General features: G+C 41.0%; 1 protein-coding gene and 1 pseudogene across 1 annotated transcript; one reads left to right on the forward strand and one right to left on the reverse strand.

The window, feature by feature from the left end:
• Positions 1 to 8826: 8826 nt before the first annotated feature.
• Positions 8827 to 67977, reverse strand: LOC120534691 (annotated as a pseudogene).
• A 14485-nt stretch (positions 67978 to 82462) lies between these two features.
• On the forward strand, positions 82463 to 113301 carry LOC120534486 (zinc finger protein 260-like). Its single transcript, XM_039762085.1, has 3 exons — positions 82463 to 82543; positions 109061 to 109578; positions 111814 to 113301. The coding sequence occupies exons 2-3, from the start codon at positions 109086 to 109088 to the stop codon at positions 112710 to 112712; spliced, it is 1392 nt and encodes a 463-aa protein (XP_039618019.1). The 5' UTR covers positions 82463 to 82543; positions 109061 to 109085; the 3' UTR covers positions 112713 to 113301.
• The last annotated feature ends 30878 nt before the right edge of the window (positions 113302 to 144179 follow it).

Consider the following 144179-nt stretch of genomic DNA (forward strand, 5'->3'; position numbering starts at 1 on the left):
GCCTTTGGGGACAGCACTTTATGGATGTGTGAGCTTTCATTCATTCCAATTAGTTACTGCCTGCAACTGCAATCACAAGCGAGCAACGCATTCTTTTCTGTCAGCACACCTCCAAATTTTGTTCAAGTGAATCCCCCTTTGGCTTCCCACATCCTGTTTCTGTTCATTGGGGTCTCCACTTCACTTCACCTAGATGAGTCCCATTTTTACTTCAAAGCATTTCTATTGACTCCTTTTGTTGGGTCTCTCTAAAAATACGAACTCGAGGAGCTATCTTTGATTTCCGTCTTTCATTCACTTTTGTCGGTCCATAGCGTCCAGATCTAAGACAGTCATGGAGTTGGTGACCAAAAACAGCAGTGATCGGCTTTCTCCAGACATGTGGAAAGATCTTCAGCATGCTGTTTTTATTTTGTTTTAGGATTTAGTCTCCTTCTTTGCCTTGGTCATACCTTCTGGTTGTGGGCAGTACTACAGTTTCTTTTGAGGTTCAAGACACCGTGTTGGTCCTCTTGTTGCTGACAAACTTGCATCTTCGGGGCAACTAGTGTTCAGTCAGTTTCCAGTAAATCAAACATTTGGCCATTCAGATAATGTTTCTCTCAGCTTGTGCACTTGCTGTTCTGCAACATGGTTTGAACTATTGGCACCCTCATCCTCATCTAACTACTATACAGACAAGCCCTCCACTTTTACAATCAGGCACAGTTGTCCCTTGAAGTAAAGTGAATGTTCCAGCCTCTTTTACAGCCACACCCTATAAGCTATGGGTTAAGGCGATGGATAGTCAAAGGAACGGCCAGGTTGACAGCTGTAAACTGGATTAGAAGAGACAATCTGAGTATTTCAAGGGTTTTTAAAGGAAGGAGAGGTCTCACCTTTGGTTTCATGGGTGCACAAAAGCCCATTCCCTTTACTGACCACTGGTGCAAAGTTCTGTCCATCAGTGTTACTCATCCTTGATTCAGGACCCTTTGTTTGCACTTCAGTAACCAGCTTGTGCCTCCAAGGGACATCCCAGGGTGTTACATGGTCTGGGATCAATTGTCTTATCAGATAAGGCACAATGGCTGCATTCCAATGAGGAGTCAGGCCATAAAAATGTAGACTTTTTAGCTGACAATAAGATTGTCTGACAGCATTTAAGCTAGAATTTGTGTTCTGGCCATATTAAAAATGGATAATGCCAGTGTGTCCTACACTGCTGTTGATAAGGCTATCCAAAATAAAGACACATTGGCCTTTAGGTGCCATGCTAGTGCTGTCTCACAGTATTCAGAATCTCTCTCTCTCTGTCTGTAAATGTGTTTTTATAACTTGACAAATGGTAGCCAGAATTCATTATCCAAACTGAGAACCTCCTCTTCCATATTTACATCTGATAACCTGCCAAAATGCCTGCACATGAAGCCCTTTAAATTGCCCCACAGTCCAGAGGATGAAGCACACCACAGTTGGAGCTCAGCTGCTCATCTCATGACATGTTTAAATGTGGTGTGATTGTGTTTGTCTTTTCTCTGTCCCTGTATTAGGTGTGGTGTCCCCACACTATATATAATTTTATTAAGACTGTCCTACCTCCTGCCAACTTAGCTGAGGGCCAGGATGACTAAATCAAAACAGTGACTCTTAACACAGGCTCTTTCTTTTGTTTAGAATTGGTTTAAAATTTCAGTAATGAAGCCCAAGCCACCATCTGATCAGCATTGCTATGTAAGGGTTTACAAGTGAGGAAGAAATATTTAGAATTAAGGTGCTTCAGTCTTTCCAAATAATAAAATATGGTGCTAATAGAACTATAAGAAACATGTCACTTACGTATTAATAAATAAGGATGATTGAAGATAACTGAACAAATGTAATCTAATACAGACACTAAGCTGTAAGAGTGTATTCTTGTAAGACAAATGTACTAAACTATCATTATGTGTGAAATGTAAGCTATAATAAGATTCTTAAATTGTAACTGCCACATAGCTGTTGAAGTGTTGTAACCTTGATGGTGCAGAAGAATAGGATAGTACATGTTTTGCAAAGTGCGGTCTCTGAAACTGTCTTGCAAAACTAGCCATAAAGGCTACCGTGTACTTCTGCATGTAATAATTTAATATGTCATCTTAAGCTACTTGCAAACTCTGCGTGACCTCAAATTGAACTGCCATACTTCCTCTTTTTGTTTAGTAAACAAATTAGTATAAAACTGAGCTAACTCCCTTCTTTGGACAGGCTGCCTGATCTGACCAGTGAGTGGCACTGAGCTGGGGGGATGCGACAGTCTCTCTGCCACCAAGAATAAAGAAATTGCTTTTTAACTTAAACTGGTTTTTATCTCCCGTGTTTCCGACTTCAGTATCCTCACAAGTTAAACAAAGAAGAAGATGAATCAATCTTAGTATCAAAACTACACATGATTAATTAAGATAACTCAATATACACACATTCAAAGAAAAATATGAAAATAAGTTGTGAATTACAAATTAAAAAGCAAACAAAAGTCAACAGGTTAAAAACCTGCAGACCTCCACCCCAAACCAAAACTCATAGAACAAATGTAAAAACGAAAAGTGGTGCAGATTGAAACAAAACTCCAAATGCCACTCTAGTTTAAAAGCCAATAAATTTTTAAAAACATAAGGAAACCACTGCTCAGAATAAAAATCAGACCTGTCACTGTCTGATAAACATTTTGTGGGTGAAATATCAAGCAGGGCTAAGATTTACCACTCTGATGTTTGCCAGAAGGATCATGGCACCAGCTTTAATCCTAATCGGCCAGACTCCTCCACAAATACAATATAAAACTAAGGCCATGAAATCTGTTTAGAAAAACACAAATGGCTTAAATGTTTACCTTGCCTGTCTGTCTTTGTCACTGCGTATGTGATCAGGAGAAGAGAGAGCTGACGAAATGTGACCAGCGTCATCGACAGAGTGGAGCACTTCAGGTGAATGCAGCATCAACAGTAGAGGCTTCTTCTCCTTGTCCTCCATGTTCACCTCCTCACATTACACACTGACCACGAGCCATTTAATAAAGATGTGCTGTGTGAACTGCCAGCTTCTGTACCGGAACGATATGCAGTATCCAAACAAAATCAGCCCATAAAGACACAGGGTTCTCAAAATTTTTCATTTATTTTCACAGTAAGGACACAGCAGTTTCCGCTTAAAACACAACATATTTTACATGTGCTGCACAGGTTTAATTTAATTTAATTGCTAAATAAACATTTATTTATGTTGTGGCATCCAGACCATCCAGACCTGCGAGGGGGTGTCCGCCCTGGTTATGTTGGGGGCCTCGGGTAAAGGGCTTGGAAGCCCAGCCCTGTAGGGACCTGTGACCACCGCCAGGCGGCGCCCCGGTGCCTGAACAACCCTGGAGTCCAGCACTTCCACCACACCAGGAAGTGCTGGGGGTAAAACGACCGGGGACACCCGGACGGCTTCCGGGTGCGCAGCCGGCACTTCCGCCACACTGGGGCGTGTCCGCAGAGGAGTGCCAGGGAGCAGCTAGAGCCCATCCGGGTTCCTATTTAAGGGTCCGCCTCCCTTCAGTCGAGAGCGGAAGTCGGGTGAAAGTGGACAGAGCTGGAGAGAGGATTAGAGGCGGCCAGGAGAAAGGCACAAGGACTGTGAGGCCTGGACATTTGCGGGAACGGTGCTGGAGGCACTGGGGTTTGTGTGCACATAAAACTTGTGTAAATATTGTATAATAAACGTGTGTTGGGTGAACATAAGATGTCCGTCTGTCTGTGTCCGGGTTCAAGTCCACAGTGGCATAGCCGGCAGGATGCTCCACCTGGGTCGAGGTGGGGACCTGCATTAAAAACAAATATTTCTGTGGACGGCCCAGCGCTGCAGCGGACCCCACACACTCGCCGCGGGAGCGGCCCGTGCACAACCCCGCAGGAGCGGTTTACCCCAGGGACCGCTTCCGGACCGCAGAATGGCCATCCCGGGTGCGGAGGAAGGAGAACGGGCGTCGCCAGAGTGCAGCGGGCTCCGAGAGTCGCGCTGTCTGGACGGACGGCCAGGCCGGCGTGGCGACACAGAAGGCCACACTGAGGCAGGGGCCTCGGAGTGACGGGAACCGAGGGGTGAGTGCCCTGCCCTGCAGTAATCGGTCCTTTGGGGTCAGATGTACCTTGCTTTTCACAGGGAGGGACGACCCGGATCCGCGTCCGTGGCAGGAGCACGGCGGTCCATGGGCTGTCGGCAGCGTGACGGCGGCAGCAGTGGAGGCTCCGAAATCAGAGGCGCTGCAGCTCAAAGAATCGCAGCAGCTGCGAGGCTGCCAGGAGGCACGCCACCGCACCCAGAGAGGGGGAGACAAGATGGCCACGGGCCGGATGTCCCACCCGCTGACAGGTACGGGATTGGCCGGTGTGTCTTGTGTGCCTGCCAATGACGGTACAGAGGTGGGACCAAGGAATGCCAGTTTCGTGCCGGGAGGAGACCCGATTGGGCCAGAGGGAGTGGCCCACAGGAGGCAGACGACGAGTGCGGCTGATGGACAGGTAAGCCCACCGAAGTCTGTCTCCCAGTTTTCGCCGGTGGCTCTGCGTGAGCCGGAGGAGTCCCTTCAGCCCGCAGAGTCACCTTTATTACAGATGCTGAGTGCTCTCGCCGTCCAGCTGGAGCAGCTAAAGGGGAAGGCGGTCGCGTTGGAGGAGACGTCGTGTGACACGGAGGATCGGCGCGACGCTTGAGCCTTTGGCTGGCAGAGTACTGCGAGGAAGGTAGGTCTTGCCGTCCTCGTAAAGTATACGGGGGGATTCGCCGAAAACAGCCGTGACTTTAATAAGGACCGGCAACAAGTAGGCAATTCCCAAACAGCGGACGCGACGGTGCAGACTGCCTGCAGAGCATGGACAGCGAGTACGCAGGGGCTGGCAGGATAGGGGCTGATGAGTGCCCTGGGTCCTAGCGCCCTGCGCTCCAAGCCCGCGGCAGTCTCCTGCCGCTCTGCAGGGACGCAAACGGGGCTGGATTTGAGCTGTCACCATGCTCAGACCCAGACCGTCAGGGCGTCCAAGAGAAGAGGGAGGAACCGAGGTGTGAATGCCGGTTCCTCTGATAGGAGTCCGGTGAAGGGCCGTCCTCTGCGGAGGCAGAGGGAAACCCCTGGGCGGCTGGTTGAGCCACCTGCGAGAGCGGTCCCGCTAACACCAGAAGGACGGGCATGGAACCTGTGGCGGAGGAGCCAAACAGGCAAGTCGCGGCCTGTCGGCAGGGGAGGAGAGCGCTGCCGGTACAGAAACCGGTGGGATGCTCGGTGCGAGTGTCCTGCCAGTGATTCTGGCCCTCCCTTTTGTCTTTCCACAGGACTGAAGCCACGACGAGCGCTGGGACCGATGCCGTTGGGAACCTGTCCTCCTGGAATGGGCCGCTAAGCAGAAGGACTCCCCACCGGGAAGCGGATGGTGCCCCAGCTGCCGGGGACGGTGGAGGCGTGAGTGGCGCAGACCAGAGGGGCGCGTTGGCGTCGGAGGGGGTGCCAGGGTGTTGGACCCTGGGGACATAGTAGGACCCACTCGGACCGACATGTCTTCGCTATGCCCAGGAGGACCAGAGGAGGGCTTGTACCTCAACCAGACCGCGAGGGAGCATCCGCCCTGGTTATGTTGGGGGCCACGGGTAAAGGGCTTGGAAGCCCAGCCCTGTAGGGACCCATGACCACTGCCAGGTGGCGCCCCGGTGCCTGAACAACCCTGGAGCCCAGCACTTCCGCCACACCAGGAAGTGCTGGGGAAACTAACAGGGACACCCGGACGGCTTCCGGGTGCGCATCCGGCACTTCCGCCACACTGGGGCGTGGCTACGGAGGAGTGCCAGGAAGCAGCTGGAGCCCATCTGGGTTCCTATTTAAGGGGCCGCCTCCCTTCAGTCGAGAGCAGAAGTTGGGTGGAAGTGGACAGAGCTGGAGAGAGGACTGGAGGCGGCCAGGAGAGAGAGGCACGAAGGACTGTGTGGCCTGGACATTTGGGGGAACGGTGCTGGAGGCACTGGGGTTTGTGTGCACGTAAAACTTGTGTAAATATTGTATAATAAACGTGTGTTGGGTGAACATAAGATGTCCATCTGTCTGTGTCCGGGTTCAAGTCCACAATGTATAGTATGTGATGTATAGTTTCTGACTAGGCTTATTAATTAAGGCTGTTTTGGGTTTTCTTCTTTTATGGTTCCTTACCTTTGTATGTGTTGGTGTTTGGAGTACATTAGGTAGGCTTGAAGTCAAATGATCATTGAACTCTACATGAAACTGTTTCAGTCAAACCTACATTACATTCAGTTTTCAGGATGTAAAGTCCAGGGGCCTGATGTATAACGCCTGGTGTAGAATTCACACTAAAACATGGCGTATGGACAAAATTGAAATGCGCGTATACACAAAAAAATACAGATGCATAATACTGTTCCATGCACTTCCCCTTTATAAAATCCATTGAACCTGAAATTTAACGCATGTGCACGCACCTACAGATGTAACTTGTCTGGTGCCATTGCAATAGCAATGTGCCTGCAGATGACCACTCCAATTACATTTGGAAAACTGGACAATGCTGTGAATTGCAATTTGATGTATGCCTGTTCAAGCACTGTGTAAGGAAATCTTGCTGTATATATTTGGATTACAAGCAGATAATATCATCCCATACAGTTTACATGGCTTGACTCAGTGATGTTTGTGAAACTTGTGATCGGTCAGTAAGTTCAAGTTGAACAGCTCCTGTGGCTAAAAACCCAAGAATGGACAGAACTTTCAAATGAACAGGTAGAGCACAATTCCTCAAAATCTACCTTTGTAAAGCCAGCACCGATTCAGCACACAGCTCCAAGAGGACAGCTCTTGGAAATGGAAATTGACTTAGAAGCCAGACATCATCACCTATGAGTACACTTTCTTTTCTAATTCTTCCATTTGCAATGTCTTCTAGCAACACTAAAGCAGTCATGGCAGTTGGAATTGCTATTCCATGCACCATTATATTGTTACAGAATAATTACAATCAAGTGAATTCAATTTGTAAACGATATGCAATTAATTTCATTGTAGTTGATAAATCCCACGTCATGGATGGAAATCTAAAAAACAAAGAGAAACGACACAGAACCAGTAGCACTGCTTTCACACTGGGTGCCACCATTTTGCAAAACTGAGCAGAAAAGTGTGTATGCAAGGTAATAGTCTGCCATGAAAATGTGCATGGATTTACGCCAAGTTTAGCTTTTATACATCTTGACATGAGTGTGAAAATGGGCATACAGAACATTTTTGTGCATATTTACCGTTTATACATGAGGCCCAAGGACTTTACAAGATTAAGTGCAGTAGTTGATGTGCATGCAGTAATTTTCTTGCTTTACATGTATGCTGTGCAGATTATAATTCTTCTTATTAATAATTTTTATTTGATTTTATACACTTTAATTCTGGAGGGGAAATTGTCTTTTCACATGACCTTATTATAGACATCATTTTGTGTCGGGTGTAGGATTTCAAGGCTTTATGGCAAGACATCAACTCAAGAGTTGGTTTGCATCTTGAATTAAAACAAATTAATGAAACTCTGAGGATCTTTTTCATTCATCAGATGTACTCCTTACCAACAGTGTGCCTTAGTGCCTTTCTTGGGGTTTATTTCTCTAGATGTTCTGGGTGTGCTTACTATCAAAACAGGAGTGAACATCACCCAGAAGTCAGGATAGTCTAGTTCTACTTCTTTTTTTCTTACCCCCATACATTTCAGTAAGGGATCAATGTAGCACCATCTTTGTTCCTAATAAGGCTTTTTTTGTAATTCATAATGCTTTATGGTAATATCCATTCTGTAATGTGATCATCTGTGGTACTGGCATTTTTGGCATATTGCTCAGTGCATATTTGTTGTATCTTTGTGTATATACACCTTCTGCCATCAGCACCTCACAGCCAGTAAACAACTGAGTAACTATTTCCATCTTTGTTTGGCAGATTCAACACCTACCTTGTTATGTGCAAGCCGCGGTCTTGTTCAGCCATTGTTAGGCACTTATCTCTTAATTTTAACTTGCTTCATAGAAGACATCCATGAGAAAGCTCTTGGTCTATGTGGGGCTGAAGCAAGAAGGGCTGCATACGTTCCATTTTATATGTGGTCTTTCCAATTGCACTTCCTCATTTGTATTCTTGATTTTGCTGTCTACACAGGTGCACTGCTGCTGTTTGCACATTAGATGAATGCATCTCTGTCATGTCTTTGTTTCTTCTGAATGTTTGGCTGAGCTTAATACTGAAATCCCTGAAGCCTACGAAAAAACTTGTAATCCTGGGCCACCTTAAATTCCTTCGCACCTCCTCATCAGCGTCTTTGTTTTGCAAATGTGTCGATTAGTACAACCAACAAGGATCCTGCTATCGCATCCCCCCAGCAACGCAGCTGAAGTTCTCCCAGCTCAAGTATATTTATCTGGGTGTGAGGTGCCTGGAGTTGGATAGGGTAAATAATATGTTGTTATTTGGAATACATACAATTGATGTGTGTTCCGTGTCTGCAGCAATCTATGTAAATGTAGGATGACAGGACATGCAAGGCAAGAAATGCTGCACACATACCTAAAACAGAAACTTTTTCCATGTTATACTAATAATGACATGAAGTGCATAATGTGTGAAGACTTTAGTCTAAATATTAAATAAACACATACAGTTTTATTCAAGATTATAATTTTATACACCTTCCATTCCTCCCAAATATTTGTAGGTTTCTTCTGGGTTTAGGTCTTTAGTGACACACTCCTCGTGCAGTATGATGTTTATGTTTTGTCTGATTTTTCCATTGATGAAGGTAGCCTCTGTGTTTACTTATCCAGTCTGAATGTCATTTTAATGTCTTATGATTTTTTTTACCAAATGAAGCTGTTCCCCAGTTGCTTGTTGCTGTGGCTGAATATCTTCAAATTATCAACAAACAGAAGGTGTGTGACAGTCTCTGGGGTTGTCTCATTCAGGTTGCTGATATTGACGTAGGTTAAGGGGGAGTAGTTTTATGGTTTGTAGTTTGCTCCAATTTAAAAATTAGGAGTTCCAGTAGTGAGGCACAGTGGTGTCACCTGCGGATGCTGCATTAACATGTTTTTATATTTGGCCGTATCCTGGTGCAGAGTGGTCGGATGTTTGAACCTAAAGTTTGTTATGGCATCAGAGCCTGTTGTCATCTTCCAGTTGGCAGCAGATTTAAGGGTGCTTTCAATGTCCTTGGAAGTTACCTCAGGCCATTCCATTACCTTCATTTATTTGTTTTCAATGTGTTTCTAGATTTATTGGATGGTTAGCCAGTCTGTTCTTTGATTGTGCTCATGGGGATCCTCATATATGTTTCTCCAGAATGTTTCCATTTCTTTTGCCTCTGGTGGTGTACAGTGGCTACTTTTCACTGTGCCCTTGCCGAACATTCTATAAAATTATTCTGGATTGTCCCTGAATAATCTGGTTTGCACCTTTCCCTATCATTTTTGTTGGCATATTCTTTGTTTCTGAGCTCATGTCAATGTAAACCCTTGTGTGTGGTTGAAGAGCACTTTTGTGAAAATCATTTGCCACATTTAGAACTTCCATATGGCTTCTCTCCTGTGTGAATTCTTTGGTGTATTTGAAGATAGCTACGGTAGGTGAATGCTATACCACATTCAGAACAATCATATGGCTTCTCTCCAGTGTGGATTCTAGTGTGTGTCCGAAGAGCACTCTTTTGTGAAAATCGTTTCCCACATTCAGAACACCCATATGGCCTCTCTCCAGTGTGGGTTCTAGTGTGTGCCTGAAGAGTACTCTTTCTTGAAAATCGTTTGCCACATTCAGAACACACATATGGCTTCTCTCCTTTGTGAATTATTTTGTGTATTTGAAGATATTTACTGGAGGTGAATGCTTTGCCACATTTAGAACAACCATATGGCTTCTCTACAGTGTGGGCTTTAGTGTGTCTCTGAAGAGTACTCTTTCGTGAAAATCGTTTGCCACATTCAGAACACCCATATGGCTTCTCTCCTGTATGAATTCTTTTGTGTGTTTGAAAATAGTTTTTGGAGGCGAATGCTTTGCCACATTCAGGACAGCAATATGGCTTCTCTCCAGTGTGATTTCTTGTATGGGTCTGGAGATTTTTCCTGTGTTTGTATTGTTTGCCACATTCAGAACACTGATACAACTTTTGTTGTGTTTGATTCAGTTTAAATTTGCTCTGCAGTTGGTGGAATGTGACCAACTCTGAATTGTGTTTCTGAAGTTGACTGGCAAGTCCACCTGCTAGTGCTAACTTCATCACTGGTACAGAATCATCCTGCACATCTGATCCACATATTAATTTTGGAATGTTTTCATCATCTGCAGTCCGTTGAGCTCTGCAATGAAGAGAATTCTGAACTAATGATGAAAAGTCAAAGCTGCCATTGACTGGTAAAGCTGCAGAAAGAAAACACATAGAAATAAATGATGAGCTTTTAAGAAGTACTGAAAGAGAAAGTTGTTTGGTGTCAAAATTAACCCATCTTATTCTTATTATTCATTCCGGTGTGATTGCAATACAAAAATACAAAATACAATACAAAAGAAAAAAAAAAAAAACACTGAAAACATTGAATCATAAGTAATAAAGAAAATGGAAAAAACTGCTGCAGCTGTTAACTGCCTTTCTTTATTATATTTAAATAAGACTTACATCAAAGCATTGCCAAAAGACATCAATTGTCTGTGAAAAACCTGACCAGGCAGAAGAACAAAGTATTGTATGAAGGGTTTCCTAGCCATTTGAAGCTAATAATTAAAATGTTTAGAATAAATCTCAGCAGAGGTTTCCATTCTCACAATATCCAGCAAAACCCTAGCCATAAGGCTGTTATCACTGCTTCCGGACAGCCCAGAGACTTGTGTTCACGTTTTGTGGGGTATGTGGCCTGTATGTTCTTTCAATGTTCTTTCTACTTATCCTTTTTTTACCTTAAATTCACTCATTTCTAAACTTGAGGTGTTGCTGTTTCAATTTAGAAAGTTCCTAGCCATAAAACAATCCTGGCAGTGGAGAGGGTATCACGATATAGTGAATATTATTTTGATAGGACTGGTGAGCTATGTTGGGCTGAATAGCCTGTTCTTGTCTAGACTGTTCTTTTGTTCTAATGAATTTTTTGGACACACCTGATGTGAGAACCTACTATTATGACTATTATGAAGTCTCACTAGCTATTATCATGAATGGGAAAGACATAAAGAATTAGATGAGTTTATGTGAATGAAAGAAGTCTGCAGACATGGAGGAAACGTGCCTCACCACAATTTATACACCCAAAAGACCCCCCTAATTTACTGTGCAAAATGAAGCCCATCTATTGAGGATTTTGTTCAATTACTCAGACACTTGATGTGGTTATTTTGGAAATGTTACAACATGGTTGTTATGACTGGTAAAGTTTATATCGTGGACTGTGCAAAGCTTCTGTAGTAGGGATGGCTGGGTTCTGCCTAATGTTATGAGCAGTGTTCAATAATTATATAAAGATGATTTAAAGTTAATTTAACATTGGTACAAATCACAATGCTGTTTACTGCACCCTAAAACTAGAACTGTGTCACCATAAAATGGATTAAAATAAATGTCTACCAGTAAGCACCATCCTCGATCATTCTTTTTCTTCCATATCCTAAACAGTGACTGGGCATGTGCTGAAAAGTAATGTTTCATTTGTTTCCATTGTTGCTTATCTCTATTACACTTAGTAATGCCAGGCATGGGTAGAGCAGCATTGGCTTTTTCATAAATGTATGGCTTTACTTTGATAACAATTTTGGGTCATCAGTTAATTTTAGAGTTATTGTCAAGTCCACTCAGTGTAGCTTAATTCCAGTCTTCACATTTGACCAACATGGCTGCCACTGTCCTACTCCAGTGGCACATGTCACACTCCACAACTTATGTAAAATAAAACAGCATTAAATAGAACAGTTAGCAATGAGCAAAGCAGAGGTGTTTCCTTACCCATACAGCTTTACAAAATCAGTGATTACATTTGTTTCATGTGTGATTTTCAAGCCCACTAAAGAGAGTTTTGTTTAGAGAAATGGCAGTCTGACAGATCAGAAACAGTCTTCTGGAGGCAGATGTGGATGTGTCAGAGACAACTACAAGCAGAAGACTTCATGAACAGAAATACAGAGGCCACACTGGAAGATGTAAACCACTAGTTAACCACAAAAAGAGGATGGCCAGATTACAGTTGGTGAAAGGGAATTTAAAGAGCCTGCAGAATTCTGGGAAAACATTTTGTGGACAGAGGAGACATAGATGAACCTGCATCAGAGTGATGGCAACAGCAAAAGTATGGAGACGAGAAAGAACTGCCAAAGATCCAAAGCGGACCACATTATCTGTTAAACATTGCGATGGGGTGTTATGGCTTGGGCAGGTATGGCTGTCACAGGTCCTGGCACACATCTCTTCATTGATGATGGAACTGCTGCTGCCAGTGGCACAATGAATTCTGAGGTGTGTAGAAACATATGACCTGCTCAAGTTCTAATAAATGCCTCCAAACTCATTGGACTGCACTTCATGCTACAACAAGATAATGATCCGAGCATATTGCAATGGCAACTCAGGAGTTTGTCAAAGCTAAACAAAATGGAAATTTCTTCAATGGCCAAGAAAGTCACCTGATTTCAGTCCAATTAAGAAGGCCTTCCATATGCCAAAGAGACAATTTAAGCGGACAAACCCCCTAAGCAAGCAGGACCTGAATATAGCAACATTAGAAACTTGGGAGAACATCACCACAGAAAATCCTCAGCCTCTGTTGATGTCTATGAATCATAGACTTCTAGCAGTTCATTGCATCCATCCATCCAACCATTTTCTAACCCGCTGAATCCGAATACAGGGTCACGGGGGTCTGCTGGAGCCAATCCCAGCCAACACAGGGCACAAGGCAGGAACAAATCCTGGGCAGGGTGCCAACCCACCGCAGGCAGTTCATTGCATGCGAGGGATATGTGACAAAGTCCAAAATACGACAACAGCTTTAATAGACCCGATATTGTTGTTTTCCAAACATTATGATGCAGAGAAATGGGGGGACCTTGTAGAAAAAGTATTGTAAGCATTAATTTATGCAAATCTTCTAAAATGAAAATGTGCACTTTAATCATATCTGAAATTGTTTGATTACTGATTTTAAACTTTGGAGCAGAAGGTGAAATCAAAGACAATTGTGTCTTTTCCCAAAGATTTTGGAGGGCTCTGTATACACTTTATTAAAGGTACACTGTCCTCTGGCGACTTTAGAAAAGTAGAACAATCTTGACGAGAACAGACTACTCAGCCCAATGAAGCATGCCAGTCCTAACCCCTTAATTCTTATAAAATAACATCAAGTCGAGTTTTGAAGGTCTATGAAATCCTACTGGCTACCACACTACTTGGTCACTTTGTCCAAGTGACTGTGGTTCTCTGTGTGAAGAAAACCTTCCTGATGTTTGTGCAGAATTGACCCTTAAGAAGTTTCCAGCTGTGTTCTCATGTTATTGTTCTCTCCAACGTGTTATTGCAGGTCCTACTTTTAAGAGAAACTTAGCAGGAAAAGTAATGTAAAATCTAAAGTCCTTAATGACTCTACAGATCATATTTGCTGTCCTGACAAGGTGCTTGTGATGGAAGCTTTTAATCTGACTCAGTCTGTTTTTAGTAGAACGCATGAACGTTGCCACACGTTGGATCTGGTTTTATCATATGGCTTTAATATCAGTGACTTGCAAATATGTGCACCCTGTATTTCTGACCATATGCCTACTGTATTTAGTGCTAACATCCTGGGTTCTGCTGGAAAGTGTCGTCCTCCACCCTGTTACTCACAAGTTAGCAATAATTTCACTTTAACCCAGTTTGGAGAACTTCCATAATGACCGCACAAAATACATTTAAAAATTCTACTGTGGATGAGTTGGTGAACATTTTTAATTCCTCTTGTTAAACAATCCTGGATTTAGTGGTCCCTTTAAGCATGGGTAATCCAGAGCCAAGTTTCAACCATGGCTCAATAAAACCAGTAGAGCGCTCAGACAAGACTTTAGAAGGGCGGAAAGAAAGTATAAGAAAGATAAATTAAAATATTCTATAGATATTTTCCAAGAGGATGTTAAGTCCGCTAGAGAAAGAATTTTTTGACTTTGACATGGATTTGACTAGGGTGGCCCCGAAGGGCAAGCAAACAAAAAATGTAAAGATGTGAAGCACACAATTAAATGTGGCTAGCACAATTAAACAAGGTGACACAGAAATTCAAACTAGGAGATGTGCAAAATTAAATGTGGTATGAGATGACGCACTCACAATCATAGGGGTGACAACAAGTAAAAGTGTATGGAAAGGTTAGAAATGGATGTCCGCCTGTTGATGTACATCATCGTGTGCGTACACCGGAAACTATGATCACCACCAATTTAATTAAATACAGATTGCTATATTAACTTTCCCTCTCTCAGCTCACCACTTAACTGGAAACTTCCTCTGTGGACTGACAGGCAAACCTTGCCAACAATCAGTGTTGTCCTTTTGTTTTGCTAAAGAACCTACCCTTTCCGCACTCTTTTACTTGTCGTCACCCCTATGATTGTGAGTGCGTCATCTCATACCACATTTAATTTTGCACATCTCCTAGTTTGAATTTCTGTGTCACCTTGTTTAATTGTGCTAGCAACATTTAATTATGTGCTTCACATCTTTACATTTTTTGTTTGCTTGCCCTTCGGGGCCACCCTAGTCAAAACCAATTCCAAGTCTACACCTTTGACAAACGTGCCTGAAAGTGATAAAGGTAAGATATCCTTACTTCCTTCTTGAGCATAGGTCCTTCTTTTCTGTAAATTATAAATAGTTCTGTTACTTCAGGACAAATACCAGCATTTTTTTTAAAACATGCAGTTTTGCAGCCTCTCTGCAAAAAAGCTGGTCTTGACTCTACTGATTCGAGTAACTATAGGCCAATTTTGAAACTTCCATTCCTTTCCAAAATACTGGAAAAAGCTGTTTTTCAGCAACTGTGGCTTTTTATTTTAAATGAAAATAATATTTGATATTTTCGATCTGGTTTCTGAGCAAATCATAGTACAGAGTCTGCATATAATAAAGTAACAAATGACCTGTGGCTGTCAGTAGATTCTTAAAAGACTGCAGTATTAATGTTGTTAGATCTCAGTGCTACTTCTGACTCTGTAGATCACCACATTCGTCTAGACTGCCTGGAAAACTGGGCCAACATTTCAGTCTCTGCTCTCAAATGGTTCACTTCTTTTTTGGGAAATGAGAACTTTCTCAGTTTCTTTGAATGGATCATCATCTGACACTGGCCCCCTCTTGTATGGGGTACCACAAGGGTCAGTGCTTAGCTGTATTTTATTTTCATTGTGTATGTTACCCCTAAGCCACATTGTAATAAAGCATGAAAGTAGTATTTCCGTATGAGATCTGGCAGCTGGAATGCAGTGAAATGCCCACTCGACTACCTAAATAACATTAAGCAATGGATGGCTGGTAGTTTTTTAAAAATGAATGACAGCAAGGTGGAAAGTTTAATTTTTGGATCTACGAGTCTTGTTAACAATCTGTGATCTAGGGTCACATTCCCATTATGTTAAACTCTATGTGAAAGATTTTGGCATCGTGTTTAATGCAGACATTAAATTTGATAAGCAAATAAAGTTGTTAATGGCTCTTTTAATCAACTGAGAAAGGCACATTTTTAAAGAGATTTTGAGACATTAATCCATGCTTCTATTTGTTCTCATCTGTGAAATTTAGAGTCAACTTTAAAATTGAAAAGTTTTGCACAGTTTAGCTCCAAATTACCTCATTGACCTCATACACCCGACTGTGCTCATGGAGCTCGGAGGTCAGCCAATAAGCTGCTGCTGCTTTCTGTGCCAAGCAGTCATTTGAGGTGTAAAGGTGGAGCAGTCTTCCTCGCTATGTTCGATCAACCCTCACCACTGAGCACTTCAAAGCCAGGCTAAAAACTCATTTGTGTACTCAGGATTTTTAGGTGTCTTAGAAATGTGTTTACATTACCCATTTCTTGTTGTATGTTTTTTTTTTTTTAATAAATTTATTCATTTTATTTTAAAGTTGGAAAGTAGTTTGCTCAACCACTGGTTGTTCTATGCCTTATAAATGCATAAACTAAACTAATAATAATACATTTTATTTATGTAACTCCTGCATCAAGGCAGATGGCACCATGCAGAGCTTCTCATCTCACGCAGCTTCATAAAACCAGTAGCCACAAAAAAGCTTGAGGGTTTCATGAAAGTGAAGTTACATTTCAGCTTTCAATGTTGATCAAACAAATATGCAGGAGGGTTGACAAATGAGACAAAAATGAAGTTGAGCACTCACAACAATATACTACATGTAGGTTTGCAATTTGTGTGTGTATTTCTTTTTTGGTTTCCTCGAATTGTAATCTGCATCTCGCATGGCGCTTCGAATATTTAAAAGCCTGTACAGCAGCTGTCTTTGTCATCTACACTTTGTCTTTTATTTCCAGCCCCGGGTGTGGTAAAATCTCTTGGCACAAAGTCTCATCTTGTGGGACGTAAGTTCTTGATATTTTTTAGTTTATAATTTAAAAACGAAATACGAATCTGAAAATCTAACAAGATCACATTAACGTTTGATAAATTCTGAAAAGAATGATACTAAACATTTAATATATAGGTTTTAAAATAAGCCCAATTTTTAAGCGTGCCAAAAAAAGGTGACAAAAACGTTACATAGAATCATTGCACTTTTAGGCTTAGGATTTTACATATAGTGAGGAGATTTGAACTCTGCATTAAATGAAGAACTTATGAGTCAAGGACACGTATGAAGGAGCTGCTGGAGTTCTGCAAGTCAGGAGCTCCTCTGAAAAGCCAATTGGATTGCATGTTTATGTCACTTTATTAACAAAGTGGCAACTCCAACAAGGGTCTGGCTTTGACCATGAGCACTACGTGACACGTCCAATAAAAAGGCACACCCACTAAACTACTTGGTAGTCATCGTTACTTCTCTTGAGTAAGACACACCCTGACCTTAACTAGAGTGTAAGTAGGTTTCATGTTGAAGCTGGCAAGCTGAGAAAGACGTAAATGACTGGATGAGCCACGTATCATGACTGACAAGTAATGCAAAGGCGGCTCAACATTACTGAATGTGAGTAATTTTATTGGCTCATCAATAGCACAGAGTTATGGAGGTCTACAGTTGGACTCTTGTGTAGCAGTTGCTTAAATGAAGCAGGTGAACAGCAGGCTTCAAACAAGAGTGACACTTGGAAACACAGCAGCCTTCACAAAAAATGGCCTTCTCTATACAAACACAGTTACAAATTCAAAGAGAAGATTGAGGGGGATGTCATGAAGTGTCCTGTGGAGTTACACGGTTATAGATAGATAGATAGATAGATAGATAGATAGATAGATAGATAGATACTTTATTAATCCCAAGGGGAAATTCACATAATCCAGCAGCAGTATACTGATACAAAGAAACAATATTAAATTAAATAATAATAAAAATTAAAAAAGCAGACAATAACTTTGTATAATGTTTGAATTTACTCCCCCGGGTGGAATTGAAGAGTCGCATGGTGTGGGGGAGGAACGATTTCCTCAGTCTGTCAGTGGAACAGGACAGTGACAAAAGTCTGTCACTGAAGCTGCTCCTCTGCCTGGAGATGACACTGTTAAGTGGATGCAGTGGATTCTTCATGATTGACAGGAGTTTGCTTAGCGCCCGTCGCTCTGCCACAGATGTTAAACTGTCCAACTTTAATCCTACAATAGAGCCTGCCTTCTTAACAAGTTTGTCCAGGCGTGAGGCGTCTTTCATCTTTATGCTGCCACCCCAGCACACCACCGCGTAGAAGAGGGCACTCGCCACAACCGTCTGGTAGAACATCTGCAGCATCTTACTGCAGATGGTGAAGGATGCCAACCTTCTCAGAAAGTATATTCTGCTCTGAGCTTTCTTACATAGAGCATCAGTATTGGCAGTCCAGTCCAATTTGTCATCCAGCTGCACTCCCAGATATTTATAGGTATGTATTATGTATTATGTAGTAGGTATTTATTAGTACTAGGGTGTTGTACTCTGTTAGCCAATATGGATGCAATGAGAATTTAAGCAAAATTATACCTTTTACTGGCTACCTAAGAAGATTACAGTATGCAAGCTTCCGAGGCAACTCAGTGGCCGAGCTGCCTCAAAAGCTTGCATATTGTAAACTGTTTAGATAGCCAATAAAAATAGCATTACATCAGCAATATATTCAATGATATAATGAAATCTCAAGAAAGAAACCTAAACTATGATGTAGGCTTTACTATACTCACCATATTTAATACACTCACCGACATCTCAACACTGCGTAAAATGACATTGTAAAGACAAACCATCAAAAGAAAGGTCTTCTATGGTAAACTCAATAGACAAGGACTTGCTCAAAGTCATGGCTGAGAACTTTTGTGGCAGATACGAGTGCAGGACAAAGTTGCCCAATATTACTGAGCAGGCTGGCAACTCTAATTCAAAAAGCTCCGAAGCTCCTTGTCAGCGGTCTGCAGTTAAAGGGCCTGCAGTGCAGCTCTGCGTATTTGGTGGCTGTTTTTTTGTTCTTAAATCATGTAAAATTGTTTTTCTGTTATAATAGTTTGTAAGTAATTATTTCTATAAGATGTTTTTTTTTTTTTACTTTTAATTGTTATCGCCTTTGTAATCCAATGGGATACTTACGCTCTACCTGCGCAGGAAACCCCAGGTGTTTAGCCAGAGCTGTTCATTTACAGCCAGGACGCGCTTCTTACACGGAGACCAGTTACTCTCCGTGTACTACTGATATACCGGACGAATTAAAAGCTTTGAAACTCAGAAGGTGAGGAAAGAGAGATGGGCTTTGAGTATGTCTGAGACGGAGAGGTTTTAAGAGCCCACTGCCAACTATCATCATGACCAATGCACAGTCCTTAAGGAATAAACTTGACGAGCTGAGAGCATCTGTGCGATACCTCCATGAGTACTGAGAAAGCTGTCTGATGTGCGTTACCGAGACCTGGTTTGAAAAGACCGACTCAGCTAGCTGTTGAAGTGGATGGATTTGATTGTGTATGGCAAGATAGAAATCCAGCTTCTGGTAAGCAGATGGGTGGTGGGATCTGCCTTTACATTAACAAAAGGTGGTGAAAGACTATCACTGTCGGACTTTGCCCATATTATTTACCAGGAGAGTTTAATCAATTATTTGTGACAGTAGTTTACATACTGCCACATGCTGATGTGGGAACTGCAGCTGAAAGGATTCATGAAACTGTTCAGAAACTAGAAATCAAATCACTTGGCTCTTTCAAACTTGTGATGGGTGATTTTAATTTATGCAATCTGGAATCAGTATTACCACGTTACCATCATTATGTGCATATTAATACTAGAGGGGACAGAACACTAGACAAGAGTAATGGAAACGTTCCCAGTGCCTACATATAGCATCATAGAACAGCCCTGGGTGTGTCTGATCACGTCGTTGATCACCTTCTGCCAAAGTACAAATAGAAACTGAAACAAACAAAGAAAAAAAAAAAATAACAGCCATATGAAAAACACAAAACTGGTGCAAGGACAGAATAGTGGAACTGCAGGAATGCGTCTCCTGTACTGACTGGGATATGCTGACTGTAACGCTAATACAGTATAGTACAGACAGATACTGGGGCAAGATTCTCAATAAGTTTTAGGTATGAACCGCAATGATAAAATACAGTTAGGTCCATAAATATTTGGACAGAGTCAACTTTTTTCTAATTTTGGTTCTGTACATTACCACAATGAATTTTAAATGAAACAACTCAGATGCAGTTGAAGTGCAGACTTTCAGCTTTAATTCAGTGGGTTGAACAAAACGATTGCATAAAAATGTGAGGCAACTAAAGCATTTTTTTAACACAATCCCTTCATTTCAGGGGCTCAAAAGTAACCGGACAAATTAAATAACTGGAAATAAAATGTTCATTTCTAATACTTGTTTAAAAACCCTTTGCTGGCAATGACAGCCTGAAGTCTTGAACTCATGGACATCACCAGATGCTGGGTTTCCTCCTTTTTAATGCTCTGCCAGGCCTTTATTGTAGCCGCTTTCAGTTGCTGTTTGTTTGGTGGGCCTTTCTGTCTGAAGTTTAGTCTTCAACAAGTGAAATGCCTGCTCAGTTGGGTTAAGATCAGGTGACTGACTTGGCCATTCAAGAATTTTCCACTTCTTTGCTTTAATAAACTCCTGGGTTGCCTTGGCTGTATGTTTTGGGTCATTGTCCATCTGTATCATGAAACGCCGCCCAATCAATTTGACTGCACTTAGCTGGATTTGAGCAGACAGTATGTCTCTGAACACCTCAGAATTCATTCGCTGCTTCTGTCCTGTGTCACATCATCAATAAACACTAGTGTCCCAGTGCCACTGGCAGCCATGCACGCCCAAGCCATCACACTGCCTCCACCGTGTTTTACAGATGATGTGGTATGCTTTGGATAATGAGCTGTTCCACGCCTTCTCCATACTTTTTCTTGCCATCATTCTGGTAGAGGTTGATCTTGGTCTCATCTGTCCAAAGAATGTTTTTCCAGAACTATGCTGGCTTTTTTAGATGTTCTTTAGCAAAGTCCAATCTAGCCTTTCTATTCTTGAGGCTTATGAGTGGCTTGCACCTTGCAGTGCACCCTCTGTATTTACTTTCATGCAGTCTTCTTTATGGTAGACTTGGATATCGATACGCCGACCCCCTGGAGAGTGTTGTTCACTTGGTTGGCTGTTGTGAAGGGGTTTCTCTTCACCATGGAAATGATTCTGCAATCATCCACCACTGTTGTCTTCCGTGGACGTCCAGGTCTTTTTGTGTTGCTGAGTTCACCAGTGCTTTCTTTCTCAGGATGTACCAAACTGCAGATTTTGCCACTCGTAATATTGTAGCAATTTCTCAGATGGGTTGTTTCTGTTTTCGCAGCTTAAGGATGGCTTCTTTCACCTGCATGGAGAGCTCCTTTGACCGCATGTTGTCTGTTCACAGCAAAATCTTCCACATGCAAGCACCACACCTCAAATCAACTCCAGGCCTTTTATCTGCTTAATTGATAATGACATAACAACGGACTTGAACACACCTGCCCATGAAATAGCCTTTGAGTCAATTGTCCAATTACTTTTGAGCCCCTGAAATGAAGGGATTGTGTTAAAAAATGCTTTAGTTGCCTCACATTTTTATGCAATCGTTTTGTTCAACCCACTGAATTAAAGCTGAAAGTCTGCACTTCAACTGCATGAGTTGGTTCATTAAAAATTCATTGTGGTAATGTACAGAACCAAAATTAGAAAAAAGTTGTCTCTGTCCAAATATTTATGGACCTAACTGTATGCCAGCGAGTTTACAATGGGGAAAACAATTATTTTAACAAGGTTTTTGGATTTACCATCAGGTTGTTTCTTTCGTTTTTTTTATTCAGATGTTCAGCTATTTGTTTCAGGTGCACGCCTCATGTGTAATATTTTACATTTACCAACTCGTGTTTTAAAGGTGGCGGCGAAGCTAAACGTAGTCTCGGGTGTCTGGAAGGGTGAAAGACAGCTATAGGTGGAGTCAATATTGGATTGATAGTGTAGGTGTACCGTAATGTTTCCGTGTGTATTTTAGTAACCTTAAGGTTAGGCATAAATATTGTTTTGTTGTTTAGTTATTTAGTGTTTTATTATGTGTATTTTGTTGTCGGATATTTTGATTTTTACTTGAAGTGTATGGTTTCCCCGGTAGTCCTGAAATGGTATCTGCTTATGTCTAGGCAAGCCGACCCTGGGAATTGAGAAGTCTTTACAAGTACAGTTGTGGCTGCAAGAGGGAAATGATCGTTCGGAGAGATTTGAGGAGAAGGGTTAGGTAGTGCGAGGTATGCCAGACTAAGAGGTGCCGGTGGCTGAGCTGCTGGTTGATGTTAAGGAGTGGGTTAGGCTCCTGAGGACCAAAAACTGCTCCTGAGATTTTTTTTTTTGAGGAGTTGTATTAATGACCTGGCCGGAAACAGTTTTGTTTTATTGTAATGCTGTTGATGCCCTTACATTGACTAAAAGTGACTATATATTGTGGAACGAGCCCCGGGCACAGACAGGCAGACATGGTATTATGCACCACCACACATTTATTTACAAACTATTTACAAAAGTCACACAAACCCCAAGACTTCCCCAAAGTCCAGGCCTTTCACACACTGTGCCTCTTCTTCAGGCCGCCTCCACTCTCTCTTCTCCTGCTTCATCCACTCCTCACCCGACTCCAGCCTTGAATGAAGGGAGGTGGCCCCTTTTATCCACACCCGGATGTGCTCCAGATGTGTCCTGGCAATCTCCCACCGACACGCCGCAGTGTGGCGGAAGTGACGGCTGTATCCCCGGAAGCACTCCAGGTGTCCCTGCTCCTCTTCCCCCAAGCACTTCCGGGTGTGGCGGAAGTGCTGAGGTAAAGGGCTCCAAAGGCATGGGGGCGCCCCCTGGTGGTGACCTCGGGCCCCTACAGGGTTGAGCTTGAGGTCCAGGGCTCCAAAGGAACCAGGGTGGTCGCCCCCACGTGGTCTGGGGAGGACGTAAGCCCTTTTCTGGTCTTCCTGGGCATCCCAGCCAGGTCGCTATGCCAGTCACCTCTGACAATATACTGTATATATATATTTTAGGGTAAGAGCCTCTGTGGTTTTACAATTTCAGTTTTTCGTCTTCACATTGTTCATAATTAGATTTGTTTTGTCACAGGACTATATATATTAAGATTTTGTGCATCCTTTTACATCAGTAACTGTTTTTTGTTCCTCTGTCATGAAATGAATTTTTTTTTTTTTGGAACATCTGCCTCTCTTATTACCCCCTCAGTCCTGGTCGGTCCCAAACTACTAGCAGGCCATCTGCTTTAGTAGATGGCTTGTGACACTGACATTCTCACAGTCACTTAATGAGGCCACTTAAACTGTAAGTGAATACATTAAATTTTGTGAATCAATGATCATTAAGGAAAAAACTGTCAAGGTGTACCCCAACAGCAAGCCATGGATCACTAAAGAGGTTAAAGCACTACTATTAGAAAAACAACATACTCATCAAGAAAATAAAATAGAAGAAAATGAACTTTACAGCAAAGGATTAGCAGGTTAATCAAACAAAATAAAAAGATGTACGGAGGAAAAAAAAAATCAAGAGGTGCTTTAATGATACAGCCATATGAAAAAGTTTGGGAACCCCTCTCAGCCTACATAATAATTGACTCTACTTTCAACAAAAAGATAACAGTGATATGTCTTTCATTCCTAGGAACATCTGAGTACTGCGGTGTTTTCCGAACAAACATTTGTAGTGAAGCAGTATTTAGTTGTAGGAAATTAAATCAAATGTGAAAAACTGGCTGTGCAAAAATGTGGGTACCTTTGTAATTTTCCTGATTTGAATGCATGTAACTGCTCAGTTCTTTTTATTCAGACAAGCTAGATGCATTTTGGAACAAAGTGCTTTGGACTGATGAGACAAAAATTTAGTCATTTGATCATAACAAAAAGTGCGGAAGAAGAATACCGCATTCCAAGAAAAACACCTGCGACCTACTATCAAATATGGTGGAGGTTCCATCATGCTGTGGGGCTGTGTGGGGCCCTTGTTAAAGTCGAGGGTTGGATGAACCCAACAGATTCTTCAAGATAATGTTCAAGCATCAGTCACAAAGTTGAAGTTACACTGGGGTTGGATATTCCAACAAGACAATGACCCAAAACACAGTTTGAAATCTACAAAGGCATTCATGCAGAAGGAGAAGTACAATGTTCTGGAATGGCCGTCACAGTCCCCTGACTTTAATATCATTGAGAATCTATAGGATGATTTGAAGCAGGCTCTCCATGCTTGGCAGCCATCAAATTGAACTGAACTGGAGAGATTTTGTATGAAGAATGGTCAGAAATAACTCCATCCAGAATCCAGACACTCAGCAAAGGCTATAGGAAACTAGAGGCTGTTATATTTGCAAAAGGAGGCTAAACTAAGTATTGATGTAATGTCTCTGTTGGGGTGCCCAAATTTATGCACCGGTCTAATTTTGTTATGATGTATATTGCATATTTTCTGTTAATCCAATAAACTTAATGTCACTGCTGAAATGCTTCTGTTTCCATAAGACATGTCGTATATTAAAAAGAGGTTGCTACTTTGAATGCTCAGCCAATGATCAACAAAAATCCGAAGAATTAAGAGGGGATCCCAAACATTTTCATATGACTGTAACAATCCAAAGCTGGTTTGGAGAGGCCTACAGACAATCACATGTCTGGGTTCTAAAAAAAGGCTGTAAGCTTTCCAGTTGACAAAGACCAGAAGCTTTTTGCAGATGAACATAATACATTTTTTACCAGATTTGCAACAAGCGATTTCAACACCCAAAATGCAGAAGTAAAGGAGATGCTTTATAAAAACACCAGGAATTCTACTGTGATAGGGTTCAGTTTATCTGAATTAAGAGAAAGGCTTGCGGTGGGCTAAAACAAACAGGGCAGTGGGGTCATATGGTAAATCAGGTCAGTTCTTAAAGTCCTGCTTTAAGCAGCTCTCTCCAGTTTTTCATTTAATTTTTAATGGGTCTCTGACCTGTGGCATTGTACCTAGGCTGTGGAAACAATCAGTCATTAGCCCAGTTTGTAAGGTTTTCAGGCCAAGCTGTCTGAATGACTACAGACCAGTGGCACTCACCTCTATTCCAATGAAATGCTTCAAACATCTGGTGAAAAACATTTAAATGACAGAGACCAAGGGCCTCATGCATAACGTTGTGCGTAGAATTCGCACTATAACATGACGTAAGCACAAAAGCAAAAATGTGCTTATGCACAGAAAAATCTAGATGCAGGAATCTGTGCATACTCCAACTTCCACGTTCCTTCACTATATAAATCCCGGTCAGCGTGAAAAGTAACGCACGTGCACACACCTGCTGTCCCGCCCCAACTCCTCCCAGAATTACGCCTCTTTGAATATGCAAATCAATATAAATCACCCTTAAGCTCAGCCTTCTGTGAAAAGACAATGGGAAAAGCACGGGGGAAAATATAAGAATTTCAGCGAATACCAAGTGGAGGCAAAGGAAAAACATACTATTTGTTGGTTTAAACAGTGGTATAAACAACAAAAGGAAACTGATCGAGTGACATAGCGTGTTGGAGAACCTTGAAAGCTCAAGTTCACAAAGTCGCACAGTGCCGGAAATACAAAAGAAGTCACATATCAAAGTCGCTGTGAAAAGGCAAGTTGTAGCCCACTGTCTGAGTGTCATATGAAAGCTTATTAGGTTACAGACAAAAAAATAGGCAAACGGTAGGGAAAAAAGCATGAAATGTCAACTTTAATCTTGAAATTTCCACTTTAATCACATAAGGCTGAAGCAAGCAGGGCTGCATATGTTCCATTTTATATGTGGTCTTTCCAATTACACTTCCTCATTTGTATTCTTGATTTTGCTGTCTACAGAGGTGCACTCCTGCTGTTTGTACATTAGATGGCCAAATCTCTGTCATGTCTTTATTTCTTCTGAACATTTGGCTGAGCTTAACACTAGAATCCCTGAAGCCTATGAAAAAACTCTTAATCCTGGGCCACCTTAAATTCCTTCGCACATCCTCATCAGCGTCTTTGTTTTGCAAATGTGTCGATTAGCACAAGCAACAAGGATCCTGCTATCGCATCCCCCCAGCAACGCAGCTGAAGTTCTCCCAGGTCACATCTCTTTATCTAGGTGTGAGGTGCCTGGAGTTGGATAGGGTAAATAATATATCATTATTTGGAATACATACAATTGATGTGTGTTCCGTATCTGCAGCAATCTATGTAAATGTAGGATGACAGGACATGCAAGGCAAGAAATGCTGCACCCATACCTAAAACAGAAACGTTTTCATGTTATACTAATAATGACATGAAGTGCATAATGGGTGAAGACTTTAGTCCAAATATCAAATAAACACGTACAGTTTTATTCAAGAATATACGTTTCTACACCTTCCATTCCTCCCAAATATTTGTAGGCTGCTTCTGGGTTCAGATCTTTAGTGACACACTCCTCGTGTAGTACGATGTTTATGTTTTGTCTGATTTTTCCATTGATGAAGGTGGCCTCTGTGTTTACTTATCCAGTCTGAATGTCATTTTAATGTCTTATGATTTTTTTTTTATACCAAATGAAGCTGTTCCCGTAATTGCCTGTTGCTGTGGCTGAATATCTTCAAATTATCAACAAACAGAAGGCGTGTAACAGTCTCTGGGTTTGGCTCATTCAGGGTGCTGATATTGACGTAGGTTAAGGGGGAGTAGGTTCATGGTTTGTAGTTTGGTTCAATTTTGAAATTAGGAGTTCCAGTAGTGAGGCACTGTGGTGTCACCTGTGGATGCTGCATTAACATGTTTTTATATTTGGCCGTATCCTGGTGCAGAGTGGTCAGATGTTTGAACCTAAAGTTTGTTATGGCATCAGAGCCTATTGTCATCTTCCAGTTTGCAGCAGATTTAAGGATGCTTTCAATGTCCTTAAAAGTTACCTCAGGCCATTCCATTCTCTTCATTTATTTGTTTTCAAGGTGTTTCTGGTTAGCCAGTCTGTTCTTTGATTGTGCTCTTGGGGATCCTCAAATATGTTTTTCCAGAATGTTTCCATTTCTTTTTTCTCTGGTGGTGTACAGTGGTTACTTTCACTGTTCCCTTGCCTAACATTCTATAAAATTATTCTGGATTGTCCTTGAATAATCTGGTTTGCACCTTTCCCTATCATTTTTGTTGGTATATTCTTAGTTTCTGAGCTCATGCCAGTGTAAAACCTTATGTGGGTTTGAAGAGATTCTCTCTTGTGTGAATTCTTACGTGTATTTGAAGATATTTACTGGTGATGAATGCTTTGCCACATTCAGAACAACCATATGGCTTCTCACCAGTGTGGGTTCTAGTGTGTTTCTGAAGAGTACTCTTTTGTGAAAACCGTTTTCCACATTCAGAACACCCATATGGCTTCTCTCCTGTGTGAATTCTTTTGTGTATTTGAAGATAATTACTGGAGGTAAATGCTTTGCCACATTCATAACAGCAATATGGCTTCTCTCCAGTGTGAATTCTTTGGTGTATTTGAAGATATTTACTGGAGCAGAATGCTTTGCCACATTCAGAACAGCAATATCGCTTCTCTCCAGTGTGATTTCTTGTATGGATCTGGAGATTTCTCATGCATCTGTATTGTTTGCCACCTTCAGAACAATGATACTTTTGTCGTATTTGATTCAGTTTACCATCTCTATATTTAAATTTGCTCTGCTGTTGGTGAACTGTGACCGACTCTGAATTGTGCTTCTGAAGTTGACTGGCAAGTGCTCCTGCTAGTGCTAACTTCATCACTGGTACAGAATCATCCTGCACATCTGATTCACATATTAATTTTGGAATGTTTTCATCACCTGCAGTCCGTTGAGCTCTGCAATGAAGAGAATTCTGAACTAATGATGAAAAGTCAAAGCTGCCATTGACTGGTAAAGCTGCAGAAAGAAAACACATGGAAATAAATGATGAGCTTTTAAGAAGTACTGAAAGAGAAAGTTGTTTGGTGTCAAAATTAACCCATCTTCATATTATTCATTCTGATGTGAATGCAATACTAGGTACAAAAAAAAACCAAAAAAAAAAAACCACTGAGAACATTGAGTCATAAGTAATAAAGAAAATGGAAAAAACTGTTGCAGCTGTTAACTGCCTTTCTTTATTATATTTAAATAAGAAATACATCAAAAGTATTACCAAATTACTTCAATTGTTTGTGAAAAACATGACCAGGAAGAAGAACAAAGTAATATGTGAAGGGTTTCCTAGCCATTATTAATTAGTGCATGAACCCTGTGCCTCAGCACCAATCACCCCTTTATGTCCTGGCCGCACAACAATGCCTTTTCAGTCTTCAGACTGCCTCCACTCCTCTCCTCCGAGCTCCGTCCACTTCCACCCGACTCTCGCCATCGAATGGAGAGAGGCGGCCCCTTTTATGCACCCCTGGATGGGCTCCAGGTGCTTCCTGAGGAGCCTCCGCCGACACACCCTCGTGTGGCAGAAGCACCAGCTGTGTAGCCGGCAGCCCTCCAGGTGTCCCTGCTCTACTTTTCCGCTAAGCACTTCCTGGTGTGGCAGAAGTGCTGAGGTCCAGGGCTCCCAAGGCATTGGGGCGCGCCCTTGCGGTGACCACGGACCCCCTACAGGGTTGGGCTTCCAAGTCCTCTACCTGTGGCCCCCAACACAACCAGGGCGGTCGCCCCCTTGTGGTCTGGAGGAGGCACAAGCCTTCCTCTAGTCCTCCTTGGCGTCCCGGCTGGGTACCACCCCCAGCCGCGTGCCACATTGTCTAGACTGTTCTTTTGTTCTAATAATTTTTTTGGGGACACACCTGATGTGAGAACCTACATGTCTCACTAGCTATTATCTTGAATGGGAAAGACATGAGGAATTAGAGTTTATGTGAATGAAAGAAGTCTGCAGACATGGAGGAAAAGTGCCTCACCACAATTTACATGCCCAAAACACCCCCCTATTTTACTGTGCAGGATGACGCCCATCTATTGAGAAATTTGTTCAATTACTCAGACACTTGGTGTGGTTATTTTGGAAATGTTACAACATGCTTGAAATTTATATCGTGGACTGTGCAAAGCTTCTGTAGTAGGGATGGCTGGGTTCTGCCAAATGTTATGAGCAGTATTTAATAATTATATAAAGATGAATTAAAGTTAATTTAACATTGGTACAAATCACAATGCTGTTTACTGCACCCTAAAACTAGAACTGTGTTACCATAGAATGGATTAAAATAAATGTCTACCAGTAAGCACCATCCTCAATCATTCTTTTTCTTCCATATCCTAAACAGTGACTGGGCATGCGCTGAAAAGTAATGTTTCATTTGTTTCCATTGTTGCTTATCTCTATTACACTTAGTAATGCCAGGCATGGGTAGAGCAGCATTGGCTTTTTCACAAATGTATGGCTTTACTTTGATAACAATTTTGGGTCATCAGTTAATTTTAGAGTTATTGTCAAGTCCACTCAGTGCAGCCTAATTCCAGTCTTCACATTTGACCAACATGGCTGCCACTGTCCTACTCCAGTGGCACATGTCACACTCCACAACTTATGTAAAATAAAACAGCATTAAATAGAACAGTTAGCAATGAGCAAAGCAGAGGTGTTTCCTTACCCATACAGCTTTACAAAATCAGTGATTACATTTGTTTCATGTGTGATTTTCAAGCTCACTAAAGAGAGTTTTGTTTAGAGAAATGGCAGTCTGACAGATCAGAAACAATCTTCAGGAGGAAGATGTGGATGTGTCAGAGACAACTACAAGCAGAAGACTTCATGAACAGAAATACAGAGGCCACACTGGAAGATGTAAACCACTAGTTAACCACAAAAACAGGATGGCCAGATTACAGTTGGTGAAAGGGAATTCAAAGAGCCTGCAGAATTGTGGGAAAATATTTTGTGGACATAGATGAACCTGCATCAGAGTGATGGCAACAGCAAAAGTATGGAGATGAGAAAGAACTGCCAAAGATCCAAAGCGGACCACATTATCTGTTAAACATTGCAGTGGGGGTGTTATGGCTTGGGCAGGTATGGCTGTCACAGGTCCTGGCACACATCTCTTCATTGATGATGGAACTGCTGCTGCCAGTGGCACAATGAATTCTGAGGTGTGTAGAAACATATGACCTGCTCAAGTTCCAGTAAATGCCTCCAAACTCATTGGACTGCACTTCATGCTACAACAAGATAATGATTCCGAGTATATTGCTAAGGCAACTCAGGAGTTTGTCAAAGCTAAAAAATGGAAATTTCTTGAATGGCCAAGACAGTCACCTGATTTCAATCCAATTGAGAAGGCCTTCCATATGCCAAATAGACAGTTTAATCGGACAAACCCCCTAAGCAAGCAGGACCTGAAGATAGCAACATTAGAAACTTGGGAGAACATCACCACAGAAAATCCTCAGCCTCTGTTGATGTCTATGAATCACAGACTTCTAGCAGTTCATTGCATGTGAGGGATATGTGAGAAAGTCCAAAATAGGACAACAGCTTTAATAGACCTGACATTGTTGTCTGCCAAACATTATGGTGCAGAGAAATGGGGGGACCTTGTAGAAAAATTATTGTAAGCATTAATTTATGCAAAACATCTTAATTGTCGTGAACCCTCTGATTGTGAGCGCGTCATCTCTAATTTTGCGCGGCATCACATTTAATCGTGTGCATCACCTTGTTTACACCTTTGAGAAACGCACCTGACAGTGACAAAGGTAAGATATCCTTACTGAGTTGTGATATGTTCCTGAATTTCTTTGTTAATAAGATATCTGCATTTACAGTCATATGAAAAAGTTTTGGGAACCCCTCTTAATTCTTTGGATTTTTGTTTATCATTGGCTGAGCCTTCAAAGTGGCAACTTCCTTTTAATAGATTATGGAAACAGTAGTATTTCAGCAGTGACGTTAAGTTTATTGGATTAGCAGAAAATATGCAATATGCATCATAACAAAATTAGACAGGTGCATAAATTTGGGCACCCCAACCGAGATATTACATCAATACTTAGTTGAGCCTCCTTTTGCAAATATAACAGCCTCGAGACGCCTCCAATAGCCTTTGATGAGTGTCTGGATTCAGGATGGAGGTATTTCTGACCATTCTTCCATACAAAACCTCTCCAGTTCAGTTAAATTTGATGGTAGCCTGCTTCAAATCATCTTATAGATTTTCGATGACATTCAATTCAGAGGACTGTGATGGCCATTCCAGAACATTGTACTTCTCCCTGTGCATGAATGCCTTTGTAGGTTTTGAACTGTGTTTTGGATCATTGTCTTGTTGGAATATCCAACCCCTGCGTAACTTCAACTTTGTGACTGATGCTTGAACATTATTCTGAAGAATTTGTTGATATTGGGTTGAATTCATCTGACCCTCAACTTTAACAAGGGCCCCAATCCCTGAACTGGCCACACAGCCCCACAGCATGATGGAACCTCCACCAAATCTGACAGTAGGTAGCAGGTGTTTTTCTTGGAATGCGGTGTTCTTCTTCCGCTATGCAAAGCACTTTTTGTTATGACCAAATATCTCAATTTTTGTCTCATTAGTCCAAAGCACTTTATTCCAAAATGAATCTGGCTTGTCTAAATGAGCATTTGCATACAACAAGCAACTCTGTTTGTGGCGTGAGTGAGGAAAGGGCTTCTTTCTCATCACCCTGCCATACAGATGTTCTTTGTGCAAATTGTGCTGAATTGCAAAACGATGTACAGATACACCATCTGCAGCAAGATGTTCTTGCAGGTCTTTGGAGGTGATCTGTGGGTTGTCTGTAACCATTCTCACAATCCTGCTTGCTCATATGCTGCTCCTGTATTTTTCTTGGTCTGCCAGACCTGCTGGGTTTAACAGCAACTGTGCCTGTGGCCTTCCATTTCCGATCACATTCCTTACAGTTGAAACTGACAGTTTAAACCTCTGAGATAACTTTTTGTAGCCTTCCCCTAAACTGTGAGACTGAACAATCTTTATTTTCAGATCTTTTGAGAGTTGCTTTGAGGATCTCATGCTGTCTGTCACTCTTCAGAGGAGAGTCAAAGGGAAGCACAACTTGCAATTGACCACCTTAAATACCTTTACCACTCATGATTGGACACACCTGTCTATGAAGTTCAAGGCTTAACGAGCTAATCCAACCAAATTGGTGTTGCAAGTAATCAGCATTGAGCAGTGACATGCATTCAAATCAGCACATTTACAAGGAGACTCAAATTTTTGCACAGCTAGTTTTTCACATTTGATTTAATTTCATACAGCTAAATACTGCTTCACTAACAATCTTTGTTTGGAAAACACTCCAGTAGTCAGACGTTCCTAGGAAATTAAAGACATACCACTGTTATCTTTTTTGTTGACAGGAGAGTCAATTATTTGCTATTATGTTCTAGTGGTACACTAATAGTAGCTACTCCAGTATGTACCCCTACCTTAAATAACTTTCACCCTATTTCTCTCTCTTACTTATGTAAAGTAGTCTCAGATTTGAAACCCTTAACACATCCATTAGACCTTATTCCTTCTTGGGCATAGGTCCTTCTTTTCTGTAAATTACAGTATAAATAGTTCTGTTACTTCAGGACAAGTACCAGCTTTTTTTAAACATGCAGTTTTGCACCCTCTCTGCAACAAGGCTGGTCTTGACTCTACTGATTCAAGTAACTATAGGCCAATTTTGAAACTTCCATTTCTTTCCAAAATACTGGAAAAAGCTGTTTTCCAACAACTGTGGTCTTTTTTTTTAAATGAAAATAATATATTTGATATTTTCAATCTGGTTTCTGAGCAAAACATAGTACAGAGTCTGCATATAATAAAGTAACAAATGACCTGTGGCTGTCAGTAGATTCTAAAAAGACTGCAGTATTAATGTTGTTAGATCTCAGTGCTACTTCTGACTCTGTAGATCACCACATTCGTCTAGACTGCCTGGAAAACTGGGCCAACATTCAGTGGCGTAGCTCGAGTTCATGCCGCCCGGCGCGGGGTAGGGCTTCAGTTTGCCACCTTCCAACATATCTGAATATGTTAACCTATTTGATTAGAAAATTAATATGACGCATAGAGAAAAAGTAAGCTACATTTTGCATAGATTTATTCATATATATAGATAAACAGTAATACATTTTCACATATAATCATTTATAAGCATCAACTAGACAAGAATATAGTATAGACGCACTAATAAGCCGTGTGCAATTTATTAGTTTAATATAATTACGCGGTGAAAACCAGAACTAGTGTAGTGTACAAGTGATAGGTGAGGATGTTTTCTGCGCAGAGCAAGAACACATTCGGATTGATAACGAAATGAAATTATAAATCGTAAATTAGTTGTTTATCTTCCTTGAAATTATTATCAGTGTAATGTTTATGTTTAGTTTTGTTATTGCCTCATAAATTTCAACTGCTGTATCTGATGCCCTCACAGAAGGACAGTCTGAAAATTATATTTGAAGCATTTGTGGGTAAAAATCAGAGAATTTTACTTTTTTCATTTATGAGTGATATTCTTCTGAACCCTGCTGCTTACACACGAATTTTACTGAGCCTTTTGACTAATAATGGTGCCCCCAAAATGTGCCGCCCGGGGCGGACCACCCTCTCTGCCCGCCCCTAGCTACGCCACTGCCAACATTTCAAGCTCTGCTCTCAAATGGTTCACTTCTTTTTTGGAAATGAGATCTTTCTCAGTTTCTTTTAATGGATCATCTGACACTGGCCCCCTCTTGTATGGGGTACCACAAGGGTCAGTGCTTAGCTGTATTTTATTTTCAATGTGTATGTTACCCCTAAGCCACATTGTAATAAAGCATGAAAGTTGGATTTCCCTTTGAGATCTGGCAGCTGGGATGCAGTGAAATGCCCACTCGACTACCTAAATAACATTAAGCAATGGATGGCTGGTAGTTTTTTAAAAATGAATGACAGCAAGGTGGAAAGTTTAATTTTTAGATCTATGAATCTCGTTAATAACATAATCTGTGATCTAGGTTCACGTTCCCGTTATGTTAAACCCTATGTGAAAAATTTTGGCATCTTGTTTAATGCCAGCATTAAATATGATAAGCAAATAAAGTTATTAATGCCTCTTTGTATCAACTTAGAGTATAAAACAAAAGAAAGGCACATTTTTTAAGAGATTTTGAGACATTAATCCATGCTTCTATTTGTTCTCATATGTGAAATTTAGAGTCAATTTTAAAGTTGAAAAGTTTTGCACAGGTTAGCTCCAGCTTACCTCATTGACCTCATACACCCGACTGTCCTCATGGAGCTCCGGGGTCAGCCAATAAGCTGCTGCTGCTTTCTGTGCCAAGCAGTCATTTGAGGTGTAAAGGTGGAGCAGTCTTCCTCGCTATGTTCGATCAACCCCACCATTAAAAGCGCTTCAAATCCAGGCTAAAAACTCATTTGTGTACTCAGGATTTTTAGGTGTCTTAGAAGTGTGTTTGTATTACCCATTTCTTGTTGTAGGTTTTCTTTATTTTTTATGAATTTATTCATTTTATTCTAAAGTTGAAAAGTACTTTGGACAACCACTGGTTGTTTTAACACTATGCCTTATAAATACATAAACTAAACTAACAATGATACATTTTATTTATATAACTCCTGCATCAAGGCAGATGGGACCATGCAGAGCTTCTCATCTCATGCAGCTTCATAAAACTAGTAGTCACAACAAAGCTTGAGGGTGTCATGAAAGTGAAGCTAAACTTCAGCTTTCAATGTTGATCAAAAAAATCCGCAGGAGGGTTGACAAATGCGACAAAAATGAAAAGTTGACCGCTCACAATAATATACTACATGTATGTTTGCGATTTGTGTGTGTATTTCTTTTTTGGTTTCCTATTTCAGCTGTACCACATGCACTTCAGAACAGGTCATCTACCTGAAGCTATGCAAGCTGGGGCCCAGCCAGGAAAAAAGCTTGGGTTGCCGCTGGAAGAGCTGTTAAAGAAGCCAACAGGGGGTGCTTACCCTGTAGTCTATTTGGGGGTCCTCAATGCTCCAGTTCAGAGATGGGGACACCATGCTGTAAAAATGGTGTTGTCCTTTGGATAAGACAAAAAAACAAGGTCCTGATGCGCTGTAGTCAGAAAAGATCCCATCTTTTGTAAAAGAGTAGGGTGTGTCATGATATCCTGGCTAAATTGCCCGCCACAGCCTACTCATTCTAATGCACCAACCACCAATCTTTCTCTGCCTCTAATTGGCTAACTATCTCTCACCCCTTCATCACCTAACAGCTAATGTGTGGTGAGCGTGATGGCATAAAAATGACTGGTGTTGCATCATCCAGGTGCACATTGATGGTGGTTGAAGAGTCTCCGCACTCAATGTGAAAAGCACTTTGAGTAGTGAGAAATACTCTCTATATATGCAGTAGATATAAATGTGAAGAATTCTTATTAATACTAGAGGGTTACGCCCTGCTCGCTTCGCTTGCCAACCTTCCCGGCCTGTGCTATGTCTCAGCCACTTCATGTCTCTGTCGCTCCGGGCTGGCTGCATGCTGGGGCAAGAGGGGGCAACGTCCCCTTAAACAAACATCCTGCCCCCTTACATCAAACTTTTAGAAGTTGAGAAAGAAAATAATAGATTACCCACAAACTGAATATGGACAACATTTACTACAGTAGCTGAAAAATCCACTGGTAAAGGCACAAATGAGATGATAGGTTTTACCTCTTGTTCGCTCTTTCCCTTTGTGCTTTGTTTGTGCGCAGTTCACACACCACTCGGCAGAGATCACCCACTCACCCTCCCCCCAGCTAAACATCCAATCACTGTCAGTATGCAAATGACCCGGTGTCAGGTTTCTCAGTAGGCAGGGCTGTGCAGCAGTGGGAGGCTTTGAGGAAGCAGCAAATCTCTGTCGTCAAAATCATAGCGACTCGTGAGATAATTAACAACAACTAAAAAGTGCATCTCTGTTTGTACAGTCAATGGCAGACTAGTCCATTGGTCTTCTCACAGTTTCAGTTTGGTAGAGAAATGTTTCTTTCTCGATCCCACAAGCACCACTGCTGCCACATAGAGCCGACTAGAGGACCCGTGTCTGTCTGTCAGACCCCGACACAAAGCCCAGCCCCAGCTTTCAACTCTGCACTCAACAGTTTTCTCGTTTCATATACTGATGTAATCACAGCAATTTTAGTAAAGCTTATTCACTTTCCACCTCAGCTTCCAGGAGCTCACAAAGGGTAAGTTAATGCTGTGAGATGCATCATTTTTTCCAAGCTTTTAAAAAGTGTGGTGCTGCTCCTGCCAGCCAATAGCAGTAGCAATGATGCTGCTGTTGGCAGGGCCGTTCTTTGGACATTGGGGGCCCTGGGCATAATTAGACTGTGGGGGCCCTAATGTGTGTAGTATTAGCTACAGTTCAGCCAGATTGTAACCTGTTTGTTGACCAGTTTCCACTGGGCACCACGTGGATGTATGTAGCTAAGCCCAGCCTGTGCAAAATATGCAGTGTAGTGGTGCATATTTTTATAAATTTTAGAGCAATTAAATTTTTTGTCACAATTAAAAAGTGTGTTTTTTATACTGTTTTCCATTTTTTCTACCAAATTAAAACTTGGGCTTTAACACTTTCTAACACGATATCTTTAATTAATGCCGAGTAATCAAGCGATTGGACAATGTCTCACTCTATGGACATTAATGCTAAAGCATTCAATCATTCTTGTAACATGGTTGAGGTAATTCTTGATTATCTTTTGCTTAGAAAAGCTGCGTTCCCTAGCAGCGACAGTAACTGGTATAGTCAAGGCGATACGTAGCGCTATTGCGACGTTTGGAACAGAATCTTGCAAGCTGTTCTGGTACATAAACTGCAATGTTTCAAGAGCAGAAGCATTAGGAGGCACCAGATTTGCCAAAATACGCAAATCAGAGAACAAGTCCTGAGCATCAATATCGGAACCAGTCGTTTCATCTGTTAATATCGCTTTGAGATCCCGACAGGATTTAATCAAATCCGCATCACTTAGAGATTTTATTCTCTCATAATTATAAAGAAAACCAAAGTAATCATAATGACCTTTCATTTGGTCAAAGCACTCAGTCATTGACGATATCGTTTGGTCAAGCAATACATTGAGAAACTCAATGCAATATTTATCCTTTGGATCAAGTATTGATTGATCTTGCGCTTTGTAGTCAAAATTTGACTCAAATTGTCTGCGCACTCTTCTTCTGTGCAAGCTTTCTGGTGCAGGAAAGCCTATTTCTTGTGGATTCATTTCCAATTCTTCAGCTAATTCTTTAGCTGTAACCTGAGCGCAAGCAAACCCAGTTTCCTTGTAGGATTTCAAAAAGTCAATTGTCTTTTCAATGCTCTTCAAAGCAATGTCAAACTGCATGTCCTTTGTTTGCAGTATTTTGCTTACCATATTGATCTGCGACAGAAGATGCATTGTGCCAGATAACAAGTGATTCCAAGAACGGATAACTTTTTAGTTGTTTGGCTAACGCGGTTGCTTCAGTTCTAGCCTTTGGGTCGTTTAAGCTTTCAGCAATGTCTATCAATGCATCGTAAATTGATGCAACTTGGAATTGCACAGCCTTAACCGAATCTAGCGAGTGTCCGAAATGGGCTTTACGGTAAAATTTGTCACATGATTTTTCAGAATTTGCCACCGCTGTGTGGAAGCAAGTATGTAAATCTGGTGTAATATACCGAAAAGTGTCATGGCCGTTTTTGACGATTTTGCCATGTCACAAAGAACAAGATTTAATCTGTGGCAACCACACGGGACATAAAATGCCTTCAGATTTAGATCTAGCAAGCGTTTCTGGACTCCACTATTCTGGACTTTCATTTTAGAGCCATTGTCGTACCCTTGGCCCCTGCAATTTTGCAGACACAGCTCCAATTCCTCGAGTTTAGTTAGACATGCTTCGGCAAGACTTTGACCCATGCTGCTTTCCACGGGCGAAAACCAGACAAAACGTTCCTGAATTTCCACAGGTGTGACTCCTACATTAACGGTTCTGATTATCATTGTCAACTGTTCTTGATGACCGGCATCGGGAGTACAGTCAAGAATTATCGAGAAATATTTTGCACTTTGCACATCTGCCACAATTTTTTTTCAAAGCAACATTTCCCATTATATGAATAAGCTCATTTTGGATATGGTTACCCAGATAATGGTCGTGTATCTCAGAATTTTTGATCCAGCATAAGTGCTCTTTTAAGCATGGATCGGATCAGGCTAGTAGCTCAACAAGGCCTAAAAAATTGCCATTGTTATGTTCCCATAGTGACTGCTTGTGCCGCGAAACGACATGTTTCTTTCTGCAAGAAACTGCACAATGGAAAGGATTCTTTGTAGTACGTTGTTCCAATGCTCACACTCCTACTCCATTATCTGCTGACTTTGCATATCAATTGTTTCTCCTTTGTTCAGCCTGACCGCAAGTTCATACCAAGACTTAATAGCAATCATGTGTTTTGTAGATGCTCGGAGAGAATATTATGCATATGTTTCCAGTCGTTATTTCCATCGGTAGTCAACTTAATTTTGGTGTCAGAGAAAAGTTTGCAACAAAAACAAAACACTGAATTTTTGTGTTTTAAATAAACTAACCATGTACGATCTGCAACTTCCCCGTTCTTTAGTTTTCTTGAGTACAAACTGTTAGAAAAATGATGACTTTCTTTGTTTGCTGCATGTTTTGCAAGAATATCACTTTTAGGTAGAATACCCAGAGGGGACTGGGCAGTCCCGTGGCTTGGAAACCTGGCCGATTTTATTTTATCTCTCCAGCCGTCTGGAGTTTTTTTTTGTTTTTTCTGTCCTCCCTGGCCATTGGACATTACTCTTATTCTAAGTTAATCAGTGTTGTCTTATTCTAATTTTTACTTTGTCTTTTATTTCTCTTTTCTTCATCATGTAAAGCACTTTGAGCTCCATTATTTGTATGAAAATGTGCTATAGAAATAAATATTGTTGATGTTGTAAAAGGACCCTTTTTGACCAAGAAGGTTCGCTCTGAATCAGTGAGGGATGAGGGCCACATGCTTGGATCGTTCCAGTCAACACAGCACATCATTTTCAATGATTGTCTCGTCATTTTCACTTTCAGCAACTGTTGGCTGAACATCGTCATATGGCTGCTCATTTTCTTGTGGAATGTGACATGAATGTTGCTCGTTGCTTACTGCTGGTTGGTTTTGAAAGGAATCAGTAGGAGAATGGAGAATTTCAGCAAAACTCCTTTTTGTGTCTCAATAAAGGATACATCGTCTGCCTTTTTCTTTCGTTTAGCAGCACCGGATGGATAACTGCGTTTCGTATTAATATGGTACTTGTGAAACTGCTAACGTGAATAAGACGCAGTTACGAGCGGAGTATGATAAGGCCAATGCCAAGGCGATAAAGGAAAGAAAGCGTTATATGCGACAGAAAAACATGGGAAGAAGTCTGCGCCCACGCTCATGATGCAACCGTGGTCTGGAACAGGATGGTCTCCTCTGACGAGAGCACTCTATTTATTGACTTTTGTGGAGGCGTGTCGTAACAGGGCTCTGCCTGCACCTGTGCAGGGCCCTGGCCATAGTGAACGCCTCAAAGCCCCAGTTCCCTGTTGCAGTGTTCCTGCTCCGGGAAAGGGCAGTAAGCTTAGCATTAAACCTCATAGTACAGATACGTAGCTTGCGTTGATCGTAAAAAACCCATGTTAAGCTTACTTAAGATTAAAAGAGCTGAGCCTATACAGTTTAAATTAAGCAAAAGAAGATTAAGAGGTGACATAATTGAAGTGTTTAAAATTATGAAGGGAATTAGTACAGTGGATCAAGACTGTTATTTTAAAATGAGTTCATTAAGAACACGGGGACACAGTTGGAAACTTGTTCAGGGTAAATTTCGCACAAACATTAGGAAGTTTTTCTTTACACAAAGAATCATAGACACTTAGAATAAGCTACCAAGTAGTGTGGTAGACAGTAAGACGTTAGGGACTTTCAAAACTCAACTTGATGCTTTTTAGAAGAATTAAGTGGATAGGACTGGCGAGCTTTGTTGGGCTGAATGGCCTGTTCTTGTCTAGTGTGTTCTAATGTTCTAGTTCACTCTACAACTTTTTCACCACCACTATGTGCTCAATAAACATGATGCACCTTGTTTAAAAAGGCTGCTTGAGATCAGATGGACAAGTCACTATGAGGTGAGGTGACAAGGTGCACTGTGGACAATCAAGAACAAATCCTTAGTATCCTATCAGAGATGACAGAGGATGATGATGCTGCAGTTGACCTGTGCACTGAGGCATCAGGCCTGCTATGCCAAATGAAGAGGCATCACTTCTTTGAGATTGGAAAGTTCCCAGTGCGGGTGCTTGGTGTCTTGAAACCAGCAAATGCTATTCTACAGTCTCAGTCAGTTGATCTGTGCAGTGCTTCTGAGGTTGTTAGTGCAGCACTGGACTCCTTAAAAAACATATGTGAGGATGACTGTTGGGGAGTGTCATCTCCTGCTGAGGATGAGTCACATCCAACAAAGAGAAGGAGAACAATGAGCAAACACCAGGGTCAAAGTGTTGTGCTCTCAACTTTGGGCCATACAGACTCTGGTGACCCTACCATTTCCCCCCATCAGTCTCTGAAAAGATCCCTGCTCAACATCCTTGACAGGGCCATTTCAGAAATGGAAACTAGATTTTCATACAAGAATATTGAACTGATGAGAGCCATATCTAGTCTTTCACCCAATTCTAGCACATTTCCACCCTGTTGCACCCTCTGGCTGTGATGGCTGGCACTGTAGCAGATGTTGTTAGTCTGAAAAATGAAGTTCTTGTGGCAAAACAGATGCTGCTCAAAAAATGTTCAAAGGAAACAGACCTGTCCACTGTGTGTAAACTCCGGCAGGAGTACAAGGAAGCCTTTCCTGAGTTGCATAAATTGTATGTAACAGTCCTGGTAATTGGTGTGTCTTCAGCATCGTGTGAGAGTTCCTTCTCCACTTTGTCACGGTTCCTAAGCCCCTATTGTCACACCATGTTACATAAAAGAAAGAGGAATTTGGTGATCTTGGCCCATGAGAAGTCCATAACAAATAACTTGGATATGATGAATTTGGAAGAGTTTTTGCAAAGGGAAACAAGAGACTGTTGTTGTAGAGTGGATTGAGGAGAAAGGAGAGTGGAGCTGTTCAGTTGCAAACGGAGAGTTCAGTTACTTGCAAAACAAACAAGCTTAAAACAAGACAAAAAGACAAAAAAATAGAAACAAGTTCAAATGTTCTGTTCTAAATCTGTTGTGTTCTACAAATTAGTTTGAGAATTGTGGGAAAAGACATGGTGATTTTTTTTTCTTTAATTACTATGCCAATCCTTTTTAGTTTTGTAAATATTGGCTATATTGAGAGGTCTTATTTTATTCTTACTTTATTTTGCAAATTTATTTGAGAATTAGGCCATCCAATTAAGATACATTTTATGTTGTTGGTTGTAAAGATCTCGATAGATATTTTATTTTATTGTTTATTTTATTTTATTTTTTTTATATTATATTTTTCAGTTTTATTTTTCAAGACCTGGTGAATTGAATTTTTTTTTTTTATAACTTGGCCTACCCTTTTTAGTTTTGTTAATATTGGCAATAGTGAGAAGTGTTATTGTTGGGTTCGAATATCTATACTAATAAAAGGCAAAGCTCTCACTGACTGACTGACTCATCACTAAATCTCCAACTTCCCGTGTAGGTAGAAAGCTGAAATTTGGCAGGCTCATTCCTTACAGCTTACTTACAAAAGTTAGGCAGATTTCATTTCGAAATTCTACACGTAACATTCATAACTGGAACCTACTTATGTACAAATATATGGCCATAGCCTGCAGCTCAGTTGCCGTGTGAGGCAGAGTTGCGTCCCTCATCGTCACGCCTCCCATGTAATTGAGTGCCTGCCCATATAAGGCCGTCCATCGGCAGCAATCCAATAGACACGCTGCCACTAAATATTTGCGGATGAAGGATTGTGCTTATGCAAACAAAGATGAGATAGTCAGGGATAGACTAGTGTTTGACACAAACTCAAAAGTGCGAGAGAAACTTTTAAATGCCGGGTCTGAGCTAACATTAAATAAAGCCGTGGACATCGCAACATTGCACGAGATTGCACTAGCACAGCTGAGAACCTTCGATGCATGTACTCCAAGCGGCTCACGTGAACTGACTTTGAACGCAGTATGCAAACAACAAGCAAGAGCTTCAAAGAGCGCTGAACAAAAAACGCATTACACAATTGAGAAGACAGCAAAAGAATATGAAGCGAGTGACGCATACAAGCATATTCATAAGTGCAGCTACTGCGGAAACAAAGCACATGGTGGAAAAAGTCAATGTCCAGCTAAAGGAAGACAGTGTAAAAAAAACCCGTGCAAGCAGTATGTGATGTCTCAGATAAAGAGGAAGACGAGCTGTTTATTGATGCAGTAAGAAAGGAATCGATGAAAGAAACCTGTTATCTTTACAATGGTTGACAAACACGGAATGTAACTTGAACACAACACGTCCTCCAAATACGAACCTGATTGAAAGAAATAATGATAATCAAATCCTTGATGACAGCAACACTCATAACAGTCACAAAACAATTACATTGACAATCATGTTACGTTATTTTAAAATGTTTCCTTTTCTTTTTCATTACTTCTTTAACACACTACTTCTCCGCTGCGAAGCGCGGGTATTTTGCTAGTATTTGATATAGCCCATCCAATTAAAGTAAATGTCATGTTTTTAGTTGTTATAATCTAATGAGGAATATTTAATTTTATTTTTTGTTGTTTTATTTTTCAGTTTTCCTCCTGAGGGATTGCCACCTTAATGTGGTCAGGGGGTTTGCATGCCTCAGTGACCCTAAGAGCTACACCAGCAGAAGCTTGCCTTCAGGTGGGACACCCAAGTTGGACAGGTCTTAGGGTAGATGCCTGACAAAGGGCAATCCAATTACATGAGAAAAACAGTTATCCAGAGCACCAACCACCACCCCACCCCTTTCCCACCTCCGTCGCCACCATGTGCCCCCTTCACATTTCTATCTGCCTTCTCATATATGCCTGTCTAGAACCGGCCCAGCTGTCGCTCGTGTTGTGAAGAGGGGGACTAAATACACCCCAAGGAGATGCGGTCACTCCTCTGAATCCCCCTCTTAAACGGTGATACAATGGGAAACAAATTTTTTTTTTTTTACCTCCACTTTGCTCGATCAGCTGCTGGCTTGCTGCTGCCATGCCACATAATCTGCATCTCGCATGGCGCTTCAAACATTTAAAAGCCTGTACAGCAGCTGTCTTTGTCATCTACTGTTTGTCTTTTATTTCCGGCCCTGGGTGTGGTTAAATCTCTTGGCACAAAGTCTTGTTTTGCGGGATGCAAGTTCTTGATTTTTAGTTTACAATTTAAAAATGAATTAAGAATCTGAAAATCTACCAAGATCACATTAAAGTTCAATAAATTCTGAAAAAAAATAGCAAACATATATATGTAGATTTCAAAGTAAGCCCAATTTAAAGATAAAAAAGTGATAAAAAAGGTGACATAAAAATGTTACATTAAATCTTTGCACTTTTAGGCTTAGGATTTTATGTATAGAGAGTAGATTTGAACTCTGCATTAAATAAAGAGCTTATGAGTCAAGGACACGTATGAAGGAGCTGCTGGAGTTCTGCAAGTCAGGAACTCCTCTGAAAAGCCAATTGGACTGCATGTTTATGTCACTTTATTTACAAAGTGGCAACTCCAACAAGAGTCTGGCTTTGACCATGAGCACTACGTGACACGTCCAATAAAAATCAAATCAAATCAAATTAAAATCTTTATTGTCAATGTAGCAATTTTCCAGTGCAACAACAACAACAAAAAAAAAACACAATTACTCAAGTTAAAACTAAAATAAAAAGGGAAAAAAATAAGTACCAAAATAGTCCATAACAATGTTTTCCACTCATACATACATCATATTGCACTTGTCCCTTATCCAATGTTGAGCTGTATTGTAAACATGACTGTATTTTATTGTAAACATGAAGGTGCACTCGTCAGATTGACCACTTAGCAGCATTCAGCATGGTGATGGCTGAAGGATAGAAACTGTTTCTCAGTCTATTTGTCTTAGTCTTTATGGATCTGAAATGTCTGCCTGAAGGCAGCCATTCAAACAATGCATGTCCTGGGTGTGATGGGTCCTGAAGAATTTTCTTGATGTTCCTGAGGCAATGGGAACTATGAAGTTCTTCTAGTGAGGGGAGAGGACAACTGACTATCTGCTGGGCGACCCTAATGACCCTGTTCTTATTACTCTTGAGTAAGACACACCCTGACCTTAACTAGAGTGTATGGATGTTTCATGTTGAAGCTGGCGAGCTGACAAAGATATAAATGACTGGAGGAGCCACGTATCATGACTGACAAGTAATGCAAAGGCGGCTCAACATTACTGAATGTGTGTAATTTGATTGACTCATCAACAGCACAGAGTTATGGAGGTCTACAGTTGGACTCTTGTGTAGCATTTGAAGAATCAGGTGAACAGCAAACCTCAAACAAAAGTGACACTTGGAAACAAGTAACCTTCTCTATACACTCACAGTTATGAATTCAAAAAGAAGATTAAGGGGGATGTCATGAAGTGTCCTGTGGAGTTACAAGGTTATATTAGTACTAGGGTGTTGTCCTCTGCCAGCCAATATGGATGCAATGTGAATTTAAGCAAATTACACCATTTACTGGCTACCTAAGAAGATTACAGTATGCAAGCTTCCGAGGCAACTCAGTGGCCCGAGCTGCCTCAAAAGCTTGCATATTGTAAACTATTTAGATAGCCAATAAAAATAGAATTACATTTGCAATATATTTAATGATATAATGAAATCTCAAGAAAGAAACATCTAAACTTGATGTAGGCTTTGTAAAATATACTCATCGATATCTCAACACTTCATAAAACAACATTGTAAAGACAAACCATCAAAAGAAAGGTCTTCGATGGTAAACTCAATAGACAAGAACTTGCTCAATGTCATGGCTGAGAACTTTTGTGGCAGATATAAGTACAGGACAAAGTTGCCCAATATTACTGAGCAGGGCGGCAACTCTAATTCAAAAAGCTCCGAAGCTCCTTGTCAGTTGGTCTGCAGTTAAAGGGCCTGCAGTGCATCTCTGCGTATTTTGTGGCTGTTTTTTTGTTCTTAAATCATGTAAAATTGTTTTCTTTTGTTTTAATAGTTTGTAAGTATTTATTTCTATAAGATGTTTTATAACATTTTCAAAAGTTTTTTTTATTTTTTTTTTACTTTTAATTGTTATCGCCTTTGTAATCCAATGGGACACTTACGCTCTACCTGCGCAGGACCTGTTTGGCCGGAGCTGTTCAGCCAGGACGCGCTTCGTACATTGAGACCAGTTACTCTCCGTGTACTACTGATATACTGGACAAATTAAAAGCTTTGAAACTCAGAAGGCGAGGAAAGAGAGGTGGACTTCGAGTATGTCTGAAATGGAGAGGTTTTAAGACCCCACTGCTAACTATCATCAAGAGCAATGCATAGTCCTTGCAGAATAAACTTGACGAGCTGAGAGCATCTGTGTGATACCTCCACGAGTACTAAGAAAGCTGTCTGATGTGCGTTACTGAGACCTGGTTTGAAAAGACCGACTCAGCTAGCTGTTGAAGTGGATGGATTTGATTGTGTATAGCAAGACAGAAATCCAGCTTCTGGTAAGCAGATGGGTGATGGGGTCTGCCTTTACATTAACAAAAGGTGGTGAAAGACTATCACTGTCGGACTTTGCCCATACTATTTACCAGGAGAGCTTAATCAATTATTTGTGACAGTAGTTTACATACTGCCACATGCTGATGTGGGAGCTGCAGCTGAAAGGATTCATGAAACAGTTCAGAAACTAGAAATCAAATCACTTGGCTCTTTCAAACTTGTGATGGGTGATTTTAATTTATGCAATCTGGAATCAGTATTACCACGTTACCATCATTATGTGCATATTAATACTGGAAGGGACAAAACACTAGACAAGAGTAATGGAAACGTTCCCAGCGCCTACATATAGCATCATAGAACAGCCCTGGGTGTGTCTGATCACGTCGTTGATCACCTTCTACCAAAGTACAAATAGAAACTGAAACAAACAAAGAAAAAAAAAATAACAGCCATAAGAAAAACACAAAACTGGTGCAAGGACAGTATAGTGGAATTGCAGGAATGCGTCTCCTGTACTGACTGGGATATGCTGACTGTGACGCTAATACAGATACTGGGGCAAGATTCTCAATAAGCTTAAGGTATGAACCGCAATGAGAAATATGCCAGCGAGCTTACAATGGGGAAAACAATCACTTTAACAAGGTTTTTGGATTTACCATCAGGTTGTTTCTTTCGTTTTTTATTTTTTTTTTTCAGGTGTTCTGCCGTTTGTTTTGGGTGCACGCCACACGTGCAATATTTTACATTTACCAACCCGTGTTTTAAAGGTGGCGCCGAAGCTAAAAGCAGTCACAGGTGCCTGGGAAGGTTGAAAGACAGCTATAGGGGGAGTCCATATTGTATTAGTAGTGTAGGTGTACCATAATGTTTCCGTTTGTATCTTAGTAACCTCAAGGTTAGGCATAAATAGTGTTTTGTTGTTTTGTTATTTAGTGTTTTATTATGTGTATTTTGTTGTCGGATATTTTGATTTTTACTTGAAGTGTATGATTTCCCCGGCAGGCCCGAAATGGTATCGCCTTATGTCTAGGCAAGCCAACCCTGGGAACTGAGAAGCCTTAACAAGTACAGTTGTGACCGCAAGAGGGAAATGATCGTTCGGAGAGATTTGAGGAGAAGGTTTAGGTAGTGTGAGGTATGCCAGACTAAGAAGTGCCGGTGGCTGAGCTGCTGGTTGATGTTAAGGAGTGGGTTAGGCTCCTGAGGACCAAAAACTGCTCCTGAGATTTTTTTTTTGAGGAGTTGCATTAATGACCTGGGCAGAAACAGAGTCCAGTTTTGTTTTATTGTAATGCTGCTGATGCCCTTACATAGACTAAAGGTAACTGTGTATATATATATATATATATATATATATATATATTAGGTAAGACCCTCTGTGGTTTTACAATTTCTGTTTTTCGTCTTCACATTTTTCATAATTAGATTTGTTTTCTCACAGGATTATATATACATATAGTTTTCTCCATTACAGCATCACTGGACTTGCCATCAGGTTCTTAATAGTACTACTTCTTGGGCAGATCCTACCATGGAGAAATGTCAAGGGTTTACCAGATGGGCATGGCGGTGCCTCAGGGATTGGTGCAGGGTCCTGTTCTCTTCTACCTATACACCTCTTCACTAGGCCTGGAAATCCAGTACCATGGGTCGTCTTATCAGCACAATGCTGATGATAACCAGCTATGCATGCCAATTCCTCCAGAGGACCACACAGTATCAGCTAGAATCTCTACATGTCTTACTGATATTAAAACCTGGATGAAGAAACACCATCTCCAGGACAATCTGTAAAAGACAGACCTTCCTGTCATTCCAGCTCAGCCATTATCACTATCACCTGCTTCCCTTCAAACACCTTGTGGCTATGGTATCTTGGTCTTGCAGATTCATTCTGTACAATATCAGAACATATCTGAGAGAACATACAGCACAATCCCTGGTCCAGGCTCTACCTGCAGGAGAATTGGCATATGTCACAGAGCCACTGTAGATAATTCAAAATGCAGTGGCATGTTTGGTGTTCAACCAGCTAAGGTGGGCACATGTCACTCCTCTCTTCAGATCACTATACTGGCTTCCTGTAGTGGCCTATATTAATTTCAAATCCTTGATGTTTGATTACAGAGTAGTTAGTAGGTCTGCACCTCTATAAATGGAGACACTTGTGAGGGCCTAGGCTTCTTCTAGTCAGTGCTGCGCTGTCCTGTAATGTTTGCACATACACTTTACATAATAATGTTTGTTTCTTCTGTAGTCCTGTGTTCTGTGTAGCACCATGAACCTGGAGGAACGTTGTTTCATTTCGCTATGTACTGTACTAACTGTATATGGTTAAAATGACAATAAAAAGCTACTTGAGGTGACTTGTTGGATGGCGTCTAGTGATGCCACCTCTGTGTGTTATCAAATCTCAATCCTTAGTATTCATGTGTAGCTCCTGGCTAACGGAACGAGCTGTCCATCACCAATTGAAACTCTGAGACCCTCAATATGTTTAAAAACTGATGTTTAACTGATTTTAGCTAATAAGGTTTTGCAAATCTGGAAATTGTTGCTCACTTCTTCACTTATGGTAATCAATTGTGTCCTGCTACACTTGTTCCCAAACAGTCCCCAGAGTGATGTTACTTAATTATTTTGACTTCTTTTGTAAGTAGCTTTGGATAAAAGTGTCTGATAATCAAATAAATGGAAATGTATTTGAATGTTAAAAATGCCTTTAAATGCAAACTTGTGGCACCACTGGGCAGATCTGAGCAGAATCCGATAGTAATCCATCTTACTATCACCGTCATGTGTGTTATCAGATGGCCACAGCTGTCATTATCATCAGCCATGCCAGTGTTTCTTGTGTGTGCCTAAAGGGGGTTGTAGATTTTTGTTTCTATATTTCTAAAGCTTTTGAGAAGTGTTGATTTCATTTTGAGGACAAATAAAGTACAAACTATCATAAATAAATAGACTTTAGAAATACTGTAAAGGACTATCTATCATAATACATGGACTCTTGTACATTGTTAATCTATCCTGCAAATGCAAATGTCACCAGGAATGCATACAAAATTGTGTGTAGAGAAAAAATCCAGGAGAGTTTCATATTTGCTCTATGAGAATTTGACACCTGGTCAAACCTTTTTGACTCCTCATTTAAATGGTGGCACATTACATGACTTCATTATTGGCAGAAATCTTTAGGTGACATTGACATTTTACCTCACTGCTATTATTGCTGACTTGTTTTATCAACATCTGCATGCTGCCCACCTGACCCACTCCTGTTGATATTTTAACTGTGCTTAATGCTTTGTCAATGCCAGCCATGCTAGTTTTTAAGCGAAGTAAAGGTGATGAATTCTGCTGCCATAAATGATTTGTTTAATAGAAAAATGAACAGTTTAACTTATCAGCACAAAATGCACAGAACACAATAAGACTACAATTCTGAGTTCAGTGATAAAAGAAAGGCCACGCATGTCAGGTCAATCCCGTCAGCCCACAGCCTCGAGATAAGTCTTCTATTTGAGCACCTACCTTCTTGAGAAGGACTTGAACCTGATACTTTGTCAGTTATCTTCATGAATATTTCCTGCTTCACCTGGACAGAAGGATGCTGTATGGAGGCAGGGGCCTCTTCATGTGGATTAAAACTCTGCCAGTCAGATTCATCCTTTAGGTCCTCTTCCTTTGTAACGCTGACAGTTTCCTTTTTTTGTACATAAGTATTGTAAGACATTAGCTCAAAGTCTACCGTAAAGTCTAGAGGTCCACAATCACAGTCCTCCTCCTCCTCCTTGTTCATGCAGACACTCTCCTGTTCAAGATATCCTGACCTCCATTTACAGTGCTCTTCATCAACTTCTATGCCATTCATCATAAGGAGGCCCCAGTGCAGTGTGGGATCTGTCTCCTCCTTTACATTGCACACTTCTTCTGAGATGCCTTCCTCATATTTGTGCTGCAAATATTGAGGTTTCTGAACAGCTGGAAATACCTTCTCCATATTGGACAATGTGAGATAGAAGCCTCTTTGTTATCTGTAGAGAGAGAAGACTAGAATTGAGAACTTCAACCAAAAAAAAACCAAAAAAAAAAACCAAATACATCATACTTTATTCTTCAAGTCATTCCTCACACCTAATTACAGAGATATTCTTCTTAAGAACTGGTGCTGTTGGCAGAATAATTCTGATGTATGGGGACTTGTGGACCTCGGAGTGGGATAGAATCAGAGGAGAGGGGGTAGGCTTGAGAAGGAGAAAGAGAGAGAGACAGACAGACACCATCAAAAGGAGGATGGATCCTGATTTGGATCTTCAGAGTTCTTGAAAACGAATGCACATCGTGTGATCCCTAAATGAGTGATGTGAGGTGGAGCTGGTAGTGCAAGTATAAAAGCAGTGGACATGGAAAAGAAAAGATTATTGGAGATGCATGGAATGGAGCAGTGGAAAAAATGAGCAGCCACTGAGGAATGAAATAACCTCCAGTAAATCTTGCATGATAGATGGAGGGAGAGACACTCTATTTGACAGTGTTAGGCTGCCAGCATCAGTAATGATAAAATATCAGCCAAATTATGGGATAAAGAAATTGTATATACACAGACCCTCACTTTTTTAACATCTTTTGAAGTTCTGTAAAGTTTTAATTTCCCACTGGGGACAAATAAAATATATCTAATCTAATCAAGTGTAATCTAAAGGCAGCCCCTGCCTCAATCACACCACCTTGCAAGTTGGGTGTTTCATGACCACTGTCCTAAAAAACTAAAACATAAAATCACAAGGAATTACATTAGACAGTATGTCTAACATCTTGGACTAATATGGACACAGCCTGCTCCAGTCTCCACAATGAGAAAAAGCAAGACAACACAGATGGGGAAAAGCAGTTGGTAAACCGCACAATGCTGGAAGGCAGCACGCTCACGGCAGACCCGACAACGTATGAAAAATACGCCAATACACAGTTGATTTCTTTTGCTAGATACAAAGAAGATATCCAAACTGGACCTAAGGCAAGGCAATGGACATGCAGATAAGTCAGGTGCGTGCCTGTGGAAAATTGAAAACTTCTCTGTCGCAGTAAGCAAGCAAGAGGAGAGGAAATGTAGCCTCACCTGAAGAAAAATAGTACTAAAAATCTGTAATCAACTTCTATTTGACTTTTGTTGCCACAAGCAAGCTTCAGAAACAGAGAAAGCACTACTTCCTTATTCAAAACCTTTGATTCTTCAAAGTGGAAGCCACAAAGTGGTTCAGTTTTCAACTCCTGCCCCTTCACTTTCATTTTTGAAATGGAAGATCTGGCCAGGTTATGTAATTTTTTTAACATACTTAATCCTGAGCAGGGTCATGGAGGGGACCAGAGTTTATCCTAGCTAGCATTGGAGGCAAGGCAGGAACAATCCCTGGACAGGGAGCCAGTCCATCACAAGGTGAAGACACTCACACACAAACACACATGGACTGTACTTGTACTGTAGGAGGAAACTCACACAGATACAGGGAGAGCAAGTGTCCACGAAATACACTTTAACCCCTTTCTACATTGGTGGACAAGTTAATACTGGAAATGCCTAAACTGTCAGCCTTGACTTGCACATACAGTACATCCGACACAACTTACCTATTCAATATTCACTCAGCACAGATAAGATCAAATATACTGCTCAAAAGAATTAAAGGAACACATTTTAATCAGAGTATAGCATAAAGTAAATGAAACTTATGGGATATTAATCTGGTCAGTTAAGTAGCAGAGGGGGTTGTTAATCAGTTTCAGCTGCTGTGGTGTTAATGAAATTAACAACAGATGCACTAGAGGGCAACAATGAGATGACCCCCAAAACAGGAATGGTTTAACAGGTGGAGGCCACTGACATTTTTCCCTCCTCATCTTTTCTGACTGTTTCTTCACTAGTTTTGCATTTGGCTACAGTCAGTGTCACTACTGGTAGCATGAGGCGATACCTGGACCCTACAGAGGTTGCACAGGTTGTCCAACTTCTCCAGGATGGCACATCAATACGTGTCATTGCCAGAAGGTTTGCTCTGTCTCCCTGTACAGTCTCAAGGGCATGGAGGAGATACTAGGAGACAAGCAGTTACTCTAGGAGAGCTGGAGAGGGCCATAGAAGGTCCATAACCCATCAGCAGGACCAGTATCTGCTCCTTTGGGCAAGGAGGAACAGGATGAGCACTGCCAGAGCCCTACAAAATGACCTCCAGCAGGCCACTGGTGTGAATGTCTCTGACCAAAACAACCAGAAAGACTTCATGAGGGTGACCCAAGGGCCCCATGTCCTCTAATGGGCCCTGAGCTCACTGCCCAGCAGCATGCAGCTCGATTGGCATTCGCCATAGAATACCAGAATTGGCAGATGCATCACTGGTGCCTTGTGCTTTTTACAGATGAGAGCAGGTTCACCCTGAGCACGTGACAGAAGTGAAAGGGTCTGGAGAAGCCATGGAGAACATTATGCTGCCTGTAACATCATTCAGCATGAGCAGTTTGGTGGTGGGTTAATGATTGTCTGGGGAGGCATATCCATGGAGGGTCACACAGACCGCTACAGGCTTGACAAAGGCACCTTGGCTGCCATTAGGTATCAGGATGAAATCCTTGGACCCATTGTCAGACCCTATGCTGGTACAGTGGCTCCTGGTGCACGACAATTCCTGGCCTCATGTGGTGAGAGTAAGCAGGCAGTTCCTGGAGGATGAAGGAATTGATACCATTGACTGGCCACCACACTTTCCTGACCTAAATCCAATAGAACACCTCTGGGACATTATGCTTTGGTCCATCCAATGCCACCAGGTTGCACCTCAGACTGTCCAGGAGCTCAGTGATGCCCTGGTCCAGATCTGGGAGGAGATCCCCCACAACACCATCTGTCATCTCATTAGAAGCATGCACCGATGTTGTCAGGCATGTATACAAGAACACAGGGGCCATACAAAGTGCTGCGTACAATTTGGAGTTGCTGCAATTAAATTTTGGCAAACTGGACTAGCCTGCCACATAATTTTTTCACTCTGATTTTTGGGGCATCTTTGAATTCAGGGCTCTGTAGGTTGATCATTTTCATTTCCATCAAACGATGTGGCATCCTTTCATTCCTAACACATTACCCAGTCTATATCAGTATAGATATCCAGGAGGATTTCTTTTTCCCATTGAGATCTGATGTGTTTTCAAAGTGTTCCTTTAATTTTTTTGAGCAGTTTACAAAACAAGAAAACCTCAATGCTGGCCGAGGCTGGCTACCTCAACTCCAAAACCTTACCAGGGGATAGAAGCTACTTCGCTTACGAGGCATCCCTGCCGGCTTTGTTTACATGTCAATCTGTCTTCAGATTGCTTCAGCTGAAAGGGCTACACTTCAGAACACTTCAGCTAAAGCCAGAAGCCGCTATTCCGTTGACTACCATTGGAAAGGCTATGCGATTTAACAGAAACCATGGGCTAATCACTTCTCTGACTGTACATAACCTAAACGGACATCACTTGGTTCATTAAAAGTCATCGGCCATTGCCAAATGTCTTTAAACAACAGGACAAATTCAGCAAAGCAATACTCAAACTATTTCAATCATTACTTATGTTTATTTGAAGGAGAAACCTTTATGAGTGCAGTATGAATAATCTAATGAGGTAATTTGTACCTGCCTGCTATTTCAGTTACAGAACATTTCCCACATGAAGTCTGAGTCCACAAGGTAAGAGTCATTATCTAAAGAAGTCAGAAATAAAACCATACTGAAATAAAAAACACACAAATTAAATATTACAAGTCATACTTAGCATAATGTAACAGTGCTATATTTCAACAGCATTACAACTTGCAAGCTCCATGCAGGGAGGACCCGGGATGTTTTAAGCTCTGCTCTCTTTACTGCAAGGCAGCAGAGCCACCACTGCGCCACTTGTTCAGACTAGGAATCCTTTAAATTTATTTTTAAAACCTCTTGAGTTACTACATATGTCTAGCATTTTTAAGAAGGGTGTTTGTAGACAAGCATGTAGAAATTTGGACTCATGTAAAATCTTGAGCATGAGAAAGGCAGTATATAAATAAAATGTATTATTATTATCAATTATTATTATCTTTAGCTACAATAAAAGCTGAGGACATTGAGGGAGGTCATAGAGGAAGATGACCTGATGTCACCTACCTCCCTAAAGTTCTACACATTCTCTACATGACTGGTTAAATGTAACGGTGTGTAAATTCTATTAATGCAGTTTTAGTTTTATAGAAACTAACATAATGTTAGTCCACATGTTACTAGTTTTCTTTAAGTCACCAACAAATATGAACATGAGCAGCGCTCTGCAAGTCTGAAAGCCCAGTTGTCTTTTTAGCTGTATATCATTCATTTTAGATACCTATATGTATGAATACTTGAAACATACAATGGGGCCGAATGTCACAGACCTCAACAGTGTCAGGATGAAATGACCGTTCAAAGCTTCCTGTGTAAATAAATGTACAAGAATTCAATAACTAGGATGCTCTGTTGTCACTTTAATGTGCAGTAAGCTTAAGCAACTGGTTATGTGATTTCAAAAACACTTCCATGAATGTTTATGTGATTCTTATGGGTTTGTGATTGAGCCCAATAAAGGCCTGGCACCCCATCGGTATGTCCCCGTGACCCTAAAGAGGGTCGGTATCATTTAATGACACCACATGTAGAAATTAACAGATTTTATCAACTGAGAAGCCTTAATGATACAATTTAAATGTCCAGCTGTAAAACAGGTCATCATTTACACACTCAGTCCACAAACACACAGGGAGAACATGCAAACTCCATACAGACCCCGAGCAGGGTGATCATCACACCTGAGCTCATGGTGCTGTATGACAGGAACACATGCTGTGCCCCCACCACACTGCCCACATCGGCGCTAAATGACCTGAAAAAAACTAAATGTGTACGTGTAACATCAGGTCAGTCGAATTGCATTGATATCATAAATACGTGTCTGCTTAACCTAAGGCCATATGTTATCGAAATAAAGCCATTTCCACCCAGAGTGTCAGTAGTAAGTGTCTGCAGCTCTCTACTACACTCTGATCCACACACTTAGAATTTAGGGAACTTTTCAATTTTATCCCTTTACCCAGATATTAAAATAAAGAATGTGGCCATCAAATTTAAACTTCCAAAACTTGATATTTTTAAAAAGGAAATTAACAAAATAAAAAGGCTGGTAAGCAAATCCTCACAACCACATGTTTGCATAAACTGAGGGTGCAGGCCGGTGATGGCGAGTGCTGAAATTCCCCCCACATTTGGCAAACAAACATTAACCCCAACCTCCCACCCATTGCCATCACTGACTGAATTTAAAGCCAGGTGGCTACTTGAGCTATTTGACAAATTCTCCATGGTTCTTATTTTCAAACTGGTGGTATGTTTTAAGTGACATTAGGAAAAAACTGACAACTTAGCGAGACATCCACACTATAAGTTACTACAAAATAATGAGGCTTCAGTCTCATTTCTAGAAGGGAAGGTGGACTTAAAAAGACGAGATCCTGCTTTGTGTTACAAAACTTTGTGTGTGTTAATGAAGATGCTCACCCATCAGCCCCACAGCACTCCTGCTACCTGATGGGAACTGTAGTCCCCACATCAGGGCTGGCATTTGGGTTGCTCCCACCTACCTGAAACCCCTCTCTTGAACATGCCATATAGTTAGTTGGCACATTAAGTTGGACTAATGACAACACATGCAAAATTTAAAACTGTTTGCCAACTCTTCACTTGTAGTGCCTTTCATATATCCTCATAGGTGGCGCAGTGGTAGTGCTGCTGCTTTACAGTAAGGAGTTTGTGGGTTTGCTTCCCGGGTCCTCCCTGTGCGGAGAGTGCTTGGAGTAGTGAGAAAAGCAATATATAAATGTAAAGAATTATTATTATATATCTCTGATTATGGTGACATGCTGCATGTTTATTAGCATCTGTGAACAGGAATCCAACTGCAATCTGGATAATTAAGACCCCATAAAAGTGTCATATAAAGGTTGTAAAACAGCATATCTAATCATGTAAATGTCAAAGAGCAAAAGGCCCGGTCTAGAGAGACACCAGAGCAGTCCACGGAGTTTAATGGTTTGTCTACTTGTTCAGAGTCCTTGGATATCAAGTGATGTCTTATTACAAGCCCTCCTGTCACCCACACTAGTCGGTCACTTAGTCGACGCGTCTGTGCTTTCTCAGCATAAACACAAACATTTTAAAGCGCGGTTGAAGGCCGCCCTCGACATGTCACTCTCATTGTTCTTGTAGAGGAATTTCTAGTGCAGTCTAAGCCGATGACCCTTCTCGTCCATTCTCTCAGTCAACGTTTAACACGCCGAGGTCGGCCACACTTCTACTGGACATCTTAGCATGTCGCCAACCAACAGCTGGGCGATGACAGAACTGAACAGATTCCACACCATTTTCACAAACGTCTGTAACATCTTCCAGTGACACGTATAGCGAAGACACTGATAAGCAGAGATGGGAAAGTGGTACCGAAGCGTCGAAGCTTGTGTCAGTCAATCTGAAGCGTACCGAGTCGAATCACCGTGTTGGAGTCCGTGTCGAAACATGGCTGTCACGTGACCCTAGTGATGTGCCGCTCGATACTGTGCTTTTGACACTGTGCAGAGCCTTCAAAGCACTGGAGCTCGCCGCTTTGAGGCTTGTTTCGAATGCGCCCGTTACGTGACTTTGAGTCAGCTTCGAACGACATCAGTGCTTCACAGCGCGCTTCATTGGTTTGACAGCTTTGGTGCTAAATTAACAGATAGCCTATATAAAATGTATCATTCTCATTCAACAGTGTTGGGTTGTGTGGAGAGAGAGAGAGAGATTTGGAGAGCTTTGGTGACAGATGGAGTCTAACAGCGGAAAACAGCGTTCAAAAGTTAAATAGTATAAAATGGACGAGGACCATCGCAAAATAAAATGAACACAGACCTTTCTGAACTTTTAGGGGTGACATGAGGCTGAAACAGTGAGTGCAGCTTCGAGTAGCATCCATTTGCAGAGTCACAGCACCATACGTCACCGCAGTCGTAGACCCGCAAGTGACGTCTCCGTCGTGTCAGGACTGACTTCGTAAAATTACTTTTAGAAGGCTTCGGTAGGTCTCGGCAAAGCCCGGAAAGTAACGTTGGGTCAAAGGCCCATTCATAAACCAAGTAATCCGCATCATTGTGATGTTCAGAGGGTTTCTGCCATCACGTCGTGTCATAGCCTACATCAAACTAAACAATACGGATCGTTTCTGTGAAATACACCATTAACATTTACGTTGTGTTCGGATCTGTGGGAACCATTTAACATGTCGACAAAATTAAAATCACCAAGATCTATGTTAATTGAAAATAGTTTTTCGTTTACATTCATGAAACAAAATATACAATATAATTTTAATGTTTACACCACGTTAGAGTTTAGCAAAACGTTAATAAAAAAAGTGAATACATTTTTTAAAATGTCCTATGCATGTCTGCAATGTTGTTCTAAACCAATTTCGAATAATCATTTAAGCCAATCTACTATTTTTGAACATGTATGTGAAGAAAACGGCAATACATATTCTACACTGAATTATGATATAAATTAGCTCTTTGAGGGCTGAATATGTTTTCCAAAAAAAATGATGGCTTCACACAGAAATCAACATAAAACGTCTGTTGCTGCATGCTGTGGCTGCCAGTTTGGTAAGAATGAGCAGCAGGCCTGCTGCCAGGCTGTCTTTGTGTGATTGGGACAACAGCAGCAGCCACAGTCGCAGTGCATTGCAATCTGATTTTTAAGTGGCATTCCTCCCTGGTGAACATTGCCAGTACCACAACTAGCTGGGGGCCGACCAGCTGAAGCTGGAACCTCACATTCGTTTTCAATCACTTATATCAAAATCTGAGTCTGACAAGTCACAGTCCAGTTCGGAGATAATAGGCAAGACGTCGTCCATGGAGTATTTTGCTTTTCGCATTTGCTTTGATCTCTCGCCAGATGTCAGTGCCATTTTTACCGCTGTGTGCGCCTTGCTACTCACATGAGCACATGGAATCTCGGTCAAGATAGATAGATAGATAGATAGATAGATATGAAAGGCACTATATGATAGATAGATAGATAGATAGGAAGGACACTATATAATAGATAGATAGATAGATAGATAGATAGATAGATAGATAGATAGATAGATAGATAGATAGATAGATAGATACTTTATTAATCCTAAAGGGGAAATTCACATAATCCAGCAGCAGTATACTGATACAAAGAAACAAGATTAAATAGTAATAAAAATGAAAAAAATTAAAATTAATGTTCGCATTTACTCCCCCGGGTGGAATTAAAGAGTCGCATAGTGTGGGGGAGGAACGATCTCCTCAGTCTGTCAGTGGAGCAGGACAGTGACAAAAGTCTGTCACTGAAGCTGCTCCTCTGCCTGGAGATGACACTGTTAAGTGGATGCAGTGGATTCTTCATGATTGACAGGAGTTTGCTTAGCGCCGTCGCTCTGCCACAGATGTCAAACTGTCCAACTTTAATCCTACAATGGAGCCTGCCTTCTTAACAAGTTTGTCCAGGCGTGAGGCGTCTTTCATCTTTATGCTGCCACCCCAGCACACCACCGCGTAGAAGAGGGCACTCGCCACAACCGTCTGGTAGAACATCTGCAGCATCTTACTGCAGATGTTGAAGGATGCCAACCTTCTCAGAAAGTATAGTCTGCTCTCACCTTTCTTACATAGAGCATCAGTATTGGCAGTCCAGTCCAATTTGTCATCCAGCTGCACTCCCAGATATTTATAGGTCTGCACCCTCTGCACACAGTCACCTCTGATGATCACAGGGTCCATGAAACCAATGAATCTAACTTTCCTTCTAGCAACGAGAGTCCAACATAATGGTTGGTTTTGTCACAGTTTATAGTTGATTACCATCATCAACTCCACCTTTTGACAAAAGTCAACATCAGCCCTATAAGAGTTAATTGTCTTACATACACAAAGTATGTATACCACATGTGCGCACAAAGTCCGTATACCCCTATCTCTAGGAGCATTTACAGGAATAACCATGACAATCTGGTCAATCAGCCCAAGTCTTCCCGGTATTTCGAGGTGTGTTTCCGACAGCCTGTCTGGTGCTGCCACCTGCTGCCGCTCAAGAAATCGCAACAACGTGGCTGTCGTTCCAAGACGAAGCGATGGGTGACACAAGTGTTTTCACGTTAACGAGTTATCAGATGCCGACTTGGACAGACGTCAGGAAGCTTGTGATCTGATGCCGCACCACTGTCCAACAAATGCTGAGAAGGAAAAGGTTATGTTCTCTGACGAATGTGCGATTTATCGCAGCTCCCGCAATCGAAACGTCTTTTTCTGGAGAAAAGAAAATCCACATTTCTTCGAAGAAATTGAGCATAACCCACCACACGTGATGATCTGGGCCGGAATGACAGCACAGCATTTGTTTGGCCCTTATTGTTTTGATCATTCTATTAACCAAATCAGTTATCTGGAAAGGCTGAATGGCTGGCTCATCCCGCAACTGAGAAACCAGGGCGTCCTTGACAGTGTTTGGTTTCAACAAGACGGGGCACCTGCCCATTTCGCAATCATCGTGCGTGATCGCCTAAACCAGTGCTTCTCAAATAGTGGGGCGCGCCCCTCCCCCCCCTGCGCGTTTGGGAACATGCTTTTTTATTTTTATTTTTAATTTTTTTTGAATTTAGAATGCACTTTAAATCTTTTCTGTTACATTTAATAAAGCTATTCTTTGTTGTAAATTGGTCCAATTTCTTTCTTTTTTTATTCTCTTATACGTTAATAAGGATACAGTGTTATGCAGAGGTGTACTTATAACAATTGTATAGACAAATGATACTATTTATAGTCGCGCGGGGGGCATGACAGAAAATAATTGAGAAGCACTGCCCTAAACGAAGTTTTTGGGAATCGTTGGATCGGACGAGGGTCAAACAACAATCCCGCTCCTCTTCCGTGGTCTCCGAGAAGCCCTGATCTCACAACTCCAGATAATGCACTCTGGGGGTTTATCAAAGAAGACGTGCGGAAGCGCCGTTATTCATCGAACGATGAACTGAAACATGCGGTTCGCGCAGCGTTCCAGAAAGTCACCCCGCAAATGTTGCAGAACATGAGCAGGAGAACCTGGCGGCGCATTCGGCTATGCAGAGATCATGGAGGGACCCATACAGATGTTTTGGATTCCTAAGAGGTAACCTTTAGCTGTCAAAATCCTCCAAAAGATAGGGGTATACGGACTTTGTGCACACCCTGTAGAACTTCTCTAGTTTTTGTCACTTATTATAAACGATGGGCCATCAAAAGAAAAAAAAAAAATACTAAAAAAAAACCACAATTTATATAGCACCCTGACCAAAATATAGAAAGAACAAAAGGACCTATATAACATTGGCTACAAATAATATCTTCACTAAATAAAGATAAATACAGGATATACAAAACATTCAAACAGAATAAAACAGAATAATGCAGACTAAAATACAACAAAAAAATCTTGAACAAATAACATAAATTATAATAAAAATGCAAACCCTGAGTACCTGGACAGACAAAGGGGGTAAACTGAAAGAAGGGGGAGAATGTCAGGTCTGTTTAATGTCTCTCTGAACAAATGAGTTAAAACAAATGAATGGAGTCAGCTGATCTCATTCATTTCAGGAGGTCAGTCCACAGTCAGGGCGCTATATACAGCTGAAGGCCCTGCTGTCACCCACAGAGTGCAGGTTAGTGTGGGGCACAGAATGAGAGGAAATTAGTGGGCAGGTCAAGAACAGAATTTGATATTCAGTCCTGTAAGACACAGGGAACCGTGAAGGTGCAGCAGGATGGCTGTGATGTGCTCGCTGTTTCCAGTCTGTGTCAGGACTTGCAGTTGAGTTTTGAATCAGCTGGAGCTGTGATATAAGATTGTATTATTATTAATTGAGATAACTTAATTATTATATTATAAATTAAGGCATGAGAGTTGCCCTGGACAGGACATAACCTACATAGCGTCTGACAATGGGTCCAAGGATTTCATCCTGATACCTAATGGCAGTCAAGGTGCCGTTGTCTAGCCTGTAAAGTTCTGTGAGTCCCTCCATGCATATGCATCCCCTGACCATCACTGACCCACCACCAAACCGGTCATGCTGAATGATGTTACGGGCAGCATAACGTTCTCCACTGCTTCTCCAGACCCTTTCACATTTGCCACATGTGTTGAGGGTGAACCTGCTCTCATCTGTGAAAAGCACCAGTGGTGGACCTGCCAATCTTAGTATTCTATGGTAAATGCCAATCAAGCTTCATGGGGCCTACTAGAAGTCATCGAGCCCTCAGGGCACCCTCATGAAGTCTGTTCATTTTTGTCAGAGGTCAGAGACATTCACACCAGTGGTCTGCCTGCTGGAGGTCATTTTGTATGCTCTGCCAGTGCTCATTCTGTTTCTCCTGTCCTGCTGATGGGTTAAGGACCTTCTCTGGCCCTGTCCAGCTCTCTTAGAGTAACTGCCTGTCTCCTGGAATCTCCTCAATGCCTTTGAGATTGTGCTGGGAGACGTAAACCTTCTGGCAATGGCACGTATTGATGTGCCATCATGGAGAAGTTGACTACCTGTGCCACCTCTGTAGGGTATGGCCTCATGCTACCAGTAGTGACACTGACCATAGCCAAATGGAAAACGAGTGACAAAACAGAGGAGGAGGGAAAAATGTCAGTGGCCTCCCTCCACTTGTTAAACCATTCATTCCTGTTTTGGGGGTCATCTCACTGTTGCCCCTCTAGTGCACCAAAGCAGCTGAAACTGATGAACAAGCCCCTCTGCTACTTCACTGACCAGATCAATAGCCCACAAGTGTCATTGACTCGATGCTGTACTCAGATTAAAAAAGGTTCCTTTAATCTTTTTGAGTAGTGTATTTTAATGTAATATTGTAGTTTTATAAGGCACTACACAAATTACTGAAATCCACTCAATGATAGTTTTAGATAGCCTCACACTTCAGTCCTTCACAAATGCAGTAGTTTACAAACATCAAATTTTCATTTCTCTTTGAGAAGCATGAAAAATAATTGTGTTGAATCTCAACTTACGATTACGTTTTTACTACGTATGTCTATTGAGGGACATTTTTTAAAAAAAATTAGAAGGTCACTCTATTTTAACAAGCAATGTACAGTAAATAACCTGTTTACTCTTCACCCTCAGATCACATTCTATTTGTTTATCAAGCAGAACTGAATATTTTCATTGTCTACACAATACTGTAATAATTGTACAGTTCACACAGTGAGACACACAAACACACTCACTAAGCATACACACTACTGGTGCTGCCATTGGTTTTCCTGTGGATGTACATGTTGGGGTCTTTGTCAAATGTCGTCACAGTAGCATATGAGGTGTCACCAATGGTTTACCTGCTCCTCTCCTTCTCCCTGTTCCAGTCTTGGTTCAAGTTTGTTGAGATGACAAAAGTATTTTTTTCTGAGATGTTCAGTATGTTGAAAAAATTGCCTGTGGCCAAAATAATGTTTTGTCTAAATTCTCTGCTCTTCATTTTGTAGCATTATAGTCCATTATCATTTCTGGCCATGGCATCTCCTATCTCTGTGCAGATCACATTGTGCACCAAGGATGTGTCATTTGTTTAGACAAACGTGAAGGTCTTCACTGGCCTGTTCTGTGTAGCCAACAGTTGAGATGGGAGCTCTGGCTTATTTTTCCTTATTGTGCTAAGCATTGTTACCTTCCACTTGAGGAGCTCCTGTCCCAGTTTGTGTTAAAGTAAGTTATTACATATAGCATTGTGGCCATGCAGCCTATGTCATGTCCAGGGCAACCCTCATGCCTTAATTTCTCACAGGAGTTTCTCCATCTGACTTCCCCTTGTTAATGAAATGACATCCTCTGCTCTTCTGTATCTCTATGCTTCCCCTTGAGCAAGTTACTCATAGCTTTGGACTGGCTTATCTTTTTATGAAGATGATGCTTAGATCTATTTCAGTGTTAAAAGTGACACTTCATCACAGCTTTCTCAGCTCACAACTTGCCTCATTGAAATTAAATTAAAATTAAAACCCGAACAGAGCAAAACTTTTAAAAATTAAATTGGAACATAACTGAACTCCTGCAAAGTGGCACTAAAGTGCAACTTAAGAAAACAAACTCCTCTTCAGCCATTCTGGGTGATGATCTCATCAGACCTTCTTTTACTGCAAAGAATCTCCGTGTCACGTTGATTCCTCCTTTTCTTATTTCACCCACGTAAGCCACATTAAGAAACTTCCACCTGTGTCACATTCCTTATGTTTGCTCATTCCTCTCCTTTTCTAATGCTGAGAAACTTGTCCCTGCTTTTATCACATCCCACATTGATTATTGTAAGTCACTACTGGCAGTGCCACTTCTAATCTTATTTCACAGCTCCAGCGGATTCAAAACTCAACTGCAACAGTCCTGACACGAACCACCAACAGCGAGCACATCACAGCCATCCTGCTGCACCTTCACTGCTCCCTGTGACTTACAGGACTGAATATCAAATTCTGTTCTTGACCTGCCCTGTAAGGTCCTCTCATTCTGTGCCCCTCACTAACCTGCACTCTGTGGGTGACAGCAGGGCCTTCAGGTGTATATAGCGCCCTGACTGTGGAATGACCTCCTGAAATGAATGAGATCAGCTGACTCCATTCATTTGTTTTTAACTCTTTTGTTTAGGAAGACATTAAACAGACCTGACATTCTGCCCCTTCATTCAGTTTACCCCCTTTATCTGTCCAGGTACTCAGGGTTTGAAGTTTTGCCACAATTTATGTCATTTGTTCAATACTTTTTTGTAGTATTATATGTTGTATTTTAGTCTGCATTATTGTCTTTTATTCTGTTTGAATGTTTTGTATATCCTGTATTTATCTTTATTTAGTGAAGATATTATTTGTAGCCAATGTTATATCGGTCCTGTGGTTCTTTCTGAATTTTGGGCATAGGAAGGGTGCTATATAAATAAATTGTGTTATTAGTATTTTTATTTTTTTTTCTTTTGATGGCCCATCATTTATAATAATAAGTGACAAAAACTAGAGTAGTTATATATAATGCAATTAATAAATAGCATAATTCAGTGTAGAATAGCCTACGTATTGCCGTTTTCTTCACATACATTTTTAAAAATATCAGATTGGCTTAAATGTTTATTCTACATTGGTTTAGAACAATATTACACACATGCATAGTACATTTTAAAAAACGTAATCACTTTTATTAACGTTTTACTAAACTCTGATGTGGTGTAAACATTATACTTATATTGCATATTTTGTTTCATGAATGTAACCGAAAAACTGTTTTCAATTAACACAGATCTTGATGATTTTAATTTTGTCGACATGTTAAATGGTTCTCACAGACCCGAACAGAACGTAAAAGTTAATATTAATATTTCAAAGAAATGATCCGTATTGTTTAGTCTGATGTATGACACGACGTGATGGCAGAAACCCTCTGAACTTCACAATGATGCTTATTATTATTTGGTTTAATGTACTTTTCTCCCTTCTTATTTTTATCGCTTAATTTCTCAACTGGTCCTTCACCCGACGTTACTTTCCGGGCTTTGCCAAGACCTGCCGAAAACTTCCATCCATCCATCCATTGTCTAACCCGCTGAATCCGAATACAGGGTCACGGGGGTCTGCTGGAGCCAATCCCAGTCAACACAGGGCACAAGGCAGGAACCAATCCTGGGGAGGGTGCCAACCCACCGCAGGACACACACACACCAAGCACACACTAGGGGCAATTTAGAATCACCAATCCACCTAACCTGCATGTCTTTGGATTGTGGGAGGAAACCGGAGCACCCGGAGGAAACCCACGCAGACACGGGGAGAACATGCAAACTCCACGCACGGAGGACCCGGGAAGCGAACGCCGAAAACTTCCAAAAGTAATATTTACGAAGTCAGTCCTGAAACGCCCAGAAACGTCAATTCCGGGTCTACAACCATAGATACAGAATTACTAGACGCCGCATGACCAGTCGCATCGTACGTCAACGTCGCCGCCATATTGCGAGTGGCACTGCTGTGGAGTGAAGTAATAAATAATGCGCTGCTTGGGATTGTAGAAATCGCTGTACGCTCCGAACCAGATCCCAGAGGATTACCTTTTAATAGGTAAGGCTGAACAACTGGCAGTAACAGGGCAAAATTCAAAATTGGTATGCCAGTTTGAAAAGATAAGTTTTGAGGGCAGTTTTAAAATGTGTTATTGAGTCGAGCTGACGAATTTTAGCCGGAAGAGGATTCCCGAGTTGAGGAGCACTAAGAGAGACGCTTGAGCTCCCATAGCACAGAGTCTGATGTGTGGTACAGAAAGTCGAGCTGCAGATGAGGATCTGAGTGAGCGAGAGAAGTGCAAGTCTGGAGGAGATTAGTGAGGTTGTGGAGAGCTTTAAATGTCCAGAGCAGTATTTAGTATTGTATTCTGTAGTGAACAGGGAGCCAGTGAAGTTGAGAGAGAAGGTGTAATATGTTCAGTTGATTTAGAACAGTAGGTTATTATCCTGGCAGCAGAATTTTGAATAAAATACAAGCGATGGATATGTTTTTGTGTGATGCCAGATAGAATAGCATTACAGTAATCTATACGTGAGGTGACTCGGGCATTAACCAATACTTGTGTTGCGTAAGAACAGAACGAAGTCTAGAAATGTTTCGGAGATGGAAGAAGGCAGTCCGAGGAATGTTACTTATATGGGAGGAATTTTTTAAATTATAATAATTATAATAATTATTATTTAGTAATTGCCATTATTGGTGTATAAATGGATATAAATAATTGCATGTAAACGATTCACCAAAATCTGTTTTATGTAAACGATACTGTTTTAAACGTTATTGTTTTTTCATCCACGTCTATCTGTATTACACTGAAAAAAGTATAACATTGATGTTGTTCATTCAACATAAATTTTCTCTTTCTAGCAACTTAAGATTAGTCATTTAGTGTTGTAGCTTGAAATATTTGTTATCAGATCTCAATCAAAGTAAAAAAAAATTGTTTGTACCAAAGTAAGTTATGGTGGAGGGAATAAACGTAAAAATCCTGTTTCAGTTAACCTAATATTGCTCGTGCGCTGTGTGGGACGGCCGTTTGTATTTTCTTCAGGTCTAACTTTCCAGCGTGCTGGCTTTCCAACTGCCAAAAAAGAAGAACACTTCCCCGAGTGGACGTGGCTATACAGGTCTGGTCATTTTCAGCAGCAGACTTATAATGGAGGATTTCTGGTAAGTTACCTTGTTTTTCAACTGTTAATTTTAAGTATACAAACTCGTAATAAAACATACTTCAAGAAAGATGTAGAAATGTTTAATAATTGTTTGTTGTATATTTAAGATTTACACTGCAAAATGCTTGAATATTTGCATTAGATTTTTAAAATAAATTTAAAAAGTACAGCATTTGAATGTGTTATGTTCAGAACATTTCTAATAGCATAAAAACAGGTTACGACACATAAGCCTATTTAAATTGTAACAACTTAAAAACTAGATTTACTTCAGTAAACAAGTGAATTTTACCTAATCACTCTAAATGATTTGTCTCAACTTAAAAATTGTGGGTTCAATAAGATCAAAAGAATTATATTGGTTAAGATTGAAAATATTAGTTGTGAATCATTACCTTAACTATTTTAAGTTGAATGAAGGTTATTATTTTTTTCAGTGTAGTTTAAATGGCACTTTTGCCACTCGCAATAGGGCGGACACGCTTACGTATCGTGTCGACGGGGCAACGATGAATGCGGCGTCTATCTACGTCTGTGTCTACAACTGCGGTGACGTATGGCGCTGTGGCTCTGAAAGTGGACAGTATTGGCAGCTTCACTTGCGCCCTTGAGGGTTTGCCTTGACCTCAGTTAACCATCACATATCGCTGTTCATTCTGGGATTGGGGCTTCAAAGCTTCGAATCTTTTCCGGCACAAACTGAAAGAAAGCATCAAGGCTTCACGAGGCTTTATTTCCCCTATACTACCGATAAGCTGAGACAGCTGACCTAATAACCACGCCGTCCACAAAGCGTGCACATTGCCGACGGGCACGACTGCGTGAGCCATGGCGCATACGTAAAATCAAAAGGCAAAGTTAGCGAGTTGAGAAGTAATGTTGACTTTTGACCCATTGTCAATAATACGAAATAAAAAAGAATAATCCATTAAGCCATAAATTACATATTTGTGGTCTAATTGCATTTGGAGAGATCGCGAGCCACGTCATTTTTGTTGGTTGTTCTTTATTTTCACGAAGGAAAACTCTTTGATTTCTTTTCGTGCGCGCTAAGTAAGAAAATCAGCAGCCGCCTCACGTTTCTCTCCAAACTCCAACGGAAATTTTACGTGACGGGTTCCGAAGGCGCGTGCACGCACCACCGACAGGCTGGCAAGAGAGAAACACGGGAGGCTTGGTCAGTCTGGGTGACGTGCACAAGGTTAGGATTACGGGTTGACAGGGGGCGAATAAAAACGGCAGTGGGTGGGCACAATTTCGGTCACTAGCGAAGCTAAGAAGGCACCGCGGATTAAAGAGAAAGAAAAGAAACCCCGAAAATGCAGCGAACTTAAATCTTTAAGAAAGATGACAGCGCTATTAGCCGCAGATGTGCAGCCATCATGCAGAAAATCACGAAATAGAAAAGAACAGAAGCAGCGCGAAGTGTGCGGACATTTATAAAGTTAGAAACGGGGAAGTGAGGAGCAGAGCGGACACACCGATGAGGGTTTCTAACGACTGGCTGCCCAGTCCTCACTTCTTCTCGTTTATGGCGCAAATACGTACCTGCCTGCGTGTCTCAATCCGCGTCTTCCACTCGACTGACCAGCATATCTGTGTGACCCTGCTGATGGTCTCTCTCTACGTGATCTGCGGTTGTCACAAATCAGCCTGACGGATTTAACCAGCTGAACGGATCGAATCAGCGCTTCTCTCCAAGAGGCTTCGTTCTCATCCTCCACCTGTCTCTGTCTGTCACTCGGTAGCTGTACTGTCACTTCAAGTGTCCTAAGCAGAAAACTCACAATATTAAAATAAAGGGAAAAAAAAAGAAAAACGTAAGTCCAGGGGAGAATAATAGCATAATAATACAAAATTATCCATCCATTTATTAAATATATCTGGTTTTGCTGGGCAGCTGGAGACAATTTTAGGAATCATTGAGCACAGATTAGGAACAACACTTAGACACATACACAAGCCACATTAACAATTCACCAGTCCTGAATATCTTTAGACTAAAGGAGAAAACGTATCTATCTGGAGGAAACCAACAAATTACATGAGGAGAACAAACTCCAGGAAGAGAGAGCTCCAATCCCAGTCTCGTTGTTGTGAGGTTAAATTGCCTTGCCCTTATCCAGATGTATAAATATTCACATATACATGAGCATAACTGTACAATTAACTATAGATAAGCATATATGAAAAAATAAAAGACAAAACAGCCCTCTGGGGGCACTCGGGGACAACTACAAGGCTGTTCTTTAGAACTACATCCCCCATACAACCCTGCAGGTGTCCAAACTGGGATCATTGCAGAGAAGCACTGCCACCCAAGGTACTGTAAGATAATTTGTATTTAGTAGGTGAACTCCGCCAGTCCATCCATTAGGCGTTGTCTCAAACTGGGATCAGAATTAGACATCATCAGGGCCTGGATGTATCTCCATCAATGCTGCCCTTCTGTTATGGTCTCTCAGGTGGGTAAAATATTAATCTTCATCCCAATCGAAATGCCTCTCTATCTGTTATGTCATCTACAATAGATTATAGATTGACCGATATTTTATAGCACATTCACACACACACACACATTACAATATACAGGTTATCCGTTTTAGTACAGAAATACTAAGATGGAGACAAATAACATTAAAAACAAATCCACTTTTCTTGTTTTGATGTCAGCTGATCTTCAGCCTTCAGTAATGTTTGCCAGTCCTCTAAAAGTGATCATTCATTCCTTGATTCCAAAATAAGAAAAAGCTATAAATAAACATGGACTCCCTTCTCTGCTAACCCAGTCAGACATTTCTTAGCGGCCCAGTGGCCCCTCACCACCTGTCGACAGTTACCACTCTTGGAGTACGTTGGCATCTGTTAACTGCAGCCTGTTAATGGCCCCCTTGAGCTGCTCCATCTGTCTCACTTTATTTCTCCATCTCTTTCTGTCTGTCAGTCCATTTCAGTTGTTTTAGGTGTGTCTATTTATGGCCTTAGTCATCAAAGTTTTATGGTATATAAAGTATAAAATAATGTAAAGTTAAATGAAATTCATAGGTGGCAGAAACACATTCCTAACCTTTGGCTTCAAGCCCCCATGAGAATCGTTGTACAGTCGAATGCCAGAAGATTCTGGGTGTGTTGCCCTTGGACAGAAGATGCTGTGTCGGCAGTGGAGGAGCTGCAGTGAGAACCCCAAGTATTAATGGAAGAGAGAGAACTGAAATCTTCCAGCAAGAAAATGAGAGACTGTCAGGTTTGGCTCAGGGTGCGTTGATGGAACCTTGTAAAGAGAAAGTGGTTTCTGTTCGGAAAGATAATAAATGTGCAAATTTTTGTGGACAAGCAAATCCTAATTCTTTATTGCTGTATGAAAGGAGGGATGAAATTGAAAATGTCATGAGTGCTTGTCTGATGACCCTTCAGAACAAGCAGATTTCATTTATGAACAATTTTAGAAAGACTGACACATGGAAAGATAAAATATGGGAAAGGTGCTATATAAATAAAATGCATTTTTATTATTATGATTATTATTATTATATCACTGTTGTGTAGAATGTAATAATCTGTGAAAAAAATTTGCAATATTGTAAATGTTTTTTGGGATTTCACTTTTGTTTGCAAAGTTACAGAAATGTTTTTTTTCACTGTAGACAATTGGAGAGGGAATCACTAAACGAATATTTTCATGGATTAATGTCATTATTGGAGGCAGTAATTCAATGTAAACTGGGCTTGCTGTTGATAAAGATGCCGTGTTAAAGGTTCATGCATTCAGTCATTTTCCACCTCTTATCCAAAGCTGGGTTGCGGGAGTAACAGTTTCAGCAGTGAAGCCCAAAAGTACTTTTTCCCCAGCCACACTTGCCAACTCATACTTTGGGATCCCAAGTTGTTCTCACGCCATTTGGGAGTTATAATCTTCACAGCATGCCCTGAGTCTTCCCTGGGGTCGTATTCCAGCTGGTTGTGCCCATAAAATCTCCAGAGGGAGGCATACAGGATGCATCCATATCAGATGCCCGAACCACCTCAAATGGCTCGTTTCGATGCAGAGAGTCAGCAGCTTTACTCCGAGCCTCTCTCAGATGTCACTACTTCTCACCCTATCTTTAAAGGAGAGCCCAGCCACCCTTTGCAAAAAGCTAGTTTTGGCCACTTGCACCCGCAATCTCATTCTTTTGTTCATTACCCAAAGCTCATGACCACGGGTGAGGGTAGGGACATAGATTAACTGGTTAAATTGACTTTGCCTTTTGACTCAACTCCTTCTTGAGCATTAAAGATCAGTAGAGTGACCATATAACTGCACTCGCCGCCCCAGTCCATCTGTTGATCTCTCACCATCCCTTTTTCTCTCACTTGTGGTATTTAAACTCCTCCATTTGAGGCAGTAACTCATCTCCCACTCAAAAAGGATAGACCACCTTCTTTCTATTGAGGACCATGTCCTCAGATTTGGAGGTGCTGATACTTATCCCTTCTGCTTCACACTTGGTCGCAAAACTATGCCAATGCGTGTTGGAGTTCAAAGTCTGATAATGCCAACAGGACCACATCTTTTGCAAAATGCAGTGATGCAATTCTAAGGGCACCGAACTGGACCCGCTCCCCACTCTGGTTGTTCCTTTGTGTCCTGGCCATAAAAAATACAAACAGGATTGGAGACAAAGCACAGGTCTGGTGGAGTCCCACACCCACTGCAAATGGTGCTGATGTTTTTCCGAGTATGTGGACAAAGATCTCACTCTGATTATACAAGGGCCGAATAGCCCTTATTAGGGGCCCCAGAACCCTATATTCTCCAAGCAGCCCCTACAGAATCCCTTGAGGAGTGCGGTTATATGCCTTCTCTAAGTCAACAAAACACATATAGACTGAATGGGTGTACTCCCATGCCCTCTTCAGGAACCCCAATGATGGTAAAGAGCTGGCCCGCTGTTCCACATTGCTCATTGTGGGTCTGAGGGTCCACGGCTGATCGGAGTCTATAGATCTCTGGCAGATGATTTTCCAAGGTGGCTGAGGAGTGTGATTCCCTTATAGTTGGAGCACACCCTCTTGTGTCCCGTTTTAAAAATGGGGACCACAATCCTGGTCTGCCACTCTAGAGTCATGCCTGGACAAACTTGTTAAGAAGGCAGGCTCTATTGTTGGAGTAAAGTTGGACAGTTTAACATCTGTGGCAGAGCGACGGGCATTAAGCAAACTCCTGTCTATCATGAAGAATCCACTGCATCCACTGAACAGTATCATCTCCAGGCAGAGGAGTAGCTTCAGTGACAGACTTTTGTCACCGTCCTGCTCCACTGACAGACTGAGGAGATCGTTCCTCCCCCACACTATGCGACTCTTCAATTCCACCCGGGGGAGTAAATGCTAACATTACTCAAAGTTATTGTCTGCTTTTTTATTTATTTATTTTTTTTTTCATTTTTCATTTTTATTACTATTTAATTTAATATTATTTCTTTGTATCAGTATAAAGTATCTATCTATCTATCTATCTAGAGGCACAGCTCCTCCATGACCACACAATATTGAAAAGGCATGTCAGCCATGACAGCCCAACAATGTCCAGAGCTTTCAACATTTCAAGGCAGATCTTATCCACTGTGGAGTTGCTTAACCTCTCCGTGACATCTCTCAGGGAAATGGGAATTACTTCCCTTTAAGCTTCCTGCTCTGCCTCCTCTACAGACAGCGTGTTCATTGGGTTCAGGAGCTCCTCAAAGTGTTCCTTCCACCCCCAGACAACATCCTCAGTTCGGGTCAACACGTCTCCACCCTTGCTGACAGCAGTCAGTCAGTCAGTCAGTCAGCCATTTGCTAATCTGCTTAATCCTGAACAGGGTCATGGGGGTCTGCTGGAGCCTGTCCCAGCTAGAATAGGGCACAAGGCAGGACCAAACCCTGGACAGGACCTCAGTCCATTGCAGAGTAAACACACACACACCAAGAAAAAAAAAAAAGCAAGTAAAGGAGGATATAAAAATTACATACAAATTGCATATCCTAATATTTAAAAAAATAAAGGAAAAGCGCATATAATGTTTTTTTCTTTTAATATTGCTCATAAAGGTATTACGTAAAATTTTTAAACTGCTTTTTGCGGCCTTTTGCAATAGTCAATGCAGCTATTATGTCCTCCATGGTCCAAAGATCCTCATCTAAAATTAGAGCTTCAGCTGAAACAACAGCCTGGGTGTATCCATGCCTTCCTTTTCAGAGTCGCTTGATGGTTTGCCAGAATCTCTTCAGGCCTTGTTGATAGGGATCATTAAGAGATCAATTTGCCCAAAATGTTCCTGATAGTGTCCTATACCAGGAGCTTAAAAATTGGTACAGCAGAAACCAGATATCTCTTCTTTTGATTTCAGAGCAGAGGCTATTCACTGGACAGAAGAAGGGGAGAGGGGGTCTCCTGGGCACAAATTGTTTTTGTACTGGAATGGTGTATTTAGATGCATTTCTTTAAGTGAAAAATCAGAAGTGAAATGCTTGAAATGGCAAAACCTAAGCAAGAACAATCGAAAAGGTGCAGTACCAATGTCCAAGTCTATGAGGTAGTGTCAACCTGCTTGTAATATAAATGGGTTACCTATTGACTTTAATTGTGAGCAAAGTGGGCATCTCATCCATAACTGCAGGAAGAATATGCAGGTTACAGTGCAAGAGGTAACAAAGGTGAGCAATCAGGATAAAGAGACCAGCAGAAAATGAACCACTCTTGTTGTTCACAGCAATGCAATGGGAGGTCTTCTGCCAAACTCATACCAAGAGAATCAGAATCAAACTAAACTGTGGAGACAATCTGTGCAAAAAAAAATCCTGCAGTGAATTTAATAATGGGAGGGGTACTGTAGTATGTTACCTTTATACTGGATCCAAGGTAACAATGACTACAGAAAGTTTATTGAAATAGAATTTTGAACCTTGGAGTTGTTTAATGATTGTGCTTGGCTTCAACTTAAAGCAGCTAATGGGCTAGAGCTTCTATATGTGAGTTATTTTGAAATTGATATAAACTGCTCAACAAAATTAAAGGAACACTTTGAAAACACATCAGATCTCAATTGGAAAAAAATCCTGCTGGTTATCTATACTGATATGGACTGGGTAATGTGTTAGGAAGGAAAGGATGCGACATCGTTTGATGGAAATGAAAATTATCAACATACAAAGGGCTGAATTCAAAGACACCCCAAAAATCAAAGTGAAAAAATGATGCGGCAGGTGAGTCAATTTTGCCAAAATTTCTCTGCAGCAACTCCAAATCATATTCAGTAGTTTGTATGGCCCCCACATGCTTGTATGAATGCCTGACAATGTCACACTACTAATGAGGTGCCAGATGGTGTCCTGGTGGATCTTCTCCCAGATCTGGACCAGCGCATCACTGAGCTCCTGGACAGTCTGAGGTGCAACTGTTGTATGGACCAGGCGAGCATTGGGGCCAGTCAATGGTTTCAATTCCTTCATCCTCTAGGAACTGTCTGCATAGTCTCGCCACATTAGGCCGGACATTGTTGTGCACCAGGAGGAACTCAGGGCCCACTGCACCAGAACAGGGTCTGACAAATGGTCCAAAGATTTCATCCTGATACTTAATGACAGCCAAGGTGCCGTTGTCTAGCCTGTAGAGGTCTGTGCACCCCTCCATGGATATGCCTCTCCAGATATACCATCACTGACCCACCACCAAACCAGTCATGCTCAACGATGTTACAGGCAGCATAATGTACTACAAGGCTTCTCCTGACCCTTTCACGTCTGTCACATGTGCTCAGGGTGAACCTGCTCTCATCTGTGAAAGCACAGGGTGCCAGTGGTGGACGTGCCAATTCTGGTATTCTATGGCAAATGCCAATTGAGCTCCACGGTGCCAGGCGGGCAGTGAGCACAGGGCCCACTAGAGGATGCCGGGCCCTCAGGTCACCCTCATTAAGTCTGTTTCTAATTGCTTGGTCAGAGACATTGACACCAGTGGCCTGCTGGAGGTCATTTTGTAGGCTCTGGCGGTGTTCATCCTGTTCCTTCTTGCCTAAAACAGCAGATAGCGGTCCTGCTGATGGGTTAAGGACCTTTTTCGGCCCTGTTCCAGCTCTCCTAGAGTAACTGCCTGTCTCCTGGAATTTCCTTCATACCCATGAGACTGTGCAGGGAGACACAGCAAACCTTCTGGCAATGGCACATATTGATGTGCCTGCCATCCTGGAGATGTTGGACTACCTGTGCCACCTCTGTAGGGTCCAGGTATCGCCTCATGCTACCAGTAGTGACACTGACTGTAGCCAAATGCAAAACTAGTGAAAAAACAGATGAGGATGGAAAAATGTCAGTGACCGCCACCTGTTAAATCATTCCTGTTTTAGGGGTCATATCATTGTTGCCCCTCTAGTGCACCTGTTGTTAATTTCATTAACACCAAAGCAGCTGAAACTAATTAACAACCCCCTCTGCTACTTAACTGACCAGATCAATAGCTCAGACGTTTCATTGACTTGATGCTACACTCTCATTAAAAAGTGTTCTTTTAATTTCTTTGAGCAGTATAGTTGCCACGGGTTAGAAGTTTCTGGTGATTCTGAAGAATCTGGTACTTCATTTTCTAGGGAGAGAAATAGGGCAGTTCCTGGTTTGCTTGGGATTATCCATCATTGTCATGATTGTTTTCTCCAACAAGGGGTAGAAATTTGTAACCAGCAGGTTTAAACTAAGTACTAGTGAATGGGTAAAAGCATTGGAGGTATTCAAGTAGCTTTATTTACATACTGAAGGTCTGTTTATGAAAGTGGGGGGTCCTGTGCTGCAAAGAATTCAAGCGGGTATGGTGCACATGGTTTAGGCATCTGGTTTACAAACTATAAAGGAGCTGGAGTATTCAGTCCTTGTGAAGCCATTAAGTTTAGAAGAAAGATGTCTCCTTCCAGATGTTATGATAAATTGCACATATAGTAGTGTAAGAGAGGGTATTTTGTATGTTCCAGTTTTAAATCTGGACAAGCAGAATGTTTGAAGGATACCTCGAATGTGGTAAACAAAGTTGAATGGTGCAGAGGTTGTCCCTTTTTGAAACAGAAGTAGCTTTTTATTAGGAGGAAGAAAAGGGAGAAACAGTGGTGAATGTGCATCAAGTGCTTGTGGAATATCAGGTAGTGGTTGGGGACATGGTGACAAATTTCTCCTTCCCTGGGCTTGATAATGGCCAGGGGGAAAATGTTAAAGTGACTGTTGGAAAAACATGCATCTGTGATTTCCAGTGGTGACCACATGATTTGGGCTTTAGTGAGGTAATACAGCACAAGAGTCCCATTATCGATGAAGTCCTGTTTCATCAAAGATAGACTTCCACCTGTTCAGTATGAGAAGGGTAAGGCCCATATTTGACAGTTGTTAGAACAAGAGGTGGTCAGAGAGAGTTGCACTCCCTATTCTTCCCCTATTGTGGTAGTTCCCTTGGTATGTGTGTGGATTACCGGATGTGGAATGCAAAAATGAGACAGGATGCCTTTCCACTTCGTCAGACTGAAGAATCTTTGGATGCCTTGAATAGCGCTTGTTGGTTTTCTTCCATAGACCTTGCAAGCGGATATAACCAGTTAGAAGCTGCTGAAATGGACAGACCCAAAATGGCATTTTGTACGTCTTTTGGCTTGTTTGAATTCGATCGAATGCCATTTGGTCTTTGCAATGGCCCTAGTATGTTCCCACTGTTGATGGAGAGAATCCTGGGTGATGAATCATTATTGCTTTATTTGGAGGATGTTGTCATACAATACAATACAATATAATACAATTCATTTTTGTATGGCCCAAAATCACACAAAGAGTGCCACAATGATCTTTAACTGGCCCTGCATTTTGACAGGGCCCCAGCCTTGACTCTCTAGTAAGACAAGTAAAATCTCCCAAAAACACTTGTAAGGAAAAAAATGGAAAAAAAAACCTTGGGAAAGACAGTTCAAAGAGAGACCTCTTTCCAGGTTGGTTGGACATGCAGTAGATGTAAAACAAAAAACGGGTTAAATACAATATAATACACAGAACAAAACACAAGTAATCCTCAATACAACATAATAATGCAATAGAAATATTACAAGTACAGAGCAGAATTCAACAGTAGATGATATCACATAATGGGATTTGGATTTGTTCAGAGTCCTGGAGACCATGGCCATCAAGCTGCCTCCCCTATTGGCCATTCCACAGCTGAGCCAGTGCTTGGCCAGTCAATCCAATGAAAGGACTCCTCTACCCAATGATTCCTGCGATCCTCCATTAGAGGTGGCTTTACTTTAGGCATGCAAAGCAACTTGGCAGTAGTTGCAGTGGCACCAAGTGCCACATTTGAGTACTGAGAAGAGAAACAGAATAGGTGAGGTTTAGTAACAGATTATAACTATCGTAATATTTATGTTTTAGAGCTAATGACTGAATGAATACAGTTAATCAGCAGCTCTAGTCACGGTGTGCTAAACTGAAGTAGTGAGTCTTCAGCTGGGATTTGAAAGCTGAGACTGAAGGGATATCTCTTATAGTAGCAGGCAGACCATTCCACAGTTTAGGGGCCCTGCCACTAAAAGCACAACCTCCCACTGTTATTTTATTAATCATTGGAATCATAAGCAGGTCTTAATGTATGTTTTGAGTTTGTAAGTCCTAATAAGTTCAGATAAGTAAGCTGGATCTTGGCCATTTAAGGCTTTATATATATCTTATATACTAGGGGGCTCCGCCCCCTGCTCGCTTTGCTCGCCTACCCCCGAGTTTGGTTAACCGGCTATATAATTTAAAGAGATCATTATTTTCATGGGAATTGTTACATACTCTTTCAATTCTATGTTGCATCACTTCTCCATGATCATAAATATAGACCTGACCGAATTGTGGTTGATAGCTTTAATTGTTGCAGGACCACAGATTCTCATAGCATATGGTCCATTATTGTGTAAATTTATGTTTTGAGCATTGAATGATGCGATCACGAAATGTTTATTGTACACTTGAATATTTTGCCTGTAGTGTTTGTGGATTTCACTTTCACCAAACAACAAATCTTTTGATTCTCGCGGATATGCCTCTTCATTGTGAGGCAACATTACTTTTCCCTGATGGCAACATGAATTAGACGATCTACAAGTCTCCGACTTAAACTTTAAAGCCTTACAATATCTACATGCTTCTGACATATCACCAATGTCCATATATTCGATCTCTTTTTGCTGTTCCATTATTTCACCGAGTAATAATTTCCATTTGTTTGTGCTAATGCAATCTTTACTTTCTTTTTTTTGATACTTTAGAATTTAACTACTTTTATATTCTTTAACTTGCTCTGCATGTGTATCACGCTGTTTTTTTTATTTTTGAGCAAATCGAATTCCACTGCTTTCATAATCTCTTACCTGCTCTGCATGTGTATCGTGCCAATGTTTTTGAACGTCTTTATGAAGTCTTTTATTTCAGAACCCGATTGGACCTATGAGGTTTTCAATTCCATTTGCTCCGGGCTGATTATTATTTTCTGAATTTGCACATTATTATTCTTTTTTGCCTTCTTTTCTTTCCAAAGCTTTTGTGTCTCTTTTCGACTTTCTTCTTTGCTTAGTCGTTGACGTGCCATCTAGAACGTATAAAATTTTTAAGAGCTGGGTGCTCATGAATTGTATCTGCCATTTGCATTCCAATAACTACGAGGTTAGATGTTTGTAATCTTGTTTTCAATTGTTTGTAAGTAGGACGTGACGTCCAAAAGTCACTGTCTCACGGGTCTTGCTCCCAAAGGTTGTAAAGTCTGATCTTGCGGGATGTCAAAGTGTCTTTCCAAGAAGATCACGTCTTGACTCAAGATTTTGTAATTATAATAGTGAGATATCAGGACCGTGCATTTAGCCACCTTAAAGAATTTGGCCTAAAAGTAAATCCTAGTAAATGTTCTCTTTTTAAGGATGAAGTAAAGTGTTTGTTATATGTTATTTTTAAAGATGGGGTAAAAACTGATCCTGAGAAAATACAAGCTGTCAGAGATGCCCCACTAGTACGGAACTGAGATAATTTCTGAGATTTGTAGATGAGTTTGCACAGATTGTAGCTCCTCTACCTCACTTTGTTACAAAAAGGGCTGGTATGAAAGGGAAAAAGGCTAAATTATCTCCACAGGTCCCATTGTTGATTGTGCATGAAAATTGTAAAGTTGCCTTCGAGAAATTAAAAGCAAAGTTAATTTCTTCCTTGGTGTTGGCATATGCAAATTTCAGTTAAACTTGTATTTGTCGAAGTAGATGTCACTCACCATGGGTTCGGAGCAATTATGCTTTGGTGCAGAGTGTGTCATCCTTTTTGGAATTTTCACAAGAGCAATTAAGAGAGATACAAGAACTAGATTAAATTATTGGATAAATTCTTTTAATTTTGGAAGAGAGTTGATTCACCAAATCCCTTGGAATGAGGTGGAGTTAAAACAGACACTTCATTTGATACGGGAATGGGAAATGATAGAAGAACAAGCTGAAGTGTTGTGAAGAATGGTGAATAAGGATGGAAGATTGAAAAAGCAGATAGTGTTGCCAAAAAGTTTTCAAGAATATGTACTTACCCTTCTGCATAATAATCATGGTCATCTGGGATTTGAGAAAGCTATTCATCTAGTAGAAGAAAAATGTTATTGGCTAAAAATGAGATCACAATATTGTGTAAAAACTCTAAGTGATGCCTAATAGCCAAAGGTATTCAACCTAAGGTGAAAGTTGCAAAGTGTGATTTGAGAGCAAGTAAGCTCTTGGAAGTTGTCGCCAGGGATTTTATTATGCTTAAGCCTTCACAAGATAGAATCGAAATTTTTTTGATTATTACAGATGTGTTCACAAAGTTTACAATAGCAGGTTTAACAAGAGATCAGAAAGCAATAAATGTGGCCAGTGTTCTAATAAAGGAATGGCACTTTAGATGTGGTATCTCAGAAAGAATTCAGAAGTTCTGAAGCACAAGTAGTTTCTTCATTGTGTGTAATGTATGGTATGAAGAAAAGCAGGACCACCCCATATCACTCTCAAGGGAATGGACCATGTGAAAAGCTGAGTAGAACTTTACACAATTTCTTGCAAACTCTATCAACTGAAAAAAGAGGAACTGATCAGCAGATTTATCTGAGGTGATTTTTGCTTACAACACGACTGAAAGTCAATCAACAGGATATTCTCCATTTTTTTCTTGTGTTTGGGAGATCACACAGACCTCCAGTAGACTGGTTACTTGGGAACAAGTCAGACTTCTGTGCGGAAATGGCCATTGGAGAATGGATTCAGGAACATTAGGAAACTAAAAAGTTAGCTTTTGAAGCAGCAAATTGGTACCTGGAGATCCAAGCAGCCCGGAGACAACAGTATCATGGTTCTCCTTCAAAGGACAGTTGTCTTTTAGATGGACAGTTTGTATACATAAGGAACTATAATTTCAGAGGAAGGCAAGAGATATAGGATATCTGGAAAGATATGCCATACTGAGTGTTGGGATAGTGTTAAGCACATGTATACAATTGTGCCGGTAGACGGGTCTAAGCCACCTATTAATGTGAACCTTTCTGAATTGCGACTCTGTCCAGAAGTTCAACAATGTTTAGAAAAGAATCTGGGCTCAGAAGCACTAAAAATATCTTTGGCCACTTAGATTTTTAGTGAAGATTACAGAGAATTTGAAGCATGGGTAACACCATCTCAAAAAAGGCACAGCAGTACAACAGAAATATCGGGAGATTAACTTGAAGTTCCTTTGGAAAAGCAAGAAGATATTGATGTGGTACCTCACAAAACAGACCATCCACTACCTAATTTGAAGAGGTCAATTCGAAAAAGCAGGAAAACATTCCAATCCATATCCACTTCCAAAATCTGAATATTGCTAGGGGATGACTGTTAGAATAGAGGTCTTCCTGGTTGGGGAGGAATAATGGAACTGTGATCCTCTTTTGTCCAAGTACTTCCGCAATGTGAAGATGGGTTTTTATAGTAGAAGTGGCATCATCATTGGGCCAATGATCAATTAAAGGGGGCAAGAATCTAAGAAAGATAAATATGGATGGAAAAAGTCATGCTTTTTGAACAAGGTGGGTGTCGTCTCTTTATGAGATTAATTCACCCACCTGCATAAAATGGCCTAGAAAAGGTCTGAAGCCAGGTGTGTGAAGAGATCAGGGGTGAAGTGGGTGTTGCAGTGAGCGAGTAAAATCCACGTGCCTCAGATGTTTACTTTTATATGGTAGGTTTTAATTATTAAAGTGGTTTTATTTTTTAAGGGGATTTTAAGTATCTTTGTACACATGCATATGTATTTTAATGGTCAAGGTATTTTAGCTATCGTTATTTGTTTTGTAGAGACAATGGGGTTTGTCACGTATTTCTTTACTCTTTTCATTGTTTTGGTAGATTGTTTTGCCATGCGCTAGATTTGCACAGTTTGTTTATAGATTTTTTTTTTTCCTTGTTTTATTATTATTTCACTAGTTCTTGTAAGGTTTGTGAGGTTTTATTGCACATTGCAAAGTTCATTTGTATCCACATATCAATGTAAGCCTTGACAAGTCTTATATATCTTATATATAATGTAAGAAAGGCGCTATATTGTGCCTGACCCGACACAGATTGACTCAGAGGCACGCATAAAAACAAATAAACTATTTATTTTTCTTCAGCTGGAGGGCACGTCTTCCCTGTGATCCCTCCAGCCACAACACAGTCCCAAAATACAGTACAGTCACCAAGCACTACCACAAAATCACTCCTACTTCCACCACCACTACTCCACAAGCTTTGTCCACCTCCACCTGACTCTGGCCGCTGAGTGGTGATCTCTTGCTCCTTTTTATTGGGTACCCGGAAGTGCTCCAGGTGGTTGATTGCCGTCACTTATGGGTAAGGTGAAACCAGTGCCCAAAAGGGACCAGCAGCTCCTGTTCCAGCACCCCCTAGCGGCACCTGCGGAACCCCACAGAGCTGCACAGAACTCCAACCCCCATGAGGCCTTGGGAGAGTCCGAGGCACCGCTGCAACCCAGGGATGCTGCCATCTAGCGTCCAGGGGGGAGATACTGGGCTTCCCACACTTGTCTCCCTGGCAGATGTGTTGAAGTGGCGTCCCGGCCAGGCATGGGCTCTGACCATCCGTCACAATAACCATCTATGCATAGAAGTGTGTGTGTCTGTCAGTCCAGCCCGGAAGTGCCGAGGCTACAGCATAAAGCTGAAAGAAAGTGACTCTGTCGCCAAAGTGAAAAGAGAACCTCATGGAATGTTGCATAGTTGGAGCAGTAGAGTGTGTATGCCTAATGCGCCCAGATGAGGGCGAAACAAATGTCACGTACTCTGCATTATTTGACAGTAATCTATGCAACATTCCATGATGATTGCCCAGAGGGGACTGGGCGGTATCATGGTCTGGAATCCCTACAGATTTAATTTTTTCTCCAGCCGTCTGGAGTTTTTTTTGTTTTTTCTGTCCCCCCTGGCCATTGAACCTTACTCTTATTCGATGTTAATGTTGATTTATTTTTTATAATTATGTCTTTCATTTTTCTATTCTTTAATATGTAAAGCACTTTGAGCTACTGTTTGTATGAAAATGTGCTATATAAATAAATGTTGTTGTTGTTGTTGTTGATGATCTGCTTCTCGCAACTGAAAGAGGGCACCGTGGTGGATGTTTGCCGAATAGCAGACCAACCACAAGCCTGACAATTCAGGTCATCGAGACTCAGACTACTAATGCAATGAATATATATATATATATATATATATATATATATATATACAGTATATATATATATATATATATATATACACACACACGTGTGCATGTGTTTATTATGGACCACCGGGGTGCATACAGCTGCCCTAACCTGACACAGACAGGCAGAGACACGAGTTGCAGCACAGCACATGTTTATTTGGTTCGGTGCCGCTTTTCCTTGCTCCCCACACGAGCACCAAGTACAATTTACAGTCCCTTCTATCTTCTTGTTCTTTCCTTGTCATCCGCTTCCACTCCTCCTCTTGGCAAGCCCCTTTTACTCCCGACTCTGGCTCCTTGAGTAGAGTGAGGCGGCTCCTTTTATGTTGGCCCTGGGAGTGTTCCAGGTGGCTCAGTCCCCATTGAACCCAATACTGCTGTGCCAAACTCCATCTCCCAGTGTGCCCTGTGGGAATCCATGGTGCCACAGTCACCCAGGAGGGCTGCCCTGTGTTTTCCCAGGGGATGTAGTGCCTTGCAGATGCTCTCTCCCCTGGTCTTTCCATCCAGCTGGTGCCCTGGCCTGGTAATGGCTGTGGCCGCCCGTCACAGTATTTACATTGCATATGTATACTGGGAACATGGCGTCGGTGCCCAGCGCACTGTCACTTTTAAAAGTTCTCAGGAAGAAAAAGTGAAAGTGAATCGGATTTTTCCAGAGGGAGCTGCGGTGGTCAGCCTCTCATTTCTCACTTTTTCACCGTGTCCCTCCCCCCATCTCCAACCACACACCTCCACGCGTCCGGCTGGTTCACCCACACTGTCCGGCATGACGTCATTTGGCCCCCGTGTGCATTTGTTCATGAATATTCAGAGTGGAGGAATATACTACGGAGGAGCAAATCACACCGGCGATCTGCAGCACGAGGTTGACGTGGTCTACTAACTCGTACAGCTTCACACTAACAGCACGGTTGAGCGTTTTAAAAGGTAGGCATTGATTTGCGTCATGAAATCGGCTATAATTTGGAAAGGAAATGTGCCACACGCGATTGTTTCTGCATGTTACCGACGAATTACCTGGTGCACTTAACGGGCCCTGTTTTAAACTCGGTTGGCCACACTTATTAGCTGATGTGATAGATCGTCTGCTAAGAGCCGCAGTTAATACACAATATGAAAATGTGGAAAGTTTGCCAGTGAATTTGAGCAAAATCGTAAAGAGTTGGGTGCTGTCACCGCCATTCCCAGACCTCAATGCGTGTCAGTGACAGCTGTGTCAGATAAAACAACTGCGCTCTAGTGAGAGAATGTGATTGAAGTGACAACTGCGCTAAAGCCACAAGTCAGCGTTTTGAGTGGAGGCTTCAAAAGTCACGCGGGGCTCGTAACCAGGGTTGTGATCTGTGACTAAATAAATGCTGTACTTATTATGCATGCAGGCACATTTCTACTGTTTAACACGTTAAAGATTTTTTTTCCTGGTGAAGTGAGGACTGTAGAATGGCACGTTAGAGGATTTTTAATGATAAGATCATCCGCGATGTTCACAGATAATGCAAGAATGCGCTCTATTAGAGGAATAGAGTCTAATCGGTACACGACATTGGTCAGCAAACCGGCAAATCGCGCACTGCATGCGCTAAAATGGCATCAATTCACACACATAACATAATAAACATTACAGATGATGTTTTGTCCACATATTAGAAATATTTTCCAAGCACAAAGACCGAATCTCATGTGCAAAGAACCATCCACGGAATTAAATTACAGTTGGTCGAGCAAAGGCTCAGTGAGCAACCACACGTCCCAGCAAAGATACAGAATTCCTAAATAATTTCTTCATTTGCTAATGCAAAGTCTTTTCGATTTTGGATGATCTCTGGCCTTTGGTGAATGAGATTTTGTCTTCGCTATTTTAATATTTTCCTTTGTAACGCTGAGTTGCACCGGTTGTTTGCTTGTTTTTGTTATGGCATCTCCTTTAACTCAGGGAAGTCTCACTTCTTTTGATTATTTTGCACGTCGTACTTTCACATCGTGTACTGCACTTTTTCCATGAGTTACCTTTGCTCTCCTTGCCCTTTTGGAGCTCTGGGCGGGGTGTTCATGGCGGGCAGTCTGTTCTGTACACAGTGTCCGGAGCGCGCGCCCCATCAGCAATAAGAACGATCATCTCTCTGTGTGCACACCGCGGAAAATGCGCGTTCCTTCGCGTCCAGATGCTGCGAGCAGACAGAATGATCAGACTTCGACATCCGGGCGGGCGCGCCCCTTTGTGTACGAAGCGCACTTGCAGCGCACATTAACTTTCCTATTGTTTTTGATCTTTTTTGCTTTGTTCGGGCGCTTCCTCGGCCACTGTCCTTGTGTCTTCCACTTTTGCCTTTTGCTGTTCAGGTGATTCGCTGCTCCCTTTCCACTGCTTTTTCACGGATCTTTCTTCATATGTGACCTAATTGGTTGTTTAAATATGCCTAACGATTTGATCGGAGTGCGCATTTGAAAGCGGAATCCCTTGAACTTCAGGTACTCAAGTGTTAGCTGGAAGCGAGCTTCCTTTATTCGTATAGCGTTTATCCAAAGGCTTACAATGGAAAACGGAATGAGCAGCTGTTATTCAAAAGCACCAAAAATGTAACGAAGAAAATATTTGGGTGCAATTTTTAAGATTTATACATTTCATTGTATGACAAAATTTACATCCAACGGAATCAAGTAACCTTAAAATAAGTCTTTTTTTTTTTACATTTAAAGTGATTTAGATACTGTTTAAGGGAAATAGTCATATACAGCATAATACCTTAAAAAGACGGGTTGTACTTAATGTGAATTATTTTCATTAACTTGAAAAGGTTCAAGTATATTCATTTTATTGCAGTTTTTTGATTTAAATAAATATGTAAGTCTCGTTTGTAAAATTTACATGCTCTTATTTAATAACAAATATCCACTAAAGTGCATCGTGTAATCTTAAAATAATTTTTCTGTGTAATCCAATGGCTAACTCTGCGTTCTGACCCCCAAAGGTCAAAAAAGACAATTTCCCCTAGGGGATTAATACAGTGACAATTAGACTGAAAAAAAAATAGCTGTTTTTTGTGTATGGTTGGCACTGGAGACTCCCGTAACAGCAGGGCGGTACCATCAGACCAAATGGGCTGTGGCCTTGGTGATTAGGGAAGCTAAAACCAGGGTGTAGGAGAAGTTTGGAGTGACCATGGAAAACAATTATCGATCGGGCTCAAAGAGGTTCTGGCAAATCATCATGCAGGGATTCACCCAGGATGTTCTCAAATCTCAATAAGGGTGGAGAAGTGCTGATCCAAACTGAGGCTGTTGTCTGGCAGAGAGGAAACACTTTGAGGGGCTCCTGAACCTGACAGACATGCCATCTGTGGAGAGGCAGTGCCAGAAGTTGATGGGGGATCAATATCCATTTCCCTGAGGGAGGTCACTGAAGTAATTAAGCAACTCCATGGTGACAAAGCCTTGGGGGTGAATGAGATCTTCCCAGAAATGCTAAAGGCGCTGGACATTGTTGGGCTGTCATGGCTGACATGCCATTTCAATGTTGTGTGGTCATGCAGGAGCTGTGCCTCTGGAGTGGCAGACCCAGATTGTGGTCCCCATTTTTAAAAAGGAGGACAAAAGGGTGTACTCCATCTATCGGGGGATCACACTCCTCAGCCTCCCTGGAAAAGCTTATCCCAAGGTACTAGAAAAGAAACCCTGCCCAGTTGTGCAACCTCATATCCAGGAGGAACATTGTGGATTCTGTGCAGGCTGTGGAACAGTGGACCAGCTATTTACCCTCATGAGGATTCTGGAGGGGGCATGGAAATACAATCAGTTGGTAAACATGTATTTTGTGGACTTAAAGAAGGTGTATGATTGTGTTCTTTGAAGGATTCTGTAGGGTGTGCTGAGAGAGTATGGGATTCCAGAGCTCCTAATATGGGCTATTTGGTCTCTTTGTAATCACAGTGAGAGCTGTGTCTGCATACTTGGAAAAACGTCAACACCATTTCCAGTGGGTGTTGGACTCTGCCAAGGTGATGCTTTGTCTCCAATGATGTTTGTGGTTTTCATTGATAGGATATTGAGGTCCAGGTGGGGAGGTAGTCCAGTTCTGTGGCCTTAGAATCATATCACTGCTTTTTGCAGATGATGTGGTCCTGTTGGCATTATCAGGCTGTTTACTCCAGTATACAGTACATTGGCATGGTTTGCAGCTGAGTGTGAAAATGGCAGGGATGAAGGTCAGTACCTCTAAGGCAATGGTCCTCAGTAGGAAAAAGCTGGACTGTCCTCTTCGAATGGGAGGTGAGTTACTGACTCAAGTGGAGGAGTTTAAGTACTTCGGGGTCTTGTTCATGAGTGAGGGGAAAAGGGATGGTGAGAGATCGACAGATGGATTGGCACAGTAAGTGAAGTTATACTGTTGTTATACCAATCTGTAGTGGTGAAGGAGCTATGTCAGAAGGTGAAGCTCTCGATTTACCAGTCGATCTACATCCCTACTCTCACCTATGGTCAAGAGCTTTGAGTAATGAGCAAAATAATGAGATCGTGGGTGCAAGTGGCTGAAATGAGCTTTCTCCACAGGGTGGCTGGGCTCTCCCTTAGAGATAAGGTGAGAAGCGCAGATATCCGGAAAAGGCTCAGAGTAGAGCTGCTGACCTTCCAGATCGAGAGGAGCCAATTAAGGTGGTTCAAGCATCCGCTACGGATGCCTTCTGGATGCCTTCCTGTGGAGGATTTATGTGGACACCCAGCTGGAAGGAGACTCTGGGGAAGATCCAGAGCCTGCTGTGAGGATTATATCTCTTAGATAGCCTGGGAATGCTTTTGGATCCATTAGTATGAGTTGGCAAGTGTGGCTCGGGAAAGGGACGTATGTGCTTCAGTGCTAAGACTGTTGCACCCGTGACCCAGCTTCGGATGAGTGGTGGAAATTGAATGAATGGATGGGTAGATTAATACAGTGTACCAATTACCAAAAATATGTATACAATTGAAGTTCTTTAGATACAATAATTTAAGAAAAGGCTTATATAAATAACTACTGTAGCTGCGTAAGCCCATGCTGTAAAAAGCCCGGGGTCCTAGAAACTATTGAAATTTTCAGAAAAAAAATTGAAATGTAGAGATGTCAGGTAATTGAAAGGAACTACTCTGGACCTTTCTCTCCTAGGAGGTTTTGTGTTGCCGACGTGCTCACATTGTTTGTGCATTAGCAGCTAAGTGACCGTCTTTCTTCAGAGGTTTCCTTTTGCCGGCATGCTTACCTTGCTTGTGCAATAGTGGTGGGAGAAAAAGTAAAAGGGATGCCATTTGCTGATATGCTTGTCTCGCTACTGTTTTAGAGGCTAAGCGAGTAACTCTTTCTTCAGAGGTTTTCACTTTGATGAAGTGCTGGCCTCACTTCTGTATCCTAGGAGGTGGAGCCCTTACCCCAATTCCACCTCTCACTTCTGGGCTGGACAGACACACATACTTCCACATGTAGATATATATATCTATACTAATAAAAGGCAAAGCCCTCACTCACTCACTCACTCACTCACTCACTGACTCATCACTAATTCTCCAACTTCCCGTGTGGGTGGAAGGCTGAAATTTGGCAGGTTCATTCCTTACAGCTTCCTTACAAAAGTTGGGCAGTTTTTATATCGAAATTCTACGCGTAATGGTCATAACTGGAAGCAGTTTTTCTCCATTTACTGTAATGGAGATGAGCTTCAACGCCGTGGGGGCGGAGTTTCGTGTGACATCATCACGCCTCCCACGTAATCACGCAGTACATAGAAAACCAGGAAGACCTCAAAAAGCGCTGAAGAAAACATGCATTATATAATTGAGAAGGCAGCGAAACAATAAGAAGCGAGCGAGTGACATATACAACCATATTCATGAGTTCTGCTACTTCGGAAACAAAGCACGATGTAAACCTACACTTTAAATTAAGTTCATAGACAGGCTGCGCTGGCGTTTGTAATTTAGTGCCTGCCCATATAAGGCCGTCCATCAGCGGCAATCCAATAGCAAACTGCCACGGGTAAATATTCACGGGTGAAGGACTGTGCTTATGGAGAGGAAGATGAGATGGTCAGGGTGGTGTTTGACACAAACTCAGCGAAACTGCGAGAGAAAGTTTTAAGTGCCAGGACTAAGGTAACATTAAATACAGCCATGGACATAGCACGAGATGGCACCAGCACAGCTGGGAACCTTCGATGCAAATACACCGAGTGGCTCACGTGAACTGACGCAGTGCACAGATAAAAGGCAACAGTTCCAAAGAGCGCTGAATAAAAACCGAATTACACAATTGAAAAGGCAGCAAAAATATGAAGCGTCTCATACATACAAGCATATTCATAAATCCAACTACTGCGGAAACAAAGCACACGTTGGAAAAAGTCAATGTCCCGCTAAAGGAAGACAGTGTAAAAAACCCGTGCATGCAGTGTGTCAGGTCTCAGATAAAGAAGAAGACGAGCTGTTTATTGATGCAGTAAGAAACGAATCGATGAATGAAACCTGTTATCTTTACAACGATTGACAAACACGGAATGTAACTTGAACACAACACATCCTACAAATACGAACCTGATTGAAAGAAATAATGATAATCAAATCCTTGATGACAGAAACACTCAGTAACACTTACAAAACAAATACTGTATATTGACAGTCATGTTACGTTATTTTTAAAATGTTCCCTTTTCTTTTCTAGCTTTTTTAACACACTACTTCTCCGCTGCAATACGCGGGTATATATATATATATATATATATATATATAACCCGATCTACATACTCGAATAATGGATACTTTATTCGCCATCAGTGATTGTTTTGGTAAAGCCATACTCAGTGTATTCATTAGATGAACGGTAAAACGGTAAGAGCGAGGGGAGGATGACTTACTGAGGCATGCAGGCTGTAGTGCGCGTCAACTCTATCTGAATTGCGCGATCACATTTGAAAAAATATATCTTTTCAAGTTCTATTTAGTCCATATGTGTCAAACTCAAGGGCCGCGGGCCACATCCGCCCGGCGTAATTATATCCGGCCCGCAGATCATTTTATATACTGTATTATTGTTATTAAAGCCCGGGTATATGAAGCGCTGGTAACACAATAAACTACAGATCCCATAATGCAGCGCTTCAGCTGCCTTGCCGAAAAGTTACAGCGTTAATTAAGTCTACCTTAAGATGCTGCAAGTTATTGCGAAGCTAGCTCACACGATGCTGAAGAGAAAAGTTGATTCTGAAAATAGAGCCTTTAAAAACCGATGGGAGGCTGAGTATATGTTTACTGAACCCGTGTGTCTCATTTGTGGAGCTAACTTGAACAAATACGATAGTTCATAATATACACGCAAACTTGCACGTAAGAGCGGGTGTCATCCGTTTTAACAAACAGCGTATTGCACTGATACGAAATAGCTGTGTGTGTATATATGTAGATATGTATGTATATGTATATATATGTTTATATATGTGTGTGTGTATGTATGTATATATATATGTATTTGTATGTATATATGTGTGTGTATGTATGTGTGTATGTATAGATATGTATATATATATGTTTGTGTGTGTGTGTAAATATATATATATATATTTATATATATATATATATATATATATATATATATATATATATATATATATATATATATGACAACAACACTCATCACTCACAACAGTGACAAAACAATTACATTGACAATCATGTTACGTTATTTTCAAAATGTTTCCTTTTCATTGCTTCTTTAACACACTACTTCTCCGCTGCGAAGCGCGGGTATTTTGCTAGTATATATATATAAGGTAGTAAGCTCAAAATACCTAAAGAACATGTATCAAATATACTACACATTTCCATTCAAGAAATAACATTCAACTGATTGTTTAAACTGCAACAATACAAGCAGTAAAGTATGGAAGGCCATTCAGTTTTCCATTTATTTAGGATGGTTGCACTTTCTGTGAAATTTTAATATTGCCTACTCTGTAAAACAGGAGAAAAAGAAAAAGGTGCTTTTGTTATGTAAGGTGGGCAGCACATTTGCCAGTTCATTAAAAATAAATAAATACATCTCTCTATTATAATAAAAAATCTTGAGAAGAAAGATGAGACATAACTTTCTCCCAAAATTCGAAAGTCTCAAAAAAAGGATAGTAAAGATTGCATTAGCACAAACAAATGGAAATTATTACTCTGTGAAATAACAGAACAACGCAAAGAGATCAAATATATTGTTTGGATTTAAACTTTAAGTCAGAGACTTGTAGATCGTCTAATTCGTGTTGCCATCAGGGAAAAGTAGTGTATTTTCCCAATGAAGAGGCGTATCCGTGAGAATTAAAAGATTTGTTGTTTGTTGAAAAGTGAAATCCCGTGAGAGAAAATTTCAAGCCCCACAAGACAAGACTTTATGCAAAGAGATTTGGAGAAGTCCTGCCCACATTAAAAAAACATTTACAACCACACACGCGGTTCAGTCATTTGTCATTTCTGTGAATGCTATTGTCAGACACAGTTCGTGTAGAGAGAAGGAAACGATATTCACTCATGGACAGTTATACATTGTGTTGTCACGATGTAATACTAAACACAGACAAAAAATTTAATGCGATATTGACAAAAAGATAAAAGCGAAAAGAGATCGAATATATGGACATAGGTGATATGACAGAAGGATGTAGATATTGTTTGGCTTTAAACTTTAAGTTGGAGACTTGTAGATTGTCTAATTCGTGTTGCCATCTGGGAAAAGTAATGTTTCTTTCCAATGAAGAGGCGTATCCATGGGAGCTAAAAGTTTTGTTGTTTGCTGAAAGTGAAATCCACATACGCGAGTGGCAGCGACGTAAAGTTGCTGGTGAGTAGCGTAGGCAGGGGGGTTGGCGAGCAAAGTGAGCAGGGGGCAAAGCCCCCTAGTAAATAAGTAAATTAAACAGTTTCTACAACCTTATAAAGCTCATGGAATTCCAAAAAGAGGAAGAAAAAAAAAAAAACTGGTAAAGTTCTTTAACTTTGTTTTCACATGGATAAAGATGCGAGGTTCCATAGGGCCATAAAGCAACAAAGGGGTGGATCTTTATGCACATATAAGATAGTCACGCACAGAAACTTTGTTTATTCAAAGTTAAATCAACTTAATTGAGCTGTGTATGGTGAAGATGGGCATACCATGTTTTGAGTATTGAAAAAAAGTGTTACGTTTCAGTAAGATTCACTTAAAAAAGTTTAGTAAAGACAACAATCCCTGAGGCTGATTGCTCTTCTATTAAAAGAAATAATTAAATGGTTTTATTTATCTAATCTAATCTAATTTCAACATTTAATTGTGTTAATGTGGCGTCTAAGATAATTATGTCACTGTAACTAGAAAAGTTACATGATATCAACAAACATGATTATCTAGAGTTATATTAATGTAAATTACATTACATTAAGTGAACAACTAGATAGATAGAGGTTAAAGGCACTATATTATAAATAGATAGATAGATGGATAGATTATACTTTATTTGTTCCCAAGGGGATTTTTTTTTTTTTGGAGTGTCACTATTTGATTATTCCAGTTAAATCTTGTGAGCACTAGAAGAATATCTCAGACCTCTTTGAAATTATTTATTTATTTAATTTTTCTAAACTACATTACTTGGACCAAACACTTTATTGTTTGCCCATTTTCACTTACATTTAATTTTAATGTACAGTGTTTCACCTGTTCACCACTCACAGAGTCTGGTCTGATTGAGGATCCACTGACAACCATCACCATTTTTTTTTTTAAATGACCTGCCACACTCATTAGTGTGAAGGGAATATCTGCAGTTATTTTCTGTCATAACTAAGCCCCAACTCAATGTTTGCGAAATATGTCTGCACCACATAGTGACCTGCCGCCATGGATTTGAGTGTCCGAATATGCATACACTAAAAAGAAAAGAAATTTTTAAAACCTGCCATATGCCCATGTCTATGCAATTTATCCTTTATAAATCACAATCATCGTATAAATATGCATATATGAATGCACCTCAAACACCGCCCTGAAATATCCATATAAGCAGCAAGCTAATCAACCTCATACATTCTGCATATAATAACAAGCTGTGGAATTTCATTGGCTGGTAGAGCAGCCTCTCATTTGACGTATGGAGACTGTGCCCCCTGCATTCAAGCGTAAGTAGCTGTGCTTATGTACTCCACAACTGAGAGCACCAGATTACATGCAGCATTATAGCTCCTCTTCCCTGTGCGCTGGGCCTCTTGGAAGGCGTAAGGTTTCAGACTCTGAGCAGGCAGCCACTATCATCTAGCACATGTAATAATGTGATTGCTGTTACACTGAATAGTACAAGCTAAATGAAACACTGGGGATCGGCCAGTTACTTTAATAATAATTCATTACATTTATATAGCACTTTTCTCAGTATTCAAAGTACGAACCCACAATCTTCCACAGTCTCCTTACTGCAAAGCAGCAGCACTACCACTGCACCACCTGTGAGGATAAACAACAAGCCATTCACCACATACAGTGCCGTCACGTCTGCTAAAGCTACAAAAAAAAAAAAATAATCACAGGTTGACCCAGCCTACTGAATCACAATGTTTGTCTGTCACATCTTGGAAATACCAGAGGACTTGAGGATTAATAGAAATGTCACAGCTTACGGTTAACTAAAGCAGCTTTATTCTCACTAGGTTCCCTTATTGCAATGTAAGTTCAGTAAATTGCTCTTATTATGTTAGGAGAGCTGAACACTGATTCAAATTGCCCTTTTAATGAGAATAGAGGTGAGGTGCCAACATTTTAATGAATATACATACATACATACATATATATATATATATATATATATATATATATATATATATATATATATATATATATATATATATATGTATGTATGTATGTATGTATGTATGTATGTATATCTATACTAATAAAAGGCAAAGCCCTCACTCACTCACTCACTCACTCACTGACTCACTCACTCACTCATCACTAATTCTCCAACTTCCCGTGTGGGTGGAAGGCTGAAATTTGGCAGGTTCATTCCTTACAGCTTCCTTACAAAAGTTGGGCAGGTTTTATATCGAAATTCTACGCGTAATGGTCATAACTGGAAGCAGTTTTCTCCATTTACTGTAATGGAGATGAGCTTCAACGCCGTGGGGCGGAGTTTCGTGTGACATCATCACGCCTCCCACGTAATCACGCAGTACATAGAAAACCAGGAAGACCTCAAAAAGCGCTGAAGAAAACATGCATTATATAATTGAGAAGGCAGAGAAACAATAAGAAGCGAGCGAGTGACATATACAACCATATTCATGAGTTCTGCTACTTCGGAAACAAAGCACGATGTAAACCTACACTTTAAATTAAGTTCATAGACAGGCTGCCGCTGGCGTTTGTAATTTAGTGCCTGCCCATATAAGGCCGTCCGTCAGCGGCAATCCAATAGCAAACTGCCACGGGTAAATATTCACGGGTGAAGGACTGTGCTTATGGAGAGGAAGATGAGATGGTCAGGGTGGTGTTTGACACAAACTCAGCGAAACTGCGAGAGAAAGTTTTAAGTGCCAGGACTAAGGTAACATTAAATACAGCCATGGACATAGCACGAGATGGCACCAGCACAGCTGGGAACCTTCATGCATGTACACCGAGTGGCTCACGTGAACTGGCGAGTGCACAGATAAAAGCAACAGTTCCAAAGAGCTGAACAAAACCGAATTACACAATTGAAAAGGCAGCAAAAATATGAAGCGTCTGATAAGCATATTCATAAATCCAGCTACTGCGGAAACAAAGCACACGTTGGAAAAAGTCAATGTCCCGCTAAAGGAAGACAGTGTAAAAAAAACCCGTGCATGCAGTGTGTCAGGTCTCAGATAAAGAAGAAGACGAGCTGTTTATTGATGCAGTAAGAAACGAATCGATGAATGAAACCTGTCATCTTTACAACGATTGACAAACACGGAATGTAACTTGAACACAACACATCCTACAAATACGAACCTGATTGAAAGAAATAATGATAATCAAATCCTTGATGACAGCAACACTCAGTAACACTCACAAAACAAATACTGTATATTGACAGTCATGTTACGTTATTTTTAAAATGTTCCCTTTTCTTTTCTAGCTTTTTAACACACTACTTCTCGCTGATACGCGGGTATATATATATGTATATATATATCCCGATCTACATACTCGAATAATGGATACTTTATTCGCCATCAATGATTGTTTTGGTAAAGCCATACTCAGTGTATTCATTAGATGAACGGTAAAAAATAAGAGCGAGGGAGGATGACTTATTGAGGCATGCAGGCTGTAGTCTTGGCGTCAACTCTATCTGAATTGCGCGATCACATTTGAAAAATATATCTTTTCAAGTTCTATTTAGTCCATATGTGTCAAACTCAAGGGCCGCGGGCCACATCCGCCCGGCGTAATTATATCCGCCCGAGATCATTTTATATACTGTATTATTGTTATTAAAGCCCGGGTATATGAAGCGCTGGTAACACAATAAACTACAGATCCCATAATGCAGCGCTTCAGCTGCCTTGCCGAACAGTTACCGTTAATCAAGTCTACCTTAAGATGCTGCAAGTTATTGCGAAGCTAGCTCACACGATGCTGAAGAGAAAAGTTGATTCTGAAAATAGAGCCTTTAAAAACGATGGGAGGCTGAGTATATGTTTACTGAACCCGTGTGTCTCATTTGTGGAGCTAATGTGGCTGTAATTACAGAATTTAATCTAAGACGGCACTATAAAACAAAACATCAGGGTAACCTGAAAGACCTGAATGCAATGCAGAAGATACAGAAAGCAGAAGAATTAAATAAGAATCTGACACTTCAGCGGACGTTTTACCGTGCACAATCACAAAGTGATTTCAATTGAAGCTGCTTTTATGGGAGACACAACCACTTGCCCCACTTTCCCTGTTACCAAGTAATGTTAAACCAAGTCGTCACTACGGTGTTCCCAAATCGCACTTTGCTGATAAACTGGCGCACTGAGTTTGCACGGCGCTTTGGTGACTTTGAAGAACAAAAAAAGTCCGTCTACATGCGGCTCGAACCTTGTGCATGTTTGGTAGCACATATCTGTGTGAGAAGCTCTTCTCAGTGATAAAGACTAACAAAACAGCACACAGGAGTCGCCTCACTGATGAGCACCTGCAATCCATCCTGAGAATCTCCACAACACAGAACCTCACACAAACAGAAACGAACCTGTGCCAAAAAGATGCCAGGCGTCCAGCTCTAAAATGACATATGAGCAAAGACAACTGAATGATTTGATTTGTTATTGCTGAAAGGAACACATTTTATTTATATTTCCAGGTTTTGTTATGCAGCATGTTCATATTTGAATTTGTATAATTTTGACAGGATATATTTTTATGGAGAGCAAAATCTTTTGGGATATTTAAAATCTAAGTTTATTTTTATAAAATATAAAATTACATAAGAGTAAAGAAATTTGAATGTTTGTTCTTTTAATGTTTACTTTATTTCTAACTTGTATAATTTAGACAGGATATATTTTTATGGAGAGCAAAATATTATAAGTTGTTTAAGGTTTGAGTTGATTTATTCAGGAATAATATTCCTGTCTGTTTTTACCATTCCTACCAAAGATATTTCTGTCGACTAAATAAAAATTCCTTCTATTTAAAATTTAAATAGAACTTGAACAAATACGATAGTTCATAATATCCACGCAGACTTGCACATAAGAGCGGGTGTCATCCGTTTTAACAAACAGCGTATTGCACTGATACGAAATAGCTGTGTGTGTATATATGTAGATATGTATGTATATGTATATATATGTTTATATATGTGTGTGTGTATGTATATATATATATATATATATATGTATTTGTGTGTGTATGTATGTATGTGTGTATGTATTTATGTGTGTGTGTATGTATGTGTATATGTATTTGTGTGTGTATATGTGTGTATATGTATGTATGTGTGTATGTATATGTATGTGTATATGTATAGATATGTATATATATGTTTGTGTGTGTGTGTAAATATATATATATATTTATATTTATATTTATATATATATATATATATATATATATATATATATGACAACAACACTCATCACTCACAACAGTGACAAAACAATAACATTGACAATCATGTTACGTTATTTTCAAAATGTTTCCTTTTCATTGCTTCTTTAACACACTACTTCTCCTGCTGGCTGGTATTTTACTAGTATATATATATATATATATATATATATATTTGTTCCCTGCCTTGCACCCTGTGTTGGCTGGGATTAGCTCCAGCAGACCCCATGACCCTGTAGTTAGGATATAAGCGGGTTGGATAATGGATGGATGATATATATATATATATATATATATAGATATATATATATATATATATATATATATATATATATATATATATATACTCAGCAAAAAAAGAAACTTCCTTTTTTCAGGACTGTGTATTTGAACAATAATGTTTTAAAAATCCAAATAACTTTACAGATCTTCATTGTAAAGGGTTTAAACAATGTTTTCCATGCATGTTCAATTAACCATAATCAATTAATTAACATGCACCAGTGGAATGGTCGTTAAGACCATAACAGCTTACAGAAAGTAGGCATTTAAGGTCACAGTTCTAAAAACGCAGGACACTAAAGAGACTTGTCTACCGACTGTGAAAGATGCCCAGGGTCCCTGCTCATCTGCGTGAACGTGCATTAGGCATGCTGCAGGGAGGCATGAGGACTGCTGATGTGGCTAGGGCAATAAATTGCCATGTCCGCACTGTGAGACGCCTAAGACAGCGCTACAGGGAGACAGGAAGGACAGCTGATCATCCTCGCAGTGGAAGACCACGTGTAACAACACCTGCACAGGATCGGTACATCCGAATATCACACTATGCGTTACAGGTACAGGATGGCCACAACAACTGCCCGAGTCACACCAGGAACACACAATCCCTCCATCAGTGCTCAGACTGTCCGCAATAGGCTGAGAGAGGCTGGACTGAGGGCTTGTAGGCCTGTTGTAAGGCAGGTCCTTACCAGACATCACCAGCAACAACGCCGCCTATGGGCACAAACCCACCTTCGCTGGACCAGACAGGAGTGGCAAAAAGTGCTCTTCACTGATGAGTCACGGTTTTGTCTCACCAGGGTGATGGACGGATTCGTGTTTATCGTCGAAGGAATTGAGCACATCTGGGACCTGTTGGATCGCAGGGTGAGGGCTAGGGCCATTCCCCCCAGAAATGTCCAGGAACTTGCAGGTGCCTTGGTGGAAGAGTGGGGTAACATCTCACAGCAAGAACGGACAAATCTGGTCCAGTCCATGAGGAGGAGATGCACTGCAGTACTTCAAGCAGCTGGTGGCCACACCAGACACTGACTGGTACTTTTGATTTTGAGCCTCCCTTCATTCAGGGACACATTGTGAAACATTTTTAGTTTATGTCTTATGGTGTTGACTCTTTTAGTGTTCATACAAATATTTACACATTAAGTTTACTGAAAGTAAAAACAGTTGAAAGTCAGAGGACATTTCCTTTTTTGCTGAGTATATATATATATATACTGTGACAGATGGCCAGGGCATTACCCGGGGATACAGCTGGGTGAAAGGATCAAGGGAGAGGGCACATCTGGGGCATTATCTTTCCCAGGATGCTAGAGGTCATCTCCCCTGTGTTTCTGCAGCACCACAGATTCCTGTTGGGTATGCTGGGGTTGGAGTTTGGAGCAGCAGATATGGCTGAGCCCTTTGTGGCAGCACTTCCGCCACACCCAAAACTGCTGCCGGAAAACGTTCAGAGAACATCTGGAGCATTTCTGGGTGCACTATAAAAGGAGCCAACCATCACTACTGGGAGAGCCAGAGTCTGGAGGTGGAGAACAAATCTTGCAGGAGGATAAGTGGAGATGGAAGAGAGGAATGACAGAAAGAGAGAGAGGAAAGAAAGAAAGAAAGAAAGGAAAGAGGAAGAAAGGGACTGAGGATTTGGGGTGTATTTGGTGGTGTATTGTACTGCACTGCTGCGGGGAGCGAGGGAAAAGTGCTTCCCCACTTGTAAATAAACATGTGCTGTGCTGGAACTCATGTCTCTGCCTGTCTGTGTCAGGTTTGGGGCAGCAGGTGCACCCCTGGCATCCATTATAAATATATATATATTTATATATATACACACAGTATATGTGTGATAAAATTAGATTATAAATTGGCAGCAAGCAGTTCAGGCAACTTAATGAGAATGTTCTGCTCCATACGAGTGTTTCTAGTTATTTAACCAGGTAATCTGCTAATGCGAACTTCATGCAAAGTCATCTTGTGTCTTTGTGTTTCAGAGAATCTTCTTCTAGTGAAATCACACACACACAGTTATTTTATTGGTCACAAAATGCAACTTAATGTGGGCGATTACAGCCTTTCAGATGCATGTCAGAAATCAACTGGGAGCCAGCTTGCTGCATGCAGATTAGGTCAGTCAGAGTGTGTGTTTACAGTACGTTATTGTGTGCTTGAGGATAGACTGTGCTCTGTCCAGAGTTGTGTCTGATCCTATAATTTATTTTATTTGAAAGACTTAACCACACACACATGCACACGCACAAACACTGTATTGTACACAACTTGTTTCAGAAATCATTTTTGTGATATATGCATTATAACTTGGCCAGAACCCTTAAATCTTCCACCCTGCATAAATGAGTCTCATGGCTGCAAGATCACATTCTGCTAGTATCAAGCTTAGATTAAGACATCAACTAACCCTTGATAGAACACCAAGCCATTGCAGGGCACAAACACCCAAAAGACATCAGCTATGAAGTTTCTGGTCAAAATTATACCACAGGTTAGGAACAGCAATGGACAGATCACCGTTTGTACTTATGAATTTGTTAAAATGTAAATGTTTTATATAAGGAGGCAATCATTTTAAATGTTTGATTTAAGTCAGACGTGTACACAATATGTAGATTGCAGAAATTGTTGCTGCCATCTTTGCAATTTGTATTTTTTAAATTGTTTAATACAAGGTTTTAAAAACGTGTGTTCATCCTAAATGGTTAAAGAAACTACAAATGACATCTCTTTTTATATACTGGATGGTATTTTATGTCCATCATTTTGCGTCTGAATTTATATATACTTTTTAATTGAATATTATATCTTAGTCTGAAGTTGTTCTTAAGATGCACAGTTATTCTTTAATGCAGATGCTGCAGTTTGTATTGCTTGATTGCTGACATAAGAATACTAAATGATAATACGAAACATTGTTTAATGCTCTGTCACATTCAAAGTTTTATTTTTTTGCCTAATATCAGACTGAGTTCATTATTTCAGGTATTGTTCATTATTTGATTTTACAGAAACTTGAGGCCCGGCATTTAGGTTATTGGTGGATAAATTATTGCAGTAAAACTGTCATACTATATGTGCCTGATGTTCTTCATTCAATATAAAATAGATTTTTCTCTATTTTATGTATATTTAGCATTTCTAATTCCATTTTAAAAAGGCTACACAAATTAGATCTCTAAGTCTGTTCATTCTAGGACCAAAAGGAAATTTTGTCCTGGTGTCTGCTAACCTCATGTGTACGTATGTGTAAATATTGTTGCCAGGTTCGAATAGTTGGGATGCCAACTAGGTCTTCTCATTTAGTAACAGTCTCAGATAAACAAAGGTTCACAAATTGTAAAAGAAATGCTCACCGATCTGACGCTATCAAGACTACCTCGGCGTAGCATGTAGCTTTTCAATAAACAATTGGGAGGTGCATCTTGCAGAGCTCACTTGGATTGAATGCCAACTTCTTCCTGGGCAGCCAGTCTTATTATCACGATGGACTATGGAAGGGACAGGGTTAAGTGCCCTCAATACACAGCTCCTTAGAGCTGCTAGAAGAGAAAGAGAAAAAAAGGTCAACAATAGCGCCCCCTCCCACTGCAGCAGATTAACAAGTATCTTATCCAAGCCTATGATTACACGCATGACACGACTCCTGCTTTAGTTTGCCCCTAATGGAACAAGCAGATCTGGCCGTGAGGTCGTGGACCCAGGATATTGCTGGAACGTTGTCATGGGAGGTACCCTTTTGGTGGAGTCTCATGAGTTTGTAAGGCAGTAACCAGCATGTGACACAGGCTTGTCTCCCGTAAAGTAAATTCTGCCTGGGAGGTAATATTACTGGTTGACAGCCCATTTGATGGCGAGTGCCTTCTGCTCGATTTCTACATATCTTGTCTCCCACTCCAGTAGTTTCTGGCTCAAATATAGGATGAGAGGTTTGACCCCGTCAATAACCTGACTTAACACGCCGCCAAAGCTGGTGTTTCAGGTGTTGATTTGGAGGAAAAATGGAATAGAAAAGTCAAGGGTAATTCATACTGGAGTTAGAGTTGTTTAAACTCACAAAATGTGATTTCTGCCAAGGGATTCCATGTTACCATATTTCGTGTCTTCTTTGTCAATGCTGTGAGAGGTGCAGACCTTTTCAAGAATCAGGGAACAAACTGTCTGTAATATCCCACAAGTGCGAAAAAAGCTTGTGCCTGCCTTTTGGTTCACATCCAGGGTCAGTCACATATGGTGGTAATTTAGCGGTAAAAAAAAAGTCCACAGTGGTCTGACATGCCCCCAGCCCACCACGTAGCCGAGGTATTTAGTCTCAGTCAACCCGAAATGGCACTTGTGAGGGTAAATCCAGAGGCCAGCATTATGGATGGCACGGAGGACATTTGAAACATGGAGTTAGATGTTCTTCACAGGTTCCTGGAATAGATGACAACATCATCCAGATAGGCAGTATTATAGGTGTTATGGGGCTGGAGCATTCTGTCTATCAGACATGGGAGGTCGTGAGGGCTATGTGTAGCCCAAAGGGTAGAACAAGGTACTACCAGTGGCCACTAGAGGTGCTGAGAACTGTTCTCTTTTGCCACATCTGTCACAGGAATTTGCCAATAGTCTTTTGTTATGTTGAAGGTGGATAGATGCTCAGCATGGGATATACATTGAACCAAGAGACCTGGTTAAGCCAGCAGAACTCATTAGAAAGTGCCAACTACTGTCCAGTTCAGGGACTAATACAATGGGACTAGACTATGGACTCTAACTGTGTTGAATAAATTCAAGGTCCAGCATTCTCTGTATTTTTAGTTCTACCTCTGCCTTCATTGCTTCCAGGTTGCAGTAGAGTCATTCACAAATCACCACCCCCGATTCGGTCACAATCTCGTGGGTGATCAAGTCAGTGCAGTCTGGCTTTGTATCTGCAATCCAAGGGAAGGTGGATATAACACTCCCAAGTTCCTCATTCTGATGGGGGTTGAGGGAATCCCTGATGTTTACTTATGTAGCATCCATTACGAGTGATAAGGCGGGAGCAACCGGATGTTGCTAGGGACAGCAGAAGCATTCCGTTGGATGCTGATTAGGTTGATACCAAGGTTATTATAATTAAAGAAAACTAAAATCAAAATGGAAACTATTAATGAAAAAACGTTTTCAAAAACTGAAATAAAATAATTAACAAAACCAAAATGAAAAGCTAAAATGAAACTATTAAAGTAGCTGAAAAGACTGACTGAAATAAAATAATGATTTACTAAAAATATTGTTTTCTTTTGCCACAACCAGACTTACGCAAGGGCTAACTTCGGCTGCAAATTAATCAAAATATATTAATAAGAATTAAATATTTGTTTTTTGAATAAATGTTCCTGCTGCTAGTTTTTAGCCCTTGTAACTTTTACAACCGAAACAGAAAGTCATCCACCAGGATCCGCCCATATCAATTCATCCAGTGAACGGCAGCTGGTGATGAAGGGAGGGTGTTGACACATCCATCATGTGCAGTGACAGAGCAAGCTGAATACGAGTGTGTAAAGCGTGTGAAGAAGAAAGTGATTTACTGTGTGATAACAGTGACAATTCTTCAGGAGCTGATAGTGACAGCATGATAAAGTCTGGTCTCAGTGTTACTGAAGCATACCAAGGTGATGATTTTGTGTTAAATGTGCTCATCAGCTTTAAAAGCTGCCATTAATTGGAACTCCGGGGCTCAAGAGAATAGTATTAGATACAGAAAATCCCTTACAGAACTTCAATCTGTTCATAAATAATGGCAGGTTAGCTGAAATTCTGACTGAGCCCAAGATTCAGTATGCACACAGTAACTAATACAGTAGCACACTAAGACAAATTCCAGGCTACATATGAGTCTGATGTCAATTATGATGAACTGCCTCATTTATTTGTGCTTCTTGTATTTCAAGATGCAATTGAAATGTGTGAATTCAGAATGTTCTGTTCAACAAAACCTTTATTGTATGGACAGAAAAATCATGAGTGAGTAACATTTCAGTTTATTTCTCAGGTGTTTGTGTTTTGTTGACAATGATTCACCTGCCAAGTTTCACAGGAGAAATCCTTTTTGAAAATAAAATGCCACTGATCAAGAGACTGACAAGGTCAACATACAAGACCAGCATAATGTTGCTGACCAGTCACTTTGTTTTAAAAAGGTAAATTAACAACGAAGCGATACAAACCTTGTAAAATTCCTGAGTTGGCAATGCCTCTACTGAACTACAGATAGGTAGGTGAGGAGAGTTTGCCAACTGGTGAAAAACTAAACCTACCAATGTATTTTTGTAATGTTTTTTTTTTTTTTGTTTTACATTCAAAGTTCAAAATATCTGATATTGTGAAAATGATCTGATGGCAGAATTATGTTTTAAAATATTTGTCTCACATCTTTTCAATCTTTCTCTCTCTCTCTCTCTCTCAAAAAACAGAGTTGAAATATCGTGCTCTTTTTGTTTTTAACATCCATCATTTCATACATATTGCATATATATAGTATTGCTGCAATAGGTTGGCACCCTGTTCAGGGATTCCTCCTGCGCTGCATCCAAAGCTGATGGTACAAGCCTCAGGTTTCCTGTGATCCTACTTTGGAGTAGGTAGAAAACATGTATATAATTTCTCCTCATCTGAGGTACTGTTTCTGTCATTTTGTGGCTGTCTATACTTTTATTACCTGCTCTTACTCTGCTCATTAAAGGTTTACTGTTCTTATACATGAGCTTTTCAAGTCTCACTACCCCTAACCTTGACACTACATGCTTGTTTTTCTTTTGTTTCCCTCAATACAGCTAGGTGGGGTCAGCGCACTGATTCAATCCTAACAGCCTGTTCTTCCTAATCCCTCATGATTTTCATGATCACACCTATCAGAACACAGAATTTATTTTCTGATTTTTGACATCTTTTCAGGCCTTCAGGTGGCAAAATTCTGCCTAGAAATTGTGTGTTCCTGAGATGGAATTAGAGATCAATATGGCTGGTAGGAAATAACAAAGCCCAGTATGAGAGATTTTTGAATGAAGGCATTAATTGTAAGCACATTGTCTTGGAGGAGGATATGTTGGGCAGACATTTAGAGTAAAAAATCCTCAAACCATAAAATTCCCCTAAAGATGTAAAGTGCCAACAGTCAGCACAAATGACAGAAAATATTTTAAAAAGTTTAAATTGATAAACAATTATTCATATATTTTCTGTCTGGTTTTGATTATGCTTGTTTTTATTAGATAACTAGCAAAATAGCTGCGCTTCGCAGCGGAGAAGTAGTGTGTTAAAGAAGTAATGAAAAAGAAAAGGAAACATTTTGAAAATAACGTAACGTGATTGTCAATGTAATTGTGTTGTCATTATCATGAGTGTTGCTGGCATATATATATATATATATATATATATATATATATATATATATATATATATATATATATATATATACACACACACATAGATACATATTATATATATTATTATTTATAAATATATTATTTTTTCTCCAGCCTTTGGAGTTTTTTTTTGTTTTTCTGTCCACCCTGGCCATCAGACCTTACTCTTATTCTATGTTAATTAATGTTGACTTATGTTTATCTTTTATTGTGTCTTCTATTTTTCTATTCATTTTGTAAAGCACTTTGAGCTACATTTTTTTGTATGAATATGTGCTATATAAATAAATGTTGATTGATTGATTGATTGATTGATACATATATACACATATATATATATATATATATACACACATATACAAATATAGACATATATATATATACATATATGCACATATATATACACACACACACATATATATACATATACATATCTACTGTACATATATACTGTATATACACATATATATACAAATCTACATATATATATATATATATATATATATCTACATATATATATATATATATATATATATATATATATATATATATATATATATATATATATATATATATATATATTAGGGGTGGGACTCGATTAAAAAAATTAATCTAATTAATTAGAGGCTGTGTAATAATTAATCTTGATTATTCGTATGTAATCACACATTAAAATTTGCCCCAAATCTCAAATTTTTGTTTTTAATTTAAAAGGGTTTTAGTGGGCGACAGAATCAAATAAGCCATGGACATGAATATTGTAAACTCAAGCTCTTTTAATTTCTGAAAAAAAAAAATGCTTTTAAACTGCATTTCAATTCAAAACAGAAACAAAAATATCATCCCTGGCTAAAATTGGGCAGACTTAAAAATAAAGTGGTAGTTTAAGTACTTTAAGTACATTTTCAGAATGGTATTGTCTTTAAATAATAATAACCAAAATTTCAACATAAAGTGCAGTTTTTCTTCTTAAAAAAATAAGGCAGAAACATAAAAGGTAATTTGACCAGCTTAATCTTTAAACTCAAAATTATTTTGTACATTAGGCTAAAACAGTGTGTTCATTGAACATTTTGTAATTAGATGTAATTAGAATTACTAACGGTCACGGAAGTCCAATGATCCCCAGTAAGAGCCACAAAGTCCGCTTTCTGTAATGCATCTAATTTTGCTTGCTTTTCAGTGTGCACAAAACCACGCTTTTATCAAGACTTCCGTCGGGTAGTCTTTTGAAATGAAATTTTCCTCCAATCAGTCGTAGGAACGCACTTTATTCCGACTCTAACATTTTTGTAGCTCTGATGTGTGCATCAATGTAATCGATGTACCAGGAAATTATGCATTGAGAAAAGTTCCCCTTTGCTTGGAATTGAAAGTGTGATTAAATACGTTATTTTTTTTAACGCGTTATGGAGTACATGCATCGAAGCTTCTCAGCTGTGCTTGTGCTAAAAAAAGGAAACATTTTAAAAATAACGTAACATGATTCTGCGTTAACCGCATATTTTTTCATACGTCTCAAACCAAGGGGATGCGAGGCTAAAATGAATCGGGAAGTGCGCGTACATACTCAGTGCATCCCCTCTCGGGAATCGAACCTCGGATATCGGCGCTAGAGGCAAAGCCTCTACAATTGCGCCACGGCGTGTGGTTTGTCTATTTGAGAGTATGTAGATCGGTGTATATATATATATATATATATATATATATATATATATATATATATATATATATATATATACCCACGTTTCGCAGCGGAGAAGTAGTGTGTTAAAGGAGTTATGAAAAAGAAAAAGGAACATTTTAAAAATAACGTAACATGATTGTCAATATACAGTAATTGTTTTGTGAGTGTTATTGAGTGCTGCTGTCATCAAGGATTTGATTATCATTATTTCTTTCAATCAGGTTCGTATTTGTAGGATGTGTTGTGTTCAAGTTACATTCCGTGTTTGTCAATCGTTGTAAAGATAACAGGTTTCATTCATCGATTCGTTTCTTACTGCATCAATAAACAGCTCATCTTCCTCTTTATCTGAGACGTGACACACTGCATGCACGGGTTTTTTTTTACACGGGTTTTTGTCTTCCTTTAGCGGGACATTGACTTTTTCCACCGTGTGCTTTGCTTCCGCAGTAACTGCACTTATGAATATGCTTGTATGTATCAGACGCTTCATATTTTTTTGCTGCCTTCTCAATTGTGTAATTTGGTTTTTGTTCAGCACTCTTTGGAGCTGTTGCTTTTTATCTGTGCACTGCGTCAGTTCATGTGAGCCACTCGGTGTACATGCATCAAAGGTTCCCAGCTGTGCTGGTGCCATCTCGTGTGATGTCCACGGCTGTATTTAATGTTAGCTAAGACCCAGCACTTAAAAGTTTCTCTCGCAGTTTCGCTGAGTTTGTGCCAAACACCACCCTGAATGTCTCATCTTCCTCTGCATAAGCACAGTCCTTCACCCGTGAATATTTAGCGGCAGTGTTTCTATTGGATTGCCGCTGATGGATGGCCTTATTTGGGCAGGCACTAAATTACAAATTCCAGCGGCAGCCTGTCTATGAACTTAATTTAAAGTGTAGGTTTACACCGTGCTTTGTTTCCGAAGTAGCAGCACTCATGAATATGGTTGTATATGTCAGTCGCTCGCTTCTTATTGTTTCGCTGCCTTCTCAATTATATAATGCATGTTTTCTTCAGCGCTTTTTGGAGCTGTTCCTGGTTTTCTATGTACTGCGTTGACAGTCAGTTCACATGATTACGTGTGAGGCGTGATGATGTCACATGAAACTCCGCCCCCACGGCTTTTGAGTTCAACTCCATTACAGTAAATGGAGAAAAATAGCTTCCAGTTATGACCATTACGCGTAGAATTTCGAAATGAAACCTGTCCAACTTTTGTAGGGAAGCTGTAAGGAATGAGCCTGCCAAATTTCAGCCTTCTACCTACACGGGAAGTTGGAAAATTAGTGATGAGTCAGTGAGTGAGTGAGTGAGTCAGTCAGTCAGTCAGTGAGGGCTTTGCCTTTTATTAGTATAGATAACAAAGCAAGATAGTAAACCATGTCTTGTAGTAAGCTTCCACTAATATTAAACTCGTATTATATCCAGACTTGTTAAGTGTACAATTCTGTCTGATTGTGACACAAAACTAAACTCCATAGGAGCTCCATGCCATAATTACTAAAGCTAAAATTTTTAGTTTTCTTTTTACTCACCCCTCTTAACCGAATCGCGCTTCTTTATATTGAAAGAGGGGCCATAGCAGCTGCAGCACATTAGCCACAGGAACAATCACGGTTGTGGGCAGTCCCTCACCAGTGCACTAGGTGAGAAACCCCCACACCTCAGATCGGCCTGCTGCTTGCTACGGCCACAACGCCTCGCTAAGCTGCCACGAGCGTTGATTATTTATTTAAATTAAAACGGCCTGTGCTGAGCGAGCTGAGGACCCCTAACACCACATTCCTCTGCTCCATTAGGAGCTCCTCGGGGATGCCACCTCATGACAAAACCCCTACGATACTTGTGTCCTTCATATATATAGAGTGAAATTTTTGAAATCCTGACAATGCCCAACTGCGCTGTGCACCAAAACTCTGTTAATGGAGGCAGGGATTTGTTGTCTGCGGCCGATGCAATTGAAAGTTACTGCTGCTTGCTGTGTTTGTGTGTACTGAAGTGACAGTGGCCATTTGGATAAATACATTGAGAATGTTCCTATCTTGACAACAATAATACTATTTTTCAGAGACCTGAGCTCACCTGCTTCTCTCTTGTGCAAGTCTTTGACCCACATATATATATATATATATATATATATATATATATATATATATATATATATATATATATATATATATATATATATATATATATATATATATATATATATATATATATATATATATAGTATATATATATGAACTGCTCAAAAAAATTAAAGGAACACTTTGAAAACACATCAGATCTCAATGGGAAAAAGAAATCCTCCTGGATATCTATACTGATATAGACTGGGTAATGTGTTAGGAACGAAAGGATGCCACATCGTTTGATGGAAATGAAAATGATCAACCTAAAGAGCCCTGAATTCAAAGACGCCCCAAAAATCAGAGTGAAAAAATTATGTGGCAGGCTAGTCCATTGTACACAGCACTTTGTATGGCCCGTGTGTTCTTGTATACATGCCTGACAACATCGGTGCATGCTTCTAATGAGATGACAGATGGTGTTGTGGGGGATCTCCTCCCAGATCTGGACCAGGGCATCACTGAGCTCCTGGACAGTCTGAGGTGCAACCTGGTGGCATTGGATAGACCAAAACATAATGTCCCAGAGGTGTTCTATTGGATTTAGGTCAGGAAAGTGTGGTGGCCAGTCAATGGTATCAATTCCTTCATCCTCCAGGAACTGCCTGCATACTCTCACCACATGAATTGTCATGCACCAGGAGCCACTGTACCAGCATAGGGTCTGACAAAGGGTCCAAGAATTTCATCCTGATACCTAATGGCAGCCAAGGTGCCTTTGTCAAGCCTGTAGCGGTCTGTGTGACCCTCCATGGATATGCCTCCCCAGACAATCATTAACCCACCACCAAACTGCTCATGCTGAATGATGTTACAGGCAGCATAATGTTCTGCATGGCTTCTCCAGACCCTTTCACTTCTGTCACGTGCTCAGGGTGAACCTGCTCTCATCTGTAAAAAGCACAGGGCACCAGTGGTGCATCTGCCAATTCTGGTATTCTATGGCGAATGCCAATCGAGCTGCATGCTGCTGGGCAGTGAGCTCAGGGCCCATTAGAGGAAATGAGTCCCTTGGGCCACCCTCATGAAGTCTTTCTGGTTGTTTGATCAGAGACATTCACACCAGTGGCCTGCTGGAGGTCATTTTGTAGGGCTCTGGCAGTGCTCATCCTGTTCCTCCTTGCCCAAAGGAGCAGATACTGGTCCTGCTGATGGGTTATGGACCTTCTATGGCCCTCTCCAGCTCTCCTAGAGTAACTGCTTGTCTCCTAGAATCTACTCCATGCCCTTAAGACTGTGCAGGGAGACACAGCAAACCTTCTGGCAATGACACGTATTGATGTGCCATTCTGGAGAAGTTGGACTACCTGTGCAACCTCTGTAGGGTCCAGGTATCGCCTCATGCTACTAGTAGTGACACTGACTGTAGCCAAATGAAAAACTAGTGAAGAAACAGTCAGAAAAGATGAGGAGGGAAAAATGTCAGTGGCCTCCACCTGTTAAACCATTCCTTTTTTGGGGGTCCTCTCATTGTTGCCCCTCTAGTGCATCTGTTGTTAATTTCATTATCACCACAGCAGCTGAAACTGATTAACAACCCCCTCTGCTACTTAACTGACCAGATTAATATCCCATAAGTTTCATTGACTTTATGCTATACTCTGATTAAAAAGTGTTCCTTTAATTCTTTTGAGCAGTGTTATATATATAAAATGTGATATCCATTTCTTGTATATTGACCCTGCTAGGATCCAAATCAGCCTGCTGACTTAGGATCAGAGGTAAAACCATCTGCCCTCACTTCAGCCAACTCAGATCCAAGAAAGGATCCTTCCCCTTCTAATAGCCTTTCTCTTCCAATGTGGTCAGTAAGGTTTTATTGAACTTCTTAATTCTCTTCTTCTCTATTTACAGATAGCCAGGAAGTCACTACCTCCAGATGTCTAATATGGAGAATATAGCTCACCAGGGACCTCAATATGTGAATTACAAATGTGAAGAGGTCATTTCAGAAGAAGTGTGTAATGGCTGGCAGGAGACCAATCCCACTCTGCACTGGGGCCTCCTTTTGATGAATGGCATAGAAGTTGATGAAGAGCACTGTATATGGAGGTCTGGACATCTTGAACAGGAGAGTGTCTGTATGAAGAAGGAGGAGGATTGTGATAGTGGACCGATGGACCTTACAGTAGACCCTGCAGTAATGTATTACTTCAGTGATGCACAGAAAATCAAAACTGAAAACAGTGTGAAGGTAGAAGACCTCAGGGGCGAGTATGACTTTCAGTGTTTCTCTCCAGAGGAAAAGGATCCTGGATTAGGTCTCACTCAGAGTGGATACTGCTCCCTACAGCATCATTCTGTCCATGTGAAGCCAGAATCTGATGGGAAGAGGACTGATGAAGCATCAGGTTCAAATCCTTCAGGAGAAGGTAGGTCATAAAATACAACATTTAACCTGTGGTTTGGGCTGATGGGATTGACTCAATGAGCACGGTCTTACATTTTTCACTGAGCTCAGAACTGCAGGTTTGATTTGGTATGTGTATTTTATTCCAACACATTACACCATTAATTTCAATTTCTGTATTGAACAACTTATTTATGGCAGCAGAATTCATCACCTTTATGCCTCTTAGACACTAATATGGCTGACATTGACCAGCGTTAGGTCCCATTAAATTTTCAGCAACAGTGCAGTCAGATGAACAGAACACAGATATTAGAAAACCTTGTTAGAGCAAATTGGTGATCAGAACTGGGTAGCAGGGTATGGAGTACCACAATTTTCTTGAAAATCAGCCCACTCATTCTTTAAAGAAATTTGTTCAGTTTTTGTTGAGATTTCTTGAAGAGATCGTGCCATAGAAAGTTTGAAATTTCACAATTTTCCCATTGAAAAGAATCATCCAATCTCTAAACTCATCTGTTTAAATCGGAGAAACATTCTGTGCACCTTCAACAACAAATTAGTTTACTGTTTCAACTTTCCTTTGACCACAGTTACACCAACAGTTACACCAACTCGGAGATTACTTTATTCTTTGTTAATTAGTACTGCCTAATGTTATTTTTATATTTTTTCTTTTTACTTTCTTCATCTTGTAAAGCACTTTGAGCTACATCATTTGTATTAAAACGTGCTATAGAAATAGATGTTGTTGTTATTGTTGTATATTTTCCTTTATTAAAGTGGTAATTCCACATTAAATGTATTTAAACATCCATCCATCCATTATCCAACCCACTACAGCCCAACTACAGGGTCACAGGGGTCTACTGGAGCCAATCCCAGCCCACATAGGGCTTAAGGCAGGAAACAAACCCTGGGCAGGGTGCCAGCCCACCGCATGGCACACATACACACACACACCAAGCACAAACTAGGGACAATTTAGGACCACCAATGCACCTCACCTGCATGTCTTTGGTAATGTATTTAAACATTCAAAGCAAAATGATGAAATGAAGCAATGTTAATAGGAGTGTTTTTTGCATGTAAATTGTGGTGAGGCCATGGCAGAATTTTCCTTTGTGCATGCAAATTTCTCTTCTTCATTTGAACTCACTGATCATTTCTGTCTGTGACTGGCTAGATGTGTGAGCACACACTTCATTTGTATCACACAGAATCGCTCCAACAATGGGAGGCTGGTTCTTGGTATCAGTCAGTTGACATCAGTAGATTATGATGCCATCTGACATCCTCATTTTCTGACAAAACAATACACTTAAACATCAAGTAAAGTAAAATCCATGCAACCACCTGCTGTGAGGAAAATCTATTGGATATGAACTGCCTCAATGGAGAGAAAACACCTCAAGCATAGTATCAAGCTTTTGAGGTGAACAATGGGTAGTCACAAAAATGTGAAAAGAACACAAAGGCTGCACACCCCACATAACTTCAACACAAGAGTCTCCAGTAGCAGTGCTAATCACTGTGTGGCCAGGGGTTTACTGGACAGCAAATAATTAAGATAGATAGATAGATAGATAGATAGATAGATAGATAGATAGATAGATAGATAGATAGATAGATAGATAGATAGATAGATAGATAGATAGATAGATAGATAGATAGATATGTTCTATGTAGCTGTTCTTTCTGCATCTGGACTGAGGTGAGGTTTGCTCTAACTATTTTAATAAGAAGCTTGTCTCGGTCACTTAATTTATTACTAATTTTGCACATTATCTGCTTGTTTGGCACCAGAGTGTCCCTTAATACAGAAACACCACCAAGTGTATCACTAACTGCTGTGTCTGTGATCCTATGGATCTTCCTTTTTCTCCTCCTTGACTGCATGAATGGTTCCCATTCTATGAGATGTTATAACACACAAAGTGAAATTCACACAATGGGAGACTCTTCACATTCGACTTTGTTCTTCTTCGTGTCTGTGTTTTTCACATAACAGATGCATCATCAAGTTAGATAAATATGTTAATGGAAGGTGGCTAACAACTAAAACAATTACTTTCCATCTTAATTATTACTCCTCTGTGACACCATGTTTTCAATATTATTTTATTTTGCACTTATGATTGTAATGAAAACAGAATCTATAAAATAACAGTTAATTTTGACAGTGTGCATATCCTGGAAGATCTCTTTTAATGCTTCCCAAAAGATCACCTTTATTTCCATAGTTATTATTTTGCAGATTTACAAGACAATGGAAGCTTCTTCTTATCCTTATTGGCTCAGACGTCACTTCCATGCAGATCCCAGCAGAAAATGAACAATGGAAATATGACGAAAGTGACATCTGGATTAGAGAGTGTGACACCAGCCTCTTTACAGGAGGATCCTCTGCTGACTATGAAACCAATCACCAGTAAACCTCAAATGCACTTTTCAAACTCTGCCACTGTCCCACCCATGAAAAGTTTAAAAAGCACATTTCAATCCAGGGGTGGTAATCTAACTCAAACACAACCAAAAGTGTATCAGTGTTCTGAATGTGACAAACAATTCCCAGGAATGGGCACACTTCAGATCCATACAAGATTTCACACTTTAGTGAAGCCATATTGCTGTTCAGAATGTGGAAAACGTTTTTTCTGGCTTAGCAGCCTTCAAATCCACAGTCGAATTCACACAGAAGAGAAGTCATATTGCTGTTCAGAATGTGGAAAAAAAGTATTTGCCTCCAGTACCCACCTTGAGATTCACAGAAGAGTTCACACAGAATTTTTTCCATGTTGTTGTTGTGACTGTGGAAAGCTATATTCACAAAAGGGTGCTCTTCCGATCCACACAACAGGTAATTCTGCAGAGAAGCCATATTGCTGTTCAGAATATGGAAGATTTAAATGGTTTAATAACCTTAAGGCTCACAAAAGAATTCACAACGTAGAGAAGCCATATTGCTGTTCAGAATGTGGAAGAAGATTTACCCAATTAAACAATCTTGAGAACCACAAAAGAATTCACAATGTAGAGAAGCCATATGTTTGTCCTGAATGTGACAAACGATTCATCAGTGCAACAAATCTTCGCATCCACAGAACAATTCACACTAAAGAGACGCTACATTATTCTTCTGGACATAGAAAATGACACACCCTTCATTACAACAGAAGAACTCACACGGGACAGATGAACTACTAATAAACTGCTGATAAAGAGTACATCTGTAAAAATAACAGGATCTTCGGGAGTTAATTAAAAGTATGCAATAAAAGCCAAGCTCCTAATTTTCTGTAAGCTTTTCTAAGACTGTTTGTATCCAGACTTTGCTATGTATTTTATTTTCTATTATGCTTTCTTCTATTTGGTTCTGTTATACATTAAGAAATGCCATGTTGCTTTTACATTGTATATACTTTGCTTTAATCAGGAATGATTGAAATAATAAGTGGGTACCAAGCATGGCGAAGATTGTTACTTTCTTATGCACAGAGGTCATTAAGGCTTCAATAATTAGAACACCTTTGCTAAAAGTAAGACATTCTTTGGTTGGTAAGTGGCACATGACCAAAAGAGTTTCTGTGTGATGCTGTTTGTTACTGCTGGTGATAGTGAATCCCTATATAAAGAATCTTATGCAGAATATTGTGGAGTGGCTTTTATCTGGACAGGATTGCTATGCGTGTGTGTTTTTGTGTGTTAGAAAAGGACATTCAGTCTTCAAGGGTAGGAGTAGATGAACCTAAAAATGTACTTGGTAAGTCTCACAAACGTCACAATAATGAATTAAAATTTTTTTTAACTTTTATATTTTCTGTATTTTCTGTTTTAAGTTTTGTTTATAATGTGCTTTTTATTTATTGTTTGTTCAGTGTCCTTGAGTGCTTAGAAAGGCACCTTGTATAAATAAAATGCATTATTATTATTATTATTGTTGTTGTTATTATGTATTATTATTATTATTAAAATGCATTTATGTGCATATTTGGGGGTCCTCATCCTGCCTGGTGTCTATAAATCAAAGGATGAATCAACAGCCAGTCTGTGGGACGTAGAGACAGACAGGGCTATATTTCATGTCACAATGTCTCTGGAAACTTTTCATATTTTCTCCTTAGTAATTTGATTTGATAATCGAGAGACAAGAGCTGTCAGATGGGAGGGAGACAAGCTGGCAGCTATTAGGACAGTGTGGGACAAGTGGGTAGAGCAACTTCCACTACTCTATAATCCAGACCCTAATTTCACAGTGGATGAAAGGCTAGTGGCATTCAGAGGTCGTTACCCATTTAGGCAATATATGCCTTGCAAACCAGCTAAATACGACATAAAAATCTGGGCAGCATGTGATGCAAACACCAGCTATGCAATGAACATGCAAGTTTACATTGGAAAGCCGGTAGGAAGAGCCCCGGAGAAGAATCAGGGTACGAGGGTCATGTTTGATGTGACACAAGGTCTCAGAGGGCACAACATAACCTGTGACAATGTTTTCGCAAGCTACAAGTTGGGTCAGGAGCTTCTGAAGAGAAAGATCAGAATGTTCAGAATTGTCTGAAAGAACAGGGCTGAACTCCCTGCTGAGCTGCTGGTAACCAAGAACAGGGCCAAACAGTCTTCCATGTTTGCCTTCACAGACACCACAGCCCTAGTGCCTAACTGCCCCAAAGAGGGGAAAAATGTTGTGCTCATGCACACTTTGCACAAAAATGCCGAAATCAGCACACGAGAGGACCAGAAACCAACTATAATCCTAGACCATAAAGCCACCAAAGGAGGGGTGGACAACTTGGACAAAGTCATGGGATCCTACAGCACCAATCGCATGACTGCACGCTGGCCGATGGTCATCTTTTACAATATGATTAATGTATCGGCCTACAATGAATTTGTCATTTGAATGGAGATCTTTCCTGAGTGGAACGTGTCAAAGCTGTACAAGAGGCGCATGTTCCTTGACGAGCTGGGGAAGGCGATTGTGGTACCGCATATAGAACGGAGGCAGCAGATGCCATGGACCCCAGCTGCTGCAGCTACAGTGAGGGAGATACAGGAGAGGACTTCACCGAGTACACCAGTGTGCTAGGTAAGTAAGTGTGTGTGTGTGCGCAGTTGTTCTTCTTGTCGCCTGCTGATATAACCGTAAAGCTTCATTAACAAATAACATATAACTCTTTGAGAGCTCAGAGCTGATGTTGAACCCATGGCTGAGGTTAAGGAGTGGTTAGTGGAATTAATGCTATACATAACAAGAATGGTGAAAACAAGTCTAATCTGAATATTCCTCTTCTTATTTTTACATTTGTGATTGTGACCCAGGCTTTGCTAAACTTCAAGGCTGTTTACCAGTGGTACAGGATGATTGTAATGAAATTTAGGATGACAGAGTAGGTTTTAAAGATTTTTAAAAACTCCATTTGGGGATCCACGTGCAAGGTATACTAACACAAATCTTTACTATTATTCTTGATCGATGCCAAACTCAGGTATTGGCCCTTCTTTCAGAACTCCATGATTACTCCATTTAACAATGAATTCTGTTTGGGTTTAATGGTACTCTTTGTCTTTGCTCCGTGGTCCTTTGTCCATGATGTGGGGTTGCCATCCTCAGCTACTAGGCTCCTTGCTGCATCCTGTACAACGTCATAGGGGAAAGCAGAATTCCTTCTGACTCAAGAGTTTATGTGCTGTATTTCTCTTCTTGATGGAGTGGCACCGAGCTTGGCTTAGACATTGTCCTGGGATTCTGACTCCAAGAATGTACAGCGAGGAGCATCCAGGCCAAAGAATGTTTATCAGCTTTTTGTTCCCTAGCAAGTGTGTGGTTTTCAGTTCCAAAGAGGCAGAACAGATGCATGCTCCTCTTTTCAAAGGAAGGTGTAACTTCTAGTGTTAGGGCCAAGGTCCTTTCCAGTTAAAGATTCAGTGTGTGCTTAAGGGTCCATCAGAGTCAGCCAGAGTTTGGCTTGTGGTGATACAAATAAAATGAATATCGTTTTACATGCCATGGTGTCTATAGACTCTCTACAGACTTGTCAACTCAGCCTTGATTTACAGACCTTTGCTATCAGATAAAGTACAGAGCTAACTATAATGTTCATATAGCTGCAGTTTACTCATTCACTTTAATCCTCTTCCAAAACATCTCTTCCTGTTGTTTGTGTATCATTATTTGAAAATTGTTTGCTTCTGCAGACATTACAGTTGTGGGTGACAATGCTTTACCAAGTGCGTTTGTCCGTATTTGTGAGTTTCTTGCTCAATTTCATTTCAATTATGGTGTCTTCTTATTATTACTTAGCATGGTTCTAATGATTTTGTGTTTTGATGAATGGACTTTACCCATTCTAGTTTTACTGGTTTTGGCCTTTTGTCCTGCATTGTTTACAGACAACCCCTGAAATTCGTGGGGGTTACATTCCTAGAGCACCCGTGAATTGTGAAAAACTGCAAATTTTGGATATGGTCAAAAAATGCCTATAAATGGCTATTTTTATAGTTTAAACCCTAAATATGCCCCCAAAACACTTTAATTTCATTTCAAACTTAGTTTAATACATTACCCTAAAAAAAAGAATGTAAAGGAACTGCTATGTCTCCCGCAGTGCTAGAATGTAAAATACTGATGTTACCCCTATATGTACTGTAATTCATGCAAGTGTGTTTTCTTTGGTATGCACTGTCGTTTTCTTTGGTATAAGCAGGGTAAATATGTAATCATTTAGTTTAATTTAATTTAGTAAAAATACAGTAAAATGTACGGGTACTCACCAATAATGAATGATAATGATTGAAGAGGATGATGATGATGAATTAGCTGTGCAGTACTATAAAGGTATGTAATGAAGATAATGACAGCACAGAAAAGCAGAGGATTTATAGCTGTTCAGGTGGCTACTGTGGCATAACTTTTTAGTTCACAGGAGCAAATCCAGTAGTTCAAGCTTTTCCTGGAATGTCTTAAACTTCTAATGGTGCTTAGGTTCATTGCCAGAAGCCTTAGAAGTTGGATGGCATTTGGGCGGCATCTTAGGGCTGTAAGAAGAACAAAACGAAAAACACGAGAACACTTGGCGAAACACTCAAGATAGCTACTGTTGTGATACGAGAATGCTGGGCTGCACCTGCCAGAGATGCATCACAGGGCAGCAACCAATCAGCAGCAAGGAGAAATGAATAACGCTCTCGGATTGGCTACTTTCACCATCCCAAGACGCATTTTTCTCTGCTGCTTTGTGTTCTCTCTACAGTACAGTATTGCCATGAAAAAAGCCATAAAAAATTGCAGAAGATATTTGCAGTTTCCACTAACAATTATTAGTTAGATTCTAAGGAAAAATCCACAAACGGCTGAGGCCGCAAACTCTGAACCGCGACTTCGTGGGGGTCTACTGTAATCTCTTACAGTTTCTGTAGGTATTCAAACCACTCTTGACTTATTTTCTTTCTTTCTTTCTTTTTTTCTTCCACCTCTACTTCGCCCGTCGCAAGCTCCGTCCTCTTCCACCCGACTCTGGGCCTCTTTTATATTGCACCCAGAAGCATTCCAGGTGCCTTTGGTTCCCCTTCCAGCACCACTTCCTGATGTGGTGGAAGTGCTGTCCTCCAGGGCTCTGGAATCATCCAGGCGCCTTCTGGTGGAGACCACGGACTCCCACAGGGTTGAGCTTCCCAGCTCCATATCCGTGGCCCTGAAGGAATCCAAGGGGGCTGCCCTCTTGCGCCCAGGAAAATATATTGCCCCTCTACTGGTCCTTCCCTGCTCCAGGCATCCTGGTGGGGTAGGATCCCTGGTCGTCTGCCACAATTCTTTAACGTCACCTTTATAGTGTCGCATCAGTGCTGAGCAACACAATGGATCGATTCTCTTCTCTTTACATGGCTATTTACATGGCACTATCTAATAGTGTCTTCTATATCTGTCTATCTATCTATCTATCTATCTATCTATCTATCTATCTATCTATCTATCTATCTATCTATCTATCTAATAGTGTCTTCTATATCTGTCTATCTAGCCATTTATCTAATTGTACCCTAATTGTAGATGCTATAATGAATGCACAGATATCTTGACTAAGATGAATAGCAAAATCTTACCTGGCCAGGAGACCACAATGGAAGCACAGCATGGATGGACTTATATCCCATCTGGGATGATGTCTAATTCTAATCCCAGTCAGGGATAAAGACTAAGGGATAGATTGGGGGAATTCATCTACCAAAGATAATTTATACCTCAGTACCATAGGTGGCAGTGCTTCTCTGTCAGGGTCCCAGATTGAACACCAGCATAATTCCTTAGGATCTGTCATTCTGAAGAGCAGCCTTGCTGTTATCCCTAGGTGCCACCAGAGGACACTGCCAGCAGATAACCTCTTTGTATTGGATCACTTCCCCATGACCCAGAAGTGTTTCCACTGTTTAATGCTATTGCAGCAGAAATACTCCCAGGTCCAACATTAAAGAAACTGCCTTTCCTCGATCAGGGAGTCAGAGTTGGGAGGAGGCAGGTGAAACTAACCTGGAGGAGAAAAAGGAGATGGAAAAGAACTGAGTACTACTTGTATTCGTGTTTTGTGGTTGTTCCTATTGGAAAAGGTGATGTGTTATTAATAAGAAGAATTGTTGTTTGAACTTGGAACTGTGCCAGGTCTGATTGTGCCTGGGATTTGGGGCTTAGTGGTGCACCCTTGTGGTCACACTGTCTATCTCTCTCTAAACAAATATATGGATCACATATGGATGGATTTGTTTTCTCTATAGTCTAAAAATATTCGGGTTTGGTAAATTTGAGTTGTTAATGTGGCTTGTGTGTAAATGTGTGCATGAGTTTGTGTGTATGTTTATTCCTGCTATGTGCTCGAATACTGCTGGAATTGGCTCCAGCTGCCAAGCAAAGCCCCGTAGATTTAGTAAATGGGTGGATATTTATTTACTATTATATTATTATTCTCCCCTACACTTCTGTTTCTCTTTGTATTTATTTTTATATTCTCCTTTTTATTATATACTAGCAAAATACCCGCGCTTCGCAGTGGTGAAGTACTGCCTTAAAATTTTTATTAAGAAGAAAATTAAACCTTTTTAAACTGAGGGAAAATATACCAATAATTATTTGTTAAGGATCTCTTTGTATACCACATTGTGAGTTCGGCCCTTCGGTTGTAATATGACCAAGCTGTGCGCTGAGTTTACTCTTGAGCATTGTAGTATAGCGGGTCCACAGCTCACTGAGCAAAGACCATTCATTTTTAAATATATAATCTCCGCTCTCGCAGCGGGCATAGCGAGAGGGCGTTGGGCCATGGCGAGCCGCGGGACGCTTGGGGTGTGGGCGTTTCTCACCGAGTGCACAGGTGAGGAACTGCCCACATCCGTGATTGCTCCCGTGGCTAATACGTTACAGCTGTCATGGTCCTTCTCCATTTAAAAAGAAGCGCGAGTCGGTCGGGAGGGGGTGGAAGGAGAAATGAAAGAAAAAGGGGGGAAGAAAAGAAAGAGAGAAGGAAAGGGAGGTTGGAAGCAGGAAGGAGAGAGAACGCAAGCAATTCGGTGCAGGAGGAAGCAGGCGAGCGAACGCTCGCAGGCAGCTGAAGGCCGCCTGGGTGTTTGGCCAACACCCGGGAGAAGTGGTTGTGGTCGCCCCCGCAGAAGATTGTTTTGTAGGGCGGGAGTGACTGGGAAGGTGCAGGACTCTCCGCGGGAGTTAGCGGGAGTCGGGACTTGGGACGCGGTGTCCCTAACGTGAGAGCCTTGGCCGTTAAGGGATTCCCAAGTCGCTGTCCGGAGGAGCCGACCGGAGCCAAGGATCGGTGAGGCAACTGACAGCAGTAGTAGTAGTAGTAGGAAGAAGGTCAGCTGCAGAGTGAGCGTCTCCCCTGTTGCCGGGCCCTGATGGGTGAAGCAAGGGGGACGCTAGTTTCAAATGAAGGCTCCGGGTTTGTCAATTGTTTGTTTTTAAGACCTGATCGTTTTAACCTCGTTTTAAAAGGATTGTTTTTCTTATTGTTTTAACCTCCACGTTTTCATTTTATGGATTGTTTATTTAATGAAGACATTTGTGAGCACTGCACTTTACTTTATTTATTGAACACTGTTTTGTTGGATTTTAAATAAAAGCACTGTTTCACTTTCAACCATCCCCTTGCTTAGATGTTTATTGCCTTCACTGACTAGCTCATCGGTAACATTACCGACGGTGTTGGGTTGAAGGGCTCCCGAACAGCAATGGGAGTGTGGAGCCAGAACCCACATCGTCACAAGCATGCAACGTACAGTTGGCCATGTGAACAGTAATCTTGTTTCAAATATCACAGCTTGGATTGCTGCAGTCATAATCGGTTTGAGTTTCATGGTTTGTTTCAATTACGACAGTATTTGTAGGACTTGTGTTGAAGAGACATTTGGCATCTGTCATACATTGTAAGTATACAACCGGTTTCATCGATAACTTTACATCCAGCTTTTGAGAGTTTAAACATTCATAAACATCAAAATGTCCACTACTGAAATTGTCACCTGTCAATCTAAGATGTTTAAGAAGCATTGGCGGTTGTCAAAAGGTGTAAAATATTTGGCCATTTCAGTTCTTACAGCACCACTGCCTCTGTCCAGGTGGGAGAGGGATCAGTGTAGCATATAGATGATGGCATCCTCCGCTCCCACCTTCTCCTGGTATGCAAACTGCAGAGGGTCGAGGCCGTGGCGGACCTGTGGCCTCAGGTGGTGAAGCAGCAGCCGCTCCATGGTCTTCATCAGATGTGACGTCAGAGCAACAGGCCGGAAGTCATTCAGCTCACTAGGACGTGATACCTTTGGGACTGGGGTGATACAAGATGTTTTCCAAAGCCTTGGGACTCTCCCCTGTTCCAGGCTCAGGTTGAAGATGCGCTGTAGAGGACTCCCCAGTTCCAATGCACAGGCCTTCAGCAGTCGTGGCGATACACCATCTGGACCCGCTGCTTTGCTGGCACGAAGTCTTTTCAGCTCTCTGCTCACATGGGCTGCTGTAATTGTGGGTGGGGATGTCTCACCTATGCTGGTATCAGCAGAAGGATGGTTGGAGGATGCAGTACTCCGAGGTGAGAGTGGGTTAGGGTGATCAAACCTATTAAAGAAGTTGTTCATTTGGTTTGCTCTCTCCACGTCTGTCTCGATGGTGGCACCCGCTTGAGCTGCAGCCAGTGATAATCTTCATCCCATCCCACACTTCCTTCATGCTGTTGTTCTGCAACTTCTGCTCCAGCTTTCTCCTGTACTGCTCTTTCGCCCTGAGCTGGACTCGAGTTCCTTCTGCACGCTTGAGCTCATGCTGATCACCACCTTTAAAAGCCCTTTTCTTCTGGTTCAAAAGGCCCTTGATGTCACTTGTAATCCATGGCTTGTTGTTAGCATAGCAGCGTACTGTTCTTACTGGAACTACAATGTCCATACAGAAGTTGATGTAATCAGTTGTGCATTCAACAGCCTCTTCAATGTTCTCACTATGTGACCCAGCAATATATCCCAGTCTGTAGTTCCAAAGCAGTCTCTCAGAGCCTGCTCTGCCTCAGGGGACCACTTCCTGAATGAGCGTGTAGTTGTAGGTAGCGCCCTCACTCTTGGTTTGTATTGAGGCTGAAGCAGAACCAGGTTATGATCTGCTTTCCCAAGCCAGGCAGCGGGGTGGCGCTGTATGCGTCTTTAACGTTTGCATACAGTAGGTCGATAGTCCTGTTTCCCCGGGTGTTACAATCCACATACTGGGAGAAGGCAGGTAATGTTTTGTCCAGCGTTACATGGTTAAAGTCTCCAGCGATTAGCACAAGTGCCTCAGGGTGCTGCGTTTGTAACTTAGCAACTGCGGAATGGATGATGTCACTCGCCATCTCCGCGTTCGCTTGAGGGGGGATGTAAACAATAACAGCAATCACGTGTCCAAACTCTCTGGGCAAGTAATAGGGGCGCAGACTTACGGCCAACAGTTTGATGTCCCTGCAGCAAGTGGAGATTTTAACGTTTACATGTCCTGAGTTGCACCACTTTGTATTGACATAGAGAGCGAGTCCTCCTCCTTTCTTCTTCCGCAGGTACTTGCGTCTCTGTCCGCTCTAACTGTGCTAAACCCGGGTAGCTCCACGTTAGCATCTGGGATGGTAAGCCGTTAGCCACGTTTCACTAAAACACAGCAAGCTGCATTCTCTGTAGGTTCTGACATTTTTCACCAGCACAGCCAGTTCGTCGATCTTATTTGGTAGTGAGTTCACATTTCCCAGGATCACAGAAGGCACCGACGGTTTATAACGCCATTTTCTCTCAAGTTGTCTCAATTTAATCTTATCTTTTATCTTTGCGCCGGCTTGGCTGCCCCGATATCGTCTTCTTACCTCGTCAGGTAAATAAGGAAGCACACCGGCATAAGCATTTCTTCTCAGTGCTTTAAGCTGACTACTTGAATAGGCGATTCTCGGAGTGTAAAAATCCATGTCAAGTAGTAAAAGTAGTAATAGGTGTCCAGGGAGCGATTCCACATAAAAGAAAGTGGTAGAAGTGATCAGTGAAATAGAGAAAAATAGAGGTAAAAAGATAAAGTCATATACGGAGCTGCTGGAAAGGCTGCCACTCGGATGCGGCGCCGGAAATCAAAAAAAAATCTTTTCTAAGATTATATTCAGACATATGCTATCTATTTTATTTTCCATCATATTTCCTTCTTTTTCTTCTTCTTGTCCTCTTTCTACGTGGGGTTGATGTGCTTGATCAACCTTCTCCATACAGCTTGGCTCTTCGCCTCCTACCCAGTCAGATTCTGTTACTTCATATCTTCTGTTACTTTATCCATCCACCTCTGCATGGCTTCCCTCATTTTCTCTTTCCCTGTGCTTCCATTCCCATTACTCTTTTGTCCATATAGTCATTGTCTTTCCTTGTCAACAATAACAACAGCAACAATTTGTTTCTTGTATACTCCAAAATCACACAAGGAATGCATCAATGGGCTTTAATTCACGTTGTTTTTTGACAGATCCCCCAAACCCCATGCCTTGATTCCCAAACGAAACAAGACAAAACTCCCAAAAAAAAAAAAGAATCTTAGGAAAGGCAATTCAAAGAGACACCTTTCCAGGTAGACTGGACATGCAATGAGTGATTCATAAGATTCTAGGTTCCAGTTGATAAGGTCCTAGGGTCTAGTCAATTATGAGAGCTGAGCATGGGAAATAAGCTCTATATAAATGCATTTTTTTTACTATTATTATTTTTCAAAGTTGTGATCCTGAGGAGCATTTTTGGTTTCTGGCCAGGGATGTCCATGCTCCTTGATGCCTGGTTAGAATATACTGCTAATGTCACTTGAAGTTGGATCAACAGCATCAAAAGTGGACTGGATTATGTAATAATAACGCATTATTATATTGGTATTTTACATTTTTTTTAAAGATACATTATTTAAGGAGTTTCATACCATTGTAATTTATTTTAGCAAAGTTTTAGTTTTCATTTTTCCTGCTCTCTGTTTATGCTACACAGGAGGCTCATCATATAACTTTAACCATTGAACTTGTGATGTCACCAGGAGATATCTGTATAAATATGATAACAGTACTGTGATGCATTAGTCCTCGGTTGGATAAAATAACAAAAGCTTTAGCAGAGTTAGTTTTTGAACAAGTAGGCTAGGTGCTCAGATTTTCTTTTAATAGTTGAGCTCCTTTTCTGTCCTTGACTCCAGTTTTTGCTTTTACCCTCATATTTTGTTTGCTTCGTTCAACTTTGCACTTCTGGTTCTGACCTCGCCCATCCCTCACCATGTTTGGGAGTCATTAGCATTGTCATCTCTGGGTGATTTCTGCTTGTCCCAGTGATGGCTGGGGAAAACAGCCTCTGTACAACAATACATTTATTTTTGATCTTGTAAGAACACTAGAGGGCGCTGTTGCCCTATGAACCCAACAGACAGATACGCAGACACTGCGTAAAAGCAATAAAAAGATCTTTTAATTATTCGTCTTCCTTCAAAGTGCCCTTTAAGCACCACAGCCACCATACACAAATAAACCAATAACAATTAATACAATTTTCTCCTCTACACCTCTCAGCAAGCTCTGTCAACTAGCTCCCATCTCCGGCTCTCTTGCTGGGTCTCCACCCATAGACATATATAGGTAGACGCCGCTTTCACTGTTTTGCCCAGTTGACACGATACGTCAGCGCGTCCTCCATATTGAGAGTGGCAGAAGTGCAATTTAAACTAATACAGGTAGACATGGAAACCGGGTTTTCTGATGAAAAAAATAATAATGTTTAAAACAGTATCATTTACATACAACAGATTTTGGCAAATCATTTAAATGCAATTATTTATATCTATTTATACACTAATAATGACAATTATTGAGATGAAAACTTGACCAATGTCTGAAAGTCAAACTAGTAAGACTGCAACTGGCAGTCTGGTCTTTCTTTTAACAGTGAAATGATACACTCAATGACAAAAATAAACAATTTTATTCTATATAATTGGCTTAATAATTTCTGAAAACATTTCTCTCATTCCTCTCTCAATCTCTCTCTCTCTCTTACACACACACACACACACACACACACACACAATGTAGTTAATTAAATATATACAGGATAGGATCTAAAATCCTTGAAACAGAACTGTCTTACATAGCTTTTTCCGTGTGTTACCACTCTGTAATTTGAGAGTATTCAGTCTGGCAATATGGTGCAGCCTTAGTTTGTGGAAGACTAAAGACATGAGCATAAAATGATGGTTGTCAATTTCAAATTGTGTTTCCTCAATGTGCTCCTTGAGAAAAACCACATCATCTGAACCAATGTCAGCCTGAACAAACTGATTGATCAAAGATACACTGACAGCTTGCTCAAATGTCGACTCTCGGATAACACGCTCAGCTACTTTGACCACCTTGACTGGACCCTCAGAAGGAATCATCAAACCTCCTTTGTTTTTGCAATGTGAGCAAGTGGTAGCTTTGATCATATGATGGTGGTACAGCATCTGTTACCAAACTAGCATGGCACACATCACAGGACAGCTTTTTCAAAATCCCGTCGAAGACCTACCTGACCTCCCACTGCTCCTGAAGTGGATTTCTTTGGAAAACCTTCAAAGTTTGAGAAATGTTAACAGCTAACAACAATCTACATAGTTAGCTTTAGTTAATGACTAAATACAAAACATTGTTTGGAGGCTCACTTGAACACATAAATACATAATTTTGCTATCTTAGTCTGGCATAGCTAAAGTTAAGATTATAAAATGGGATTTTTTAATGGCCAAATATAACCAAAACAATTGTTCAGCCTTACCTATGAAATGTAATCCCCCCAGGATCCGGTTTGGAGCGTACAGCGGTTTTTACAATCCTAAGCAGCACATGCATGAGGCATCTTTATCCATTACTTCACTCCGCCGCAGTGCCACTCACAATATGGTGGCGACATTGACGTACGATATTGCTGGTCATGCGGCGTCTAGTAATTCTATGTCTATGTCTCCTTTAACTGAAAAGTAGTAGTTTATGGTGGCTTTGTCACAACCTGATTAATTGTTATGTGTTTTGTAAAGCGATTAGTGTTAACATGTTCCAAGGTAAGTGCAACCTTTGTAGATCTCTTAATTTTAAAATGATAAAAGTCAATGTCTGATTTGATAGCACATGCTTTGGTCAGATGGTTTAGATGAGAGGGAAACCAAAATTCCTGCTAGTGAGAATTTTGGAGAAAATAATCATGGAGGGGGTACCAAGGCCAAATGACCGTCCAGTCCTATCTGGGCATTCTACAGCAATGAAATGTGATGAAGTCATTCAAGATTGCTGAAATAGTTGGAAAATCCAACAATATTCTGTGCTTTAGGTCTCATCATAGCAGTCATATCCTTCAGTCTTTCAGATATCAACAGTGGTTGCAAAAAAAAAGAATACCTGAAGTGCAAATATGACCTCATAATTGTGGAATCAATGAAAATTTCAATATGTAAAAAATGATTTTAGAATAATTTCCCATCTATTCGATGCCAGATGGAAAGCAAAATGAGATGATATTTATAAAATGCTTCATATCTGCACTCAGTATGTAAGTCAGTGTATGAAAGCCTGAAGAATAAAGAGATCCAATGGTAAGCAACAATAGTAAACAACTGACATCACAGCAGTAATTTTGAAGAATCATTACAAATTGCAACATGTTAGACATGTTTTAAAATAAAATCCTTCTGAGAAACACTGGATGCAATGTAACCAGAAAATGATGTATAGTATATAAAGTGCTCTATAATAGAGACCCATATGAAAGTTTCTATAAGAAATAATGAAGAGATAAAGAACTGATGATTGAGGCAGTGCGGTGTCGTAGTTAAGGCGTTGGACTTCAAACCTGGAGGTTGTGTGTTCAAATGCTGCAACTGACACTGTGTGACCCTAAGCAAGTCACCTGACCTGCCTGTACTTCCATTGGAAAACCCAAAGAAATGATATCATAAATGTTGTATGTCACTTTGGATAAAGGTGTCAGCCAAATATGTAAATATAATAAGATGAATGATATTTTCTATCATAGTCGCCCTCTTGTGGAATCAATAAACATTGCAATTTTTTTTTTTTGTTCTTTTTCTCACTTTATACAATTTCTCGTATTAGGATTTTGTTAGTTTTCGCATACCCCTAGGGGTCAGGCCAGGGTCAGCCATTGTACAGCACCCTTGGAGCAATTGCAGGTTAAGGGCCTTGCTCAAGGGCCCAGCAGAGTAGGTCCTCTTTTGGCAGTGACAGGGATTTGAAACGGCAACCTTTGGGATACCAGTGCAGATCCTTAGCCTCAGAGCCACCACTCTGCCTTAAATTTGTGACATATGGCTGGAAATAGAGTCCAAACTGGAAGGCAATGAAATGACATGCAATTAATGCTCCATTACGGTGCCCAGTATGAATAGTGCTACAGGAAAAAATGAAAAAGGGATCAAATGATAAAGAGCAGAAGTGAAAATCTGACATCATAGGCACCCTCTTATGGAATCAATGAAACTGCAATATGTAAAAATAACTTTAAAATAATTTCCCAGCTAGATGGACATTTACATTTATTTGCTTGACAGAAACTCTCATCCAAAGCAACTTACAATAGAAGTAAACATAATCGAATGACACTAAGCCTAGGCCTGTTTGCTCAGCAAGTGTAGTAGGACAGGTAACAAAAGATGATTGCTACAAGTGAAGAGATGTAATAATTAATAATTTATGATCAATAGAGCTATTAAAAGTAAACAGCAAATCAACCAACAATATAAAATATTGCCGAGCACAGTTTTTTTGTCTTCCTATTTTTCAATTTGACAGATATTCACAGAACAGACGAGTCTTCAATTGCTTTTTAAATACATTGAGGGAGTCAGATGTTCAGATGGAGGTGGGCAGCTCATTCTACCAACTAGGAATTACACAGGATTGAGACTTGACACCACGCTGAGATGGCATCACGAGATACTGTTCCTGAGTGGGTGAGAAGGAGCAGTGCGTCTCACCAGTGTCTCCATATACTCAGGTGCTGATCCACTCTGTAGGTAAGCATCAGGGATTTGAAATTAATGCATGCTGCTACAGGGATGAAAAAATGTAATTATGTTTATGAAATGCTTCATATCTGTACTCCGTATGTAAGGGGCTTTATGAAAGATTGAAGAATAAAGAGGTCAAATGGTAAGAAACAATTAAAAATTTGACATCATAGGGGTACTCTTGAAGAATCATTACAAACTGCAATGTGTTAGACGTGTTTTAAAACAGCATCCCTTCTGAAAGGCAATTGGAGACAATGTAATAAGAAAATGATGTATATTAAGTGTTCTATAACAGAGCCCCATTTGAAAGGTACAATAAGAAATAATGAAGAAAGAAATAGATTTTAAATGAGGAATGACATTTTCCATCACAGTCGTCCTCTTGTAGAATCAATAAAAAAATGTCAAATAATATCCTATATGCAAGACACTAGATTCAAAGAAAGAAAGAAATAACACATATTAACTGCTTTATAAGAGTGCCCAGTGTGAAAGACGTTATAAAAAGGAATGAAGAAAAAGAGTTGGTAAGTAGCAGAAGTAAAAATCTGATATCATAATTGCCAGCTTGTGAGATCAGGAAAAACTGGAAATATGTTGGAAAAGGTTTAAAATAATGTCCCACATCAGAGGTATTAGACGAAGAAAAAAAAAAAGTAAGAAATAACACATACAAAGTGCTCTATAATAGTTCAGAGTTTGAAAGGCGCTAAAAAAGAATAGATGTAAAATGCAAATTTGACATCATAGTTGCCCTCGTGTGGAATCAATGAAAATTGCTATATGAAAAAAATAATTTACAGTTTTTTACAATTGCTTTGACACCAGTTTCAGAGCCTTGATGTTACTTGATGTCACTTTTTTGAAACTTGTGGTAGTAGCACTACCAGCGTTGACCCGACACAGACTGACACCAGAGGCATATTTAAAATAAAGCAAAAAGATTTATTGTCGGGGGAGATATTGTGGAGTCCATGCTTGCTCCCCCGGGAACTTATCCTGAAGGGGTGTCCCGGCCAGGCATTGGCCCCAGCCGTCCGCCACAGTGCCCCTCCCTCAGCTGAGTCCCATGGGGCACAGCGGCTCGTCCTGCGAGGGTTGATTCTCTCCAGGATGGGGAGACAGCATCATCCGGTTCACAGGCCTGTCCTGTGGAAACAGAACAAACAATCGGGAGGTGTTGTACTCTGGACATCCTCTAGGGCAGTGATGGCGAACCATTTAGAAACCAAGTGCCCAAACTGCAATCCAAAACCCACTTATTTATCGCAAAGTGCCAACATGGCAATTTAACCTGAATACCACCTAAAACTGAACACCAGCATAACCAAAGGAGCTGGTGGTGGATTTTAGGAGGCCCAGGCCCCTCATGGACCCCGCTATCATCAGAGGTGACTGTGTGCAGAGGGTACAGACCTATAAATACCTGGGAGTGCAGCTGGATGATAAATTGGACTGAACTGCCAATACTGATGCTTTGTCTGTCTATCTATCTACTGAGCTTTTAGTTTAGAAAAGCCACTCATACATTAACATATATTGTCTTAAAAGAAAAACATAATAGCGGAGCTTTCAATGATGCAAACAACTTTTTGTTGAAAGGTAAAGTTTGCATTCGGTATGCTTTTGAACAATTAATGTGCTTTTTGCTGTTGTGTGCATACTGATAATTTGTCTAACCTTGGCTCATACTTTGTAAGCTTGAGAGCAACACATGCAGCACTCAGGTCATCTGTTAGTCTGTTTCTGGTGTCAGATTTGATTTAATTCAAAGCTGAAAACAGCTCGCAAGCATAAGATGTTCCAAACAAAGTAAGGAAAGCAATCTCAAGTGCCTTCATTGACTTAAGATTATTTGGCAGAGAATTCCACACTTTAAGGATTTCATTTTCATAACTAACTGTGCTGTCCTTTGTCATCCCCTCGATCCTCTCAAGTGTTTCACGCAGGTCTTCCCTATTAAGCTCCGCCCCCAAAGTTTCCATTATATATTACGGGGTCTTGGATCAGGTGTGGCGATTAGCAACTCCCGGCAATAATTACAGATGCGGACGACTCCTCACCTGTGCGCTTAAGCGAGGACTGCCCGCATCACAAAGCTCCCGGAAACCGCTCCAGCCACTCTACCATAACCCCCTTTAAGCCGCGAGTGCGGCAATTATCTGTTAAAACTGGCCTTTTCAATTTTGAGCTGTGGACCCGCTATACCACATCCCCTCCAACCCCACCACGGGAATCACAGACTCAAAAGGCTGCAGTCCGTGCCGCACCCTCAAGCAGCATGTGTGCCGTCCGCCTTACCCCAGACAGGAGAGGGAGGAAGCGCTCCCATTGGGCTGCTGGGCAGAGGGGCGGGTGATGTGAGAAAAGTCCTCCGGCGCGCGTGAAGAGGGGGAGCGGTGAGAGGAGCAGCCCGGCCCCGCATTCCTCTGGCTTTATAGTAACGAACTCTGTGCTCGGGCGACGGCGTGCCCACTGAGAGGGCTCTGAGTGCCCCCTTTGGCACGCGTGCCATAGGTTCGCCACCACTGCTCTAGGGACAACACCTCCAGTCATGACCACAATGGCTGCATTTGTAGCAACACTGCTCTCCTCCAGTTCGATCCCTGTGGGACCGGATGCAGGATGGAAATTCCTGCCCCGACGTCCTCCCAACTGAGGGTACCAGGTGTCTCCACCCCTCTGCTGCGCAGCCCTCCACTGCTTTTGAGCAGACGGGCTCATGTTGCATACTGTTCAGAATCCCCGGTTTCCTTTTCCGGGTCCTCCTCTTGCTCTGGGACACAACGATGGTCTGGATTCTCTTATGGGAAGAAAAGAGACCCCTTGCTGTCTGCACCCTGATAGACGACTGCGAGACCGATGCAGGCAGTCAGGGCAAGGTTTTTTGGCAGCCGACATTTACCAGCCGCCTCCTCTCCCACACTTCTACTATGTGATCAGTCATCACAGCTGCGTCCCTCGTAGGAGGTGCGGCTACCTGGCAAGAGGAACTGATGCATACCGCTGCGTTTTCGCACTGCCCTCCTATTTCTTGCTTTACAGTACAGGCGTCACTTACCTGTACCTCCGCATCACACAGGCCAGAGAATCAAGCGCCGCACTGCTAGGGGTTATATCCCGATGGCTAAGGCGGTGCAGACCCAACCTTCATCTCCACCCACTTCAGCATCTCCTAGAGCAGTTGAAGAACCTGGAACAAAGACTGTACGGGTTGGAGGACATCCTACAGCTCCCATACAGCCAAAAGCAGGTTAGTTTTGTCAGTCGGCGGTGGACTCCGACTCACCTTGTCCCACCCCACCGACAGTAAGCCATTGAGGCCCTGCGCTTTCCCCGCAGGCCTCTTCAGGTGGTCCTCAGGATTGGGGTGGAGATTCGTCACCCCCCCCACCTTTATTTTTTTATTGGCGGGGAGCCGACACACATCCTCCACCCCTTACCTGGCACGGCGAGGGTTTTCTGCTCCTCCGCACGGAAGACCGCGTTGGGGAGATTATTCAGGCTCTCGTTTTCCGACCAATGTCCGGGGTCGAAGAACAGGTCCAGGCCAGCCTCACTCTGTGCGGAGCTCACCCTGCCGTCACGCCACGGACAGGCGTCTTCAGGCAACCAATGGGGATCCGGCCCCTTGATGTCTAGGAGGTAGGCAGAAGAAAAGAAGGAATAAGATTCCCAGGGCCGATTATCCCTTGGTCCATTACCTACCTTCTTGTGGATTCTGTGGTCCTGGACGGCGTGGCCATGTCTGTCCACCAACCTTTGAGTCCACACATATTTTCTTCTCCCCATCATGAGAGGAAGTTCTCGTGGTCCTCCAGCCATGTGTGTGCGCTTCAGGGCCCTTGTCGCGGGGTGTGCTCTTCACGCTGCTGCCTTATAGACAGCCAGAGATCCTGCTGACTATGCCAGTGTGGAGGTAGCGCTACCAGCGCCGACCCAACACAGACTGACACCAGAGGCACGTTTAAAATATAACAAAAAGATTTATTGTCTTCACCCGTGGGACATGTCTTTCCCGTGTCCCACAGGCACAGCACAGTCCCACAAGTACAACAGAAACACAAAATGCACTAAATAAACTTCTTTCTCTTCTCCACCTCTCTTCCCAGCAAGCATTATTGTCCTCCTTCTCCCGACTCTGTCTCCTGGAGTGGTGGCTGCTGGCTCCTCTTATAGCCCATCCGGAAGTGCTTTGTTTGTTTGCTGACCTAATTCCAGCTGCACTTCCGAGTGCGGCAGAATTACCACCCAGATGGGCCCAGGAACCCCTGCAGCACCCGCTGGTGGCTATCCCAGTCCCAATAGGCCTGGGGAGAACTCCATCTCCCATGTAGCCCTGTGGGAATCTGAGGCACTAATGCCACCCAGGGGGGCTGCCATCTAGCGACCTGGGGGAGATATTGTGGAGTTCATGCTTGCTCCCCCGGAACATATCCTGAAGGGGCGTCCTGGCTGGGCATGGGCCCTGGCTGTCCGCCACAAACTCTAGACCCAAAACTCGCAATCGATGATCACTTAACACTTTTTCCAGTTGCTTGGGTACAATACACATAAACAAAAGTTCATTTGTTCATTAAACTCAAATCACCAGTTCAAAATGACACAACTTAACATCAAAGTATTGCCATTTCAAAATTTCACCATTTGCCATTTCGAGGAGAAGTCATCAAACCAAAAAATTCACCATAAATGTATTGTTTTATCTTTGTTAAGGTAAAATATGCAGGAGCTGTTGACTGATTCTGTCCTATTAGAGCCTATCATAAAATCACACTTATTTATAGTGTGCATGCTACTTCATTTGTCATTAGGCAATATTATTCTAACTGTAGCTGAATAGAATTTTAGGATGTTCATACCACTTCTGTCAAAATTACTGCCCAAAGCCCCCAACCCTCCAATCAAGAAGATCAAAATCACTTCAGATTTTAAATTTGTTTTCATCTACTGACCTGTAGATTGTGCTATTGAAATATCATGACTGCTACTCCAAGCCAGACACTAAGTGGATTCAGCATAACACCTGATTAAGATTCTCTGGTGGCCCTGGGCATCAGCATCTCTTACACTAACAAATCAAATGAAATATCTCTCTATTATTAAAGAAAATCTTGAGACGAGATGAGATTATTGCCAAGAGATTTTTTCAAGTTGGTCTCAGCCATTTCCGGTTAACGGCCCACGGCCAAGGTCCTCTCACCTCTCATTTGTGTGAATGCTTTTGTCAGACACACTTCCTGTGCTCTCAGCTCTCATAAATTTTTAAGTTTTCCTTAAATCATTTATGAAAAGTCCTCAGTTTCATCCTTTAAAGAAGCTTTTTCTGGAAAATATTTGTATACATTGTGATGAGGATTCTTCTTTAAAAGAATGTTACACAAACAAAATAAAGTTTTGGGGACCGTCCCCATATATTGTCGTCCAGACAATCAAAGAAAAAGCACGATTCAAAGTCTCAAAATAAAACAATGAACAATTTTCCTGAGTCAAAATGGCGACTTTATAGAGGGAAGGATTATGGGACAGGAAATGGTTGGCAGGAAGTGACGTTGAAAACAGGAACCGGAAACAACGTCATCAGGATGGGACGGAAATGAGGTGAATTGATGGAGCCGGAAGTGACGTCATCATGGTGGACCGGAAGTGACATCATCGCGGCCATTTTGGAATCCTGAAGTGGAGGAGTTATTTTTCTTCCAGTTTTCTGTTGGGCAAAAGAGATTCAGGTAAGTACCACGTGACAACCCTCTATCTCGCGATGTTTCACTCACCTTTAGGCTTTTTGACTGCCTCCTAATCGCACATGTGTGACAACATACAGTCTTCTTGTTTCCTTCATTGTAGTCCTTTTCTGGACAATAATTTTTTACATTCTAGATGACACGTCAACGACTAAGTGAAGAAGAAAGGGCAGCGCATCATAAAGAGGCCCAAAAGTGTTGGAGAGAAATGCATTAAAAAAAAGAACAATAATAATCTAAGTGCAAATTTGACAAATAAGGAAAGTAATAATCAGCCTAGACCAAGTGGAATTGAAAACCTACCATACGTCCAAAAGTATTGCACTTTACACGAAATTTATCTGCAAAACACGGACAAAGAAGTTTTCTTGGATTTCTATATGAATCCGAAAGATCACATTTGCATTTATAATAAACCAACATGTGACAAATTGTCAGCAATAATAGTTTTGAAAGAAGGAGATATCAAAGAAAGAGTTGATATTCGTGTTTATCCCAAAGCACAGCACAATTCGTCATTTGTGTCTAATAATTCACCTTATTCCGAACCTTTACTCTTTCCTTTGCTTTTCCCGGATGGCAAAATAGGATGGTTGTATATTATGAAACAAACAAATTCAGTTAAACGAATAACACCCACACAATATTTTGGGTCAAATTTAGCGAAATGTACCCATGTATTTAACCCACTTCTGTCATCTCAACGTCTACTGCAACATTAAATTTTTAATGAATATCTAAAAGTCAAAGCTAATCGTCTCTTTTTTTATTAAATCGAATCAAGCAAAACTAGGAACAGAACATATGCAAGGTCTCACTGATCACGTTCAAAATTCAAATATTAATAGTTCGGACAAATTCAAAGTAGGTAAAGCAGTAATATTACCATCCTTATATCAAGCCCAAGTGTCCTTTAGAGAGATAGTGTGCACCCCCAAGGTGGTGCGGGAGGAGATTCCAGACCAGACAGGTAGAAATAGGTGTGTCACAGTCGCAAGGCGTAAGGTAAAGGGTGCACACTGTCCGGAGGCATCAATCCCAAAATTAGAAGAGTCGAAACCGTTATCATGTCCTTGCAGAGTTGGACGGTGACTCTGATAATTCTGAGGTGGTAGGCAGGGATGAGGAGCCCCAATGGGCCACCCCAAAACCAGTTCCCAAAAAGAGAGAGGTAGTGATAGTTGGGGACTCAATCATTAGGGGTATTGAAGCGCAGGTGTGCTCCAGAGAGAGAGAGAGTCTCGCACGGTGTGTTGCCTTCCGGGTGCACAGGTGGGGGACCTCCCTGGAAGGGTAGATAGGCTCTTGGCCAGAGCGGGGGTGGATCCAGTTGTCATTGTCTATGATGGAACAAATGACATACATAAGGGTAGTCTGTCAGTTTTGCGATCCAAATTCAAAAAGTTAGGTGCCAAGCTGAGGAGCAAAACTGACAAGGTAGTCTTCTCCGAAGTTCTGCCTGTGCCACGCGCCAGTCCAGGTAAGATTGAGGAAATTAGAAGGCTTAACGTGTGGCTCAAATCTTGGTGCAGGGTAGAAGGGTACAGGTTTAAGGGGCATTGGGACTCCTTTTGGAACAGATGGGACCTGTTCCTCTGTGACGGGTTACATCTGAACTAGAGGGGCACCAATGTATTGGGGAGGCGTATGAGTAGGCTAGTCGAGGATTGTTTAAACTAGGGAATGGGAAAGCAGGGAGTTTAGGACAAGCCAGGTTTAGATCCATGCATGGAGGTATAAACAACGGTGTAGAAATAAAAATGCATAGTTATGTAAATTGTAAGCAAACATTTAAATGTAGAAGGAGTAACATATTAAAAATAGCTTGCCTTAACACTAGAAGTATCAAAAATAATGTAAGTGAGTTGGAGTTGTATGTAGCAGAGCATAATTATGATATTATAGCAATAACGGAAATCATCATCCAACATTTTCTCTCTCATTCTCTTCTTTCAGTCTCTCGAAGTACTCTTTCCATCTTCTCAACACACCCTCCACACTTGTGAGTAGGTTTCCATCTTTAAACAAGATTTTACAAATAATACCATGAATATTCAGACAAATGTTAAAAGTATTAAATCAATGGATATGGGCTCAAATTTCGAGCATACAACAAAAGCCATCAGTCACACCAACTTCACACATTTAAATGGCAGGATCTCATCTGACAAGGACAGAAGATGAATAAAGAACGAGAGCAACAAAGAGCAGCACAGTTACAATGTATTTATATGATATGATACTATCGATGCACCTTTTGAAACCTTCACTTTACACTCTTGAGCACTTGTTATACTTTTTAAAATGGGAGCTACTGGATTTAGCAACCTATAAAGTGAAGCCTTTAGAAACTGGCAGTACTGAAGTTAATATCCTAAAAGATCATCCCTGAAGACTGGCTGGAGGATTAGCAATGAGGAGGTACAGTGAAAAGAACAGGGGGCAAAGCAGGAGAGATGCCGAAAAGTGTTGTCCATTGGCATATGAAGGAGTGGCCAGAATATGTAATGTGAAGTCATGTTCCATGTTGCTCCGTGTTTGGGTGTTGGCCGTTTTGTCAAACTCAGCACGTCTTTACTTAATATGAAATAAAGCCTCACTGAAATCAAAGGCTTCTGACTCTGACTCTGTTTCTGGCTATGAATGTTCAATGGCAGTGTTTGACAAGAAGCCATCAGCCAAACCGGCAGGTCTCCAAGTCCTCAACTCTGCTCTGACCTCTGGTGGAGAAGCCATGTCTTTGCTCTCCTTTGTATTCATTTCCTCCTCTTCAGTTTTTTCTTCTGCTTTTTTCCTTACTCATCCTTTCCCTCCTTTTCTGTCTTCAGTCCTCCTGTTTCCCATAAAGCCATGTGTCTCTGATGACCAGTCTGTTGTTTGTGAATTCAGTTTACTGAGGTTTCTGATGTTTCCTCAACTCAAATCACTGACTAAAGACTCCATTTTCTACACTTGCATATCCTGATCAGCGTCTCAGGGCAGCTGGAGCTTCTCCCAGGAAGCATCAGGCGCAAGGCAGGAACAACAGCCAAACAGGTGCCAGTCCATCACAGGGTCAACACGGACCACTCACACTCTCTTTCTCTCACGCACCCACACAGGCACACACACTTGTTGTTCACTCTCTTCAGTTTCTCTGATTTGCAGTTTTCACTCCTCAGCCCCTCACACAGCTGAACCACTCCTGAATCCTCCATGTTGTTGCCACTCAGGTCCAGTTCAGTCAGTTGTGAGTGTGGAGAAGAAAGAACAGAGGAGAGAGCTGAGCAACAACTGGCAGTGAGATGACATAAGCACAGTCTGTGAAAAAGAAGAAAGAGAAGTGAGGACATGAAGGGGACAGACAGACACAAGGACAGACCACACAAAGGTTCAACAACTTCTGGCAATTTGACTTTTCACTGAAATGCATCTTGAACCTGAAACCATTGTAAGCCTTTTAAAGTAAAGTGCTCACCGTGTCTCCTGCCTTCATTCTGTACTGACTGGTAAGAAATCATTCCGACTGACATGTGGATGTCAATATTGGACAAGAACGTCAAAGAAACAAGACTCACAGCATACTGCACTCAAGTGTCCAAATAGACTTGTCAAAGGTGACAATAGAGGGAGGTGACAAATTTGGATTTCTGTTTTGTTATTCAGGACTCAGGACATGTGGACACTGTGTGATCTGTAGGACAACATTCAAAGAAGCCTGTTAGACATGCAGGTCACTACTGGTCACCATAGAGCTCAATTCTCAACTGTTTGTCCCGATGGACTCTTCTGATATCAGACTAACGAGATGATGAGGAGACTCTGTCAGGTTCACTGTGATATCTCTAAGCAGGAGAATGAGCTAGCGATGAATGGTCAGCATCTCAAAGTCCAGTCCAGTGGTCACAGAGGTGGTCTGAGGTCGTCTTTGTCTTAGTGGACTGTGAAGTGACCCCATAACTGCAGACCACTGCTGTTCACTACCAGCTCTTGTTGGGACTTGTCTGCCCATTAAGTTGAAGGGATTTAATTAAATTAATAGGTGACATGCTAACATTGCCATCTGCTGGGAGGAACTGGAAATGCACAGCGTCACCAACTCACTACTCAGGATGTTGGGGGGTCACATGATTGACATCTTTGCGTCCTCACAGTTTGAATTTCTTACAACAGCAGCTCATTACTTCATGATGAACGTTTCTGTGGTAATTACCTTTCTGACATTTCTCTCTTGATAAATTAGGCAGGGCAGGCCAGTGGACACTAACTGGGTGAACTAAAGATGGTGGGTCCTTTATAAGATTTACATAAAAATTCCATAAATATTCTGAAAACATGTTAAAAACATTCAATCAAAAGGACATGGGTTTAACTTACAAGTTTACACCAAAGACCATCAGTCAAACAGACTTCATACATTTCAACGACATGATCCATCCATCCATCATCCAACCCGCTATATCCTAACTACAGGGTCACGGGGGTCTGCTGGAGCCAATCCCGGCCAACACAGGGTGCAAGGCAGGAAACAAACCCCGGGCAGGGTGCCAGCCCACCGCAGGGCACACACAGACACCCACACACCAAGCACACAACAGTGACAATTTAGGATCGCCAATGCACCTAACCTGCATGTCTTTGGACTGTGGGAGGAAACCAACGCAGACACGGGGACAACATGATCTCATTTGACAAATAATGTTACTCGATGTTGCTTGATTTGTTACTTCTTTTGTAAGTTTCTTTGGTCAAAAGCATCTGCCAAGGAAATAAATGTTAATGTAAATGAAAATGAACGAGAGAAGCACAGTCACAATGCCATGACAGTCATCTCTACCTGTATATAAAATCCAATGTCTATGTGTGTGTCTGTCTGTCCACTTTTCACAAGAGAACTACTTAATGGATTTAGATTTTTTTCTATGATTTGCTTGAACATTCCGGTTGATTTTGCGACTTCTCTCATTGTGCTAAGAATCATGGTTCGCTTGCAGGAGCGATGTATTCGTGCTAATCCGAGACAGAGGCTGTGGGCCGAGGGAAGGGGGGAGCATGACGTCAGGAGCTGAACAGGGCCCTCCTCGCTGTCCTGTTTCACTGCTATGTGGGTGAAGCTGAGTGGGATGGCTAGTTAATAATACCAATAACAATAATACTATGAATACTATTATTACTGGAGGCCTTGTAATGGGAAAGAAGTTCCTTTCAAGATGAGTAGTCAAACATCTTCTGCTCCCAGTCACTTTTTTAAAGACATCTTATAAGACATCTGAGTGTCTGACAAGATGCCAATCAGAAAAACCTGCAGTCCTCTGCTCTGCCCTCTAATGGCAAAGCCCTGTCACTGCTCTCTTTGTATTTTTTCAGCTCTCAATTTGTATCCCTTGTATTTCTCCTCTTTTCTTGGTTCTTCCATTTCCATCTTCTTTTTTGTTCTCTCAATCCTTCTGTTTCCCATAATGCTGAGCATCTCTGCTGACAAGTCTGTTGTTTGTTCATTCACCTAAGTCTCTGATGTTTCCTCAACTCAAATCACTGAGTGGAGATTCCTATCAATATCATTGACCCTTCATCCATTCATTTCCTCATCCTGATTGGTGTCTTAGGGCAACTGGAGCCGTTCCCAGCAAGCATTGAGTACAACAACAGCTGGACAGGCTGCAGCACTTCACAGGGTGAACACATACACTCACACACATCATCAAGCATCGCTAGCCCACCCAACCTGCATATCGTCTTTGGATTGTGGCATCAAACCACAGTAGCCAGGAGTAACTCATCTGGACACAGGGAGGACGGGCAAACTCCACGCAGGTGTCTTATTTTTCTGACTTTCAGCTCAGCCAGTTTCCTTACTTTGACCTTCCTACGTGTGGATGTTCTGTACTGGACTATCCACTCTGCTTTCTCTCACCGATACTGGGAGAGGCCTTGCCACCTAGTGACCTAACCAGGAACCACATCCAAAGGGACTTTACTGGGCAGTGGCACTACAAGGATTGGGAGTTTGTGTTGGAAGAATGGAGGACATAGTAGGAGAATAAAGAAGAAGATTTTTGACTTTGATTTGATATACTATGTCAATCCCTGAGGGGAATTGTCTTTTCGCATGATCGTGGAGTATCTCAGTGACACGCCACTGAGGTCACCTTCCCAGAATTCCTCTCAAGTGGCCCTGGTCATCGTCATTGTCATTACATGATGTGTGTGTCAACTTGTTAGTCAATGCCTCATATGTGCTAATGTCCTGTGTAGACCTGTGGGATTTGTCTTCTTGTGATGTCCTTTCAGACAGATGTTGGCCTGTAGAGTCCTCTTGGCTGTAACAATGGTCACTTCCTGTGGCTCCCACCTTACTGCCCACACTGCCTTCAGTTCAAATCTATTCCTCCTGTGACCTTCTCATTCCGTCCATTGTTGGGTGGTCCTTTGTACTGCTGTTGTCTTCATTTTGTCATCTTCTTTCTCTGGCTGGTCATTTCTACTACAGCTGTCCTGTTTTTTTTTCTGTTCACCTCTCACTCTGTCTCCTAATTCTCTTCCCTATCCTCTTGTTTTATTTCTCATTTTTTTCTCTCCGTTTTCATTCTTCTCTTGTCTCTCCTTATCTCTGCTGCCTACTCTGTCCGTCATTTCAGTCCAGCTCCAGTTGTCCACTTCTCTTTGTCCTTGGCCAGTTTGCTCTCCTGTTCTCACTGAGCACGTTTCTCCTTTCTGTTTTGTTTAAGTGACTTTAACAAACTTTACTGAGAACATCAGAGGAGCGGGGGAAGAAAAGTGACAATGGAGGATGGAGGCAAGGACAACGGTAAAATAAACAACGGACAGCGTGGGATTGTGGGACAGGAAATAAAACAACAAACTGGACAGAGAGGACAAGTGACCACTGTGGGTGAAGGGCCCAGGGAAACAACAGTCTTTATGAATTTAATTGTTAATGAGAAATCTGCAGCTGTGTCCACCTCACGTCCACATATCTGTTCACATGGGACACTGCAGTCTGTCCTAATGAAACACAGCATTTGTACTGAGGGTGTGGAACAGTCAGAGCTATAAAATTATAACAAATTAAAATTTAACAAACACACACACACACACTCACAGTCAGTTGTTCTTTACTCATCCCAGTTTCTCTAATTTGCAGTTTTCACTCCTGAGACCTTCACACAGCTGAGTGACTCCTAAATCCTCCATGTCGTTGCACTGCATGTTCAGTTCAGTCAGTCTTGAGTGTGGAGAAGAAAGAGCTAAGGTGAGAGCCGAGCCAAATCTGGCAATGAGATCACATGACTGGAGGCTGTGGAGAAGAGGAGAGGGAAATGCGGACATAAGGAGTGACAAACTCAAAGGTTCAATGATTTCTGGCATTTTAACATTTCACTTTGAACCTGAAACCACTGCTATTCTTGTATAGTAAGGCTCTATTATACCTGACCATATCTCCTGCCTTCATGCTGCACCGACTTTTGAGGAGTCATTTAGACTGACATGTGGACTTTAACATTGCACAAGGACATTATAGAAATGAGACTGACATCGTCCCACCCTTGAGTGATCAAATGGACTTGTTTATGGTGACGATGGGGGAGGTTGAAAAGTTGGAATTTCTTCTGTCATTCAGGACTCTCAGGACATCTGGACACTTTGTCTGATTTGTAGGACACCATGCAGCATGTTGGTCACTGTTGGACACCAGAGATTGTGGTACTTAACTGATGGACTCTCTTGATGTCAGGCTAACCAGACTATGAGCACACTCTGTGCTTATTGTGATACCTTTAAGGACAAAGACTGGACCCAACTTTGGGATCAATGACACGGGAGACAAAACTGACATGTGGCACTTCTGACCTCACATGCTGGCCGGTGCCATTCGCCTGCTGACCTCTGTCCACTGAAGGCCTAAGTGGTGTGGAGCTCAGTTTTCTTATTCCTTCTACTAATTTGTAATAAAACAGGAGGATGAGTTTTAAATGGACGGTCAGCATCCCAAAGTCCAGTCCATTGGGCACAGAGAGGGTGTGAGGTCTGTCTAATGTTTAATTAATCAGTTATGGCAGGCCAATGGACAGTAAGTAGGTGGACTTTTTAAAGCAACCCTAAATTGATGAACAGGAGTTTAAATTACAAGAGCACATCACAGGTCATCAGTCACACAGACCTAACACATTTGTGTGATGTGATCTCATTTGAGAAAGACAGGCCGCCAGTGGAGAACAAGAGCAAACTCAGTGTGATGAAGCAGCAGAGTCACAACGTCAGCTGCTGATAATTTCAGTAATCATTACAAGTATATAATAATAAAATTATTATGCTAGCTTTGAGATGGAGAACATTCTTTTTAAAATATCAGAGCAACTGTATTCATTTTCCAGTCTCTTTTGATCTGGAAGTCTTATAAGACCTCTGAACATCTGACGTGATGTCATCTGCCAAACCTGCAAGTGCTCGGCTCTGCTCAGTTCTACCCTCTAGTGGTGAAGCCCTGACATTGCTATCCCTGTTTGTATTTTCAGCTCCTCTTTTACTGACTCCACATTCCCGCCTCCTTTATCTTTTCTCACTTCTCCTGTCCCATAATAACTCCCCCATTACAAATTCCTTTTCTTTCTCCCACTCTTCCTGTTTCCTGTAATGCTATGTGTTTGTGTTGACTATCCAGTCATTTTGTTCATTCAGTTTATTAAGGTTTGTAATATTTATTCAATTCAAATCACTGACTGGAGACTCAGGTTCAACATCATTTACCATCCATCCATTCATTTTCTACATCTGCTTATCCCCACCAGGGTCACTTTAGCAGCTGAAGGGCATCCCAGTAACCAATGAGCACCCACTCAAACACCATGTCAGCCTCTCCTTATGAGGTCCACAGTCCACTTAATAGATTTTAGTCACTTAATGGTACCATCTTATTTGAATAATCCAATGTGAACACACCACACCAACTTCGATACTACAAGTCTTAATACCACATACCGTAAAAAACATTCAATTAACAGGGGTAGAAGTGGGCACAGCGGGTGAGAGGTCTGTGGGGTACAGCAGTGAGTGTTAGTGCACAACATAATGAGTGTAAAGGGGCATATTCGCTGTGAAATGGACAAAGGAGTACAGATCTGCTGAACAGCAAGCCTATTATAGTTTTGCCTTTTCATATTAGTTTTCATTTTTATATTATTTCTGACCTTACTTGGAAATTCAGTTTAGTTTTCCTTTATTGTGTATTTTTAGCTTTTATTTCACAAAGACATTTCTATATCTATTAGTTTTAGTAATTATGGTATGGCTAAAGAGCTACTATGGAGTTTATTTTTGTGTCACAATCAGACAGAACTGTACACCTAACGAGTTTGGATACGAGTTTGATGCTAGTGGAAGCTTACTACACTACATGGTTTACTATCTGGTTTCATTTCTGTCTGATAAAACCAGATACTGAATATAAACAATTTTACACAATTTTATAATTTTTAAAATATTTTTCTATGTGTGTGTATTTATGCCAAAGAAATGTGTGCTGATTGTTGCCACATTTCACCATTTCCTTTTCTTGACCTGAATGGGACAATTTGTGATGAAATTTAGGTGAATTTTAAGGTTTGAGGGTTTTTTTACTCTAATGTCTACATCACACAACATATCCTGCTCCAAGACAATGTGCTTCTGCTATACTGTTCTTTGTTATTTTCTACCAGCCATATTGATTTCTGATTCCATCTTTATTGACAGACAATTTATAGACAGAATTTTGCCACCTGGAGGCCTGTAAAGATATCAAAAATCAAAAAACAGATTTGACTGTGTTCTGAGAGGTGTGATCATGAAAATCATGGGGGCTTAGGAAGAACAGGACTGTTGGAAGGTTTGAATCAGTGTGCAGACCCCTCCTGGCTGTATTGGGGGAACAAAGAAAACATCTATTTTCTAAACTTGCTTATCCAGAGCACGATCGCAGCAAACCTGGAGCCTGTCCCAGCAGCTTTGGATGCAAGGCAGGAAAAATATCTGTACAGGGTGCCGGCCTATTGCAACAATACTATATACAGTGGTGTGAAAAACTATTTGCCCCCTTCCTTTTTTCTTATTGTTTTGCATGTTTGTCACACAAAATGTTTCTGATCATCAAACACATTTAACCATTAGTCAAATATAACACAAGTAAACACAAAATGCAGTTTTTAAATGATAGTTTTTATTATTTAGGTAGAAAAAAATCCAAACCTACATGGCCCTGTGTGAAAAAGTAATTGCCCCCTTGTTAAAAATCACCTAACTGTGGTGTATCACACCTGAGTTCAATTTCCGTAGCCACCCCCAGGCCTGATTACTGCCACACCTGTTTCAATCAAGAAATCACTTCAATAGGAGCTGCCTGACACAGAGAAGTAGACCAAAAGCACCTCAAAAGCACGACATCATGCCAAGATCCAAAGAAATTCAGGAACAAATGAGAACAGAAGTAATTGAGATCTATCAGTCTGGTAAAGGTTATAAAGCCATTTCTAAAGCTTTGGGACTCCAGTGAACCACAGTGAGAGCCATTATCCACAAATGGCAAAAACATGGAACAGTGGTGAACCTTCCCAGGAGTGGCCGGCCGACCAAAATTACCTCAAGAGCGCAGAGACGACTCATCCGAGAGGTCACAAAAGACCCCAGGACAACGTCTAAAGAACTGCAGGCCTCACTTGCCTCAAACATGACAAACATGCAAAAGAATAAGAAATCAGGAAGGGGGCAAATAGTTTTTCACACCACTGTATATGCAATATGAACTGTATGACATGGCTGATGTTAAGAGCAAAAAGAGTGTTATATTTCAACTATCTATTTTGAGATAGAATGAAAGAGATTGAAAAGAGAAAGAGATATGTTAAAATACAATTCTGCCACCAGATTATTTTCACAATATCAGGTATTTACAGCTGTAAATCTAAACCTAAAAAAGTTAAATTAATAATTACAGAATAAATACAAAAACGTATTATTAGGTTTCGTTTTTTAGCAGTTGGCAGACTTTCTTCGCCTACCTACCTGTAGTTCAGTAGAGGCATTGCCATCTCAGGAATTTTACAAGGTTTGCATATATTTGTTGTTAAACGACTTTTTTTAAAGCAAAAGTGATTGGTCAACAACAATATGCTGATCTTGCATGTTGATTTTGTCAGTCTCTTGATCAGTGTCATTTTATTTTCATAAAGGATTTCTCCTGTGCAAAGTGGTAGGTAAATTATTGTCAATAAAACACAGACACCTGAGAAATAAACTGAAGTGTTACTCATGATTTTTCTGTCCATACAGTTTTGAGTTACATGTTGATAT

This window comes from Polypterus senegalus, chromosome 8 (genome assembly GCF_016835505.1).
Source record: "Polypterus senegalus isolate Bchr_013 chromosome 8, ASM1683550v1, whole genome shotgun sequence".
In the NCBI taxonomy this organism is placed as follows: domain Eukaryota; kingdom Metazoa; phylum Chordata; class Cladistia; order Polypteriformes; family Polypteridae; genus Polypterus; species Polypterus senegalus.

Excerpts from the sequence above, each read along its gene's own strand:
- LOC120534486 (XM_039762085.1), top strand. The coding sequence starts at position 109,086 with ATGTCTAATATGGAGAATATAGCTCACCAGGGACCTCAATATGTGAAT. Across the intron at positions 109,579-111,813 it reads TTCAAATCCTTCAGGAGAAG|ATTTACAAGACAATGGAAGC; the intron begins GTAGGTCATAAA and ends ATTATTTTGCAG.